The sequence below is a fragment of the Lutjanus erythropterus genome, chromosome 4, assembly GCF_056507025.1.
Source record: "Lutjanus erythropterus isolate fLutEry1 chromosome 4, fLutEry1.hap2, whole genome shotgun sequence".
NCBI classification, from domain to species: domain Eukaryota; kingdom Metazoa; phylum Chordata; class Actinopteri; order Lutjaniformes; family Lutjanidae; genus Lutjanus; species Lutjanus erythropterus.
In genome coordinates this window covers 27,172,312-27,288,567 of record NC_139320.1, presented here as the reverse complement: position 1 = coordinate 27,288,567, position 116,256 = coordinate 27,172,312, and the positions used below count along the sequence as shown (strand labels likewise).

The 116,256-nt window shown below is 39.2% G+C and overlaps 7 protein-coding genes across 9 annotated transcripts; 5 read left to right on the top strand and 2 right to left on the bottom strand.

The window, feature by feature from the left end:
- Positions 1 to 332: 332 nt before the first annotated feature.
- On the bottom strand, positions 333 to 3,328 carry opa3 (outer mitochondrial membrane lipid metabolism regulator OPA3). Its single transcript, XM_084716401.1, has 2 exons — positions 3,157 to 3,328; positions 333 to 1,123 (listed from the first exon to the last, which is right to left on the bottom strand). Exons 1-2 carry the CDS (start codon positions 3,296 to 3,298, stop codon positions 795 to 797), a joined length of 471 nt encoding a protein of 156 aa, XP_084572527.1. The 5' UTR covers positions 3,299 to 3,328; the 3' UTR covers positions 333 to 794.
- Positions 3,329 to 5,288: 1,960 nt separating this feature from the next.
- ppp1r13l (protein phosphatase 1, regulatory subunit 13 like) lies at positions 5,289 to 33,347 on the top strand. 3 transcript variants are annotated; one of them, XM_084717466.1, is made up of 13 exons: positions 5,294 to 5,546; positions 17,939 to 18,001; positions 18,112 to 18,233; positions 20,858 to 21,431; positions 22,204 to 22,296; positions 22,422 to 22,510; positions 24,292 to 24,664; positions 24,763 to 25,238; positions 26,480 to 26,617; positions 27,448 to 27,581; positions 27,776 to 27,942; positions 30,045 to 30,238; positions 30,339 to 33,347. In XM_084717466.1, the coding sequence occupies exons 2-13, from the start codon at positions 17,965 to 17,967 to the stop codon at positions 30,372 to 30,374; spliced, it is 2,433 nt and encodes an 810-aa protein (XP_084573592.1). In that variant the 5' UTR covers positions 5,294 to 5,546; positions 17,939 to 17,964; the 3' UTR covers positions 30,375 to 33,347. The 3 variants fall into 3 exon arrangements, 2 of the variants coding, with proteins under 2 accessions (XP_084573592.1, XP_084573594.1); XM_084717468.1 differs by lacking the exon at positions 5,294 to 5,546 and adding an exon at positions 13,557 to 13,788; XR_014769983.1 differs by lacking the exon at positions 30,339 to 33,347 and having other exon boundaries at positions 5,289 to 5,546; positions 27,776 to 28,442; positions 30,045 to 30,183.
- Positions 33,348 to 56,701: 23,354 nt separating this feature from the next.
- On the top strand, positions 56,702 to 81,400 carry tmem91 (transmembrane protein 91). The gene is made up of 4 exons (XM_084716400.1): positions 56,702 to 57,335; positions 71,325 to 72,944; positions 78,295 to 78,441; positions 80,958 to 81,400. Exons 2-4 carry the CDS (start codon positions 72,510 to 72,512, stop codon positions 81,111 to 81,113), a joined length of 738 nt encoding a protein of 245 aa, XP_084572526.1. The 5' UTR covers positions 56,702 to 57,335; positions 71,325 to 72,509; the 3' UTR covers positions 81,114 to 81,400.
- A 5,742-nt stretch (positions 81,401 to 87,142) lies between these two features.
- Positions 87,143 to 92,399, bottom strand: exosc5 (exosome component 5). Its single transcript, XM_084717465.1, has 6 exons — positions 92,257 to 92,399; positions 91,210 to 91,323; positions 90,164 to 90,285; positions 89,898 to 90,038; positions 88,719 to 88,808; positions 87,143 to 87,601 (listed from the first exon to the last, which is right to left on the bottom strand). Exons 1-6 carry the CDS (start codon positions 92,351 to 92,353, stop codon positions 87,503 to 87,505), a joined length of 663 nt encoding a protein of 220 aa, XP_084573591.1. The 5' UTR covers positions 92,354 to 92,399; the 3' UTR covers positions 87,143 to 87,502.
- Positions 92,400 to 93,584: 1,185 nt separating this feature from the next.
- Positions 93,585 to 96,656, top strand: LOC146328447 (uncharacterized). Its single transcript, XM_084716294.1, has 4 exons — positions 93,585 to 93,686; positions 95,793 to 95,971; positions 96,084 to 96,532; positions 96,585 to 96,656. Exons 1-4 carry the CDS (start codon positions 93,616 to 93,618, stop codon positions 96,654 to 96,656), a joined length of 771 nt encoding a protein of 256 aa, XP_084572420.1. The 5' UTR covers positions 93,585 to 93,615.
- On the top strand, positions 96,537 to 102,118 carry LOC146328446 (uncharacterized). The gene is made up of 8 exons (XM_084717461.1): positions 96,537 to 97,709; positions 97,803 to 97,942; positions 98,861 to 99,035; positions 99,278 to 99,382; positions 100,342 to 100,534; positions 100,625 to 101,176; positions 101,744 to 101,888; positions 101,980 to 102,118. Exons 1-7 carry the CDS (start codon positions 96,722 to 96,724, stop codon positions 101,874 to 101,876), a joined length of 2,286 nt encoding a protein of 761 aa, XP_084573587.1. The 5' UTR covers positions 96,537 to 96,721; the 3' UTR covers positions 101,877 to 101,888; positions 101,980 to 102,118.
- A 6,358-nt stretch (positions 102,119 to 108,476) lies between these two features.
- On the top strand, positions 108,477 to 114,614 carry LOC146328445 (UDP-glucuronosyltransferase-like). The gene is made up of 5 exons (XM_084717462.1): positions 108,477 to 109,379; positions 111,035 to 111,166; positions 111,637 to 111,724; positions 111,854 to 112,073; positions 114,127 to 114,614. The coding sequence occupies exons 1-5, from the start codon at positions 108,519 to 108,521 to the stop codon at positions 114,407 to 114,409; spliced, it is 1,584 nt and encodes a 527-aa protein (XP_084573588.1). The 5' UTR covers positions 108,477 to 108,518; the 3' UTR covers positions 114,410 to 114,614.
- The last annotated feature ends 1,642 nt before the right edge of the window (positions 114,615 to 116,256 follow it).

Genomic DNA, 116,256 nt, shown 5'->3' with positions numbered 1-116,256 from the left:
AAACTACACAGTGTTGTGAGGTGACATTGCTAGCCACTGAGGTACCATGCTGTGCTACCCTCTTATTATCTTGACTTATGTGTAATGTGACACAAACTCTACAACAGACAGCATACCATTTTATTTTACAGCATCCTTTTACAGTTGTCATTACATCCAATATACCTGAACCAGAAAAGGGATTTACAGTGTAATTACAACATGTCCATGAAACTGTCGGGGCAGATATTCAAACATAATCCACTGATGTGAACTGATGTTTGTTTGTTTTTGTTGTCTGTTTTTGGCATTCAATCAAGAGCAGAAAATTCTTGTATTTGTATCTTGTATGCATGTATTACTGGCATTATATAATCTCCCTCATAACTGAAGCCAATGAAAATCACTGTTGTGATTAAGGTCAATGACAATCACTGAAATAAAAAGATTTAGTAATATGCTTGAGCTGCTGTGAATATATATTAACTTCAAATCACCACTGCCTTCTACTGTAAATCTTTATGTACAGTCAGGTTTATAATGAACATGCAAGATCAACCATAGAAATACACTATGAATATCATAGCAATTCCAATTTACAACTAGATGCTCAAAACATGAGCTATTGATAGTACCCAAATCCACAGTGCACTGATATGCTTATGTCCACCTCTTCCACCTGTGGACAGGGGACAGTGTGGAAAGCAGGGTGGTTATCAGGCTGCACATATGGCAGTACCATGCTTGTCCACTCTTTTTCTTTCACACACTGACCAACACACAGGGCCACATCATACAGCAAAGAACTAGTTTAATCATTTTTTGTTGGGCGCAGGAAAGGACACCAGTTGCCTGTTGACCTCTCGCAGCTGAGCGTCTAGAGTCTCTGTGGTTAGTGCGAGTTCTGCTAGTTGAGTCTGTAGGCTCGTGATGGTCTCATTCAGCTCTTCTTCTTTGCGGCGAGAGTTTGCAGCCTGCCTGCTGTACTCGAGCACCATACATCCACCACCAATGAGGAAAATGATTGTCTCTCCCAGCAATTCTGCACCCAGCTCTGCAGCCGCCTCCTCATTCAGTGGCTTAATGGTGGAACCTCGAAAGCCCATGATCCTCATCTTTGTCCTCATCTCAATCCAGTGGTAAACTGTGGGGGCAACCAACACACAGCATACAGTTCTGTTTAGACTTTCAGTATGATATTTTGGTGTTGCTCACATTTGCACATATGTGTTCGATGAGTATTTCCATTTTCTGCTACTTTATATTCCAGTATATTTCAATGGTAAATATTGTACTTTTTACTCATCTTCATTTTTTTAACAATGATAGTTCTGAGTTACATTCTACATAAAAAAATAAAATGCTCATATGATATGATCCAGTACTATTTTACTAATCTACCTAGTAGTATACAAAGCATCTTAAATCAATTCCACATTATCAGACTACAAAATTAAATTGGTCTGATATGTATTCATTAGAAATAAAAACAGAATAATAGTAGTAGTATTTCCTAAGAACACTGAAAGGAGCCATTCTGCATATTTAAAACTTTTAGATTTACTTAGAGGGGTACTCTAAGTGCATTTTGCTCATAATAATTCTCTACTTTTACTTAAGTAACATTCTGAATTCAGGACTTTAACATGTATTTGTAGACTACAGTATTTCTGATTTTACTCAAGTAAAATCTCTTTATGTCTTTCACCACTGCTGATAATAATTCACAGTCAGTTTGAAATACATGTGAGAATGCAATGAGATGGATGTGTTCATATTTACCTTGTCAAAAGTATTGATGCTTCAGTACTTATTCAGTACCATGTGTTTAAAACAGTACAGTATCAATTAATTATAGTATTGTGTCCTGCCTCAAATTTAGCTTGCAGTATAGGAAAACCAGACAGTGCTCAGCTCCTTTTTTCTGTGTCAGCACTGTGTGCAGGTTGTTAATGAAAATATTTTTTAATTACCCTACTTTTTGCACGAACTGTGACTTTAGGACTTTTTTCTTTTTGCTATGGTATTGAAAGAGGTATCATAGAGCTGTAACTACTAGCCTAGTCGATTAATCAATTTGACGACTGAAAAAAAATTAAATGCCAACCATTTTTAGAATCAGAATGCTTTTGATAATCAATTAATCGTTTAAGTCATTTTAAAGCAAAAATATCAAACATTTGCTGATTCCAGCTTTGGACTGTTGGTTGGACAACAAAAGAAATTTAAAAACATCAATTTGGGCTCTGGGAAGCTGTAATGAACCTTTTTTTTTTTTTCTTTTTACCATTTTTTGTATGAACCAACCGATTAATCGCGAAAATGATCAGAAGATTAAATCAATAATGAAAATGATTGTTACTTACAGACTTTGTATTATGATTTTTGATACTATGGTTGTATCAAAGTTTTGACAATTTGCATTATGAATGCAATGCGACACAATTGCCAGGAAAGCTAACACAATCTTGATACATTAAAATAATGAGTCTTAATAATCAATACCTTGGTGGTATTTGTCCATTATTGTTAATTTTATCGAGTGAAATATTTATTTGAATGATTAAACCCAATGTTTCTCCATTTCTTCTATTAAAGTTTTCTTTCATGCTATGATTTTTTTATATATATTTTAAATTAATATATGCATAATCTTTGTTTAGTTTCTCTGTTTTCTTTGGTGTGAATAGTGTAAATGAATGAAATGAATTGTGGCTTTAGCGCTAAATTGGCACTGTGTAAATTAAACTGGATGAAATTAGCTTTACTTTCGATTTTGACAGGGTTTGGTGCGACTAAACAAAACTGTCGACGTGCCTACTCAACAGCACTAGTCTGTTGGTTGCTGCTCAACAATATATTTACCAGTTCATGTCATTCTCTGGTCAGGACATGGGGCAAAACTATGGGTCAAAAGGCATTCAGACTGCTGTCATGTACTGTTAGCAAACTAGCAAAGGCTTCAAACAACCTGTTCAATGACAGACAAGACCCGCCCCCTTCGAGCTCGCCTGGCTGCTATTGGTCAACCACATAAACCCACAAAAATAATTGGATAGGTCTTCCTGACAAATGCAATCTCATTGGTTGTTGCACTCATCATCGCTTTATTCATCGTCCGGGGTGTCTGACACTGAAATCTAGCGGTCATTAGCAGCCGTTAGCTCGGTTACTCACTCTGTGCCGGCGGCAGGCAGATGTAGTTTTTAAAGAACTCGCTTCTCCGGGCTCCCGCTTTTATTCGGTTTGCCACAGGCTTGCTCATCTGCCTCACACCGAGGTAGAGGAGCTTGGCGATAGGGAAGGCACCGACAACCATCTTGGCGGAAACACTTCCTCACGATAGGGCGGGGCACGTTGAGGTTACGTGATGACGTTAAATGATTGACAGAGTTACTCAAACCCGCCCAGGTACAATTTTTTCACTGTTAGTGTTACAGAAAGGTCGTTGTATTTTCGGTAAATATTTCTGTGATGGATGACGAAAATGTTTTTTTATATGTCGTAGATTACTTTCCAAAACAGAGATTTAATTTTTTATTATTGGAAAATGATTTGGAAGGAAGTCATGAAAATAACTAATTAAACAAAAACGACAAAAAAACAACTACTTATACTTTTTGGGAAATTCTACACACACAATGAAATGGACCACTCAAAACCAAATTTTACCTGAATTCTAACTGACATGAATCTATGTTACAGTTGTATAGGCAAACTAAAAAACATAAAAAGCAACAAAGACCCAAACAATTTGTGAAACATCTAAAATTGTCATTTTACGCTTATCTGCCCCTATCCCCCTTAGGCCTATTTTACCTCCTCCCAGTCCTATTATCATACATATACTGAATATCAACCCCTTTACTGAATGTTATTATTTATTGGTTTATTTATCCTTTTATTTCATGTGATGTCTTAGTTCCCTGACATTTGTTTCATTGTTTTGTTCCTTTAATTGTTTGTGTTTTATTGTTGCTATTCATAAAGTTGAAAAGAAAACGCAGATGTATGCAAATGACTATTAATTTACTCACCTTTTTAACAACAAAAGCATGCTCACACAAGCCCAGAGCGCCTTGGTAGATACTGACATTTCATTGGAATTGGTGACCTAAATTTGTTTATACAGTCATTGATGTAGTACTGAATCTTTGCCCACAGATCTTATCAGAATGACATATTGATAATTTTCCCAAACCATCTTATCTGGTATAGAAATTGAGGTTTCTGGTGAAACAACACCCTACAATATAGGCTACTTTAGAACAAAGGTTCTCAAATAGGTGTTTGGAGACCCCCAAGTGTCAGAGGCACTCTGCCACAGACACAGACCACATTAATGGTGGAAACAGCTCCCTCTATCATACTCAAATCCAAGACTAGGACTACTATTGTTCTTTTTAAAAAAAAAAATGTTTTTAGGCCTTTTTAATTATTTATATTTCAATATTTGTATTCTATATTATTCAAAATATTCAGAATCTGCATTTTATTTGATATATTTTATATTATAAATAATAGAAAATATAAAATAGGCCAAATAAATCCAATTTAAATTATTAAGATATAAACAATTATTTATTTGTTTATTTATTTATCTATTCATTACATAGGGCTTCACAATTAAACAAAGATTATTTTAATTTTAAAATCCAAAATAGTTCATAGATCAATTTCTGATGTAACAATCTATTCAAGCACATTAATGGTGGAAATGGCTCCCTCTATCACATTCAAGTCCAAGGCCAGGCATATTATTGTTCTTTTTAAAATGATTTTAGGCCTATATATTTATATATATTTTTTTATAACTGAAACATTTTGTAAGTTATTAAGAATATTTCGAATCTGCAGTTTATTTTATATATTTTATATTATAGATAAGTTTATAATAGAAATAATAGACAATATAAAATACGCCAGGGACTTCAAACGATAGGTCTATAAAATTATTTGTGGAAAAGAAATAGTTTCTGTAAATAAATGATAATTGCTAAAAAACAAAACATATACATACAATGAAGGAGCCTTTTGTAAATTAATTAATATGATAATTTAATGAATCTCAAAACCTTTTCCTGACCCCTTGGCAGAGTGCCACGGACCCCTGAGGTCCCCTGACTCCTATTTGAGAACCGCTGCTTTAGCATATGGTTACTTAAAACTTATACGAAAGAAGCTTATATCTGCTGTGGTTATAATGCTGACTACAGCTTTATGTACATGTAGACAATTGTGTAATCTGTAGGCTACGAAAAAAAAAAAAAAAAAATGAAAAGGTGTCAGCTCAGCACGGTGATGTACAGCATACTTCACCTGTGCCAGCTGTGGCAGGAACACCTGGCTCGGGTTACAGCGGTGGAGAGAGAGCCAGAGGGGCTGGACCATGAGCCAAAATAACTCCAGTCAGTACGCAGCTATGACTAAATGTCTGGAGCAGCCGACACAAGGGAGAAACACAGACTGAAGCAGACAAACTTCAGGAACAAACTCTGAACAGGGACTCAGCTTTCTTCTCCAGTTTGAGACAAAAGAACAAAAAAAGGCTCGTCTCGTTTTCTGAGGTAAGAAAGTTTTTTTTTTCGTTCCGTACGGTTCGCACCTCTCAGCGTGGGAGACACTGCGCGAGGTGGAGACAGAGTGTTTTATTACAACATCGTGTCTGTGTTGTGCGTCTTTGGTCTTCGAGTCTGTTCGTCTCAGTTATTAAATCACTCTTTTGTTTCACTTGTATAGTTTGTGTTTCCGTGGTTTTCTCATCCATTGTGACGGGTCTTGAGTGTGAGGAGGAGCTTGTTCTCAAACTAATGAAAATCAGATGTTACCGTCCCTGCCTGGCATGCCTCTCAGTCTGCAGACACAGAGGAAAACTTCAAGTTCAACAGCCAGCCGCTGGACACTGACACACTGATCTATAGCTTGTATACAGCAGCACCAACAACCTTACACTGACAGTCATACAGGCGACTTTACAGCCAGAGTTACCTCATTAATAGTGATTTAATAGTGATCTTATCTGATTGAAGGGTACTTTTATGATGTTTTATGTGATATTAATATTGTGGATGTTCACCATATTGTGACCTTTAGTAAATGAATGACATTAATAGTGATTTAAAGGGACAGTTCGCTCCAAAATTAAAAAAAATACACACTTTTCCTCTTACCTGTAGTGCTATCCATTCATTTAGATCAGAAGTCTCAAAATCAAATTGACTTGCAGCCACTGATGGGATTGTTATGTCATAGACGGGCCACTTCAACATGTAAGTGATGCAAGAATGTGCAATATTTCTGAGAAATCATTTTTGTTTTAATTACTAATATATTTTAGTAATGCTGTAGCACTCTTTATACATTTTATGTACATTAGTTAGCTGTGCATTGGACACAAACTCTGCAGCTCTTCTGTCACCTTGGATTGATGAAAATGTTTATCTGAGCATTATCGGTTTTGTCCGTGCTTTTGTCAAATGCCACAGCAGTGTGTGGTTAAAACTCGAGATAATTTGCTGATCTGCTACTGTGTTTGCAGACAGAGAAATATTTGTGAACAAGCTAATCTTTACTGGAAAAAGAATATTGGTGAATTGCAACATGCAATCCTGCAGAAATACATGCAGTTTTCTTTTTTAAAGTGCAATTTTGTTTTACAATTGTGGTTATTCAATTGAATAATTTAAATTGGTGTGAGACAAAATGAAAAATTCATAAAAAATAATAATAATAATTTTGTGGGCTGGATTACATTACATTGGGGGCAGAAGGAGGAGCCCGAGCCGGCAGTTTGAGACCTTTGATATAGATTGCTTTGGTGTAAGTTGCAGAGTTTTGGAAGAACTAGATGACACTCAGCTTGTGGTGTGCAAAAAGCACCAAAAAATACATTGGAAAAACCCAAAATCGGAAGGATAGGAAATAGGAAAAACTACGTAGAGTATTTTTGATTCTGGGATGAACTGTCTCTCTAAATCACCATTAATTTTCATCCACCACAGGTCACAATAAGGTGAGCAGCTGATAATAGTATTACATAAGAGTTAAACAGAACAATCCATCATAACATGTGGAGTAGCTCCAATTCTCCATTTCTCGTGACCACAAGTAAATGGGTCATTGTTTGTTAGTTATTTGTTGAACATTAAACCAGGCCGATCACTAAAGCGTAATCTGCAAGCAAACCAAACCTTCTTGTCAGAGCAGGCTTTAAATGGAAGTTATCCAACTTCTCTGCTTTGCGCAGGGCCTCAGTGAAAACCAGCTGAGCTGCATTTTGATAAGTACCTGCCTGCTGGAACCTGTTGTCTGCAGTGCTCAGAGGCTGCTGTCACCACAACGTCTGCAATTAAAGTGATCAGACTCATGCATGCACACACATGCATGCAGATATAAATTTCTTTGTAATGGCCCTATAGCTTTGCCCCTATAGCTTTGCCTTCTTTGCACCCCAGCATGGAGCATGATGCCCAGCAGGTATTAAATGGAGCATGTAACTTGCCAGAAATGTCTGTTATGTTGTGTAGCCCTGAGAGATTCCTGAGTCACATGCTGCGGAGAACAGTTTTGCTCTAAAAGGGAAGAGGATAGCTGGCATAGTGCTAAAATGCCAAGGAGCCTGCAGCATCATGAACCACAGGAAGAATGAAGGCAGGTTGTAGCCTATTCTGTTCAGATTAGTTATCATCTCAGAAATATCTCCTGGTCCATACATGGTTCATGCACCTTCAGTGTGTGCAGAATGATTGTTTTCCTCAGTTTGAAACAATCAGTAGAGCTCTATTGTTTAAGGCTAAGCTTCGATGACTAACTAGGTCAGGTGTAAGGATTATAAAAAGAAGTACTCTGGGTGGAGTTTTTTGTATGTGAGAAGCTTACAACTGTTGAAGCCTGGGAGTAGAGGACGTGATTAATCTGTGAATCATTTATGGTAGCAGTGGCTATGTTGCACAACAATTCATGCTAATTCTCCAGTATTATTCTATATGACTATGACAATATTCTGAATTTGATGCTAGTCATGTAAACAGCATCTTCTGTTTAGATATTCTGAATTATTTTCCGATTAAAACATGTGGGATGTATGTTAGTAGTATTCAGGTTTTAGGAGCATCCTTTGGATGCATTCAGAGTATGTGTGTGCAAGGCTGGGGTAGAAGTGCATGCACAAAAGCAAAAGTTCACAGTAGTGTTCAGAGGGAAAACACAACTACTTTTAAACATTGTGAAAACTTGAACATCAACAGGTTTTTGGATATGTGCAAAAAATCACAACGCCGACCTTTTTAAGAAGGTGGTTGAGAGCATGAAAGAGGGAGGCTGTGTTTGCATGGTTGAACAAATCCACCACCAGTGGAAAACTTTGAGAAAATACTGTTTTGACGTCAAGAAGCAAAATGGTACGCTGCCAGTCCACTGTGAATGTGAACAGCAGTATTAGTGGAATATTCATTTTCATGAGTGAGAATATAGTTCAGAATAAGTGCAAAACAATTTGTGCATGTTAATATACCCACAGTTGATTATGACAGCAAATTTTGATTTAGTGTTAGTCATATTTTATATGTTTTATATATTTTATTTTATAAATATATAAATATTTCAGTTGACTAAATCTACAGTAATCTATAGTTTAGGCAACTAACGTGTAAGGTAATACATTGTTTAAAACATGAAGTATACGACATTTGTGCTCCTTTCTGCCATTGAATGTCTAACATTACATTTAGGCCAATTACATTTCTTCAAACATGCATTCTTGTTTTGTTATATATTTGTTTCACACATAGGGAGGCAAATTGCTAATCTATGGTTATATATAGTTAATATATCATGTATTATAGACCTGTGCTGCCCAAGTAATTAGGTCATATGTTTTGATATGTCAGCAGGGACCTGATCTCCCAACAGTAGCCAAATTTAACAGCTCATGTAGCTGGAAACAAACCTCGATAGAGCTTATTACCTCATGGTAATTTGGTCCGTAAGACCTGAGGTGATTTTTCTTTTGGAAACACTCCTTATATGGTTGTGTGTGGCAGATACTGAAGATGAAAACCGTAAATTCACCAGATGAGCAACATGACACAGATTCCTGATGTTTTATCTGGTAATTGCACAATACCTCCCTCCTGTAATTTGCACGATTAGCCTTGGCCTTAATCTCCTGTCAGAGTCTAGAAATACCATCAGCCCATTTCAGATGATTCCCATCACATGAAACAGTGGTGAGCCAATGTAAACATTGCAATGTTATCTTTGACGTTGGACTCCTGGAATGAAAATACCTTGATGACTTCAGACCATTGATATTCCAGATATTTCAAATCAAGCTGTGTGCTGACATGAGGGCAATTAAGAAAGTTTGTGTAAATAACATTTTAATACCAGGTGGTTTTATTGTTACTCTTTATTTATAGCATGTATTTATATATACACCTGTTAACCTAATTATATATATGGTGGTTCTGTGTTTATTTTTACCTGCCTTTGTTCAGCTTAGTTGTTGTTTGTCGATTTATATCTCCGTTTTTATTGGATCTGTGTGTAACTTTGAGAGCAATGACAAACTGTGGGAATCGACAGGAGATTTATTCACCTGTGGTACCACTGGCGGATTCAGTGAGGAGGGGCAGCAGGGTGATTGCCCCCCTGTTGCCCCAGTGTTTGAAAAAATGCAGCAAGAGTGCTGGGAAAGCACAGTGCAGCACCATGTGGGCTGTCCTCCATGCAAGTAAATGAGTTGGCCTTTATGTGCCTGTAGTACTCCTTTTCCATATACTTCTATACTAATATACTACTTCTACTCATACTTAAGTATGCTTTACACCATGTGATCTACTTAGTTACTTTTAAAATCATAACTGAGTACTGAATACAATTTGAATGAATATCTTAACAATTCACGTGAAGTTTTGTAGCCAATAAGGTGATCTGAAAAACTAAACACTGCAGCAGCATTGAGAATTCAACCAATTAAAATTCATGGATATTTAATCAGTCGTCTAGAAATGACAGTAATGGCACCACATTTGAAATTGTTTTGTTTGGCAGAGCCATTTTTTGAATAAGTAAAATTAAATTTAGAATGAGATAAACAGGAAAAATTGAAAATGAGAAAAAATATATCTTATCATTTATTAATGATTAATCAGTTCTTAGCTTTTTCAACCATTGATTAAGGAAATTGCTCAAAATTTGCAGCCCTAGTTTGAAGAGATGTCCGTGACCACTGAGCAGAAGAGAGTAGGAGTTGGTAGTAGTGAAAAAATAGTGAAAAAGTAATCTTTGAGACAAAAATTTTGCACTTTTACTTAAGTATTTTTCCAGCACCAGTACTAATGTACTACTACTATTACTAATGCAGTAGTACATGTACTTGAGTACAGATTTTCAGTACTGTTTCCACCACTGGGGAGACACCACTGCAACCAACTTGCTGCATGCCCAGTGTGTTTTGGTCCCACTCCAGTGAAGATGCATCTCAGGCGCATGACAGCACAGTTAAAAGTGGTAGTGAAAATGCAAATCAGTGCAGCATTGTTTGACTCAGCATCTGGAAAGCCCCAGAAATTGTTTCTGTGTTTTTGTTACAGAGATGTAGTAGCTGTTGTGCATGTTTTTAATCCAAACCAGGGTTTGGAACTGTTTCACCATAAATGCATCATGATTTTCGGCCTCACCACATACAGCTGGTGTCCTTTTTGCTTTTTTTTACAGCCTCAGTGCGTGGGACATAATTTAGTTTGTGTTGTTGTCTGCATGATGACATACAGCCAGACTTAGACTGAGGTTTCAGGACTCTATGACAGAAAAAAGCGAAAGAAATGTGAAAAGCGAGCTCCAACTGGAAGCTTTTTGTTGTGTCAGAGGAATTTCTTTTATCATTCAGTTTCAGCCAAGTTCCCTGCCAAGAGTGAACCGAGACAAAGCCTGAAAGATCTGGAGGAAGGATATGAATAATACTGTGTGTGTGTGTGTGTGTGTGTGTGTGTGTGTGTGTGTGTGTGTGTGTGTGTGTGTGTATGTGTATGTGTGTGTGTGTAAATGGAAGCCTGGATGGAAATAAGGACAGAGAAAGAGGGAGGGGCTGCTTGTACTCTTGGTCAGACACACCCTGGCATTCTGCAAAGCTAATCATTATTGTCTTTAATCCTTATGATCTCTCTGCTTCCCACAGGATCGCTCTGCTTTCTGTGTGTCTGTTAAGTTTCTGATTTCCCAACTTTCTATGTAGACGTAGTCAGTAGTTTCGTGAAGTCCTCCGTCATGGTTTTATCTTGTGGCTTTCGTCTCGGCTTGACCGCCGGAGAGACCTAATTGTTGTTTGGTAGAGGCAGCTGACATTGTAATCAAAGCACTGGGAGGAAAGTGAACATGAGGTTTTCCAAGAAACTTCTCTTGAGAAAGTAACCAAAGTGCAGCAGCCTGGATTACAGGACAGCTCCACTGCAGTGGCCACAGGCTGTCAGTCCACTTTAAATTTTCAAATGATTAATGTTTCTGTGTTTCAGTTCTTAAAGGGACAGTTCACCCCAAAATCAAAAATACTGTACATATTTTTCCTCTGGCCTGTAGAGCTATTTATCCATCTAGATAGTTTTGGTGTGAGGTGCAGAGTTTTGGAGATGTCCGCCTTCTTTCACATGTAATGGCATTCAGCTTGTGCTGCTCAAAACACCAAAAATTACTTTTGAAAAACTCAACAACAAAGTCTCTCTCCAGGTTACTCAAGATAATCCACAGACCTGGCTGTGAGCAGTTTCATGTAGGAACTGCTTTGTCTCTACTGAACTACATTTGCCAACAGTGCTGTATCACCATGCAGAAGGAAGTGTGCACCTACTCACGGATGAGAGGTTAGAGCTCAGCCAAGGAGGACCATTAATTTTTACATCTGGTGCTGTCACAAGCACGAGCCTGTTACTTCCCTCTGAGCTGTGATACTGTTGGTGGGTGTGGATTATCTTGAGCAACAAGGTCATGATTTCTGGAAAGAGTCATTGTTGTGTAGTTTTTTTGGAATCCACGTCAGATTTGCCGCTGGGCTGCGGTACCTCTTCTCTTGCCAGCCTGAGCACCAGTTCTTTCACCTGGGAGTAGTGCAGCCTGGCCCAGCAGCAGAAGCTCTGGAAGCCACACCAATTGACAGATTGCCTTGAAACAAGTTAAGCAAATATTTGACAGTGAGAAAAAGCCTCCAAGTGATTCACATCATTCACATCTCATGTAATTCAGTTGCAGCCTCAGTTGAAGACACCTGCGCAATGTCATCCTGTTGAGCTGCTTTAAGGCTCAAGAGGGGTATATTAAGTTCTGCAAACCTGTTGTTGACTGTGCATGCATGCATCGAGCATGTTTACCATTTCCAGGACATCCTTATTAGTTTATGGAGACGGAGCATCGGCAGTGTTAGCTTTAGTCTCGTCCATTTTTGTTGTTCCTTTCATTTCCCTGGGTTCGTCATTTTGTTTGAAACATTAAAACTCATTTCAGACACATAAAAAATGAAAATTCAGGGACTGTAGAATGAGGTAGAAGTTAGAAGTGAAGGTGGAGCTCCCAAAAAAACACATCTACTCCACACCAGAACAAACCGGGAACTTTCATAATATTCAAGAGAAGGCAGACATCTAGACAATCAAAGCAATCTGTATGGATACATAGTACTACAGGTCAGACGAAACATATGTATTTTTAATTTCGTGTTAAACTGTCCCTTTAAAGACCGACACCTGTCTCTGCTGGGTGTGTAAGGCGTAATAGATGCCTCAGGTGAAATTCCATGTGACAACTTTTTTAGGAACTGACTGTTCCTAAAAACCATTCATAGAGAATATTATTCATAGACGAGCATAATAGTGAATGTGCTTCTCTATTTATTCTTCTCTTCTCAAAATGCTAATTTTACCTCTAGCCTGTGCTGTTCGTTTTTCCTTTGTTTATTTGCACAGCAATGAAGCATGTCGATAAGAAAAGCAAATGCAGACGAGACGCAAATAACCTACACAAGCTGTCAAAGATTAAAAAACAAAAACAGTCATGTCCAAACCACTAAATAACAGCTCATAAGAAGATGCATAAAGTTAGGGAAGTGGTAAGAACCTTTCTTTACTATATTAATGCATTATAAGTTGACAATAACACTCTGTTAGTCACTGAGAAACACTTGTCCTCTTGTTAAGAACATGTTGTTTGGTGACTGTATGTTTGCTTATGTTAAGTGACTTTAACACAGTGAGAAAAGGCATGAGTAAAGAGAAAAATAAACTTCATAAATCAATCCAAAACTATTTATTACTTAAATCTAACTTTAAAATATAGTTTTAAAGGTGTCCTGAGAGTGTGTCAGTAATAATAGATTAACACAAAACCAAAATTAGTGAAGAGAAACCGGAAAGCTTGATGAGACATGCAGAAGAGTGTAACGCCGGGCGGTGACGGGGTGGGGTGAATGAATTGCCGGGCAGGAAGGTGAGAGTTCAGTGAGTGATCGACCTGACCTTTGTGAGTCAGTGAGAGTGTAATCTCTTTGTGTGTGAGCTGCTCTTGACAGAGATAAGCGTCCCGGCAGTGGAGGAGTGGTGAGGAATGTGAGCTTGTGACCAACCCTGGCTGAGACGCGACAGTTCCCGTCTGCAGCACAGAACGTAGCGTGAAGAGCGTTAGTTATTATCTGACTGTGCTGCACACTTCAATTTGATGACCTGATACTGTGCAACACATGTTTTCCTCTGACTCTGGCAAATGTTCAACTGGTGTCTGGGGCTCAACCAATAACTGAGAGGTTCAGGTTGGGCAAGTTTGAAGGTACATGTTATTTTTTTTTTATGTAAAACACACCTTTTGTATCAGGCCAGCTACTACAAGGAGTTTTAATGAACCATCCACCCTCTCTATAGTTTTTTCAAGGCAAAGTTGAATCATATGTTAACCAGTTAAAAAGAAGCAGTGGGAGATTTTTATTTATATTTTATGTTTATTACGGTAGCAACACTTTCGCTCTTGTCCTTAGGAGTTTCTAAAATTAGCAAGATAGAAAAGTTCCCTGTTGTACTTTTAAAAAAGTGAATGTCCAGACTGCCTTAAAATTTTAATTTGACTGAATTTGCAAAGACAGAGTGAAAACAAACTTTTCTAAAATCGATTAATTCAGTTGTACTTCAGAAAACATGTTCAGTATGCCTAAGATATTAAGTGGAAAGGACACCTTTACAGAGGCAGAGTTTTCGCTCTCACACAATGCATGCTGGGAAGTCTGCTAATGCGCTGATCATGTTTTTCTTTAGAAACTTAATTTGATTATTTAATTCAACTCTTTACAGTGCATTCATTCAAATCACCTTGTAAAGTCAGAGGAGTTTTAAGTCTTGAACTACTTACTACTCTTGAATAAATAAAACTTATATTGTGTTTCTAAAGAAGCCCAGAACAGACAAACCAAACTCTAGATGTGGCGTTTCACGTTTTGCGGGAGTTTCATGGCTATTGTAGGTTCTCCAGCACGCTTTGAAGCAGAATGATGAGGTGTTTGCAATCTGCAAGCTTATCACTGGATGCCACTAAATCCGACTGGTCCTTTAATGGAATCCTGCCTTTGTTTGTCTGTTAGCTTAAGACAAGAGTTGAAGCAGGAGGAAACACTTAGACACCATTTAAAGGGTGTTAACACCTTTCAAACCACTACAAATCTGCCTTATAGTGGCCTACATGTATCATATCTTGTTTGGTATTTCTATATATTTAAACAAGGTAGAACGTTTTACAGTTGAAGAAATGCAACATCCAACAGATTAAGGTTACTCTGGAAAACATTAGGTATAGTGTCATGTAGACAAGGCATATTAAAGGATAGTGGGTACAAGAAAACAATCAATTACAATCACTGTCATTACAAAATCATATCTGTCATACAAAAAACCCAACAGATGAAGATATATGATAGTTTAAGTGTAGCTGCGGTTTCTTTTTAAAGCAGGAAACGCACCAAAATAGCTCCCAAAAATGTTGAGTGGTCACACAGCAGGCCTGGTGGTTGACTGGTCATTGACAGTGGATTCTTTATTTTCCACAGGCTGAGAGACTGACCTCACTTTCTTATGTGTTTGCACGGCCATCATTATTAGTACATTCTAGGACTGTAAATGAGGAACAGATTAGAATGACTCAAAACACTTGAATAAACGCACAATTTAACTGCAATTTTATCATCAATATTTCATCAGCTGCAACATGCACATATTTATAATACAAAAGGTATTTTAGCCACTAAAAAGGTCTACCTAAAAAATCTATTTATATTTAGAATATTTTTTCTGCTTTACTTTGCCATCAGACAGCCTTGTCTGACAGGAAACCACCATTATATAAGCCAAATATCGCCCTTTCCAAACCAACCAAACTCCATTAGAAAAATCAGTAATTTTACCTCACAGATACAGTAGTTGCTGGTCTGTTACTGCTTTGATCTGTTAGTTAGTTTGCGTTTTTGTGTGACTTTGGTTTTATGAAAGGATAGTTTGGATTCACCAAAATCACACAGTGACACAAACTAACCAACAGATCACAGCAGCAGTAAACCAGAAGCTGCCATTTTCTGCAAAGTAAAATTACTAATTTTGCCTCTGGAGTCTGGTGGTTTTGAAGAGAGAAATATGTCTGGCTTATGTAACAGTGGTTTTCCATCAGAAAAGGCTGTCTGATGGCAAAGTAGAGCTGTGAAATTATTCTAAACATAGCGAACACTTAAACTGAAATTGATTTTTATTCGGTGGAACTTTTTTTATGTGGCTAGAATACCTTTTATTGCTGACCCTGTTCACAACAGTATATCACTTAGCTTCCATGCTGCTCCTCCCTGCTTCTCTATCATCTACTAATATACTGACTATCGATAAATACCTCGTACAATTCTACATCAAATAATCCAAACTATCCCTTTAATGAGCAGAAAAACAGACCCATAATGTTTAATTGTGAAGAATTCTTTTCCATGCAGATATTTAAGTGATTACTGAGGATGTGGTGATTGTTCATCATTAACATGACATGTTGGCACACACAGCTGTCTGGAGTATTAATGTAATCAGTCATTCCATTGACTAGCTGTTTGCTGCGCCTGTCATTCTGTCTGAAACTGGCTCTCATATAGACCAGTCATATGTGATGTTAAGCTGGGACACCTGGCACCACCAGTGATGTAGTTGAGTCAGCGAACAGGATCGACACTGCAACCAACTTTCCTAAAACTGTCCTCAGAGTTCACTGATGTCACTGAGTGGCGTGATCCTTTACATAAATTCTTTCATGCCTCCTAGTGTTTATTCAAAGGTGTAAAAGTATGAGGAAATTGTGGTTTGTTTGGACATGACATGCAAGTTATGTGTTTACAGGGGATTTAAGTGCTTCTCTGTTAAAGCACCTGGAGGGGTGAGAGAGCTTTGAGCCTACAGCAGGCGAGAAACGCTACTGTGAAGCCAAAGCAAATCTGATTTTATTGCTTCAAACAAAGAGCCAAAGACTGGAATGAGAGGAACCAAGAGGGCAGAGAGCAAAGCTTGTTGATACGAATCTTTCTGCTGTCAGGTTTTATAATTAGCTGGAGCATGTCGTGTCTCATAAGAAAGTGCTGAAATAGAAATGAAAGTGTACAAAAAAAAAAAAAAGTCAGTTGAAGGCAGAGTTATTACAGGTTTATAATTTTCATTAGTTTTTATTATCTCCACCAAGCTTAAGCCTGGAGGGGATCATGCAATTGCTTGTGCATGTATGCGTGTGAGGACGTGTATAACTCGTGTTGTGGGAATGTGTGTGTAATATTTCTTATGTGGACAAAATGCATATGCTTGGATCAGGGTTAATGAAGGCTGGGTTTAGGTTAAATTCAGGATTAGGGTTAGGATTAGACAAGTAATCACTATGGGTAGGCTTAGGTCAGTCTCCCCAGAAATAAATGTAAGTAAAAGTAATGTCCTCTGAAGTAATAGAAACATGCTGTTGAAACATGATGGGGATAAAACGCATTCTCGTATACTACTATATTAGTATACTATACTATCAGCCTCATATATTTTGTACATATTCATGACAGTATGCTGAAGGACGTCTGTAATTTTCTGGGTTTATCTTATTTTAGTGGATTGAATAGGATAGGCAAAAATGAACCTTTGCTTCTGTCTATTTCTTTTGTGGCTGTAAAATTTATTGTCTGAAATAATTCATTTTTAAATAAAATAAAGTAGTCATTAATTCATGATTAACAATTTTTGAAATACATTATGCCAGCAACAGCTGTGGCTGTTGACGCATTATGTTTTCAGGTCATCCCATTCTTGTGAACGTGATATCTCAAGAGCGCCTTGAGAGAATTTCTTCACACTTGGCACAAATGTCCACTTGGACTGATCACACTTACAGGTCAAAGGTCACTGTGACCTCACATCCATCCCATTCTCGTGAGCAAAGCATCTCAGATTTTGGTGGTCAAAGGTCACTGTGACCTCACAAAACATGTTTTTGGCCATAACTCAAGAGTTCACGTGCTAATTATGACACAGTTTCACCAGCATTTCTAATAGCGTACTAACAGTATTGGAGAGTAACTAGTTACATGTAATTAAATTACAAAATAAGATGTTGGTGATTACAAAGGGGTCATATTAAAATAATCTTTGCAGATTCCCTGTCAGAGATCTGCAAAAAAGGAGAAAAAGGAAATATTCTTTTCAATTTTTGTTTTCAGTTCAGTTTCATTCAACATTTCATATTGTAAGTTCAAACTATTGTTTCAGTTACTTTTCTATTTTTCCTTAAGTCTAGTCTTTATTCTTATTTCAGTTAAGCGAAAAGTTTTTTCACACCTAGTTTTAGTTTCTAGTTTAGTTTTAGTTAACTGTGATAACTTTGTTGAAGGTGGTGTGAGATCGTTTTCCCAACAGCTGTTTTGTGTTTCCTCTTCCAGGAGCCGAAAGCCGCTACCTCACAGCAATGACTTCTCAGACGAGCTTTGGCAGCAGCATGCTGTGTGAGTTTCCACAAGTCGTTGATTTGTGTTGTTGGCTCAGCGTATATTTGTGCACCTGGGATTATTATCATACGCTGATTGTCTGTCGTGCTTGTGTGGTTTATTTTCAGTCCAGAGTATAAATGATGACCTGAATGCGTCGCTGGCCACAGCAGATGAGCTGTCCAAAGAGTTCAGCTCCCTGCTGCAGGAGGCCTCCTCCGACAACAACAACACAAAGTCTGACTATCAGGTACGCACAAACCTTCACCACTGCTTTTGTCCTTTTAGCTGTTAGTTGGCAACATTTTGCAGTTATTTTTTGTGTAGTGTTTGAAAGAGTGAGTACCACTGACATAAATAACGATGGATGGATATGAACACTGCCATCTTGTGCTGGTGATGTCATTTGGAGTCTGTGGTAATGATCATGGATCCCACCCACACAGCCAGCTGACTCAATCAGTTTTTTTTATAGCATTGAATAACTGCTAAAAAAACAAACTGATACACAAAATGAACACTTGAGCATACATCAGCACCATAAGAACTACCTAAAATAATATAAACCATGTTAGAGAAAAATATATTTGATGTGTGCTCAGTTTGGCTCGTGTCCCATCTGCTAAAAAGATTAATGACCTATACTGCCGCCATTAACCAGGTGGTGTCCAAGATGTTTTGGCTTCATGTTTGGAGAGCTGTCATGTTGTCCATCTCTATATATGTAAATGGTGTGAAGATGTAAAAGTTAGGCATGTGACGGTAGTTACATTATCAACTTATCGTACAGTATGGACATGACCACAATATTCTTGCCGACTCCAATATTGCCCGTCGTGTTTATAAGTGTATTTATTTTGCCTAAGAAGGTCACCAACATTTTAACCAACATGATGGCAGAATAAACAGCAGGGTTTCTTCACCATTATAAGACTTGGGTGCAGCTCCGACAAAATTATTTCATGACGCCTACGCTAAACAAACAAACAAACAAAAAGAACTATGCTGAGACACGTTTGGCTGTCATTTCTGGTTGAGTTGCATCTCTCCTCACTTCATCTGCTCTGTGTGTCAGAGTTTCACCATGGGTGGGGCTCAGGCAGCTCCCCTCACACAGAAACACACACTCAGACACAGATGCAACAATAGTGAATCAGGTGAGCTGAGGAGATTGTGTTACTTGAGGCCGATAGATCTCGTACTCGTACTCATTAAACTGAATAGCCGCTTGACACAAGCAAACATCTAAAAATCCAAAGTGACGTAGAGTTCTACAAGTTGGTTTTTGGTTGCGCCGACATTATCCGCGAGAGACTCACTGTCCTCAACATCATCCACTAATGACTGCAGTGACTTTGGAAAAAAATTCCATGCAAGTCCATGTAAAACTGAAATAAATGGACCTGCGACCAATTAGTCGCGGCAGGTGAAAACTAGCTGAACAAAGCGACTGATTAATCTGTCTGTAACCATCTTTTTTTGGTAATAAGCTGCATGTACAAACATGTTTTTAAGAACTGTATTGACATTATTAAGTACTCGCTCGGCACTCAGTATCCTCAGTACCCAAGTACTTGCACAGTCTGAAAAAAAGTGGTATTAGTGCAATCCTACCAAGAATACTTGGTTTTTGGTTTTTGTTTTTTTTTTTTTTTGTTATTTTGGTATTAGTTATTTAGGATATTTGTCTTTTGTCTGAATATTATTAAGAAATAAAAGTTCATTGCTTTTTGAAAGGCTGTACTCACAGTTGCCCAACATGTAGTGCAGGTTATGTGTGCAAGTCTATGCAACAGTCCAATACCATGTAATTTATTAACCCTGAAATGGGACCCTGGTACTTCCCATCCCAAACAGCACTTTTATTCCCAGAATGGCAAAGTCATGAACTGTGGCGTTAATTCTTTGTCTATGTTTGGGCATGTTTCACAAGGAGTATAACCTGAGGATGATATAACAATGATAGCCAGCAAATCACATTCTAACATAGTAGTACACAGCTGTTAGTTATTTTTCTGATGCACTGGTATCAGACTGGTACTCATTATTAAAATGACAACAGTATTGTTTATCGCAGTTATATCTGTAATAATATATTGTTCAGTAATAGTTATCATGAAAGCCTGTGTAATAGTGTTTGTCTTGTGTCCGTCAAATCCAGCACCTTCTCATCCTCTAGTGTGCCACTAACATCTGGATTTTCCACCAGAGGATTTCTTTCATTGTTTTTCTATGTGTCAAATGTGTTCTTGAGGTTTACCTGTCCATATTCCAGTCCTTCCAGGATTTCACAGGCCTTTGGGGGGATTGTTGTGGCCTAAAATGTCTAATTTCATGGCAACTTTTCTAAAAAAAAAATTGATGCATGTTACAATGTTTTTGCAGGAAATTGTGGATGAGAATGAAACCACACTCTGTTCTGAGTGTTGTCTAACCTTAGAAAAAAGTCACAAGATTACAGAAATTCTAATAGAATATGCTTTAAATGTAAATAAAGGGGATTGCACTCAGGGGAACTGGCTGAATTTGCATTAATTGCTGAGATCGCAACAACGCAGCTTCCTGGAGGGACTGATATTCAAAGCTAAATGACTATTTGCTACTAGGCTCAATAGTAAAATTTAAACATGTTGTCATATTACCCAAAATAAAACAACAATTATGTTTTTAATATCCAACAACAACATATTATGATTCGAGTCTCACCCATTGATGGTCTATCAAAGACCTATTGGTGCAGCAGTTGTTGAATGCCAACAAAATGAGTCTTGTTTTATCCTTATTAAAATGAAAGTGTGCAAATTTTACAATCCAGCACAGCAGTATGATCATTTCTTATAATACTGATTTATAACTGATACATTTTTTCTTCAGACCAGCTCTACAGTCTACAGAGAGAGGCCTCAGTCCACCGGGCTGTACAGCCCCTCCAGCAGCAGCAGTAATGGCAACTCCAGCTCTCAGCCTTTCTCTCCGAGCTCGACAACTTTCGATCACAAGGACTCCCTCCTCTCCAACAGTAAAAACTCACCGACCTCCCCTGTCATCATCACAAGCAGCCCACTCTCATCCCCAAAGATCCGCAGGAGGGCACACTCTCCGCTTCCTCGAACTCGACCTGACAGCCCGCACTCGTACGGCCAGCGGCAGAGCCCCGTACAGTCGCCTCACACCCCGAGACGCAGTTCCTCTTCTCATTACGACAGGAGCCCACGAGGTTCAATCAGTTACATGGACAGAAGCCCCTCTCCGAGCCCCACATCTGCTTCCTTTGATCAGTTTTCTCGGTCTGGTTCGCTCCAATCTTCTGGCAACTTGCTGAGCCCTTATGACAGCAGCCTGATGGGCCGCAGGTCGCCTCGGCCAGACAGAAGCCCCTCCCCTTTGTCTTTCAATCACCCAATGTCCAACACGCTCCCGCGGAACTTAGGCGGTTTCAGGCAACCTGGTAAGTAGCTGTCAAATTGGAATGAATTGACCTGTTAAACAAATAATTTAATTTTACGTCTTGTGTTCTCTCATAGATTAAATGATTAACTGTCTAACTATGACCACTTATAGTCATTTATGACCAGCTTATAATGTACATTTGCCTATACCTCAGGAATTTCAGGAAACAGAGTAATGCATTATAAGCATGATTGCAATGTATTACAGATATGAGAAGTATAATACAGCATGACCCTTGCATTATAAGTACTATGCCTCACTGTAATGCCACAACTGGACAACTTGTCATATTCAGGACTGATCTTTTCTAATAAATCAGTTTTTGTTTTGCTTTATTGCTAAACATAATATTTAGACATGGTATCTCAAGGGCTCAGCTAATCATGGTATTAATTAATAATTCTGCTGTTATGTTACTTACATATGTGAAGATGGGTGTGAAGCTCTAGGTAACTTTAATGTGGGGGAAAAAAGCTAACAGTGGGATTCATAGATAGAAAGTATAGTTTAGTAATACCATTAAACAATGCACTGCAACCTATCACCTAAAAAGTGCATTGTGTCACACTGCCACCCCATCCAAAAGAATTTAATTACTCTGGGTTTAATGTCACCATGTTCCTCCAGAGATTCCACAAGTCTACAAATAAAAGTCTAGGAGATCTTACTGGCCTGTAAAGTACTCTTCCTTTTGTATTTTCCCCTTCTCTCTGGCACTCTTACTGAATTTTTGTGTTTCTTTTGCTTCTCACTGTCTCTCTCTGTCCCAGATGAGGGTGTCCAGCACCAAAAGAGTCCCAGCAAGTGGAATGAGACAGATCTGGATGTGTCCTACGAGAGGAAACCTCACCACACCTATGACAGTTCGTTGATTGTTTTGTGGAATTAATGGACAAGAGAAAGATAAACAAATTAGTCACAAGCCCTGGGGCTGTATTTGTTGCATAATGTGATCTCTGTTTTCTAAATGATCACTTTCCTGTTGCAGAGACAGAGTGGTTACGGCCGTCTGTGCCAAATAGCAGCTGGAGAGAATCCAACCTCGATGGCCCCCCTCCTGCCCCAGGCCCCAAAAAGGTGTGTGCTAACAGAGACGTGAGAGCTTTGTTTGTATGGCTTCTGTTTTGGCGTAAACTGGCATTCTTAGTTACAACGAATCTGCTTTAGGCCAGCCCCTTGAGTTCTTGAGAAATCACAGATATTCATCAAATGGGAAGTAGTGCAAGTTACCTGGTGTTGTTTTTCACAGATAAGAACAGAAGGAAGCTGCTAACAAAATGTGGGTGGGGATAGGAGTCAGGATTTGTAGAGATGGAACACATTTCACTAGCTTCTTGAACGTGAAAATTCAACTTTAGCATTTATTTTTTAAATATAATTTTTAGTGTCCACTGATTGCCTAACTGATCCTTCCTAAATCCCGCCCATTTTTGCTCTGTGCTCCAATACATCAGACCAGCACATACAGATACTCTATCAAAATGTCAGGTCACTCCCGCTTTCGGGAGGTATAAAACCAGGGATCCCATAGACAGCAATGCAATTTTACATGTTTCTGAATTGCAATTTTGACAAGTTTGTATGAATTAATGACAAGCTTAACAAACCTTTGTTTTAACAAACATGTCTAAGAATTATTCTGTGACGTTACCTTAACCTGAGCATTCGCAATATCTTAATAAATTAAGGTTAATTCCAAGTGGATCAGTGAGCTGACACAGTGGCCAGACACTGCTTATATTGAATTAGCGGGTATCGTTAGGCTTATTGTGGTCTGGAAATGGCAAAACCTGTCAAATTAACGTTAGCTCCTAATCAGTAGTAACAATTGCTGTTCTCTGAAGATTCGTACACTCTTACTGCTCTCTTTTTTGGATCCTGTCCTTTCCAGCAGGGATAGAAAACTAGAAGACTGTGATGGATTTGTACGTTTATTGATTTTACAACCACAACACAGCAGCTTTCCGACATTTACGCTTCCATTTTATGAAACCATGAGTTTTCCCCCAGAAGGATGACATATTGCTGATCTGATGTATAAACCTGGGTAGCCACCTCAGTCAACTTTCTCCTTTTCTATTTCCTGTGCTTAGATATGATACATGCTCTATGTTGAAAAGAAAAACACATTTTGAAGATTAATGTTAAAATTAAGGTTATAAGATGTTGCTGGGGAGCTTGTGAAAACATGTATAAGATTTGACATTTGTCCTAATTTAGCTAATTTAACAGTAACATTTTTTAACCATCTTCAAAATTTGTTTTGCTGTTCATCATGGGCCAACCTAGCACATAGCACATCTGAATAAAGTATGCAATTTTTTTTTTTCCTAGGATGGCAAAGGCATGTCCAGCCCCACTCTGTCTCTGATGGGTTTACCCTCATATTTTTACCCCTAAACCTACCTAATCACATTCCTCATTCCTAAACCTACCCACAACCAACTCAAGCCAAAAGACCCAAACCATCAAAAGCAACGAGTACTAGCTAATCAGTGAGTTGAGCGGGTCATGACATCGCCATCCTGTAAAAAACAAATTATATACAGGAAATAGAAAAGTAGAAAGTTGACCAAGGTTGTGCTGGGTACCAAGCTTACTCAACTGTCATTGGAGGAAAGACCAAAAAATGGTGGGACTTTGGAAGGGTCAGTTGATGATGAACTGATGAAACTCAACTATACAATATATTTGCCGTAAAAGCAAAACAACATGCTGAAAAAAGCTTAAAAACTCAATAGAGTTGCAGAGTTAGGTGATAATTCTCGGTGAATTTGGCACTATCATGGCTATGTAGTCATCTAATTCAGTGGATTGGAACTGGTAAGAATTTATCCATCTTTTCTTTCTTTTTCCAGGATCCTCGCTCTAAATCTGCCCAGTATTCCTACAGTTCTCTCCCCCGTAATGCACGTATATCAGTGCCTCCAGATGTTTCATCCCCGGTCCACTCCCCCTACCACCTTCAGCCCATCATCTCCCGTATTTCTATTCCCCCAGCTAATGCTCAGTCCCGTCAGCGCAAGCCCATCCCTCTCTCTGTCATCATGCGGCTCCAAAACCCCCACTGGGGAGCAATGGCAACCCGCCACCCCAGAGTCCTGGGAGGAGAAGGTGATATGCCACCTTACCCACCAGGTGTACCCATCCTGAGGGAATTCTCCAACCAACCTGTCCATCCGCCACAGCAACACCCACCTGAGCTGAGGCAGCCAGGTGTATACAGTGATGGTACAGTACATTTAACATCTGCACACACACTCTGACTCTCATGTTAACAGGATCTTTGTTGAACTTTGCGTTACAAATGTGGTTTGGTATCATTGCAGTGCTGAACCCAGGGGATGTTGATGCAGAATTAGAGCGGCTGGACTTTGTTCATCACATGCCTGTGATTTCTGAGACTCCCAGCATGCCAGAGGGCAGTAGCGGGGTTGAGCAGGGTGCACCAAAAGCTCCCCGGCCCCTCAGCCCCACCAGGCTACAACCAGTGGTGGCACCTGAGGCCCATGCCCAGGCACAGGTGATTCCTGATCTGGAGGAGCTGCTCCGCATCCGTGCGGAAATCCCCCGGGCCCTGAAGAGACGTGGCTCCGTCCAGGACAAGTCACAGCCCCTGAAGAAGGCCTCCCATTACCAGCCGAACCAGTACAAAAATCTCATTGACAAGCTATTTCGCAGGAAGGAACAACGCCAGAAGGGGGAGCAAGGTAGCGAGACCAGCAGCTCTTCAGAGGGAGAGGAATGCGCCATGCCCCCGAACCCATTACCACAGACATCTTCACTGATTCCCCCGGACTTCAAAGTAAGAAATGGGCAAGAGGAAGAAATGGCTTCTAATATCATTTAAATGTGATGAAGCCAGTTAATAAAATAATAATATGCAACACTTGTAAATCATACAGTAAATCACCAGGGGAAATTTACTGTATGATTTTACTATTTCTCCCAATGTGGTATTACAGTTGCTTATATAACTATAAATATAACTATCTAACTAATAGTTAATTACTATATCCTATCTTATTTTACTTTATCCTATTTAACCCCAAATTAGAAAATTCCAAATACTCAATCCAACATGGCTTATCAACTTTTATGTCTGTTACTTAGCAACCAACACAACTTTTCTCGTTTTACAGAGCTAAACAACTCTGTAAAACTACAACAACAGGTGGTTTTTTAAACATGCTGAACCATACGTTGAAACATAGAAAAAATGGCCAAAACAATAACTTAGGCACTTAACTTCAAGACAGATGAGTTGGAGGTTTTGGTAACATCTGTGGAGAAATCTTAAAATTTTCTTTTAGGGAATTTCACGGCAATGTTAAATTTGGAAATAAAGAGAGTGGCTAAGATAGCAGACAGTACCACTAGCAACTTTTAGCAGACATTACTGTTAGCTACAGGTAACAAACACTACTAGTAGCTACTGTTAACTGACACTAACATTAGCTACAGTTAATGAACACTACTGTTAGCTGATACAACTGTTAGCTAACACTGCTGTTAGCTACTGTTAACTGATACTATCATTAGCTACAGTTAGCGAATTCTACTATTAGCTGTTACGACTGTTAGTGAACACTACCATTTGCTAACGTTAGCTAATTAAGCTACTACTACAGGTAGAACAGTCAAAGTTAAGACCGTTTAAGGGTTCTTGTAAAGTTAAGAGGGTTTATTTAAGATTTGGGGAAGTTAGGATTCTTGTAAAATACACACTTCCTGTCTTAAGTTAGAACAGGAACATTGACCAAGCAACTGTTCATCTGTAATGAGTTCTTTCTTAAATCAGGTCTAACTCTAATTACCATAATAACTGAACAGTTAATATAAGATCTGCAAGTTTGGAAATTTTTGTAATATGGCCCTAAGTATTAAATAATGGGAAGAAATAATGATGGAAATTTGACATTAAATGGTTTTTTATGCATTCAATGCAAAGTGAAGGGACATTTTTCATGTACCACCACTGATATTACACCACATGATATTAGCATCATAACATGACAGAAGTTTGCATCCTGTTTGTCCCTTCAGAGCTACCATTCCATTCTGCGACGATCCAATCGGGAACGCAAAGGTTCTGGGAAGCGAGCTCGGCTCAGCCCGCTCGTCCTGCTGCTGGATGGAGCGTTGGTCGGAGAACTGGAGACCGTGCAGAGGGCCGTGCAGGAGGTGTGTGTGTGTACTAATATACAAATACCTTGTTGTAGAATTATGTGCTGTCACTGACACTACTGCTACTGTGCTGCTACTACTACTCCCAATAACAATAATTATATCTAAAATACTAACCCCATTGTACCAGTAATTATGTACAAATAATATATGTTTATATTTTATTCAGCAAAATCATACACAATGTAGACAACAAGGGTAAAATTAATTCAAATAATTTTGCAAAGAAATCCAAAATGTATCAAACATGAATGAATTAATTAAAATAAAGGCAGTAATGCACTTTGCATTTGCCATTTTGTTCATATTGTTTCCCATATTTATCATTGGTATTAATTCTACAACTTGCACTTAAACAACTTTTTAGCTGACATCAGCAGCCTCCATTTCAGCCACATTGCTCAGTCTGAAATACAACAGTAAAGTGTAGTGCCAAAGTTGGTGGACATAGACTTTAAGAAGCGCTGAAAAAAGATGTTATATTTAACTCCATTCTCTCAGGCAACATTTGCTGAGCCTGCATTCCCTTATTCAACACATTCCTGCTTCTCTTTCATACAGACAGGAGAAAGTTGCTCATCCAGTAAAACTGTGTCTACTTCCAGTTTTAGGAGTTGAGGGTTGAGTGCTGGCTCAAAGTGTTCCTGACAGTTTTGGAAGGAGAATACATTGAATAAAGTCAGTTACTGCACACACAGACAGAAGAACTTCTTCATTTAACATCACACTTTCTTGATATCTAAAAGATTAAGATCTTACTGCAGAAAATCTTGTAACATGATTATTTACAGTTTTTCTGATGAAACCTGTGTAAATCTTTTCCACAGATGAACGACCCGAGCCAACCTAATGATGAAGGCATCACTGCCCTTCACAATGCCATCTGTGGGGGTCATTACAATGTTGTGGATTTCCTGGTTCGCATTGGAGCCAATGTCAGCGCACCAGATAGCCACGGCTGGTAAATATTTGCTTAGGTTTTGTGTAGTTCAGTAAATAAAAGGCGGTATGTTAAGTTTGACTTGAGAAGGTGATCAAGCCGAGGCTTTTTTAATGGCATTGTCGAGTTCATGATGTGCCTTAATGTGATATTTTCAGAACAGCAATTTAGTATCCCCAGATTTATTTATGTACGCCTGTTTCTTTGGCCCACAGGACTCCGCTGCACTGCTCAGCCTCTTGTAACGACCGTCCTCTGTGTGAGTTCTTGGTGAGGAATGGAGCTGCTGTCATGGCCATGACACAGAGCGACGGTGCAACCGCCGCCCAGAAGTGTGATCCTTACGCTGTAGGGTTTGAGGAGTGTGAGAGCTTCCTGAGGGGTGAGGCAACTACACCTACACATGCATACACAAGTACACACACACACACACACACACACAAACACCCTATGATACTGTAATTACATGCTCAATGACGATCATAAAAGAATGACTCATAAAATGACAGTTTGCATTTGACAGTTGCAAGATCTACTGGAGCTGCGACCTTTGTACTGTCAAGTGCTGGTTAAATGTGACAGGTTTGAGCTGAGGCCCCCGTCAGTCACTTTCAGGCAGTTACATAATATAGCTGATGTTAAAATACCCTCACAGAACTTTAAACGTTTACATTTATCGGTCCAATATTCCCACTCAAAGTAATTTAACAGGAACAGATAGGGCTCCTGTCATCATATCGCAGAAACTTCATATCTTGAGCCTTAGGATAGATCTATATAGGTTCATGAGATTTTGCAGGCGAAGAAGCATCTCGATGAGTACCATCATATGGTTCAGGAGTCCCGCCCCTCCTCCACTATGATTGGACAGCTGAATAAAAAGTAAGCATAACATTTTTCAACTTTCAGTAACCAGAAAAAAACACCTTAAAACAACGCTTAGAACAGAACAGTCGCTCAGCGCCTTATCACATTGCAGGTATTTGTAGCATAGTGTAAGTACACAGCGTTACCATTTAAAACATAAAAAAAATATATGCTGGCCTGAATGGCTGGTGAATAAAGCCATCAAGATGGGATTTTTCCGAAGTTAATATTACAGAAGCAGTTCCTAATTAACTTTAGGAATCTTGAATTCATCTTGTGTTATCCAAGGTTAGGAAGTCCTAAATACTTATTCCAGCATCGCTAATCAGCATTTATGTCTGTTACCTAGCAACCAACCCTGCTATACTCATCTCGCTAAGCTAAACAAGTTTGTAATTGTTGTTGTTTTTAAACATATGTTGAATGTTGATAACATCTGTATTGAAATCTAAAATAAATATGCTCTTTGGGAAATATTAAAAATGCTAACCTGGGAGATAAAAGAAAGAGAGTGGGCTCAGATAGCAGACCCAGTCTCCACCATATCCGGCATCAATGATGTAAAGGGAATAAAAGAGCACCCATACAGATTAAACAAGTTGGCTAACATGACCATTAGTTATTGTTAACTAACACTTAGTTAGCTACTCTTACTGAAAATTGCCATTAGCTGCTGTAAGCTAACACTACCACTAGTTACTGTGAGCCAAAACTTTGTTAGCTACTCTTAGTGAAAACTGACATTAGCTACTGTAAGCTAACACTACTGTTAGTTACTGTTAGCTAACACTACCATTAGTTACTGTTAAATAACACTGAGTCTGCTACTCTTTGTGAAAACTACCATTAGCTACTGTTAGCTAACACTACCATTAGTTACTGTTAACTAATACTTAGTTAGCTACTCTTAGTGAAAATTGCCATCAGCTGCTGTAAGCTAACACTACCATTAGTAACTGTTAGCTAACACTCAGTTAGCTACTTTTAGTGAAAACTACCATTAGCTACTGTAAGCTAACACTACCATTAGTTACTGTTACCTAACACGTCATTAGCTACCCTTAGCGAAAAACTACCATTAGCGACTGTTAGCGAACACTACTGTTAACTAGTTAGTAAATTAGCTACCACTACAGGCACGTCACCATGGTTACCAATCAGTTAAGATCGAGGATCTACAAGATAGGACGTTTCTATAATATGGCCCCTCATGTCAAGGACACTTCTACAGGACAAATTGTTATGAGACACTTTGAACAATACTGGGGTTTTGTGCTGATATTTGGTAAACTAAAAAGATTACCATTTCATACCAAATCTGCACTTTTAGCAGGCTGGAAAAGCCTTTGAAACACATTTAGAACACACTATAAATTTATTTGCATGTATTCACTGGCGTACACAGGCAGATTTTTTGTGTAAGAAAATAAAGTAGCAACAGTAACAGGATTTCCATAGTGAAATATGAATTCTTACTTGATGTTTAATCAAAAGCTGATATTATAACCTTTGCAGTCAAGAAATGCCACCAGTCTCCGTGATCATTATTTCAAACCATTACTTTCCTGTACAGTAGACATGCATATACAGTATACTCTGCTTTCTTTGTAATATCAGGTGTGGAGGAGGCCATGGGGGTGGAGAACAGCGGGGTGCTCTACGCTCTGTGGAGCTACCCGGCTCAGGCAGCCGATGAGCTGAGCTTCAAAGAGGGAGACATGATCACCATCCTGCAGAAACCTGAAGGGTCGGATTGGTGGTGGGCCTCACTCTGTGGCCGGGAGGGCTTCGTTCCAAACAACTACTTTGGGGTAAGATGCCACCTTCACCACCTGATTGTCTTACCCCACTGCAGAAATAAAACATGAATGTTAATGTTTTGTTTTTTGTATTGTTTTTTGTTTCTTTCAGCTTTTCCCAAAGGTTCGACCAAAATCTCTCTGCTAAGTCGTCTCTTGATGATCAACCCTGGTCAAACTGGTGCAGAGGACTGTCACAGAAATTGTGCTTTACAGCTTCACAGTGTTGTTTGAAAGGGCTGTGTGATTATGAGAAGGCTGTATCGCTGCAGGGCATGAGAAATGTTTCTGATCCGTCAGTCAAGGGGAGTTGAAGGAGAAGTCTCAGTATTCATTTTGGCCTCACTGACAAGGATGAATCTTTTTTAGAAGACATCATTTGTATTGGCTCTGCTGTAGGATATTTTCTCTTGTAAAACTACAACTCTGTACTCTGCTCAACCTTTCTGCCGAGCTCTGCCTGTCTATCCAAAGGTTAAAAAAGGGCCATGTTCCCTGCTGTTTTTACTCAGCTGTGATCCAGTCTGAAGTTGACATTTCTGACTCATTGGCTGGTTTCTAATCAGAATGCAAACAGCGGCGGTTGGTGTTCAGTCCATTCATCAGCGAGGTCAATGCAGCCGTACGCTGGCAACAAACATGACCTATGATTGCTCAATTCAGAAAAGGGCTGCTTCAATCAGAGCTAAATCAACCTACTCATTACTGGAACTGAGTTGTCTGCTGCTAGATCAAAGAACCATGAAAAACTCCAAAGCAGGGGTGTCAAACATATGGTCCATGGGCCAGAGCTGTCTCCACTGGATGACTTTGCATAGCATGAAGATTGCAGCAAAGTCATTAATTGTAATTTTTAGATAAAATGTACTGCCATTCCTGATTTGCCCCATAATGGTCAGCAGGGGGCAACTCCACTAGTTGCAAAAAGAAGTTTTATTGAGTGTTGTACAAAAATCTCATTTGATGTACGACCTCAGTAAATAGTTTCCTAATGAGTTTATGGTCTCAATTGCTTGTTTAAAGTCTCTGATACAGCAGATGTTCATTTTGTAAATTATGGTTCCATTTAAAGTAAAATAGATGATAAAGCGGGGTATGCTTTACGGTGGGGCAACCATGCGATTGACAGGTCATATCAGTGAGTCCATTCATTCAGCACACAGGGCTCATGAAACATATTTCTTTCTTAGAAACATAACTTAGCGACTGTTTAGTCAGGTTGTGTCTACAAGGGAATCCAAGATTTGCAAAACTCTGGTGAGAAATACTCGCATTGTTTCTTCGTTGTGCCTATTGCACAAGTAATTCTATAATGTAGCAACGCTGTGATTAAGATCTGGTCAGGTTTGGGGACAAAAAACACCTGGTTACTGTCAGGGAAAGCTCATGGTTTGGGTTAAAATGTTCAGCTTCAAGCTGTTGTTGGTACTGCGCATGTTCTGGTTGCAAAATACAAAGACGGCAACGGCCGTAATGCCAAACTCAAGGCTTCAAAACTGTTGTCCACAAACCGATGGGCGTCGTCACAGTGACTCCGTTCACTAATATACTGTCTGGTAGCCACCAGTGGAGGAGTGTCAGGGTTTCCAATAAAAATGGACCAGTTCATTTTTCTTCAGACATAAATGGAAACTCAGTGTGCTCGGTGTGTTCCCAGCACCTCTCAGTGCTCACGGAATTTAATATTCTGCACCAGTGTAAGGCTCATATTGGCAAAAAATACAAGAACTTGCAGGGACAACTGAGAACAGAGAAGATAAATGAATTGTAGTCAGGTTTGAGGAAACAGCACAGTTTTTCTGTGTAACCAAGAGATCAGCAGTGCAGACCTTTTTACAACCAACGTCACTGAAAAGCTGGTTTCGGCAACAGAAGCAGCGATCTCCCACAGTCATCCAGATGAGTTATCAAGCTGCAAATGTTGAATCAAATGTTTTACCAGCACCAAAATCACCAAAATGTATGGTTGTTGCATATATGATACGTCAGAATCGATATTCCACTGGTCAACTTAAGTTGTTCAGAATTCTGACAGGATCTTGGCCATTTCAGAGCAATCGGTGGCGTCTGTGCCTGCAAGCTATTAAATGTGCTGACTGGACTGAGGACGCGATCAATACTGCTCGTGTTTGCAGCGGCCCATTGACAGGCTGTTTTGGTCCGCCATACATCCGTTGCCAAAATGTGTGTGCAGCTTTCTTAGTGTTTACAAATTTCGTGTGCCCAGACAAATGGATGTTTCGTTAATTAAACCTTCCTAAGTCCCGCCTCTTTGGGACCCTCTGTTAACTTTCTCCTTTCCTGTTTCCTGTACTTAGATATGTGACAGGCATGAAAACATAAGAAATTTTGAAAATGGTTAAAATATGTTCCTGGGAGACCTATAAAAGCCACATGTATATTTTACACAGTCACACGTTAAGTTAGCTAATGTTAGCAAGCACTAGCTAATTCGCTGGCTAATCTGCATAAATCATTAGCTTACTTCTGATAGCCAATGTTACACCAATGTTAGCTATTCTATGTGAATAAAGTACAGACGAACAATGAAAGGGTCAATTGTGAACATTTTCAGAATGTCTTTACACTAAAAAAAAGGGGAATATTTTGAGGTGTTGTGTTATTTCTAGGTTATTATGCAATGCTTTTACTGATTCAGCCCACTTGAGATGAGTTTGACACCCCTGCTCTAAAGTGAAATCGAGTGGTCAGGAGTTTGTGAAGCAACATTTTCTAACCACTGCTGATGGATCCCAATGACATTCATGATTTCACAAACCAAATATTTTTGAAAAGTGATGTTTTTCTTACCAATGTGGTTGTAGACTTTACATATTTTTAAATGAATCTCATTTGGAGGAGAACGTATGTTTTAATATGACATTGAAACTGGTGTTTTTGTGGAGTGGATGTTTTTGTATTCACAGTAATAGAATGAATGTTTGGTGATGTGTTTGGGTTTTTTTTATGTTATCAGTTTTAAGTGTAACACTTTTGTTTGCTAGGGACTGCTGTGCACTTAACCTGTAAAACCCCCGGCCCACTCCACTCACCCCACCCCTCCCACGGGGCACACGGTGACCAAATGTTTAAATACTCAATAAATACACGAGTCACATGTTTTGGGCCTCCACACTGAAATCTTTAATCACTTTCATGTGTTTGTAGCTTATAGTAAGTCTGTGAAATGTCCTTTACTGACCAGCAGAGGACGCTGCACAATCAAGTATAAATTCAGCACCAGCATAACATTTACATTTATCAATACTACCAGAAAATATAAACTAATATATAGTAAAAGACCATTTATTGAGGCTGTTTTGTTCACTATCTTGTCCTTTATGTCATGTGTTATATTAAACCATCATAGTATTTTGTTTCCTCTTCTTTGAAGTTATATTTATTCTTATGTTCTTCCTCCTTCTCCTCTTCCTTTATACCACAGAGCACCCAAGTGACTGTTGTGATTATTAATGAATCAATTAGCTGCACTATTATGCAGCAGGGTAATTACTAAAAAAAAAAAAAAACTACACACATGATTAATATTTTTTTAATTAAGTCTGACTCAAGCCTTTTGATCTGTACACTATCTCTACCCCACTGGTATTAAGAAAACACCAACGCTTGTATGCTTCATCACAATCCCTGAGGAAGATTACTGTCAACATTGTTTGAAGCTGACTGCTGTTTCTCTTTTAATGTTTTTTTAAATTTATTTTATGTAGATTATAAAAACATGATGATGACACACACAGAGACACACACATCACACTCACAAACAGGGTGGTGTGTAGCTGTAGTGAACTAATGCAGATTTTCTGTTGAATAATTCAGATCATTTAAATGGAGTCAACTGTCCACTGGCCTGTGGCCGCATACATTAATGTTCAGACAGATCTCCTCTTGGCCTCGGCTACAGGGCTGTGCTGAAGTAACCTATACACATGGGTGGAAGTAACTAATTACAAATACTCAGATTTTCAAGTCTCTACTTTTAGTTGTACTTACGTATGTACTGCAACATGTAATCTACTTATTTATTTTTAAAATCATAGGTGAGTATCGAGTACAATTTGAATTAATATTCAAACTTTTCATCTCCATTTTTGTAGCCGATCAGGTGATCTGATCACAGATGTGCCAACAAAAACAAGGACATACAAATGAAAAACAAAACAGATCGCTGCAGGGAGCAAGGATGTTAATCATTAATCATAAATCGATTAATTGCTGTTAAGAATCCACCCAATTAAAAATGTATTCATGGATATTTAATCAATAGTCATGGCAGTAATGGTACCTCATTTGATATGGTTTTGTCTGGTGGAGCCATTTGTTTAAACTTAAAACTAAACTTTTAAACTTTAAAATGAAAATGGGGGGGGCGGGTTAATATCTTATAAGTTATTAATGATCGATTATTGTCGTTTTCAACTACTGGTTCAGGAAAATGCACAAAATTTGCAACCCAAATTTTAAGAGGTGACTGTGACAGCAGGTAAAAGTAACTAATACTCTGAGTAGTTTTTGCGACAAATGCTTTGTACTTTTACCAGAAGTGGGCGTGGTTCATACCTGAGGTCGTGTTAAATCAGGCAAATGTTTTATTTTCTACTAATATATTCATTGGCAATCCTATTGCATCAAAATGATTTATTTATTTAAGTGTAAAAATATCCTTCAGTTTAAGATTGTAATCTTGGTGCATTAAATCAGTGACTGATTAAGGGAGATGTAAGTTGTTTTTTTTTTTTTGGTTTTTTTTTTTACTATTCTACCATTTCATTCAAGCTCAACATACATTTTCACATCTGACTCGATGAATTAAGGGTTTCCTCTGACCAAACCAGAGTTTGTTGATTGTTGGAAAAGTGGAAAGATGAACCAAGATGGTTCATAAGAGAGTTTATTTTTATATTAAACAAAACTCATCTTACTCTTTAAAGGTCTATCTGTGTAGGGATCTTTTCATATTGTTGACTGACACTTACAATGACAATCTGAGTCAATGGCACAAAAAAAACCAAACACTTTCAGAGGACGTACATTGACGTGCCTGAATAGGAATTGTTTCTGCAGCCTGTTTCATGGCTGCTGGCTGCTGCAGTCTCACTCAATACTGAACCAATTTCAAAAATGATTGTTCCTATTAGTCACTAGGACACAAAAACATGAGAAAATAGGGTCCAGGTTGATCTATTTTGGTCTTTTACCAATTTATTATTGCTTTGTATTATCTTTGTACTCCGTATCACGATGTGTGGTCTAGAATAATAATAAATCTGAAAATCTGAAATCTGAAAAATAATTAAATGACCCTTTAAATGACTGCAGAAAATGCAATCTAATGTTACATTTAGGAATGTGAATGTTTTTGAGATCTGTTGCAGGGCTGCTGGATTAAATTGGTTTACAGGGTATGCAAGGGGGTTATATTTTTCTGATCACTGAGTCTCAGAGATGTTCCTGCCAGCAGTTACAAATATTTGGGCCCACACACCCACAAAAATACAGTCACACTCGAGGCCACTTCTTTCTCCTTGTTGCTATTTGACAGAGCTGCACTGGAGAAAGAATTGTATCTGCAGCAGAAAAACAGTTTTGTGCTGAACAGTGATTCTGTTCAAGCAGAACTCATTTGATGCCTCATTGAAACCCCATTATAACCACGATGGAACAAAATGAACTCTTATTGACATGGTCTGCAGCCAGCTGGTCCAGGGTGGTGGAGGAGCGCGGTTACTGGCCCTGTCTGCGGTGTGGTTGCACATTTTTTATTCTTTATCTTATTCTCATTCTGCTCACTGCATTCAATTCTGCCTCAATGCTCCCACCCGCCCGTCCTACACATATACACACGCTGTGATTTCAGAAATGCCGGTCATTATCTGAGCCAGCCTCTTTGGCCCATCAGGGTCTGACAACCCTACTTGACACGACAGGCCGGCCCTCGACTGCTGCCCTCAAATAAACACATAAGAGCAGATGGGCTTGAGACGTGAGGTAAGGGGAGGCACTACAGAGAAATAAGAGGGGCAGGACAATGACAAAGCAGGATGGGAAAATTGAATGAAGAGAAATAAAGAGTGTGATCGAGGGAATGGAATTCCTTTCTGAGCTCACTACGCAATTTTCTGTTTGATGGGATACCTGCCAGAGGAATGCAGGATAATCTATAAACCACTCAACCATGTCAAATGTGCTCCATTACACCTGCCTGACTGAAAGCAAGAAGAATCAACTATTGCAATCTAAAATCTGTTCTGATGGTGACAAAAAGGATGGGAATGGAGAACCGGTTCCAGTTGAGAACTGATTCCAAATTGTCCAAGCAAACTGAACACCTTCAATCTTATCAGTTCCTTTTATTTATGCTGTTATGAGACAAAGGTTTGGCTGAGGGATGAGGAGTGTGACAATAATTTAAAAGTAACCATGGGGAAAAGGAAGGACGGGAAACAGGCAAACGTGCAAACAATTGTCATTTTATTAAAAAGTTCAAAGTAAATGCTGAACAAATGAAGAGTACTAAATCTAAACACAAAAGACACCAAAGGAAAAAAAACAAAAAAACACTCTCCCTACAAAAAAGGACTAAGGTGGCTGAACTCGCCCCACGCTAGCATCACACTAGCTACAAAAAGCACTATGCTAGCACTACACCTGCCACACCCAGTCTAACTTGCCACCACAGAACTAGACTGGACTGGATGCAGACTGACATCTTGCTGCTCTCCCCCTGCGTTTAAACACCAGGCCTAATTAGTGATTGACTGCAGCTGCAGACAATCACCACAGCTGCAGGGAGGGGAGGAGCAGCATCTGGACACAGAGATCACAGGAATCCTGTGGCATGTAACAAGAAATGATGTCACACTCATTGTTCCACGCTGCTGGAAACTTGCAGCAAAAAGGCATCATGGCAGTTTCTGTCACCGTAGGTTGTTATTATCACATTGATGTTTGTTCGAGTGTTCATTTTTCTCATCAGTTTTGTTTTAACTAGTTATTTGATGCTAATAAAAGGGACTTTTATGTCAGGATTGACACATGAATCCTGCCCATGAAGCCACTGGAAGACACTGGCTCCAAATGATCAGTGATCAGCGCTCCTATCTGGGATAACTTGGCTTAATTTTTGTATAGTGGGAGGAAGTGGAGACAGAGACACAGCGTACATCTTTATTTCTGTCAGTGGTGGAAACACCAATATCACTACTTCCTAACCGAGCAGCATGTGCTCCATTGGACCTAAATTATATTTGTGATTCTGTTTAAACTGTGCCAAGAATGACACACATGTTGTTTGTCAATTTAAAACATAATTTTAGAAGTCAAGAAAATCTTGGTAGGTTTGTTGTACTTTTGTGTGAACCTGCTTCATGAACTACATTTGTCATCTCACACAATATACATCATCAACACCAATTTTGTTGCCCTGTTCTTACCTGAAGTGTTTTATCCAGTGACTCCTGGTCCTTTTATCAGCTGTGAAGAGAAAGAAAGAGTAAGACCTGCTGTTATGTGATTACATGCCAGTACGACAACACATAGGCATCAAAACGTCAGCGGCTAACATTAGCTTTTGGAGGAAAAAAATCATAACATCACATATTTGACGTCTGGGTGTGTAGTTGTACCTTCACAGTCTGATACTTCAACAGTTTTGCGACAAACTGCAACTGTCTCGGCTTGAAAAATTATCTTTTAAATTGACTAATATCATGTGTGATTAATGGCACAATGCAGATGGGAAAAGTAATTAGCATCTTGCCATTGATTATAGTCCATATTTTTTCCAAAGTTGGGATCCATGGTGGTCCACCGGAATGGGAGTGACTTAGGGACTGCATGCATATCTAACATTTATCATAAATTAGCCTTTAGCTGGTGACAGACAGTTGCTACAGCTAGTTCTCTGACCACTGCCAGCTCAAGAATCAATAAATCTTAATCTATACAGAATTGGACTAATAAACAGATGCAACAATGGTGTTGGAATCAATTAAATATTATCAATTTCCATTGTTAGGTGACAGAAAAGAAGAAAAACATGTAACAGGAGGGGTTAATTTTGTGTTTTTATTTGTGAATAAAAAACTTCGAAGCACTTATATCCATGCACACAGACACTGTTGCAGACACGACCGAGGTACAGTCTGCGATCTGCAGTCTTCAGATGGCAACCAGTGGAGCCACAGGTCATCAATGTTGTATGTTTTTGCCTTTTAAGTATTGAACAGACACCCCTCTCAGTTATACTTCTGAAGAGATTGGTTCTGTCAGACCGGTGGCAGGAAAGGATCTTATAATGTGATCTCAGCAAGAGCCATGCTTCATTATTTAGAGACAACAAACAAGTGTGTGTATGTGTGTGTTTCTGTGGCTCTACATGGCTGCGACAACTGTTGGATGCAATCACACTGTATGTCATGTCTGTTTTCCAACAGGCCATAGCAGAACTGGACCGATGTCCTCCTATATTTGAGAGTATTATATGTGACAGCCAGCAAACTGCCTTGGAGGGAGATCCTGTGTGTGTGTGTGTGTGTGTGTGTGTGTGTGTGTGTGTGTGTGTGTGTGTGTGTGTGTGTGTGTGTGTGTGTGTATGTTTTGTTTGCGCACAAAATGCGTGCCTGCATTTTTTGCATGCATGCTCCACTCCCACTCAGACACTGAGGTGAGCAGACAGATCCCTGCAGAAACATTGAGCTTTACTGAACCCAGCCAGCTCTGCATCAAGGACACACAGTAAAACTGGAGAAACAAACAAACTAAAATATACAGAAAAGCCTGCAAAATTGTCCACTCCACTTCTGCTTCTTTCTTTCCCTACTTCTGCTATTCTAACCGTGCTCCCACTCTGTGCTCCTGTGGAGTAATGAATAATAGAGGAGTGCTTGTCCTCCCTCGCTCCCCTAGTTAATCAGAGCTCGCCTGGCTGCCCTCTTCTCCGCCACTCCTCACTTTAATAAATCATTCAGGCCTTCAGGACAACAAGTCCGTCAGCGCAGGCTAAGCCAGGGCCGTGCTGGTAAAAAACTCTGCCGTTTTCTCTCACAACAACCTCCTCCTCCTCCACTCCAACACCAGGAGCAGTCCTGTCTCACTATCATCTCTTTCCTCTGTGTGTCCTTCACTTTTTCAGTTGCCCTGTCTTTTATGTCCTCCTCCCTCTCTTTCTTTCTCTCTGGGAGACAAATCAAACTGGCAAGGAGTCCCACTCCATTTCACTCCCTCCCTCCGTCTCTCTGTCTCCCTCCCACGGGGAACCATTTCACTTAAGCTCTCACTCTGCCAGGGTTCGACCCAACGCATAATGTTCTCATTCCTCATATCTTTCTCCTCCTTTATGGGTCCTCTCTCTCTCTCTCTCTCTCTCTCTCTGTCTGTCTGTGTCTCTCTCTCTCTCTGCCCTCCCTGTCCGAGCAGAAACTCCTGTTGGGGTTGACGTCACATGGATGTGTCCTCAATGGATGCTGCCACATGGAGGGTAATAAAAGAAATGGACAGTGAAGGATGTGCAGTCATAACTATGTTAACCATTTCACTATTAAAGGATTGCCGTAGCTTACTTTTTACCGTCTAAGTAGCTTTAAGCAAAGCAGTGTTGGAAAAATTCCTAGGATTTGTGTTGTCCATCTGTAGAATTCCTAATAGAGGGATTCATAAGTACTAAAACCTAGAAATGAATTAGCATATAAGCACTTCCGGGTCCCACGTCTTAAAGTCAGTGTGTGTTTTGAATGGGTTTTTCATTATTTGTCTGGTCTGTATTCAACACAAGCTTAAAAGATTTTCACATTTTGTTCCACAACATAAAATACGTCAGTAAATACACAACTCATGAATTTTTAAGATTTTAAATGAATTTAAAAAAAGGGATCGCTAACAATTGGGTATACTACATCATACTACAGAGGTTGTCAAGGACAGTAAAGCTGTGGTAAGCAACAATATTTTGCAATAATTTCAGAATAACCTTTCAGTATATTCTAAATGAAGAGGTCAGAGAAAACTAGACCTCTGCACCTCCTCCTGGCTCTGTTTTCAAGCTTTACAAAATCTGACCCCTGACGGTAGACTGTGCATGCATGTTCCGTCAATGAAACCCTGAATGGCAGAAACTCCTGGAAAAGTCGCCATAAAATGGATTGAATTAATGCATTTATTTGCATCTATTGTGGGGGTTTTGCAAAGGGGATGTGGCGGAGCTGAGACATCAGAACTGACAGACAGCTGCTCAGAGCCAGGGAGCTCTGCAGGAGAGGGTCAGTGGCAGACTGGAGCTTCTGGAGGATGAAACACCAGAGTCACTCTGATGTTGACTCCTCTATTGGCGGGAGGGGAGCTCAGAGTGTAACTTTTGGAATTATTTATACTACTTCTCAAAACCTCTGCAGCAGCAATCTATGAAGAAATTGTGGACCCACAGATGGGCCAGACAAGAGTTCAGCATTTGCTTTTTAAATTTTTGGGATTAAAAAGTGGACTTATTTTCACGTTTGCCTGTAAACCTGTGTGCAGCAGCAACCATGGACGAGCCAGTCGCGTTGTTTCTAGTTCTAGACAGCTGACCAGATGAGAAATATATTTAAAAGTCACTTTGTGAGAGGAGGGAGGGAAGAAGAAGAGACAGGAGCAATATAAATGAAAGAACCAACTTCTACAGTGAGTACTGGTAGACATACAAACACATACACACCTGATGCCTGCTGGTCTGTGCTTGCTTGCTACAATTGCCTTGGTAAACTGTTGCGTGCATGCATGATGTGTGTGCTGCTCGTCTAGTAGGACGGGCTCAGGATGGAGACAACAAAGCCTAAGTCACATCCTGGAGATTGGACTCAAATATCAACTGATTTTCTAGGCTTTCTACCTACTGCAGCTTTAATCATCACGCTGAGCACTAGTCACTGAGTGGGGGTGACATTGAGTCATGCAACCATGGTGTAAGTTCGCTCATAGCCAACAAAAATATGTCATCCCTGCAGCACTCTTTTGCAAGAGTTGTTTTTTGTCATGATTTGTTGTAGGTTATTTGTGTTAGCCTAATTACTAGCAGTATATGGTTCCCTCTACCCTTCAGATAATTAAGTAAATATAGCTCCTATATTTCCCACATCAACCAAAGTTTGTGGCAAAATTGTATTCTGGTACATGGAGGCTATCAGGAGTGGAGGAAATGATGATGAAGAAAATGATAGACTTTGTATAATTGCTAAGCATCAGTGCAAAATGGTGACACAAGAATGAAGCTATTCTTTTGTCAAACTTCAACAATACTTGACTTAGTTATGACTGTTGATGTTTATCAGGAAAACTCCACCAGTGGACAAAAAACAGCTTCAGTCAGAAACACTCTTGTCAAAAAGTCATTTGGAATTAGTAAAAAAAAAAACAGTTTGGAGGATTTAGAGAATTTGTTAAGCAGTAAGCTTGCAGATTGCAAACCCCTCGCTTCTTTGCTGTCCAAGCATGTCAGAGAACCTATGGTGGTGGAAGGCTCTTTCTAGAGCCAGTGTTTGATTTGTCTATTCTGGGCTACTGTATAAATTTGAATATAGCAGTCCAACATAGCGGACTTGTGGAAGAGGACCCTGCCATGGATGTATTATACACAGGATACTTGACAAAAAGATGGTGCTTTCAGTTGCTTGTCCGGTAAAATCATCAAGCTTCTGGGTTTACTTTTATGGTTTATGGCCCACAATGTGCAGCAGTAATGTTTCTGAACAGTTTTTCTGGTGACTTACTGGGAAATGCTTTTTGGGCTGCACTCAAATACCACGAGTTGCCGCTGGGAAAAATTTGAAACAAATCGGCAATGCTGTGTCTAAGTTTTCCAATATGACCTACGTCCTCTGTAGATATAAACAGCTCATTCTAAGGCAATGAAAACACAACGATTCTTATTTTCAGGTGATTATACACAAATGGAAACATGCTTGCATATATCATTAAATTTTGCCATTTTCTGCCAATAAATCCCCATAAATCTTACAGACTGGTCCTTGAAGAGTTGTAAAGATGTGGCAATAAACCAAGTGTTCCTAAAGTCTTGTGTTTTGTTTTGTTTTTCATGCTAAGCTATGATAAACAAGTCTATGACCTGGAAACGCAGATGTGAAAAATTAATCAGTCTTATCATCTAACTCAGTAAGACAGCAAACAAGCATATTTTCCAAACTGCTGGCCTGTTCTTTTACAGTAACAAGGAGCTATACTCAGATTTTGGATCAGGTCTTTATTAAAATGAGCACCAAGGACAAACACAGCGTAGGACCATGATTTGAAAGCTTTCACAAAGGCTTTTGTTTGCTCCCTCTACTTGGAAATGCTCTCCATTCTTTTCTCCTCCATCCATCCACTCTCTCCCCCCTTTCGTTCCCCTCCCTCCTCCCACCTCACTCCCTCACTCCAATACACACAGATCCTCTCAGGGTATTTGTACGAACAACCTCTGCATCCACTAACTCTGTCTACTCTCTCTTCTGGGCATTCTCAGCCTCTTTGAGTCCTTCACAGACGGGACTGCCTGAACAGCAATTATACTTAATCTGGCTCCATTAACCAAGAAACCCCCCTCCCTGCTTCCACCACCTCCTTGGTGGGAGGGTATTAATCACTTTAATTGCCATAAAGCACAGGACCCCCATCCCATCCTACATCTCCTATCCTCTCCCTTCAGATGTTTCTCTCTCTGTCTCCTTCTCATTTTTCTCTCCGTTTAATTTTAGTTTCATATAACTCTTTTTTATTTTACTTTTTCTGTTTATCTGTAATTATTGCTGTCCTTGTGCTGCTGTAACAGCTGAATTGGGGACCAATTGACCACATACTGGCCATTTTCCTCTGACATCTCACTCACAGGGTGGGAAGCTCAAATGATGCACTGCTGTGTCCAAGGTTACAAGTCCTATAAACTCACAAAATCCAACAAATTGTCATTTCACTGCTTCCTGATTGACCAGTACACCGAAATGACAATAGATTGTGAACATCTGGAGGGACATCAGACCATATTTCAAACTAAAATAACATTTTTGATAACCAGATCGCTACGGTAGACGACAGCTAATGTTAATATTCAGCCATTTCCTAGATAGTGTTTCCTAACTAAGCTAACACACTACCTTAGTGTTTGTAACACACTTTCGTGTTAGATTTAATCTGTGCATTAAACAGAAATATGTGTGCTATAATGTCACATTACATCACAGACTTAACCAGAATATTTCTGAGGTCGAGTTAAGAGACAGAAAGCTAATGTTACATTGCAAGCTTGAACATATCCAGTGCATTTTACTTCCAGGTTTAAATAAATGTCCAAGATATGCACTGGTTTTTCAGAATTAATTTATGCCTTACCTATTTTATCATGAACCACTATCAAGTGGCAACGTTAGCTAGGAAGTGCTTGAATGCTAATGTTAGCTACAGTAGCTAATGGGTAATCAAATATGTTGTTTCATCCTCACATGTCCCTTCACCATCTATTGGCTTTTATACTGCTGATCAATCAGGAAGCGGTGAACAACGATCTGCCAGATTCTCTCTACACTTACAGCTAAATTCCACCAGAAGCGGTTGTGTTGCGTTACGACTGCACCATGTCAGCCGGAGCTGATAGTTAAGCCAGTTGATTTTCAAAATAAAAGACCCCATGCAGACTCATGAGCAAGGAAAGAGGACTTCAATCACAAAATCTGAGCAAGTAAACATAATCAGGCAGGCAAAACGCTCCACTGGAATGCTGAAATGCTACTGGTGAGGTTTGCAGCCGTGAGTAGGACGGATCAGAGCTGTGGCGCAGACATGCTATGCCTGGTGGAATCAACTGCTTGCAACTTGCAACCTGGAACATGGCCGTATGACATTTGAGCTTCCCAACCTGAGCATGATGTATAAGAGGAAAATGGAATAATGGTTTATCTTATCTTTCTTTCCCTCATTCTTCCTCTGTGTCTCTCTTCTTACTACAGTCGTACACGAATGACTCATCTGGAGATTTTTCCTTATCAAGGCTCCACTCTCACTTTGCACATCTCATCCCTTTAAATGGCCACTCAAGCATTTATTTCATTATTTACCACAATGTCACTACGTCAAAATCCAGGACAAACTCTCAAAAGTCTATGTGTGTGTGTGCTGAATACACCCCAGTGTGTGTGTATGCCCTGGTATTTTCTCACTGTCTGATCTGATTAGTGGCTGCTCCGCCGTCCCTTTCAAATGCTCATAACGAGGTGCTGTTTCAGTTCACCGTGAGGTTAATGAATAAGAGCAGGAAGATATGTTGGCAAATGTGCTGCATTTGGGAAAAACATATTAACAGGGCACCAAACAAAATGAGGGAGAGGGAGAGAAGTGCAGAGGAGAGTTGTGTAATATCATCGGTTTTGTGTGGTGACCTCAGTTAATAAATAGTGTAGTCTGCTTTGTTGCTGTGAAGCACTTGACTCGCTCTCAGGCAGCTCTGTCCATGACTGTATTAGAATATGGATGAGACCTCAGATGAAGTGTGTTCATGATATATTTAAATAAATTTGTAATATAAACAATTTCAGCAGGTTCCTGGTAGAGAGAGAGAGAGAGAAAAAAAAAAACAGAAACAAGATCAAGAGCGTACAGCCACACTCACAGCTTTGTATGGCTGAGCTAAATGCTAAAATTATGTTCGCATGGTCAATGCTTCAGCTGGGGGTAATGTTTGCCAGGCATGCCATCTAATAGTCAACTAAACCATTAGTTGGTGAGAAGAGTCTTAGTCAACCGACTAGTCTCAAAAAACAAACAAAAAAACCCCAACTCCATTCAGGAGCTGCATCTTGCCATTGTCCCGTTCTAACCGCTTGACAGAATTTAAAAACATTCCCATTTCCCATCCCAATCCCAATCCAATCCACACAACATTACACACGCATTTATTTAAAAAACACATGTACATACATAAAAAACAGACCTATTGTGACTCCTGGCTTCCGTCTGTTCCTGTTGTTTTTTCCATGTTCTGTTCGAGTCCCACGATAAATAGTGAAATTGACTCCTATCCCATGGTAGTTTTGCATAGCCAGACCTCTCTCCATATGCACATTCTGCTAAAGGGAAAAAAACAACCTGCCTTGTTTGCATTTCTTTAAACCAATCACAGTTGTCTTGGCAGCACTAAGCACAGGATGCAGTGATGGTGCAGCTGCAAAATAATGTAAAATTTGCACATCGGGAGTCAAGCTCTGGCATTAAAATGACTACATCACTGCAAAAGGAAAAAAAAGTGACAAGTGACAGTTGTTACTTTGTTTATGTTCATACCTTTAGCATCCCACTTGAATAAATACATGGGAAACCTTATTATGCAGCTTATTATCACCATTTTTTAAATCTGTATTTGTCACACAGATTACCATCTAAGTAACATTTGTATATTTATTACATGAATATAAAGTAGTAAAACAGACAGTGTTGCTATTTACTGAATTTTACTGACTGTTAAAAAATACAGTAAAGCTGTTTCAAATGCTTTTCAAATGACTGTAAAATAAATTATTGCATTATGTAGAATTCAAATGCACTACTGTATAATACAATCCAGCACTACATATAAAACATAGCTTTCTGTAGTTTAGCTGACTAGTTTTTGGCCGTTTGTCATGGCTTTGAGGAGAAAACATTTTTTAGTGAGAGAAGATTCCTTTTTCGCGAGATGATATCAGCGCGCATGCAGCACCAGCCACAGGTAACAGCTGGAACCAGTTGAGGCAAATAATCCTGGGAGTGAAGTAAAAAAAAACAAAAATCAAACAAGAACATAATCATCATAGTTCTAAAATTGTTTTTAATATTTGTTATGTATGAATATATGTATGAAAGACTAAAAATGAACACTAAAGCGGACTATCAGATGACAATAAGTGCAGTATTTGTGAGGGACTTTTTGATTCATACGAGCTAAATACAATCACGAATCTATTATAAGCAAACGAAAAAAAAAAAAGTATTGTACTTGTTGCTAACAAACTCCTTGTAGCTTTATTTTACAGACAGCGACTGTCATAAACAGTTTATGTTTTTGTTTAAAAGCAGCACATGCTTTACACTGAAAAATTTTCTTCTGAATAACTTTTGCAATTGTGTTCAGTCAACCACTTCAGCTGTTCAAGATAAAACTAAGCACTTTAAAACCTTTTAATAGACATGAAATGTTTCATTAGCTTGAGAAGCAATACACATTGTCATTACTTTACTTGGTATGTCACTTCATAGTGAAGACACCTGTAATGTGTGGTTTCGTTTCACTTATTGTGCAGATTACTTCAGTTTTTGTACTTTGGCCCCATCCAAACATCAGTTACTTGTTTAATTCTCAGTGTATTAAATCAAGTTTAAAGTTTTGTTAAATTTGCATGTTTACCTTATCCCCATAAGCCTAATGTTTTTATGCCTAACATCTTTCACCCACCATCTGGTGGAGATTTGTTCCAGGTTGGTGTGTTGTTTGCTCGCACATCCCTCATGAGGATGGATGTTAGAGAGGAATGAAACTGACTGTGACTATGCCAAAGAGATGGAGCACAGATGAATAATCCTCTGGAAGCTGCAGTCCTATTTCAACAGGATCGAGCCGCTGAAGCAATCACAGTTAGCTGAGCCAGGGACAGTGTCCCATCAATAAAGCGGACAGGACAGTTACTCTTTGGGTGGTCACTTTCCTGAACACCCTTCATATCTCTCCCTCTGTCTATCTTTTAAGTATCAAACACTCATCTCTTGTAGGCTTGAAAAGTGCTCGTAAAAAGTTTGCAGTTTTGTCCTTCAGATGTGGCTTGAATTATGTCAGTTACACTTGATTCTTAGTTTTCACAAAGTTCTGGGCAGGACCATTCCCTCCACAGATGTAAAGCGTTTTATGGTAAATGCAGTAGCAGCACGGTCAGTTTATGCATGCTAATCATCAGCTGTCAGTTTGGGTGAATAGAATACTTCCATAGTTACTGACCAACATAGCAACCACTAACCAATCTTAGACTCTGAACTGACAGCGTCCTTTGTGGAGGCCTCTGTGGAGTTTGATATTTTGACCAAAGCACAGAGCTCTGCGCAGACCCTCTGCAGAGCTCCACACTTGCTGCACAGACCCTCCGTACCACGAACACCGGACAGACTGCAGTAACCATAAATTACACTTTATTCTATACACTGTATATTCCAACAGTCTTTATGCCAAAATATGGATAAAGAGCACTGTTTTGTGTTGCACTGTTATCTTATTACCCAACGCTTATAAAAAAAGTTTTCTCTCTGCTTGCTTTGCTCTTGTGTTGTCTTGCCTGTCCCCTGGACTTTACATTGAGACATTTTCACATGCACTGAAAGATCTTTTTAAAAGACCCTGTCAAACCTCTGTCATGGTTTAAAAGTTTATAATTATAATAATAATTAGCATCCTTGTCTGCAGTTCAAGGTGTCCTGTTTATAGGTTTACAGTTGTCTCTTGTTGCAGTAACTTGTTTTGCCACTTGGACAAAATTGCAGCTAAACTGACCCTGCTACACTGTAACTCTCTTAGTGTAATACAGATTATTTTGGGGAATAAATTTACACCAAAGTTTTACATCAACTTTGACATGTGAAGGACTTGACAGTGTTGCCCTTTTACGGGGTGCAGCTGCAATGCAACTTCATAGCTAATTCCTTTTCAAAGTCATGGTCAAGATCAAGGCTGTGCTTCGTCTGTGCAAGATAAAATGGTCCTGGGTTAAAGGAATAGTTCAACATTTAGTAGTTATTTGTTTTCTTGCCTTGCCACTGTAAAGACTGTAAAGTCCCTTGAGGCAAACTCTGAATTGTGATATTAGACTATACAAATAAAATTTGACTTGACTAAGACCTTGATGCACTGCAGCTTAAGAAAACAGATGCAAATTAACAAAAAAAAAAAAAAAAGTATGTATAATTTTACCTTTATTTAACCAGACAAATCAGTAAGAACAAATTCTTAGACATACAGAAAACACAACCACAATATTTGGTTTGTTTTTCTGTATTTGGTTGTGTTTTCTGCAAACAGTTAGCTTAGCATTAACGATGGAAACGGGGAAACAGCTAGCCTGGCTCCGTTCAAAGGTAACAAAAAAGCAGGTGTGCCAGAAAAAAATACCTAAAAAAGCGTACTATGTACAACAACATGTAAGTTCTGCAACTGTAGGGTCTCATTAAAACAATGACAAAAGATAAAAAAGAAGGTTTGATGATGTTGTGAAGTAGCATGGGCTCATGGGAGTTGTTTTCGTCACTTTAAACAACCACCATAGCTGATGAAAATCTGACGTAACTCGGGCAGAAATTATGTTCCTGCATAAGGTAATGTATTCAATTTTTATTCACATTACGTTACGTGATTGTAATCTAAGTGTAAAGTGTAAAAAGCTTCTTCTTCTCTTCTCATGGACTGCAGAAAACACCTATTGATGCCTTGAATGCGACACTTTAATCACAGGTGTCTCACAGGTGCCGTGGTGATGGAACCGTGATCCCGCTGGAAGTGTTTACACCACAATAAGCTGCTGTTTTGACTTGTTGGTCCCCAAACTCTCCTCCTCGACAGTGCATCACTTTTTGTCCCCCTCGCAGCTCACCGTGTAATCAATTTACTGCTACATTAATCTGTCTCCTCCTGAGAAAACCTCACTCCTCCTCACCCAATCTCTCTCTCTCTCTCTCTCTCTCTCTCTCTCTCTCTCTCTCTCTCTCTGTCTTCCCTCAAGTCTCTCTCCCCTGTTAATTCAGACAGACCAGCGCTCCAAATATAGAAAACCACAGTTATCTCCGAGCATGTAAATGATGACACTTTCTCAGGCATCCATGATCACTGAACCATGCATCCATATTCATACTGTGTGTGTGTGTGTGTGTGCATGTGTTTGCGTGCATTTATGTAAACATCTTTGCATGTGTGTGGGTTGGGGGTGAACACACATGTGAATGTGTGTTCGTGGGTGTGTTCGAGCTCTCTCCTCTCTGATTGTCCTTCTATCCCTTAGCATTTCTTTCCTTATGTAAGATAAATAATTCAGGCTTCCAGAGGCAGAGAGTGGAGAGCGAAAACATTCCTGGAAAAATGAAAGAGTCATGAGCCCTGACTCACTCCGTGTATTGTCTTTCAGGGAGAGGCAGGTACAATGGCTGCGTCTCCTCTGTGGTGGCGCGTTAACCCCAATGCACATTCACACAAATCAGCCCTCATCAGCTGTGTGCAGACCAGACTGGAGATTGAGCTGCTGCATTTGCATTTTGCCCAAAGTGCTTGGCACACAAACTGAATCTCTTGTTAGCCCTTTTCGGTAACAAGGATAATAGATTACATCTTGCTAAAATATCAATATGTCCCAGAGGGCTGTTTCACGATAAAAAAAACACAAACAGCAGGCTAAAGAGAAGAGCATCCTGGACACAGCAGCATCATGTGTTTCTGGTATGTGATTTAAATCAATATAATCTTTCTTTTTTTGTAAACACTGTTTTTGGGCTGCAACTAATGACATTTTTATTATTGATTAATCTGTTGATTATTTTTCCATTCATTGATTAGCTGTCTGTTTGATGATAAATATGTTGATTAGTGTTTCCCAAAGCCTGAGGTGACGTCCTCAAAAGTCTTGTGTTTTCCACAAAGCAAAGATATTCAGTTTACTGTCATGGAAGACTAAAGAAAACAGAAAATATTTAAGAAGCTGGAATCATAGAATTTGGACATTTTTTAAAGAAATGACTTGAAACAATAAATTGATTACAGATTAATAGTTGATTTTAAAAAAGATTAGTCATTGCAGCTGTACGCTGTTTATTCGTTTTCTTTTATGAGTTTGAGGAAAACAAACAAAATTCACCCTTACCCCACATCATGCACTATAAAAACTCCTAATTTCAAGGCGACTGTCTTCACTAAATTTTGGGGTTTTGGATCAGTTGCATTTGAAATTATCTAACTAAACTACACTAAAGTAAAACGTTTTGTCGACCAGTAATCTTGTGATATAATTTACTTTTCTTCTTAGAAAAACTTTTAGAAACAAAAAATATTGCATTTCAAAAACTGTTGAGTAAACTTATTAAAGTGAAAGCAAATAATAGTTAATAATTTAATATTTTCAGTTGCAACCATTTAATTTCTCAAGCACCCAAATAATGGCAAATCAGAAGTAATCGACAAAAACAGAATTTTGGGGGCTTCCAAAACAAAAAGTAAATTATCTTAACAAAAGATTATAGGTCAGAAAAACTTGGCAAAAAGTTTATTTCCAAACTTAAGAGTTTGAGTTTGATTTAAAACTCAGAAATTCACTGAAGACAGTTGCCTTGAAGATCTGAGTTTTCTCAGCTTTTCTTTTCAGTGCTTCCCGGACACTTGCCAGTGACACAAAAGCCACTAACAAGACACAAGACACTAACAATAACATTTAATTGTCAAAAAATTGAATGCATGGCATAAATCCACAAAAAAAAACAGCAACAACAAAACAATACCAAAATAAATATTCAAACAAAAAAAAACAAAAAAAAGTAAACAAAAAATGCATGCAAATTATTAGTTAGCCCTCTAATACCATTCTTGCCTCAAAGGTGATTATGTTTAACATTTTTCTAAGAAAATAAAATATATTTGCCTTACATTAGGGTATCTCTAACACTTGTATTTCTGAGGAATGTAATAAAAGTTTTCCAGATTTCCTCTAACACATTTTGTTTATTTCTCAGTTTGTAAGTTATTTTCTCTAATACCATGCATGCTGACTTTTCATTTAATCCATTCTTTGACACTTGGTCTATTTGTTTTCTTCCGACAAAGAGCTATAAACTGTTTGGCATGAAAGACTTACGTGTCTGTAAGTGTATATTCTTTCTTCATTAGTTTTAAGTTTGAAGGGAACAATTTTAAGATGTAAATCTCGGGTTTGAGAGGAATCTCTACAGATATGATTCTGTCTACCATGTTTTACATTCTTCCCAAAATACAGTATTTTACTTCATTCCCAAATGCAATGATACAGGGTTTCTTTACGTGTGTCTGTTATATTGTTGTCAGATTGCCAGTTACATTGCATTAGTATTAGACGAGAATTTATTGCTAATTTCTGTGCATCGTCCAATCCTCCTCATTCAAATCCTGCCTCCATGCTTCTAATTTTCCTTGTGAGGCAACCAAGGAACCAGAAATTAAGAAATCATAAAAAGAAGAAATCACGCCTTTACACATTCAACACTTTCTAGCAATAATTATGTTTTAGGACTGCAAAGTGATTTTGCTTCCCCTCCTCCGTGAGTATTGGATTAGCTGTGTTTTCCCTATTGAGCTACTTACCACCTCAGGCTCTCTGTTAATATACACTCCCCCTTCTCCACCTCCCTCATCCTCCCTCATTCTCCCTTACAAGGTTTGCTGAGGTGGCCGTTCATGTGGGGATGTTGCAGCCGAGGCGCTCCTAAACAAAAAATACATGCTTACTTAAAATTTCAAGCCTTGCTGCTTTATTTGCCTGCAGCCTTTCTCATCTCATCAAGAATGTTGTAATTGAACTTCAAGCCTGATAGCACTGTTTTTTGCTGAATGTGTAGATATCCTGCTGTGTGTGTGTGTGACCGTCTGTCACCTCATTGCAGGGAGGTCGTTGGCTTTTCACTCAGAAGTCGTCTCAATCCCCGGTTAGCTCATTATTCTCAAATCGGCTTGTGGAAAATTATGGACAGGTAAGAAGATAAGAGTCTTATTCTCACCTAGTGACACTTCCCTCAACATCAAACAGGGGCATGCAACACACACACATACACAGATACACACACGAGTCAAAAATTGAGGTGAGTGGTCGTCCACGTCAGAAGAAGACAAGAATCACGATGATGTTTGTGAAATGACAACTGCACACAGAAAGAACAATACATGATCACAAACATTTTGGTTTCTGATTGTTGTCTGTTTGTAGTCTGAGTAGTATTGACCAATCACATTTGAGTGGGCTTTGTTTACATTCAGGTGTGTGATGAGCAAAAGAGACGGGACGCATTTCCTGAAATGCAATGTTGGAACCTGTCGGCTATCTGACTACAATTTTGCTTTTTATTAGCTTTATTTTTGTAAGAAGAATGATTTAAGAATGATCTGCATTCGTGTACACAACATACGCCATTGGACATCTGTCTTAACAAAAATGTGTTGGATTTTTAAATTGAATTAGTTACTTAGACTATTGTATTGGGAAAGTAGAGAGGTCAAACAGAAAGCTACCAGAACCATGGATAGAGCTCTGATGGTCAAAGTTGTACGATAAAATAGAGGCTTGAGATTGGACAACATCATCATGCTACCCAGCAGTCATCATGTGAAAATATGAGGCTATAGACCCTTCTACGTCCGACGTTATCAAAAAGATGCACACGAATTTCGAATTAGCAGTCTCCTTAAGTCATCCAGAAAGGCTGTCAACCTGCAAACATTAGAATTAGACGGTTTCTCAGCACCAAAATCACCAACATGTCTGGTTGATGCGTGTACGGTCGTCAAAATTGATATCCCACCTGTTGACTCAAGTTGTACAGGATACTGACAGGATCACAAATGCTTCAGAGCGATCAGCGTCTGTGGCTGCAGCAGCCATTTAAAAGCTGTTGTGGTTCACTGTTAACAAAATTACTCATTGTTCATAAACTATAAAAGGCCTATATACAAGAATACCAAAGAAAATAACAAGTTATTCACTTAATAGAACAGTTTTTAATAGTTTATTTACAGTTTTTTTTATACTTCTGATAGTTTAAGTCTGTAATTTTGTTAAGGATTGCTACTGACTATTTTACACGCTGAAATTTAAAACCATGATGGCAAATGGCTCTGCTTTTAATGTGACGTGAATTCTTTTTTGAAGACAGACGTTATTTGAGGACCCGCTCTCTCTGTGGACCCATCCACCCCATGGGCTCCAGTGCAACTATACCGCCTGTACTGTTTATATTTACACTTCTGGCCCCGAAACTTTTGTTATTGCTTCTGGAGGCTAAGTCACTGTCAGACAACAGCTGACGGGTTTTGACATTTTCCATTTTCTAAACCATAATTTCAAAATTGTGCATCTTGGCCTCAACTATTAAACTCAAGGACTTTCCTGTGTTAGAAAGTGATGGATCATTATGGCCTTAACAAAAACTTGATACTGGAGTTTATTTTGAGAGTAGAGGGAAAAAATGTCCTTTACATAAAGAGCAGGGGCTACGGTGGCTGAACTGGTGAACCTTTATTTTGAGATGATATGAATGTGGTGTATTTTTGTTTTTTGTGTGTCTGTTTCAATATTGGCTTGGATTTTTTGGGGGTGAAATGTTCATTATTTGGTATTTCGTCTTGGCCATTATTCATTTGGGTACCCCAGAATTTGGACAGCAGCTGCACTTCTTTGCCTGCACACATTTGTGGTCCTAGGTGTAAATTTCACAGGGTCCTCCTCAATATTTAAAATGTGTCCCTCTGAGTATAAAACATGGACATAGCACTGGGACTTCTGTTTTGATGAACCACTTGCCCGAGAGCTTTACTGCGTTATAGTTTGAATCATCTCCCAGCACCTACATTTTGCGTTTTCATTCACATAAGTAAAGACATTTCCACTGTAAAATTGATGCAGAAATTGGTGCATAAAAATCAACCACCAAAATGGAGAAAATGAGGAGTTTGATACTCAAAGTTTCCTAGTGGAGGACGACTGTTTGTGTCCCCCCCAGTGTTAAAAGAAAACCTACGCCCTTGAGTCTTAAATTAATTGGCTGTCACACTTTTTATTTTGTCTCAACTAAAATTGTGCTCTTGTGAGACTTTTCTGCTACATAAACCAACATTATGTGGACGCTGAGAAGACTGATACTGATATCTTTGTTGTCACTGATATCTGACATGCTGAAATTTCCCTTGGGATCAATAAAGTACCTATTAGTCAATAACCAAATCTTGCTGCTTGCACATCAAAGTATTCCAGAATATTACATTTGGAAGTTAAAACAATGCTGAAACCATGTTAAGTGAAGTTGCACTGCTGGTTTTATTGGCTGTTTTGTGTATCTGTGGTCAAACCTCGATCATATCACAATGTTGCTTGTTGTATTGTGTGATCGGTATTGATCTGACATTAACGAAGCCATAGAATGGTCTCATGCATGAAGAAGGAGAAAGAAAATAAAGAGATGGATAATAGAGTGATGGGGGAGAGGATGTGCTCAGACTAAGGAGAGTGTATTGATCTTTGCTTCATGATGGACTGAGAGGCCGCTTGTCACTCTGGCAGCCAAAGACAAATGGAGCATCAGCTGGGAAGCTTTGCGGCTGTGCTGACCAACAGGAAAGAAGCAAACAACAAGAACAACAAAAACAAAAAACAGCCGAAAGGTTAAACCGTTTCTGGGGGAGGGGGATTCTAGCTAAGAGCAGTGCACCTCATTAAATACTCAGCGTAAGCCCTGTGGATTTCATTGATTGCTGGTGTCCAGCAATGCCTGAGCTTTATCCCGCACAGGCAGCCTCCCCTGAAAGAAGCGAAATGAGCATGAGCCTGAAGCAGGGATGATTGTTTTTGCATCTTGAGTCTATTTCTGACCGGGGATCTTAATGTGGGCTGGCCCGGGTGGCTAAAGTGGGTCATAGGGTGAAGCGGACATGAAAGGGCTGACACAAAGTGGAGTCATCCTTGCTGTGGGGCATCTCACTGCCTCCACTCTGGTATAGCACGCACACACGAAGCCACTGCATAACACCAACCGCCCCTTTTTCTGCGCCTCGCTCAGTTCCATCTCTGTTTTCATCTCTGCCACTGTCCATTTTTGTTTTTGCCTAATGCTGCGGCATCAATGAGATTTTCATCTCTACTTGCACCTTGCTGCACACTGCGGATATTACATTTGCAGCTTGTCCAGAATCCCAAGATCCACTGGCATCCCAATAAACACACACATTTGTGTTGCTCAGGCTAACCTTAACCCCCCCCAGCCACATCCCTGGTCTTAACCCCAATCCTTCCAACCCAAACTGACCCCTTTAATCCTCTTAAAGAAGTAAGAAAAGGCAAAACGCCCTCACTTTGGATATGTGTGTTCTTCTTTCTATCCGTATGAGGACCTCAGACTATTTGACTAAGCCCCACTCTTCTTAGTTACTGTTGCTACGCCTGTCAAGCTTTCCATTTTCGCACTGTACATATGCTCTTTACAGTGACAACGGTGGGAACTGGTGGTAATTTTTGAAACACTCTGTCTTCGATTCCACAGCAACTAAACAAAAGCAGCTTCTCATTTCTAGCTGACGACGGCTAAAGTGATGACTGTCACTTGCAGGTTTCAGAAGTGTAGCTAGCTAAGTTGTTAATGCTAAAAGACTGAGGCTAAAGCTACATTCCAGCAAACATTAAGTGAACGGTGAAGACCGAGATGTACATGTGTGCAAAACAGAAATACACTCATTAAGAATGGAAAAGGAAGTGCAGGGATTAGATTAAGTGCACCAGACCTTGAGACAACGGTCATCCAGCCAGACCAGGTGGACCACAATTGCCCCAGGAAGAGAGGCGGGGTAACAGCTAAGCTAACCCTGCTTAGACCGGAGAGAGCGAGCCAGAGATGCGTCACTGACGACCCACTTTGATTATGCACCACTCTACATTTTCGTCCTCAAACCCTCCATAATAACTAGAACAAATCCCAATTCAACCCCTGGGATTAAGCCATGAGTTTGACAAAAGCAGTGGTATCATCAGTAGTAAGCTAGTTAGCTTGACATGCTAACATTCACAGCTTGACAGCAAAGTTTTACCCCTCCTTCATACATTTGCTCTTGAGTTGTATGTTTTCGAAAGACTACAAAAAAATATGCCACTCTCCAAACTCACAAAACACTAAGTATGTATTATTTCAAAACATAAGAGTTTGAGTTGGGCTCAAACATCAACAGCATGTTGCCTTAAAATGTTGTGTCATCTCATATATTTTATTTACAGTGTAAAGTGATTCTTACATGTGCATCATAGCTCACGTCTGTGGCTCGGTGCCTTTTCCTCTAAATTTTGACGTCTTCTTGAGTCTCCATAAGCACTCTGAGGATGCCAAATCTTTTTTTTTTTCTTCTTCTTTTTTTGGTCAAAAATGTCTCCATTGATCGCAAAGGCTGTAGACCCCTGAATTAAGGGACTGACATTCAGTAAAAGTATAATAATAGGAGGAGGGAAAAAAGAATTAAATGAAAGAGGCAGATAGTCAAAATGCAGAGCCTGACGGGACAGTTACATTTGCTAATCTATGATTGGACAGTGGGTAATTGGGGGAGGGGCTTAGAGAGGGGTCGATTGAAAACACACATATACTCGGGCGTTGCTCCAACAGGCTTTAGGACCCTGCATTCCCGTCGTAATAAGGTAGCAGAGCTGAGGAGCAGCAGAAAGAAGAGAGAGAGAGAGAGAGACAGAGGAGGAGGAGGAGGAGGAGAGGAAGAGGGCTGCTGTATTTGTAAAGTCAGAGAAAAGCTGAGAGTGGCAGAAGAAAGTTGACACCGTGTAAAGAAGCACTGCAACCGCAGCACGGATTAATGACAGAGCTTCTCCTGTCTGAGAGGAGGAGACAGCGAGCCGAGCAGGATGCGAGGAGAGGAGATGCTGCTGTGCAGGGGGAAGGCGAGTCTTTGACAAAGCATCCACATTACTGCTGCCAGGCTGCACAGGTGTAGCGATTAGGTGCATCATCCTGCATCACTCAGCTGCATCAGCGGACAGAGGGATGAGGACAAGTTTGGCTGTTTAACTCAGCGCTGACAAACCCTGTCTCACAAACACGTGTAGGACATACACACTGTGCATATCGAGACACACATACGCGCGCGCACGCACACACACACGCACACACCTTCTGCACATGCCCACGCTACAAGCGAGTCAGTGGATCCGTGTGTAACAGCGTTCAGTCCTGTGGATGGTTTAAACTGGGACGCTGGATTTCCCCCCGTTTCTCCTCGGCGGACAGATCCAGGGGACAGGACAGATCGGGACAGGACAGGACAGGACGGATCCGAGTGTCCAACGTAAAGGTGAGAAGAATATTTAAAGGAACAGATAAGAAACCTTGAGCTGTGTCACTTTGGGTGAGAACAAAAGAAAATCCTGAATTCTGTTGTTTACAGAAACACCATAACAACACAGTCAGCATATATGTTGACTCTTTTGTGTCTTTGACATTTCTTTTAACGTAGTTTATCATAACACTGTGTTACTGTAACGTTGAACATTAAGAAATAATTCGTTTTTCCCCTATTATCTGTTATTGTTCCATCACCCCCACCCCCACTCCTCCCTCGGCAAAACACCATTTGTAAATGTTTGTGATGAGTTACATTAAAACAGTAATTTAAGAAATACTAAATATGGAAGTGCTCATGTTACAAATATAAAACGGCTGTATAAAAAAATAGATTAATTATAACTAATTCTAATCTGTATTAAAGCTTTATACCATAATTAATAACTTAGTGTGACACTAATCTTTGCAACCTAATCTTACTACAGTTGCAACTACTAGTCGATTAATTGATTAGTTGTCATTAAATTAATTTCCATCTATTTTTTATAATCGCTTATGGTTTTGTGTCATTTTTGTAAATAATTTTCTTTCTGCTTTCTTTGCTCCTCTATGACAGTAAACTGAATATATTTGGTTTGTGAACAAAACAAGACATTTGAGGACAATTGATTGTATCGTTGCATCCCTAAATCTTTCGTATGTTTTTTGACAGTTTACTACAATAAAGTACTTTTCTAGAAAAATGCTTTCAGTTCTAGCATGTTACTATTATAGTGTGTTTTCATGACCTGTTATGTATATATGTGTGTATGTATATATGTATATATATATATATATATATATATATATATATATATATACACACACATATATATATATATATATATATATATATATTAGCCTATACATTGTAAAGAAATGAAACTTCATACATAGGTTCCCCACAGTTCAGTGCCAAACACACTACATGTGGCCTGATGTAAAGCTCTTAATGTGTAAATAATTCACACTCCAACAGCTAGAAACATGTTTCCACTTCAAACATGTTCAGTATATAAAAGAGAATATTGCCCGTCTTCAGTTGCTTGTGTTTTTATATCTGTTATAATTTATTAAATATGAGAATCAGAGTCAAATTTATTGCTAAGTAGGTTTACACATAAGAGGAATCTGCCTTGGTGTTTTGCTGCATAACACTAAAGACAGGCATATAAAAGTAGACAAAAAAATAAATAAAGAAAGATAAAAGCAACTACTGCAAGTCAAGCAGCATAATTAAAGAGCAGTATGGTTTTGTGCAGGAATGTGCAAAATATTCTCCAAGGAATGTGCAAAAGTTCACAATATGCAGTATAGAGGCATTTGTGCATGATCCAATGTGATCTATTCCATATGTTTTTATTATTGTTTTTTAATATTATACATGCCAAAGTAATAACACTTGGCATGCAGATGCCTCATGCAGGAGTGCTGGACTATGAACTGTACCACTGAAGCATGATACCACCATGTGGCCAGTTAGGATAGGGTAACCCTAAACCTAATCAGCTGTGAGGTGTTGGTAGAACATTCCTGGTACAAACATGTTGAAACATGTCACCAATAGCGCCACCATGTGGCAAATTATAAACCTCTGCTGTGTACAATTCCCTCATACTTAGAACAAGAAACATGGTTTTACCTCCAACTTATTCAGTTTATTAAATCTTTTAGCACATGAAAGCTGCAAGCTCCAGCAATCACATACATTGTCTTATGAAAATGCACAGTCCAAGTTTGACTTTCATGTCAGTAGTAGGTCTTGAATCTCTGTTTTGACATGAAATCTTTGGTTCAGGGATGTCTGAGAAAGATGATTTATTTATTATGATCATGTTTCCAGTGACAATAATCTAGATCTGTCTCTTAGTGAGTGAGAGAAATGTTGTATTACCGTAACATCATTAAAATGAGCACCATACTGCTATCACCTACACTGCAGGAATGAGAGCTGTTCACGTTTCATTATTACTCAAACTAAAAATTCATTTTCTCATTGGTTCCTGTGAATATTCATGAAGATATACAGTAGAGGATATGTTGCTTTAGAGTAGAAGCCCAACAGCTGCTCCTTTGCAAACACACACAGCTCTGCACCATTGTTCATGTTTGTATAGCGATTTACATATGACAAGCCTGGTGTGCAGTAGGCCTATATATAAAACTGTGGTCCGCTCACGCAACATTCCTGAAACCTCAGACAACCCGACACATCCACATCCCTGAACACATTTTCATCTTGTGTTCAGATAGAAAATCTTTCAGCCTTCTACCAGAATCTAATGTGGGAGATCACAACATATGTATAATGTGTTTCAGGGGACAGAATGAAAAAGGGCAGTTCAAGTGCTTTCAAAGGACACGCAGGGTGTTTTGCTTGACAGCGGTCCTGATGTCTTTTCTCCACTCTTAACCTGACTGTGCTCTGTGTGTGTGTGTGTTCACATGTGTGCGCTCTCTGTGTGTGTGGGGGTCATTGTCAATTAGAGGCCAACAAATATGGCCTCCCTCTGTGATGATGATGAGACCATGTAATACATCATCGCTCATGTTAAGATCTGTGAGAGGCTAATTACCTCATTGGCTCATTGCTGCACGAGTACTCTGACACACACTTGTTTTGGTTACTTGTGAGGACATTGTATTGATTCATATTAGTTCCCTAAAGGCACCTTGTCCTCAACCGTAACTGCTACATACTAATTTAATCTTTACCCCTAACTTAAGTATAATTCTAATCATAACCCAAGTAATTCTAAAACATCATTGCCTTACCATATTTGGACTAGCCCTTTGTCCCAAAATTATAACTAGTACACACACACTACTTTAAATAACATTAAAATAAAACACAATATATAGTTATTGATATGCTACGCACAGTATGTGCAATGTCAACGTGAAGTCCCAAGTTATTTGTTTATAGTGACCTGCGGAGGATGAGTTGGGGAATTTTACAGCCTGAGTAAAGAAGCTGTTGTGTGGTGCAGCAGTGGATACTTCTGTATCTCTTGTCAGATGGCAGCAGTTTGAACAGGCTGTGGCTGGCATAGGTATTGCCTTTTATCATTTTAGCACTTTTGGCTCTATGCAGGAACCTCACCTCCTTGATGTCATTGATGCTCAGTAGATGGGTACCAATTATGTTCTGGGTGGTTTTAAAGACTCGCTGCAGAGTCCTCCTGTCCTGGGCTGCACACATCCCATGCCAATTGCTTTCTATTACGCTTCTGTAAAAGTTGATGAGAACTTGGCACTGGAATTTTGCCCTCTTAAGTTTTCTTGAGAAATACGTCCATTTGAGCCTTCTTTACCAGGGTGGACATGTGTGATGTCCATGACAGGTTCTCTATGATGTTGATTCTCTGTGCACCACCCTGCAAAGTGGTTAATTTCCTCATGATATGAAGTCTCATTGTTTTAAATCCAGCCAATGACGGTGGTTTCATCTGCAAATTTCACAGCTGAATTCTCTGGTGTCTGGCAGAAACAAGAGTAGACTAAGCACAAAGCCTTGAGGAACTCCGTCATTCAGAACTAAGGTGGAGGAGGTCAGACCGTCAGTTCGAACTGTCCAGTATCAGCTTCATGGGGTGTATCGTGCTGACTCCTGAGCATTCTGATGTAGATTTTGTTTTCTTCAAGCTGAGTGAAGACTGAGTGCAGGGCAGTGGAGATGGCATCCTCTTTGGATCAGTTGGTTCTGAATACAAACTGGTGAGGATTCAGCTCAACAGGGATGTTGTTGTTTATGTGCTGGAGAACCAGTTTCTCAAAGCACTTCATTAGAATGGGTGTGAGCGGCCCAGGGTGGCAGTCATTTAGACCAGAGACTGCAGACTTTATAGGCATACGGACGATGGTGGCTGTCCTGAAGCAGGTAGTGATACGTTGAAAAACTTCTTAGTGCATGGCCAAGATGTTATCGGACTCAGCAGCTTTACTCTTATTCACTCTCAGCAGGAGAGGCTGGTCCTATGGAGGTGCAGAAGACTTGATAGCTGACTTTTTCTTGAGGAGAGCAAAGTGAACGTAAGATGTGTCTAGCTCATCTAATGATGGGGGCACTCTTGCTTTTGTAGCGTGCGATGTTCTGGATCGCTTGCCACGTATCTTTAGTGTTTTGCTGTTGAGGTGTCTCTCCGGTCTGTGCTGATGCCTCCACTTTGCCTCCTTGGCGCCAGTTTTCAGACTCACTCTGGTGGTGCTGTGAGCCTCCTTGTCACCTGGATAGAGCCCTCACCTCTCAGTCATTCAGTCATCCAGGCTTTCTGGTTGGAGAATGACTTTACTGTCTTAGCGGTCACAACATCATCCACATATTTGCTATGATTATGAATCAGTGCAGAAAAGTTAATATTCTGAAATTTAAAACTTAATTCTGTTCATTATGTTTTGCTGTAACAACTTTGTAAGACGGACTGTACATTCCTTACAGCGACATAGGTTCCTTCTTAATTTTTGGTGAGGATGCATCAAGATGCATCAAATTGGAACTGAATTGTGAGGTGCCAAGAGATTCCCACCCCTACTCTTTATTCAGTAAGGTTGATGTGATCCTCCTGGGTGGTCTTATCTCTGATCATGCACCAGTCTGAGCACTCGAAACAGTCATGTGGAGCTGCTGTAGCTTCATCTGTCCATAACTGTTTCAGATGGTTTGACCCTTTTAATCAGCTGGCAGTAAGCTGGCAGGAGAAGCGGGGAAATGTGGTCTGATTGTCCAAAATGGGGACAGAGTGAGGTCTCTTTAATTAAAATCACCAGCTGTAATAAAAATACTGTCCAGTTGTTTTGTAATATGAATGCTGATGACTTCAAATAGTTCATGTGCTGCAGTTTTTGAATTTGTATCTGGGGGAATATAAATGGCAGCAACAAAAGCAGCGGTGAATTCTCTGCACAGATAACATCTGAACACTAAAATTCAACATTTGGGAAACATCGTCCATCAACTTTGACTACATTTGAGCACCAAGCATCATTACTCTTACTGCAGTACAGCTGATGCAAACACACATCTGCAGTCGAGGTGCATAGAGACATCTTTATTTGTACCTTTATCTGTCCAACCAACAAAATGATCTGTCTTCATATATGTGTTTGGGTAGAAGATCAGTAGTAGGTGTGGTTTATACTTACAACCACATTAAACTGGTCAAATGTTTTGCTTTCAGGATCAGTCAGAATAGTTTTATTGAGCCCCGGGGGGGAAACTGTTTTTGTTCCAGTTGCTCCCATTCAAGAATAGAAGTATAAACAAGTGTATAGACAATATAAGAATAGAAATTGTAAGTATGTAGAAATGTGTGCATTACACTAATGTATGCAGCAATATAACAACAGTCATCTAATATTAATTGGCAACACAAGTGTCGTACATTCAAGGCATCAATATGATTTAATATTATCATATAATTAATTATATATATTTCCACATCCTCATACTGCTTTACATCTTTCTCTTTTTTATTTTTAACCAATCTAACTTTTGTAAAATTAACTGCACCACCTCCCCTTTAACTGGGGACATAAAGCAATAAGAAAAAAAAAGTTAAATAAATCTAAGGAATCATTTTTGCATTGAAAATAAAAACGTACAGTAAAGATATTAAGAATATCCTCCAGTTGAAGGGAATAATCTTAACTGGCAATGATGCTACATTAATGTTTCTTGATGTGTTCATTTACTGCAGTTCACATGACCAGAATATTATACATATATATTAATATAATAATAACATTACAATATTAAGATTAAGTACTTGTGCAAAAGTGTAGGCTACTTAGATAAAAGTAGCACTCTTAATATTACTGGGTCACATTTTGGAAATTATTTTGTCCTGAATAATAACAAGCCACTTCAGGTAGAATAACTATCTGTTTCTAACGTATTATATGTGCTCTCCTGAATAATGTATTCGGATTTTGGGGGCATCCCAAATCTGTAGCCTTTGTTCTGTGTCTGTTAAACCTCTGTTAAGCGCTGTGGTGGGTTTGTAACTTATGTAAGTGTACACACATTTTTCACTGGCTTTATCATTAACAACTTACTACAATTAAACATATATATTTAAATAATCCTGACAATCAAAAAACAATGGCCAAATATATCAAAATTTTAAAAAGTCAAAAAATAAAATCCATTACATTCTACAGTGTGTTTAATGCTATTGGGAATGTACAAGCTTTTAAATAACCTGATCAGTCTTATTTGTCTACACAGTAACATCCACAAACAACCAGTACACATCCATACGTGTAAACCCTGGAGAATATAGCAAACTGAGGTGCATCAGCTGTAGAAAACACAGATGCACACATGAGACACACACGCACACATGCAGACACCGTACACACAAATGACGACACAGAGAACACAACAGTATGATATATAGACAGTCCCTGTACAGTGTGTCCCATGTGTGTCCACTGATGTAAAACAGAACGCTGAGTACAAACATACAAACACACTCTGCAGAGATGCTGCTGGAGCCATTTGCAACATATTGCAGCTTCTCATTCCTCGGGCCTCATTGCACACAAGCACCAGCTGTGCGAGTAGTGCGTGTGTGTGTGTGTGCGTGTGTGTGTTTGTGATGTGTGTAGTTATGTATGTGAGAATGTAGGAGGCAGGGGATGGAGGGTTTGACAAGATTTGTTTACTGTGAGTGTGACTGAAAGGGCAAGATGATGCAAGGCTGCAAAGGACTGCATGCATGTGAAAATGAAAAGACTGAGTGTGTGTGTGTGTGTGTGTGTGTGTGTGTGTGTGTGTGTGTGTGTGTGTGTGTGTGTCTGGGGTTAGAGTGGGTCATACCGTGGACTGATTAATGAGCTCCCACTGTCACACACACATTCTGCATGGGGGGGTTTTGAGTAAACCCAGCGCCTGCGTGACTTTGCTCATTTGTTATTACAGAGTAATTCTGTGGAAATTATCCATCCTTTGCAGTCTAATGTGACAGTAACACATCCTTACTGGAAGGCACTGCAACGCTGGAATTATCCCATCCAGTTATTATCAAGCCGAGCAGAGGAACAGTACTGAAATGGCAAATTAGCCTCTGCTTCATTTATCCTGCAGTGAGCACTCCACTCCATGGTGAATTTGTTTCCATAGGAACATGATGTTACTTTGGGCTTCACGAGCTGTGCAACGCGCTCCACGTCTCTGCCTGTGTTTTGCTTATCTTTTCTGTTCAGTTTCCTCTCTGCTCTTGTCAGTCACTCCGCACAGACAAGGAAGAGGGAGAGAGAGTGTGAGGGGGGAAAAAAAGGGCTTGGAAATGAAATCAATAGGGCCATTTAACCACCACTTGGGTTTTCAGATTTTTTTTTTTGTTTGGCATATCTTGAAGCCTGCTCTGCTCTTATCAGCCTGACATCGCTGTTCTTCAAGATGTCTTTTTATTGAAGCCCACGGGCGTTTACAGCTCCAATTTCCTACCGCCACTGTGCCGTTTCTTTTCCACAAGTGTGTTCACTGTGTCTGCAACCCCTAAATCTGTATCAGCTGAAATGTTACAGCAATTACTTCCAGCTCTGTGCATGGGTGTGTGTGTGTGAGTGTGTATGCTGAGAAAAGACTGCAGAGTTGCTGAAAATCTGTAGAAGAGTCAGCAGCAACAGTTCTCTGATTTTGCGACAAAAGTTTAAAGCGGTATTTTAGTGGTTTCACGGTTTCATGTCTTAAAGGGATAATTTGGCTTATTGCAGGAGTGCCAGTATGGATTCTAAGCTGTGGACAACGTATTTTAGCCACTTCAAGTAAGGTCCATCCAAAAAAAGTTGAAGTTTACACTGTTGTTAGAATATTTTCACTGCCTTATTTTGCTGTCAGACAGTCTTTTTTTGACAGGAAACTGCCATTATAAAAGCCAAATAGCTTTCTCTTCAAACCAACCAAACTACATTGGTGAAATCAGCAATTTTACCTCACAGAACACAGGAGTTGCTTGGTCCTGTTGCCTTGATTTGTCAGTTTGTTTGTGTTGTTGTGTGACTCCAATGAATCTGAACTGTTCATTTATAACACCAACCTCACACAATAACACAAACAAACTGACAGATCGAAGCAGCGGTAGACCGGCAACTCCTGTGTTATGCAAGGTAAAATTATTGATTTTACCAATGGAGTTTGGTTGGTTTGAAGGGAGAGATATTTGGCTCGTATTACAGCTGTTTCCCATTGGAAAAGCCTCTCTTACAACAAAGTAAAGTAGTGAAAATATTCTAAATATAGTGTACACTTAAACTGATATTGTTTTCTTTTTAGGTGGAAATTTTTAAGTGGCTAAAATACCTTTTGTTGCTGAGTCCAAAGCAGTAGATTGCATAACTTCTGTGCTGGTGCTCCTCTCTGCTTCTCCAAACTGTGGGCTTGTTGTCTGGCATTTTCTGTAGCTAATACACTGACTATCATTAAGCGCCTCAAACAACCCCACTTTAAATGATCCAAACTATCCCTTTCAGAAAAAGCTTTCTTATTATGCAGCAAATAGAAATTGTACCCAGGAAGACAAGTTTTGAGTTTCGTAGAGTGGCTTTACTGAAAAAGTATTGGCTGGATTATGAAGAAGGGAAGGAGTCAGATCAAAAGCAAAAGAAGAGGGCTAGAAGTAATGGATGGAGCCGAGTAAATGTGTGGTTGTGTATGGCAGACTGAAGAGGAGAGAGATAGCGAGGGAGAGGAGAGGAGCTCTTGTAAAAGTGTTGGTGGTGATTTGCAGCCGCGTCCTTGCAACCTTCCCTCTACCTGACTGGATGTTTTATGAGCGTTGCAGAATCAGAAAAGGAGGCAGGCTTATAATACAGCTGACAGAAGTCTTTTTATGGTGGATGAGCAGAGGTGCGGGGGTGGGGTGGGGGGGGGGCTGTAATAAAGCTGAGTGCATCTCTCCTGGAATGAAGCTGCAGCGATTGGGAGGGGGGCAGAAGAGAGAGAGAAGGCTGGTGAAGTACTACAAATATGAGTGTGTGAGTGAACGCAAGTGCATGTGTGTGTGCAGTGCGCACCATATGTCCAGATACGTGTGTGTGTGTGTGTGTGTGTGTGTGTGTGTGTGTGTGTGTGTGTGTGTGTGTGTGAGATGAGGGGGAGGCAGTAAGTGCGCAGCCGTTGCTGACGTCAGTGTGTTGAACGATCACTCAGCTTGTTCAGTATGAGAGGCACTAGTCCTCCATAAAGGGGGAGTGTGAAGAGGAGGGGGGGTTGCACGGCGAAGCAACGCACAGAGCAGAATGCAGCCCTCAGCAGCACCACGCCAGCCCAAAGACACCCAATTATTCCAGTTTTTTTTTCCCTGTGCTGTGCAGTGAAGCGAGCAACAACGAGTCATTGAATTGATCTCCAGCCTGTGAAGCACTCTGCCATGCAGAATGAATACTTACTGATGAGATATTATGTAGTTGGTTGAAATGACACTTTTCTTTCTATACCGGGAATGAAAAAGAAAAAAAAAAAAACCTTAACGCACAATACAGAGACTTTTTTCATTACTTCTCACTTGTCAGCTCACAGTGGCATTTCTCCACCACTCAGTTCTGTGCTACTTTTAGATGTTCCCAGTTTGGAAAACGTGAAGTCGGTCTTATTTAGATTCAGTTTCATCACCTCACACCACTACGTCGTGTTTTAACTCACTTATCAATTCCATGTCATGGAGCAATCAGGTTTGCATATGTCCATTTTCTAAGCAGCTTATCCTGTGCAGGGCCGTTTGGTGCTGGATCCTGTCCCAGTATGCATTAGGTGAGAGGCAGGGTACACCCAGGATATGTCAACATTGTTAATACATACACTTTTACACTAAGCTGGCTAAATGTGAAATTTATATTTAGGGCTGTCACAAAACAAGCTTTTCACTACACAATTGTTGTGGCCAAAAGATGATAATTATATTATTGTTAAAACTATAGAAAAAAAATGCCATTAGCCAAATTAATTTTTAAGTTTGTTCATTGCGAATATTGTCTTTTTTTTTTGTAGTGTAGGGAGGTGTGGCGAGGTTGTAACCACTGTAACTGACTGAAGTGTGCACAGTATGTTTAAGAGGCAATGAATTATTTATGTAAGGGATAATGTACATTCAGCAGGTCGTTATTGTGAAATAAATCAGACAGAATAAGATGGGGTGATGCAGAAACCCGACGTGAAGCAGAAGGATCTTGACTCATCCTGAATTGGTTTATTTCACAATAACAACCCGCTCACTGCATATTATCCTGCTTGTTACATGGTTGTATGCCAAACAATATCAATAATTTGACACAAAATTATTAATTTTAAAATAATTTGAGTGATTTAACAATAATTGTATTTCTCCTCTAGAGTCTATGATCAGACCTGTGTCCATAGCAACGGTCTGCTCCTCATAGCAACGTCTGCTATAAAATAATAACAGACCTTAGAATATTGTAATTGACCAATCAGAATAGAGTATTTAACAAAGTCATGTAATCATGTGAAATAATCATGTCTCGTTTTATTTAATTTTTCCTTTGTTTATCAGACAGCACTGTCCCTGTAAATTAAACCAGAAAATCAAAATAACTTTGATTGTGTCTCATAAATACGACATGTTTACCAAGCGACCATTATTTCCAGCACTGCTGCATTGAAACGTCCATCAAATCAATATGTTGTGATTGTGAATTCATCGCAAATACATAAAAACAGCTTAATGACACCCATTTTGCTATATTGAGGCTCTGGATAAATCACTAAGGAGTAATATTTGAATGGCCAGCTTAGTATGGATGGTGAGCTTAACGGAGAGAGAAAAAAGGTGCATTTTCAAGCTTAGTCTGCCTGGTGTGGACTCACGCAGACACTAATCAGCAGCTGCAGAACACTGACCTCAAGCACTTTCTTTATTTTCTACTTTCATCATATGAAGAAATACATATTTAGCTCTCGGGGGGGTGGCAGTAGCTCAGTCTGTAAGGACTTGTCTTGGGGACCAGAGGGCGGCCGGTTCAAGTCCAGCTCAGGCCGAGTTTGGACTGGAGGCATGGAGAGGGCAGCATCCATCGTGTGTGTGTGTGTGTGTGTGTGTGTATACAGGCCTGCATGTTTGTAGGGTTTCTAAGCAACTGGAATGTAGAAAAAAACTAAATGATATTTGTGTGGAGTGCGTTTTTCATTATAAAACTAGCATCTCTTCATTTTAAAAGCTGTTAATTGTGCCAGTATAGCGTACTGGAGTCTTACATTTTTGTGTATCATTAATGCTAATTTATCAGCACTGCAGTAACTAAGACTGTGCAGAGTTACAGTGTGTCCCTGGTCTGCCTTGAGCTGAATACATGTAGATATATAGTGCTGAGTTAGCAGTTTTCTCAAACGCCAGGTACAGGCCTTCCTCTGAAACACACTGAGCTGTGTGGGCACACTGGAAACTTCTTTTACTGCACTGGACCTTATTTTGTACCTTGTATCCTGGAACTATGAATCTTAATGCTGCAAAACGAACTGAATTTAGAGACACTCGTTCGTACTGATGGGTATGATTAGGATTTTACCAATACTGATTGATACATATTGATACTCTTATTGATAATACATCACATAATTTGGTGCAGAAAATATAAGAGATGGCATGAAAAGATGTGGACAGATTCAAAAGTGATTTTATTATTACTTTTTTGCAGAAATAAGTTAAATTCTTTCCAGACTTATTGCATTTAGCTGAATTTTCATTAAATTTAGTAAAGTGAGCCCACACTTCTGAACGTTTATGTAACATAAACATTATGTATTTATTTATTCTTGTTTTTATTATTTATACTTTTATTGTTTTAATATTTTAAATTTATCTCCTGTGTTTCCTCATCTAATTTCTATCTAATTTCCTCATTATCATGATGTAACATGAGTGCTGATTGTATGGGTTTGTGTGATCCTGTGTGTGGGTGTGTGGGCGGGGTTGGGGGTGGGGGGGTATTCTCTTAGCTATGATTGTAAAGCACTTTGTGCTACAATTCCTTTTGTATGAAAAGTGCTATACAAATAAAGTTATTATTATTATTATTATTATTATTATAAATATCGATATTGTCAAAAATATTATTATCAATATTTTTGTACTGACCAGTTAGGAACCTGCTGGTTCTAAATCCGTAATTATTCCTCTGATGGATTTTAAAGTGCTACTTCCTGATATTTTTGATGGTATTGTGAATTTGTGTCTGTGAGAGCAATGATGATTTTGTGACTGAATCATCTTGTTGTGATGTTTCTGTGTAATTTGTTCTCTTTTTTTGCTTGATGAATAAACCTTTACTAACTAGATAACTGCAGTGTATTGATGCGTAATTAAAGGGATAGTTCAACAAAAAATGAAATTTCAGTCATTATCTACTCACCCTCATGCTGACAGAAGGATTGAAGGAGATTGCTCGTCTGGTGTAATCCAAGTCTCTTAAAGCCCTGACATGCCAAGTTGACTTGAAAGATGATATTTGCACTATATTTTTAGCCTGAATCTTCACTGCAGATCCTTGTCCTGAAGACAGTTTAACATGCGTGTGCACACCGTCTGAACTGGGTATGTGTGATGTGACGTGTGTGAACGGCGTGTCGGGACTTTTTTGTTTTTTTCCAGTTGTTTTTCATTCACTCTGTTCCATTAATTTAAATTGTTTTGGAGATTGTGCAACTCTGTTTTCCTGTGAAACTCCAGCAGTGTTTTACAGACTAACAAAATAAACCCGACCTTTGGTCAGAATGAGGGTGAGTAGATAATGACTGAATTTTCATGTTTGGGTGAACTATCCCTTTAAGTAAATTCTAATCATACATAACACAGTTTGAAGGGTTACATTGTAGCTGTCGTATAAAGTTACTTAGGAGTAAATGAATATGTTAAGTTGTGGGATCAGTGTAGCAGTTATTATTTCAGTAGTATTACGATGAGGCTTTACATTGTGGGGAGTGTATATTCAAGGGCTGGACGATTTTGAAAAAACATCTAATTGTGATTATTGTGATATTACAGGTGATGGTAATTTTTACATTATTATTCTTATTTTAACTGAAACACATGTTAAAATGACGATGGTGTGATTGTGTTTGCTGGAATCTGTACCAAATTAAGATGTTTTCTTAAGTCTGTAGAGCCTGATTCGTAGGACAGGACATCTCTGTCTCATGACAATCATTCATTTAAATGTTTTTTTGGACACACATTTTGCTCCTCCACACACACTTTGCTTACCTCCTGTGACTTGATACATGCAGAAAGCCATATTGCGATTTCAATAAAATTTCGATTGATTGTGCGGTCCTAGTATATCCACATGTTCACATCGGAGGATTGTCTCTCTGGGGGCAAAAAAGCTGGTAATGTTAGGCTAAATAGTAAATCACATACACAACATTTTCTTAGTCATGTCTGCTGCACTTTCATGACATCCACTTCTATTTTAACAAATGCCACAATCCCCACTGCTTCTGAGAGATTTGCATCAAGACACAGCTGCACAACAAGTCAGTTACATTTTTTGTTTCTCAGGTGTGCTAAGGAAAGTCTCATCTCCTTAGACAGGCTTTAATTATATCTTTTGTGATCAATTGAGGCCCACAGTTTAACAGTGAGATTTCACACTATGTTGAGAGGCAGAAATGGAATAAAATTAATAAACGCGAGGCCAGTTTGTTTTTGTGTACTTCTCATGCAGCCCTCTTTAAAACTGACATTAGTCATCCTGTTAAAGACAATTTGTCTTGCCGCTGTCCTGACAGCACCTCAGGAGCTGTGCTGGCTGAAAGGACATCTGGGTGAGGACAGTGACGCGGTGACGGAGGCTGGAGTTGGTGAGGACTAAATGGACAGACACTCGAGTAGCACTTACGGTGCACTTATGCTGCGCTGACGTCTTGTGTCTCTCTTGCGCTCAGACTTAGAGTTGAGCTGTAGTCTAAATATTTTGTGTGACCTTGTCCTTCTCTTCACAGACCTCCTCGTCCTCATCTGAGAGCCGGACGGAGAGCTGCCTAACTCCTCGTCTGGACTGAAGGAAGCCCCCTCAAGGTGGACGGGTACATTAAAAATACATGTCCTAAAGGAGCAAGCCCTACCGTGGTGAGCAGCAACCCCACGGCCATAAATCAACACTGGAGGACTTTGATTTCTTCATTATCACTTCCTGCGGGAACAACAGAGGAACAGGCATGTTGGCAGGCCTGCTGACCTGCGGATGTGCACCATAGGATTCTATTTCTGGAGCCTCATTGCTTTTACAGATTAACTGCCCTCAAATATGGCCCCAATCCGTTCATTGTGCCACTAGTTTGACTGCTGCCGGTAGTTGTGCATATTCAGGCTTCAAAACAACCCACTGTGTGTCAGTCCAGTTGGTTTGAAGGCCTGCAGCCTTTGGCCTCTTTTTTTAAAAGCGGTGTCCGTGCACTTTTTTGAGAGGAACAAACATGCAGCTGCACGTCATGACAGCCTGAAAGTCATTTTTGTTATTCCCTTTACAGTCATCACCCATTTCCATCCGGAGCCGCTGAAAGGAAAGATTGACGTCCAGTGCTTTCATGCTAAAAACCACGACACTGTGCTTAGATTAAGACTTCATCTTTTATTGCAGGAGTTCCTGAGGGCAAGTCACGCAGAAATCCCATTGCCCGGTATTTTCATTAGCCTGTCTGGGGCTAATCAAGGTCCTCCATCATCCGAATTGACATTTCCATATTGTATGAGAGAGAAAGTAACTGACATTAGCATATTCATGAACACTGACGCACTCAATCATGTGAAATGGAAGACATGGGGCAAACCCTGAGCTATCAAGCCCTGAAACAAATATCTTATGACATGTGAGGAGAAGAGGATCTTGAATCCCCCAACGCAACTTCAGCACATCCCACAGCACACAGGACAAGGCTGCCACTGGCACATTTAGGATATTTCACTCTGACATAAACCTCACATGCATTGTTGTCCTCTGGAACAAGGCCTCTAAGAAGAGAAAAATTAAAGAATAGGGTTAAAGATGGATTATCACTGACACCGTAAAGCCAGCAAAGCAGCTGCTTTTGCATAAACCCACTGGACGGACACTCTTCACAGATCTGTAGATTACATTTTGTTGTTGATGCGGTGGCCTCTTGTGTGGTTGGTATTAAAAAAGAGGGATGGAGAATCTTGATGAGCTGGAGCACCCTCTTCTGGGAGAAAGCGCCAATAACAGCCGGGCATCAGGGCAGGGACTGGGGCCTGGGACCGGACAGGCCCCCGGTGGGCTGTTTAAGGGCATCTTGGTGAAGTGTGAGGAGGACAGGGCCTACCCTCCGTTAGCGTGGAGGAGTTATTGTGGACATCCTCCTGAGCTTCAGCAGCAGCAGCTACTGGATCCCTGCTCCTTACCTCGCACACTGGAGTCCTTTTACCCAACGGCCCCTATCTGGGGCCACGCAGACTCCCTGCTCAGCAAAGACTACCTGGAGACCACCTTTGTGGACATTCGGCCCGGCTCCACGCTGGAGAGGAAGCTGCTGGCCGAGACGCAGGACTTCCACAGTGTGTCCTACAGCATGGATGATGAAGACGACCTGCTTCCTGACTCTGACGTAAGAAATCCCAAATTTTTTTTCCTGTGTACTGACTACTGAGTTTGTGCATTTTATTTCCAAATTGTAACATCAAACATTCATTCAGTTATATTGCAGGAAAGCAGGGGCTCAAAGGAAAGACCAGTCATACATAAATAGAAAACAAAGCAAAGTGATATTTATATCGCACATTTCATTCCAGGTGAGGGCACAATGTGCTGCACAGAACATTAGCTACCATGGAAGCTGCACAAAGACTTTGTAGATAATATAAGAATAAAACATTAGGCACAAGTAAACACAATTAAAACAAACATAAATAATACAGTAAACAAAAATGTTAATGCAACACTTCTATTTTTGTCCTCACTTTTCATGAGTTGAAATAAAAGATCTCAGACTCCTTCTATGAACACAAAAGACTTTATGTCAAAATGTGTTAAAATCTGTGCTGAGCCCGTGCCTTAGATTCGTCACAATAAAAGGCCATTCTTAAATGTGCAGTTTGATCTTGAAAGCATTATTTGGCACTAAACAAAGATGCTATACCAGGAGGGCAAAGTCATGACCGGTCCGACTCTGCCTCTGATCACTCCTCACGCCTAAACCTAAACAACCCCTTCAACTCATTAAAAATGGGAGGAAAACAGAAGTGTTGCATTTATATTTAAAAAAGTAAAGTAAAAGTAAAAGTTAATCAAATATGTGAATAAAAACTGAGCTGAGCTGGTGGAGCGTTCGCCTCATGGGTGCAGCTCCTGTCTGTGGCTCTTTGCTGCATGTCATTGTCCTGCACTCTGTCCCCCTTTCCTGTCCTCACTTCAGCTGTCCTGTCAAATTAACAGCATAAAAGCCCCCTAACATATATATATATATATATATAAAAACATGAATAAGTGAGTACAATAAATACAATAATATTGAAGACCAACAGTGTTTGATCAATAAAACAATCGAATTAAAACAATAAAAGTAAGAAGTACAAGTAAAATAATGATTAAATAGGGCTGAAACTAACAATTAGTTTCTCAGTGAATCGATTAAATGTCTTGGCTGTTAGAAAAAAAGGAAAAGAAAGCGGACAACAGTCCAAACCTAAAGATATTCAATTTATGACACAAAACAGAGAAAAGCAGCCAAGCCTTACAATGGAAAGGCAGGATCAGGAAATGATTGACATTATTTCTTGATAAATGACTTGAAACAATGAATTGATTATTAAAATAGCTGCAGATGATTGAATTGATTAATTGACTGTGTCATTGCTGTACATGTATGATCTAATAATAATCTAATTTCTTGTAATGATTTTATGTAGTACAAATGTTCTATAATTTACATTTTTGAACAGCACTGATCAAAAAACAAATTCAAACAACAAAATATGAGAAAACAATAATAGTAATGCTCAAAAAAGAAACATACAATGCCTTTAAAATAATAATAACAACACAAAAAGACTCCTGTGTTTGTTTGTTTCTTTGTTTTGTTTTGTTTTTTTTGAGTGGTATTAAACCACAAAAACATAAAAAAGTGTAAAAAGTTAGTTTGGAAGTAGGATATAAAATAAAATTGGGTCCAGATGAAAGTAACCGCATCTGAGACAAAGATTTCCAGTTTACTAAAATGTATCTTTTCCTAGCTGTACTGGCAAAAGTAAAACAAAGTGTTCGACAGAGTTACTTATTTTCAAACCTCCTAGTATCCATCTAATTTCTACCACGTCCTCTTTGTTGCTCAGAGAGACTCTCACATCCTCAGTACTTAAAATAGACATACGTATGAGCAGCGTATTTTCAGGGTAGGTAGCAGCTGAATGGTTCTGTCAAAAAGGCAGATTACATAAAGCTCATCTCCTGCTGCGGTGCAGGTAATGACACTACAGTAATGATGGTGGATGCCAGTTCTATTTCATAGATCACTGAGCAGAGCCCGGCCCGAAGTGAAATGTAAATTAGCTTTAAGACTCTTATGGTCATGTGATGTTTTGGGAGTCATCATGAGAATGTATATGCTGTAAGTGCCACGCATAAGTAGCTGCTGGTTGTTTAAATTATTCTGAAAAGTCTCTCAGCAAGGTTAAATCAAAAGGTCCAGTTATCACCCACTGTGAGCTAAAAGGCTTGCGGCCGTTTTGCAATTATTACTTTGATTAAGAACACGAGCGTGTGGACAAACACGCAGTTGTACAGTGAAGTCAAGAGGAGCTGGCTGCTGCAAAGTTTAGGTTAAGAGTTTGCTCCGCAAGGACACAAGAACAGCACACGGAATAACTTTTTTTTTTTTTCCAAGGCTCATTCTGAATGCTGGCAGTGCAGTGATGCAAGGCGCGGGCCTGTGGGAATAAAACCTTGCAGTGACCTCAAAGAGGCACAACACAACATCCCCTTCTCTTTTGTTCCACTTCAAACGCTTCGTTAAAGGACTCAAACTGTCCCCCCTCCCCCAAAAAACCTCCTCCATGGCTTCATGCTGTAGTTTCACTGTGGAGCTGATCGATACCATGTGATGCCAGAGCAGGAGAGATGACCTCAGGAGTGTCCTGTCCTGAGCATAGAAGGTGGACGAAGCTTAAGGGTTTGAAAAGTTAAGACTTAAAACTCCATTTTCTTTAATGGCCAGCAGGGGGTAACTCCACTGGTTGCAAAAAGAGGTCAGATTGTACAGAGTCCTATGAGAAAATGACCCTACTTCTCGCTTGATTTATGACCTCAGGAAACAGTTTCCAAATGAGTTTATGGACTCAATCAATAGTTTAAAGTCTTTGTCAATACAGCATGATGTTCATTTTGTAAATTATGGTCCCATTTAAAGTAAAATAGACAATAAAGCAGGTTATGCTCTAAGTTATTCTCAATTAGTCTGTCCAATGCAACATAGAGGGCTCACAAAACTCAGATCAAACTGTCAAACTAGGCAACACTGATCAAATATGGATCAAGATTTTGCTACTGCCTTTCCTGGTTCTCGCTTAAACTGTTTTCAGAGACATAATGTTCTGTTTAGCTGTAATACAAGAAAGATCCTAACAGTGATGTGTTTCAATAGTGATGTGTGTGATTAATTGTCTGGAGGGCAGGTGCTCATCTTTTACTTACTGAAATATTTACATATATTTATTCCAATACCCATACAGTCATGCATATGTTTAATACTAAACAGATTTGTACCAAACTATCAGTTCACACAAAAATTATGGTGTTTAGCATTCACTGTTTCTATATTTATTACAAGAGCAAGCAACAGTGAAGAAAAAAGTGCCACACTGTGCTTTAGTGGGCTATATAAGTTTTCATTATATTTTCCATAAAGCTTGCAGGTGTACATCAGCAAATAAACTCCATCACATAACATACAGTATATGAAGGCATCGCAGAGGAAGGAAACATTGGAAAATAATAATACAAATTAATACAAAACAATATATAATACAAAAGTACTTTTGCCCCTTCTCTTAATAAATTTTTCAATTAACATTTAATGACATTATAGTCCTACTAATATAACTAAGACAATTCAGGACAAAGTTACAGCTGCACCAAACATACCTCTACAATTTAGATTACTTGTTAACCCCGACCTCCCCCGTCTCCCATTATACATTCATGATATTTCATCTCCATACAATGCATAGTAAACAGAGAAAAAGAATAAAAAATTATGCATTTATATTATATTTCTAGCTGCATTGTCCTTCACTGTTCTCTGAATAAATCAAATAAACTAGGGCTGCACAATAAATTGAAATATTATCAAAACCACAGTCTGGCCAAGTGCAATATCCAAAAGGCAGAAGCTGCCTATATTTTTCTATTTTTTGACAAAACAGCGTTATAATGAAGTAGTGCAGAGCTGCAGAGATTCAGTGGCCTAAAAATGTTGTTCTTAGATGAAAGGAAAGATGTTTGTTTGGTACAGAACCCAACAGATGTCAGGTCATCATTACTTTAATCAATTTTTTTCAAATGGGATGCAAAAATGATCATTCCAACTAACTGAATCATAGTACAATATCTGTCAAAATAATTGCAATAAGATTTTTTTAGCACCTTGTGATGTCAGAACTGCATCAGGATGATCGCTCCAAAAGTATGAGAATAAATCAGGACAAACCGATCCTCAGATCAGAGAGTATTTTAACAGACTGACAGAACAACCATGTGGAGTGAATGACCTCAGAAAAATTAAAATAACCTTGTCAAGTAATCTTTAAAGTATTGTGTGTAATAAATGCTCTCTGATTCACCCCTGTTTGAGCTTCTTTAAAGTTTAAAAGCAGAGACAGAAAAGCTTCTTTTTTTTTTTTTTTGAAGCGTACTGCTGATGTATGAAGCGTTGGCTCAAATGTTACAGGAGCATTTTTGGAAAAATGCACAATTATTTCACGCACAAACTAAAACAAGCCGAGTAATATGACAGGGTCGGAGTGAGAGAGGAAGTCAGATTGAATATGCAGCTGTTTCAGAAAGATGCATGAGTCATGATTCGCCTGCGGTCAGCACAGCTACTGCACATCCAGTCTAACCCCATTCAGTCACTTTATCTTACAGGCACCAGCAAAGTTTTACACTTGTTGTGGAGGACATGAACACAACATAACAAAAATGTTTTGATGCTTCCAGAAAACACTGACTTATGTTAAAGTATATTATCTTTATATGTTTGATACAGCTTTTAGGATGAATAATAGTCTGCATAGTCATACACTCACTAACCTCTGAGTTTAAAGGGTCAGTTCACTAAAATTACAAAACAAAAACCAAAACATATTTCTCACTCATCAGTTTTCAGTGGTTACTTTGAATCAAAGAAATAGTGCTTATGAAATCTGTGTCCAGCATGTTCTCTGGACTGTCCAGAGCAATGGCATAGATGAAATACTGAACAAGGTGTCAGGGGCCCTGAGCGCCTGTTTGAAGTAACTGCTAACAGTTCTTTCGAAAATCAATTGTACGACTACAAAGAGACAAAAAACAACGACAGAGACACAAAAGTACCACGAGGAGACACCAAAATACAGAGGGTTTTTTTACAGGTATGGCCAAGTGGGGCACTGACTTATGCAGGGGTGGCATGCAGCGCATGTACGCAAATACACACAGTTGCACATTTATGCACCATTTCTCATATTTAATTTACTTAACAGTATCTTACAGTTTCTTATTGCTGTGTTTAAAATTTGTATTTCATACTTTATTCTTTAAGTCTTCATAAGGAAATTGTGCCTCCATTGTACATAAAGATAAATATTTTAAAACAAAACCAAAATTATGTGCATGAACAGACAGCATTAGAGGGTCTCTGTGCAAGTTGGGTAACAGGCCCTTTAACCTGAACTCAACTGAAGTGCACTCTGTTTGAATCCCAGGACTCATCCATTGATGACTTCAGTGATACAGACAGCGAGAGCAACTTCCCTCTGATGATCCCTCAGGACTACCTGGGCCTGGCCTTTTTCTCCATGCTCTGCTGCTTCTGGCCCCTGGGCATCGCTGCCTTCTACCTTTCACAGAAGGTACACACACACACACACACACACACACACACACACACACACACACTTAGTCCTGAGCTGACGAGATACAACCTGGCACTGCAGTTCACAGCCCAGGGTGATTTCTTACCCTGTGCAGTGTGTGGACTAACAACAGGTCCGGTGTCTTGGAGTTTAGACAGCGAGGATTACACCTAGATCTGCAGGATTACACCACAAGATCTCTGAAACAGCACAGAGCTCACGAATGCAAAGGATGAGGAGTGCAATTGTATACATTTAGTTCATTTTAAAGTCACATCACAATTCTCTTTAACAACAGTCTCTTATGCCATATTTTATGCAGAGGTTTAATTAAAGGTCCAGTGTGTAAGATTTAGGGGGATTTATTGGCAGGATGTGGCAGAAATGGAGTATAATATTCATAAGTATGTTTTCATTAGTATGTAATTGCCTGAAAATAAGAATTGCTATGCTTTTGTTAACTTAGAATGAGTTGTTTATATATATAGAGGGCATAGGTCCTCTTCCACAGAGGTCGCCATCTTGCACCTTTTGCATTTTGCACAAGTCTGTATTTAATGTTCATTTTGTCCAAATTTTTTCTGAAAGCTTACAGATACGGACAAACTCGGGTTGACAGGCTTTAATCAGAGCAAATAAAAAACAGAAATAGATGAAGCAGCTTTAGCGACGCCCCAAAATAAGAATATCTGCTGAACAACAGACGGAAACAATGAATGACCTAATCAGCTTCTAATAAAATGGTGATCTTCTAATAAAGAAAATATTTAATAGGCCTGTCCTACATACTTGGAGGGGGAGGGTGTGGCGAGTAGGGCTGGATATTTTTTTTGTAATTACAATACCAGTAACAATACCAGCATGCTTAAAGTAATACAATAGAATACTTTTTACATTTTACATTTAATACTTTTTCCATCATTAGCTTCTAGCTACTAACTATTGTTGCTGGGTTATTTCCATTGATATCTCAAAAGTACTGAATACTGATACCCAGCCTCAGTGGTGGGGTGTTGAAATCTGCAAGCTCACTGCTAGATGCCACTAAATTCTACACACTGGTTCTTAAATAGTAAACAATTATAGCAAAAAAATGAGCAGTGTGTCACTAGTCAACCCTGCTGGCATGTATATGCAATACATCACCCCTGCCTTATAATATTCATATTTCCAACGCCAGCTGATGTATTCTTCATCACATGCTACTGTAGCAAGGAATCTAGCAAGTCAACACACTGAAAAATCAGTATACCAGCAAACATGCTGCTTTCTCTCCTCTACAAACGTTGAGGGCTTCACTATAATGTATATTTTGAATTATTGAATAGTAATTATTGATGCATTCATTTATAGACAACTATAAAGTTACAGCTGGAGGGTTTATTTTTTACATCATATACTGTTGGGTCGCTTGTAAATTTCATAAAGGGATCAATTAAGTGTTATTTCTATTCACATTAATACACTATAATTAATTTGTTTGTTAGATTTTGTATTATTAATTTAAAGGGATAGTTCACCCAAAAATGAAAATTCAGTCATTATCTACTCACCCTCATGCTGAATAAAGGCCAGGTTTAGTTTTTTAGTCCACAAAACACAGCTGGAGTTTCACAGGGAAAAAAGGATTAAAACGAGAGAGAGAATAAAAATTGGCAAAATGCAAAAATGCCTCCATATTGCTCGTCTGGTGTAATCTAAGTCTCCTAAAGCCCCGACATGCCAAGTTGACTAAAAAAAGTTATTTACACCATGTTTTTAACCTGAATCTTCACTGTAGATCCTTAGCTTTTAGCCACATCTTTTGATCTTGTGCACATGCACACTGTCTGAACTGTGTGTGTGTGTGTGTGTGTGTGTGTGTACTAGTACAGTACTAGTTGTTCTGTAAAAGTGTTCATTTGGTAGCTGAGAGGATCGGTCTCTTCCAAGACAATGTTGGTGGAAATATGGAGCAGGTTAAAGAGAGAGGGGGGAACAACATCACTGCACAAACTATCTCATCAGTCACCATTACCAGTGGCAGTGCTGAATATCCCCAAACACCTCTATCTCCGGTCGCCAGAGGCCCCTGGTTTGTATAGGCATCCTTCCAGCAGTGCAGGGGGAAAAAATCCCATTAACGCTTTTGCAAAGCTAACTGGCAGCAAGCTGCAAAGGCCTTTTGATCAGATCAATGGCCTTCATTAAGGTTTAATTAGAGTCATAACAAGAAGCCCCAAGGTGATAGATTTCCAATATTGTTGAGTGCTGCCTAAAACAGGGGTCAGAGTCAAAGACAAGGACTAGAGGCAGAGAGGAAGGAAGGAGGAGAAAGTGATGAATGAGGCGCAAATGGCCGGCGTGATTCAGAGATGGAGCATAATATGGGCTTAGTGTGTGATTGGAATGAGCGGAAGAGGAAAGCGGAGGCCAGGGAGGACGTTGACAAATGATGACGAACGGTTCTTCTCTCCTCTTTTTACCCCTCCTCTAATCCTTATCTCACTCTCCTCTCTCCTCCCGTTCCTCAGACCAACAAGGCGTCGGCTCAGGGGGATTTTCAGGGGGCCAACGCGGCGTCTCGCCAGGCTCTGTGGCTCTCCGTGCTCTCCATTGTGTTTGGAATCATCACGTACATCTGTGCCATCGCTGCGTTGATCTCCTACCTGTCTGGAAAACCACCATAAGAGCAGCTCTCGCACAAGGATACACAGACCTCTCTCTCTCTCACACGTCATGAATATCAACACATGCCAACATATCACATTTAAATGTAAAATAATCACAGTCTTAGTCAACCCTATCTGCAGTCATGTTTTAATCTACACCAAGATGGAAATGCAGAGAATGGACAGTGGAAACACATCAGGAGAGCTGGAGTATAGATCACAATCTCTATTCGCTAATTGGATTAGGACCAGCTCAGAGGACGTTCCTGACACGTGAAGCAAAATAATTGAAAAGGAATTCACCGTATTCATGGAAAGCTCAAATGTTGTACTGCTGTGCTTCGGGTTGCAAGTCGTATAAACGTAGAGAATCTGATAAATCTTCAACTGAACAATAGATAGTCAAAAAAACTCTTAAACCTTGACACTTAAGTGTAAAACACAGTCACGCACACACACACACACACACACACACACCACAAAATGATTAATCATGGACATTCATTTCAGTGCTTTGCAGAACAAAATGACGCAGAGTGCATCTGAAATCAGTGCGGTGAAAATAAAGTTTGATTTAGTTAAAGCAGGAAAGCTAATCCGTCTGCAGTGATCTATGAATGAATGTGGGTGATTCTTACAAAGCTGCATTATACTGTATGAGGAAAAAAAAGCTCCTCCTTCAGTTCACGAAATCTCTGCGACACATGAATGCAGCAGACAGATACCGATAAATCCGTAGCCTCCCACTGTAATAACCTGCCATGCAAGAGCACAGTGCTGTTACACACGGCTGCTGACTGTGTTACTTTCATCAAATCACCTGAAAATGACACCAGGCGGCTACAGTATAACCATACAGACCTCTACACACACAAGTGCAGCGTCCAAATCGCAGAACCAGAACCAAATCGCAATTTTGGAAAAAGGAAAAATGTGTGAGAAAACGGCTTTATAATGAGGTATTGTAGAGCTGCATAGATGACCAGGTCTAAAAAACAACAAAAAACAAATATCATCACAATTTTATTTTATTTTTTTCAGTGAACATGAAACCTGAAATGCAAAACCGAGCATTTCCACTAATCATATCGCTAATTTGAGTTTCAGTCAATATAACCGCAATATGACTTTTTAACCAAATCATGTAGCCCTACAAGACAATGGTCGATATTATGTGAATTTATAAAGGAGACAGCAGAGTTAATCTCCTTTCCAACTGTCTTTTATCCATGAAACACATCTCAGTGCATACTCTGCTGTGTAACATTAATTACTAAACTGTGTGACCATGTACCAGGTGAGATACATTAGAATTGCATCGGTGTGATGTAATCATCACCAAATCAGTTTCTTTATATTGCTTAGCTGTTGTTATCACATTTAACTGCAACTGGCTCAGTTGTTACAGAGCGATGAAGTCAGAAACTATCTAATGATCACCACACCTGCTGATCTGTATTTATCTTCAACCCGCCATTTTTTGGATGTTGCAAACCAAAGTAGAAGGTGTGCATGGAGACGCACAGTCCGTGTGCCTCAGTTCTGAATCTGAATAGTAAATGCGAAGCGTGAGGTGGTAGGTCTGAGGGTACAAAAGGTGTTTAAATGTGTCCAAGATGTGTGTTAATATTTCAAAATTAACTTATGCTTGACCCATCATATCGTGCAACACCATCAAATGGTACTGTTAGCTAGAAAGTGGTTGTCTCACAGTAGGTAATGCTTTTATTTTAGCTTGAAATATGTCCCAGTGTCCTTCCAGATTTTTACTATGCGTTGTCTTTTCAGTTGCTGATCAGTCGGGAAGTGATGAAATGATAGGTATTTGTCAGATTCCCTGCATTTATACGACTTACAACCTGCAGCACAGCAGTACGACATTTGAGCTTCCCACTCAGTGTGACATCAGAGGAAAATGGCCGCCGAGTGAATATGGTGAATATGACTCCATGTAGAAGATTAAGCCTGTAAATGTGATTTATTTTGTCACCCAAGGACTTCAGTTACCTGCCATAAATATTTTAAATCTGTGCAGTAGCGTCATCACATGTTAAGCATCACTGTAGTTAGAAAAAAACTGTGACGACAAATGCAGATGTTACTTCAACACTGTAGATATCACTGTCACAACAACAATGGATGAATAATGAGAAGAGAGAAGAGGACGCGTGGCCTCGCCTGCCTGCCTGGGAGGAGCTAAGCGGAGGGCAGTTCACGGCGATGGGAGTCTGCAGATTTACGAGAAGGTCACAGCAAGGACGTAGCAGCGGCGAAATCTTGATGGAGCTCTCTGTGGGAGGGCCGGAGGCAGCACTGTCGCTTGTGGGGGTGAAAGCTGTGGTGACGGTTTCAGAGCCCCAGAGCTTTATTTTTCAAAAAAAAAAAAAAAAAAACATCCATGAGGGGCCAGAAACAATAACGCAGAATTTCTCGCTCCTCCTCTGGACAGAGCAATGAAGGGACCCACAGAGACACCACACAACACCGCACATGTACATCGATCAACCCATCCTGATTTTACATTCAGCATCACTCATTGTTTACCTGTGGAAAAGACTGATTCTGCTTTATTTATGCCAAGTTGAATATTTATGTTTAAATACAGAAAAAATAAAAATACATTAGTGCCATTATATAAGGAAATAAATATAAATGAGGAGTTCAGGAGCTTTCAAATGAAATGCAAGGTCGTGATGAGAAACACTGGCTCTAGATATAGAAATAAAGGAGGTGCATCTATATACTGTGTGAGGAAGAGACAGACAGGTGCAGACCTGCGAGAAAAAAGTGCCAAAAATAGGGAAGAAACTCTAAGGATGATCCTTTTATGAGCTATTCCATTAATAGAAGCAACCAGGCTGCTACTCCACGCTCCCCAAATATAGATTCTGCTATTTTCTCCTCCAAAAAGAGGACTGAAATCCTTCAGGAACTTGCTTCTTGCAGTATGACAAACTTTTGAAGTTAAGTCAACTTAAACTTATGTAAACAAGCACTTTGTTCAGATGAGCAAAGAGGGTACAAATGTTGCAAAAAAAAAAAAAAAAGCAAAAAAAAAAAAAAAAAAGCCTAATAACCAGACATCTAACGCTCAGCCATGAGATGCATGAGTCAGTAAAAATCTCCATTTCGGTCACAACAGGAACCTGCATGGCGAGTTTGTAGTTTGTCGTGTACAAACCTGCTCCAAGCTTCCGTCACCTCCTTCATTTGAACCTGCAAAAACAGGTTTGATGAAAGAAAAAAAAAACACTCTGGCCATATTGGTTTGAGCTTAAATGTGCCATTAAAGGGTAAATTCAGCTCTTTTCATGTGGGCATCCAGTCAATGTTGGTGGCAAATGTTGTCAAGAGAAGAAATAAAATCCTTAATCTGTGCTGTACTGACCAAGAAAGCAGAGTTCTCCTGCTCACGGAGACATGGCGGCAGTGCCTTCATGTACCAGGATGCATTGTGCAAGCTTCTGTGTATCACCAGAAGAACAAAAGAGGGTTTTTTTATCTTAATATAACTAATTTAAATAAGTTGAGAAATAAAACCCTGCAACAAGTCGAAGTGGTCCACACAGTGCAGAGGTGTACAGAGACGTGTCCGTTCAACCAACAACATTTTCGGTCTCTGTATTTGGATAAAAAACCAGACGTGGGCGTAGTTTATACTGGAATCACATTAAATCCTAATATTCACTGGCAATGAATTGTGCCTTCAAAGCATCAGACTGATTTAATATCGGTGTATAATTAATTAGGAAATCCCTCTTTTATTTTTAACTAAACTAAGTTTTATGACCTGAACCCCGTCACCCCCTGTGGGGTTCCAGTGGGCGATAAGAAACTGAAAAAAAGGTTTTATAAGTCAACAGATTTTGTTTTGCATTGGAAACAGGAACTCATTACAGTAAAGAGATGAAAAGAAACAGAAACTGAATGTACATGGCTCGTCTATTCGATTTGGTAATCCCTTAAACCTTCTGTACATTGCTTTTCATTCACATATTGTTGTGAAATAAAGTGAAATACCAAAAATTAATTAAAAAAATACAAATAAATAGTACATATAGCTGTACACTCAGGATAGGACCCATGATAAGAACACTGATGTGTCAACACTTTTAAACAAATTATTAAAATGACAGAGAAAAAATGAAATAAAATATTAAAATCCTAAATTTTACAGAATTTATCTTAAATTCTAATGATAGTGCGTTCCTGTTTCTTGATGTGGTAATCTCACTGCAGTTCACTGTGCTAGAATATTATACATATATATATACTTAAAATTAAGTACTTCTGGAAAAATTATATAAAAGAATTAGATAAAAGAAAGAAAGCAGTACTCTTAATGTTACTGCATGACATTTTGGAAATAATTTCTAATCCCTAATAAGAGTGAAATATAGAAGAAATATTCATCTGATTATTTGTTTTCCTGAATAACACATTCTGATTCGGGAACATCCCTAAAGCAGCGTCTACGTATAATATTTATGACCACTCTAGCTTACAGTTATTACCAGATCATAGCGTTACGTGGCAAACGCGCTCATCTAGTGCGCCACCCAACCACCCAGAGTTGGAGACTAGAAATCCAAACTAAAACAGCCTTTAGTTCTCCTGTAACACAAACTACATCACTGTGACATCACTGTGACATCACTGGATGTAAGGAAGAACTGCTGATTTTGCAGGAGAACTCAGCTTTCTCTGTCAGTTTAGCAGCACTGAGGATTTTATTGCTTCAGTTAACAACATTAACTACAAACACTGACTGGACATCCATGTGAAAAGTGCTGAATTTTCCCTTTAACTAAACTGTGAATAAGGGAACTCCAAGTAAATATTTTAAAAAATGACTGTAAGGTAAAAGTTGACATTTTCTATTTAGATGTATAGTTTTTATAGAGTCCACAGCTGAACTACAAATAACTCAGATACTTTTGTTTCCTGCAAACCCAGTGTGGTATCAAGACTAATAGATTAAGGTCACTGTCCGTGGTATCTGTAGACACACCTGTGATATCTCAGTGTCTCTAACCCCCTCCATCAGCGATCGCCGCTGATGTGCTGTGATCCAGCTGCACCGACACACCGTGTTGTACAGTCCTGACAATCCTTGACCATCCTGTCTCCACTGGACACTTAAAAAAAAAGACCCTTTGTTGTTACAGCTGAGTTAACCACAATTAGAGATTTCTATGGAAGCAATTACTGTGGACTGCCTCGACTGGTCGTGCTGTCGTGAGACAGGCTCCGGGCAGATTTGTCTCACTTTTAATCACTTGCATAGATACAGAGCTGCAACGGTTACTGCTATTTTCATGATCAATTCATTGTTTCAGTTAGTTTTCAAGCAAAGCTGTCAAATATTTGCAGGTTTTAGTTTCTTAAATGTGAGGAATTGCTGCTTTTCTTTGTCATTCATGATAACAAATTAAGAGTTTGGGGGTTTTGGACTGTTTGAAGACATTTTATAGATTAATTTAAACCAGAGGTCTTCAAAGTGGGAGGCGAGCCCAAACAGTGTCAGGGGAGGCTCAGTGAACTGACTTTTAAAATATTACCTTAACTGTTACATTAGTTATTAGAAGGAGATCACATAGAACTGCCCTATTGTGTGTGAGTCACTTAAAGAGATAGTTTAAAGGTAGTTTGGGGGAATTATGCTCTTTTTCACACTTCCTTAGTCAGAAATGCCTTTGGACAGACCCTTTTTTTATGTATTTGGTGCAGTCTGAACTTACTATATTAGGCTCTTGGCTCAATTGTTGTGTGTCTATGAGATAAGATAATCATGATCCCATAGAGATACAGGAATAGAGTGAAACTAAGCAAATTAAAAAAAAGGGGGTGCCTTTTTCCAAGCTTTGACTGAGAAGACGCCCACAGTCTGACTTTGAAAACCTCTGGATTAAACAATTATTCCATTGATTGATTGGTGAAATTAATCTGCTAAATTGATAATGGAAATAATTGTGAGTTGCAGCCCTGTATAGATAAAAACTGGAGGCAGTGAGGTGAACAACTCGTGAGCCAACGAAGGTCAAAGGTTGTGGCAAATGAGGTTTATTGGTACAACAGATATTCAGTTATTTCCCAGTTTCACACCCTTGTATTACATGTAAATATTAAACTGGAATAAGAATCAATGAATCCCAATAAATGCACTTGTTTGACTTTCATCTTCACCTGTTTTTATTTTGCACCCTGACTGACATGTTCACAATCTGGTCATCAAATGTCCCACAAAAACCCCCCTCACTTCACCCACAGCACAGCTGACGACTGACAACCGAACTGAACTGAACGTAGCCCAAAGTGGTTTCTAAATATTTTATCACAACATCAGTACTTGTACACATTGTTTTATAAAAAGACTAGAAAAAGAAAAGAGCGCCGCTTCTTATTCTTCATGAGAGGGTTTTGGAGTATCGCCGTTTGACAGAGTCTCTGTAGAAGTGGAAGATCGTCTCTGATGCTTTCTGACTGACTGCTATACACTGCTGCAGCTGTAGAGGAACAAAAACAAAAATCAAAGGACATCCTGAAAAACATAAAAAGGTCTGTAACATCATGACAGATAGAACCCAAAAAACGTCTTCTCATCATTGGGCCTGAGGCGGATCGCTGACAGAGCTCGCACGGTGATGACAAGACACGTCCAACGGGGGACTGGGGGACACGTCCACCCCAATGTGTGACTGAGGGAGATTTGACACTCTCAGAAAATGCCACCCACATATACAGATTCAACACTCTTTTACTTTTCTGTGTTTAATTATGTGTGGTCGAGTGGAGGCAGCATTCATTGAATTAATCTGCACACACACGTACCTGTGAAAAGAGACATGATATGTTGATAAATCTGCAGCACCTGAGAAATACTACATCGTGTTTGCCTTCATTAAATCACCTGAAAACCAGTGTTGGACAATTTACGGAAATTCAGTATTGAGTTACAGTTACTAGTTACTTTTCTCAAAAGGTAATTGAATTATTTTACCAATATAAAAGTACATAGTCACTTGGGAAAGTAACTTTTATGTTACTTAAATATGCTGGATATGCTAACTGAGCACTGCTACAGTACTTATTCTCAACACTGATGACCAGGCTGCTCCAGTATAACCATACAGTCCTGACAGGCCTGACTGTTTGGTTAGCTTGGTTGGTTGGCTTTTTTTTTTTATGAAGAAGACATCCAGTTACCAAGGCAACCAGGACAGTTACCAACCTTCTTTTATTGCTGAAACACAGTGCAGTTAAAAAACTGTTGAGTAACATTAATTACCACACTATATGACCTCATCAGTGTTTGAAGACTTTGCACACAGCTGTCCGAAAAATCTGGAAAGTAAATATTAAGCGTGAGCTAAGTTACCTGTACATTTAATTAGATGAAAGTTGTTTTGTAATTTTGGGCTGCTGTGGCATATCCTGTTTGTTTAGTGTAGTTTGACACGTACAGACAAACACATGCTTCCTTTCCCCTCATCATTCAAATGAACAATGTTGGACGACAGACCAGGAGAAACCTGCTAAACCGTGTTGTGCACATTTCTTAAGGATAGAAACTTAACATAACAACAATGCTACTGTGAGAAAACAAAAACATTTATTGCTGACCTCATGAACTGAAAATGATCCTTTGGTCGATGACATCATTACTCTGCGATCTTTGCTGGCAATGGCAAAGGTCATCAAAGCTCGACTTTCCTGGTGAGAGTGAGAAGAGATGAGAACAAATTAACAAATTCAGTGAGGATCATGAGAGCAGAAAGGATCTACAGCAGACTTATTGAAGAAGTCATACAAAAGTGACAAATTCAGTCACATATCACTGTGATGTTCACTTTATTCCACAAGTTATTCTGTTATAATGCATTAAAATTAGATTTTGGTGGTAAATTTTTGGTGTGCCCAACTTTCCCTGAATCTGCGTCAGCTGACTCTATTTCAGTTTGACTTCTAGTGTCTTTTGTTTTGGAATAAACTGACTTGTAGAAGAGTTTCAACATGACATTTATTAGAAGGAATCAGACTGCTAATGTCTATTAGAACTTTTAAATTGACGCTGGACACCAGAGGGGGAGGGACTCTGTATAAACAACAGAGTTTTCCAACCATTACATCTATACCTCCGACTGAGCCGTTCCACTGTGACTGCTGTTTAAAAAAACATCTTTAAAGTTCGTCTCCTGAAATTAAAAATAAAATAAAATAAAAAAGCTTAGGACCAGTGGGCCACCGGTCTTGAGATACACCAAGGGAAACCCTGGAAATTACACAATAACACAAACAAACTAACCGATCGAGGCAGAGGTAGACCAGCAACTCCTGTGTTCTGTGAGGTAAAATTACCGTTTTTGTCAAAGGAGTCTGGTGGCCTTGGAGAGAGAGAGATATATCTGACTTGTGTTACAGCAGTTTTGTGTCAGTAAAGGCTGTCTGACAGTAAGATAAAGTGCTGAAAATATTCTAAATATAGCGTACACTTATGCAAATATTGTAAGGCCTTTTTTTGGTGGCTAAAATACACCAGTACTCCTTCTGCTAGGTAATAAAATGAATGTAACTAACTGCCTCATACAACCTCACTTCAAAAGTTCAAACTATCCCTTTAAGACTTTTCAAATCTACAGTATATCTATGATCAGTTTTTGTAGGGTGATTTTTCTACACATCCAAGTCCTTTTTAACTCCTGAACACACTGATGATTTTACTAAAATGCATCAATAAAACACAACACCAAAGGCTGTTCCTGTCAACACCAAAGTGTTTCGGGGGGGTGTTGTCAGGTGTACCTTCTCCTGAGCTGCAGTGGGGTCTGTGATGATTCGACCATCTGTGTCGATGGCACACGTCACCCCGCAGAACAGGCAGCTCATGGGCAGCCCTGCGTCCATCAGAGCCATACAGGCGGCGTTCAGGAAGCAGGACAGCAGCTGAGGAACGGGTCAGGAAGAACACTCACCAAGACACACCATCAGGACATCCTCAGTGTCTCAATCAGCAGATTAAACTTTACAGCACAAAGAAGGACGCAGCAGAGAGTTTGACTGAAGGATACTGAACCGTCATCGTGTAACACCTGCAGAATGAGCGTGAGGGACGAGCGAGGATGAAGTGACAGGAGAAGAGACCCCTCACAGGTCTCTCGCACACACTGCTCCTGCGATCGCTCCCTTACACCTGGAAAATAAATAAATGATGGGATACAGATGTGATTCAGTCTGGAAACCAGCTGCCTCTCTTATTACACCTGCTGGTGTGTTCAGGTATGACATCTTCTGCACATTAGAAGTGGATGAAGATGTAAAATAAAGAGTTAGTCACTTCCAAAAACCACAAACTTTAATTCAATTTTTCATTTATATTATATGCATCATCTCCTAATTTCAACACTGCATTCCCAGATTAAAAAAGTATACTAAAGTACCCTTAATTTAAGTTTACTTAATATACTTCATGTGCACTTGATTAATGCACTAGGCGTATTATTTTTATGTACTAATATTTGCTTTGTCTGCTAATGATACATCATTAGTGCTACTTTGGATATAATTAAGTGTACTTCACTGTCCTATTTTGAGACATCATTAAGATACACTCAAATATACTTACGTACCACTTTTCAAACTAATGTCATACTTTTTAAAACTGAACTTTCTGTCTTATTATAGGTAAATTTTAATCCACTTTTCAGATATCTGTTAATACACTTACAACATATAATAAATATTTTTATAATTAAATCCAAATATGTGAAGAACGCATTGTAAATATAATTTATCTGCATTTGGAATTACTTTGAAATGGAATTCTAACATAGTTAGTGAGAAATACATTGTACATATATTTAATTAGAATATCTATGAGTCAAAATTACATTGTGAATATGTTGGCTTGGAATTCTATCAGATCAAAAGAAATTGTTGATATCTACAATTACTATTACCTCTACAGATTAAATGTTAACAGGTCTTGCCATATATCTCACTTTTTATCTCTCTGTTCAACTCCAAAGTATTTTTTTAACAAAGCCAGAAAATGCAAGAAAAATCAAATCAAACAAAGCTGCATAATGAAAGATAATTTTTACGTTTAATAACTTACTTGGCAGTCCTACTTTGGGTTGTATCAACACCTCAAGCGTCGCCCGGTCGTATATTTCCTTGCTGACTTTGACCTCGGCTGGTCCATAAACTCCCGCCATCACACTTGTGTCTCCTTCACATGAAGACAAAGGAGGACATTATTAAACAGGAAATATGTTATTGATCCAGGACGGGGAATCTACATTCATTAAATTATGTTACATGAAGAGAGACTGCAGAGCATTGAGGAAAAAATAATCGTGTAATTACTTTTGAGAAATATTGTGACCACAGTTTTTATAGTTTTACATTTTTTATTAGTTTTTATTATGTTTTCAATTCAGCTTAGTTTCAGTTAGACTGTGAGTGAGTTTGCTTGTTTCAGTTTAGGCTTTAGTTGTTTTTTTATTTTATAATATAGGGGTGTGTGTCAGGGGCATGTTTTAAGAGATTTAGAATAAGTATTACAATACAAACACAACAGTTTGTGTAAGCAGTTTATTGACAGTCATGCAGACGTCCCAGTCTCTATAAAGATATGCACAAATGCCTCCTCATGCTTGTTGTGTTGACAAATTTGACCAAATTGACAAAGAGTAACACCCATTTACTGTATATATATATTATTTTATTTATGTCAGTTTTGTGAGTACACATCAACGTTTCAGTTAGTTTTCATTGTAACAGCAAACAAGTAGTTTAGAATTGTAGTAAACTACTGTGAAAGCATATAATCTGTAATAGAGTATAATATAAGAAAGACACAATATATGACATCCAATTAGATATTTAGGTCAACAAGAGTAGCTGCTGCTTACTGTTGATTGTGTTTGAAATCGTTGACAGAACGATTCAGAAACTCTTTTTCAAATACAAGTTAGTGATGGGTTACTGATATAATTAAACACTCTGTAGTTTGGTACGGTGAAAGGTGCAGTTACAGGCTGCTACATCTGGCTGAGGCACGGGGTGTAAAAAGCTTCGACGCTGTACGTTGTACGTCTGAGCTCCTATCTGCATTTTACAGCTCCGAGTCATATTTCTTAATATTTCTGTTCGTCGTTACCTTGTATGAAGGACGCTGAACCGTCGGGTCGAGACAGTAACTTCTGTTCACAACCAAACTCTCTCAGAGTTACATCTGAAGAGCTGCACACCTCCATCGTGCTGCTCTCACGGTGGAAAACTAGTTCGTCGCGGAAAAATGACGTAATGTGTTTTGCAATTTGGGGCTCTTATTGATGAGATCAGAACGAGCTGGGAATACCTAAATTTGTCTTCTAAATAAACTTACAAATCATTATAAGTATCAATATTACTCTCTGATTACTTTACAGATACAGATTATAGCTCATGTTAGCCTAGTTAGCGAGGAAGAAGATGATGGTTATCCTGGGTGTTTTACTGCTGTCTTGTGGCCACAGTGAGGAACAGCTGCATTGAATTAACTAATCTAACACAATGAATTAATTAATGAATTAGCCGCGTACAGACTCACAGAAGAAGATTCAGGCACCACTTCATGTCATCAAGCAGTAGCTTTACAAACCAAGGACACTAAAATTTCAGCTATTTAACTTTTTTAGTTTCCTTGTAATAAAGAAGGAATGATGTTTGTATTGTGTAAATCCATTACACTGCAAGTTTTGTCTTTGTGTCATATATGCCAACTCACCCCTTAAAACACAGGATTTGTGTGAGAGAAAGTGGAAGTTGACAAATGTGATGTCGTATTGGATGTGAGATATAATGATTACGGAAATAAACATTTGAATCAAACATACTGTCCCTGTTAACTCAATAGAGAAACATCCATGCACTTATTATGGAGCTGTCCTTATACCGTTATTTTTTGGTAAGAATTTCCCATTTAATTCATTTTAACATTTCTGTTCAATTTTTTTTCATTTTTTTTTTTTTTTTTTTTTACAAAGATGTGCTGTTTTGTTTATTATGATGTCAGCAGATTGAAACAATGTTATATTATAAATCTTTATATTACTATAAATAATTATATTAAATTATATTATATTATGTAATATATTTTTATTATATATATAGCTTTTAAAAAAATAATTTTACTTTCCCCAAAGTAAATATTATTAGAGCTTTAATTTTTTTCGGGACAGTACACAGAAACTATTCAGCACTTTACGAACTCCAAAACCTTAAAAAAAAAATAAAATAATAATAATAATAATAATAATAATAATATTAATAAATAATAATAATAATAATAATAATAATAATAATAATAATAATAATAATAATAATAATAATAATAATAAAGACAAGAAGAGAAAAAGAAAAGAAAATGTTGGGGTCACGGATGTGCCTCCACAGATCCGCTCCAGCGTGTCTGTGCTGCAGACATATCAACCTGCAGACTGCAGCAGCTGGACTCGTCTCTCTCTCTCTCTCCAAGATGGCGCAGCCGTGCGGGGCGTTCTGTGAGAAGAAGTGGGCGCGAGAGCAGCTTTCTGGGCGTGTTGAAGGGTGAGAGCAGTTTCTGTAGTAATTCAGTTCAAATAAACGATTTGCACCTGTCACCTGTGCTTGTACGTCATGGTCATTAACAGTGGAGCGAGTTGCTTAAGAAACAAATGTCTAAACTACCACTGTCGACTGTAAGCTAACGTTAGCTATCAGAGACGCAACTGGTATCTATAAAGGAACCCTAGACTTGTGAAACTCTCGCGAGGTTTGTACGCGATGACTCATCATTGGGTATGTTTTTCACGCTAATTACATTTTCTAATATGTCAGCTTTATCTGGGTAGAGTTAGTTGCAAAGAAACATTTGGTTAGGGCTAGAGAAAGTTCATGGTTTGATTTAAAAACATCACTCTCGCGAGATTTCTCACGGGTCTGGGGTTCCTCCTAGAAATGATTGACGCAAGTCAACTTTGAACTGTATGTAATGTAACATTAGTGTAACGTCACCGCAAACTCAAAGTAACAGGTTTTGTCGCTTAATTCACAGCATTTGGAGCGTTTTCATAAAGTGTCTGATATATGAAGTGTAAAGTCCTTTCTGTGTAGCAGAAATATTTACAGTTGTGAAAACGTAGCCTAAATTGTTATGATTTGGATGAACTGACCCTTTAAAACCTATGAAATGTATGATATCCTTATGGGAACCTGTTTTGACTTGGGTTCGACCAATATTTATTTTATTTTATTTTTTCAGAGCAGACATTGATTATTAGTAATAAATGAAACTGATAACTGATATTTGGAACCAGTATACATTTGCGTTAAAATAAAAATCAAATTTTAGAATAACCGGTGGTAGAACGTAACTAGGTATATTTACTCAAGTACTGTACCAAAGTACACTTTTGAGGTATTTGTACTTTACTTGAATATTTCCATTTTATATTTTTGTGAACTTCCACTCCACTACATTTTTGAGGCAAATATTGAAGTTTTTACTCCACTACATTTATTTGATAACTCTAGTTAGCCTACTAGTTACTTTGCAGATTCAGATAATTAATTTGAAAAAATCAACTAAATCAAGTAATAGATTATGATGCATTAGTGTTGATTAGGCTGTCAGCAGTACCACCGACCCAAAGCTTCTCCTAAACATCATTAAAGTGATGAGCACATTAATAATAATAATAATAATAATAATAATAATAATAATAACAATATTAATAATTTATTTTATTGACAATCACATGGGATCATGTTGGCAAAAGAAAACAATCCGTTTTGTCAAATGAGCACAATACCAACAAATTATAGAGAATAAATTATAATAAATCACTACCAGAGAGATCGCAGCTCTAGGTGGTCCTATTTTTTCAACCACAGAATTAAAGCCTCTGAGCATCACAGAGTCAAGATACAAGGAAAGATAAAAATGGATAGAGGACAAGCATGCAAAATATCCACGCCCTGTCCCAAACCATCAAAAACTGAACCTTAATATGACTCAGCACAACAGCAAACAAGCCCACCAATGAGTTAACACATCCAGCCACAAAACAGTATCACAAATATAGTTTGACCTTGAATTGTCTGATGTGAACTAGGTTAGTACCTCTGACAGAGTTTGTACAGGTGCTGGAAAACCTTGATAACGCTTGAATTTTAATGGATTGTGTCAAGGTTTGAAAAGTGCTTGGATTTTGGATAAAGTGCTTGAAACTGCTTGAAATTGTAACATGCAGCGGTAGCAGTGAAGGGCCATCATTCGGCAGCAGTAAAGTAGTAAAGATTTTATTGTTTTATTTAGACTCAGCCAGATTATATAAGTCACATGTTACTTTGTTGTGTATTCCTTTAAATTGTCATTCTTATGTAGAATGCATAATTGTAGTTGTTTATTGCACAGTCACTTTATTTAAATGTGATGAAGAAGTGAAATAAATTTATAATTTTGAGTATATGCTGTATATGGGTAGAGATATGTAACTTACCACAGATGTAAGGTGCTGGAGAGTCTTGAAAATGTTTGAAAAGTGCTTGTCTGTGACTTCAGAAAAGGTGTAGCAACCCTGCTCTGATGTTTGAATGAAATTCAGTTTGTGTCCTACATGATCTTTTTTTGTGTGTTGTAGCAGTATTGAATTTCTCCATCTTTCTGTCTAGGAGCTTACATGTGTCAGTGCGCAGGCGATCAGACGGCCGCATGCGTCTGGAGTTGTGCAAAGACTGCAAGCTGTACCACTGTCCCTTCTGCAAGCCGTCCGTCTACAAGCCAAAAGCAGAGTATGCAAGTGTTTGGACACACATAGAAATCCACAGAATGAGGGCCTTGAAACATGGAGGTCAGAATATAATCTGCTACCCGAACCTGAATTCTATACAGACAATCATTAATACAAAACTGTGTTCCTGTGACATTATACCCACTTTAATGAATTTTGTTTTTCTTTGCAGAGTTTAATATTCATTCGTGTTATTTGCCATGCAGAGCAGAAAGACATTTTCATTGTCCGTACTGTGAAAAGACAATCATAACTCGGAAACATTTTGAAATTCATATGGACAAATGTTCAGCAAAAACAGCAAAGGGCGTCCAGTCTGCGTCTCCACCCGCCACTCCAGCTCAGCCAGCTGCCACGATCAGACCAGGCACCATCCTCCTGCTCAACCTCACTCCCTCTTTTCAGCAAACTATCACGATGGCACAGTGTCCTGCTCCACCCAAACCCCCTGCTCAGCTGAAAACCACATCAGACCAGCATCCCGCTCCCCCTGACCCACCTGGTAAACTGAAACCCACATCAGACCAGTGTCCCACTTCAGCCAGCCCCCCTGGTGAACAAGAATCCACAACAGACCAGCGTCCTGTTTTACCTGACCCTCTTCACAAACAAGAATCCACAGCGGACCAGTGTCCTGCTTCACCTGACTGCCTCGTTAAACCCACAACTCCAGGTGACCAGGCTGCTGCTCCACCTGACCCAGCTGTCCAGCCTGCGACCCCTGTGGTCCACCTGTCTACTTTAACAGACAACGCTGTTAAGAAAACGAGTCAAAAATTCAAACCAGTTGGAAGAAAAATAAAATGTCCAATGTGCAACTTATATTTGCATAAAAAAAATCTGAGGAAACATAAACTCAGGAAACACCTAACCTCTGAGAACGATGTAACAGCCAAAGATCATCTCAGAAGTCAGTGCATAGACTCTCATAACGGGGTGTACGCTGTAGCAAAGTCCTACAAGGCCACTGCCATCCCAGTTCACGTCATTAAGAAGAGATCAGGCGGCAGCGCACGCAGAATGATGTGTGGAGAAGATCGCTGCCAGGTTGTTGCAGATTTTCGGAGAAAGAGCAACCTGCCTGAAAGCCAGTGTGCCCATTTACGTTCTGTTGATTTTTGTTTTACCCGTGTGAGCAGAGAAGACCTGAAACCCACTGTGTTGGAGGAGCTGGTTGCCAATAAATGGATTGGAAAGGACATGAAGGCGAAGTGTCTCAACCATCGTGATGAAGCGGCTCAGAGCACCGCGCCACTTGTTACCCTTGTGGACCTTGGTGGAAGTCACTGCTTGTATCTGTCCGTGTTTGAGCCCAAAGTGTCGCCGCACAGCAAGTTAGGAAGATTATTTGTGACATATACGATAAAGGGAAGGTTGTGGCATTGCAATTGTACTCGAGGGAGGATCTCCTGCCTGCACAAATGCATCGCCAAATGGTTTCTCTTCCAAACCAACAAAGGGTTGTTTACCTCAGACGACAAACGAGATGCGCCACAGAGCATGGCTGAGTCGATGGAAGACACACCTGCAGAAACCTCTGCAGAAAAGTCAACTGAAATTGTGTATCCACCAGGAGAAGACGGACTAAAACAAATGGCAAAGTACATTTACAACCAGAAGAAATTGCCCTCCACGCTTCCAGAAAACATCCCCCAGTTTGAGTCTGAAATCCACTTTTCAAACCATTGCACTCCAGCTGAAACTGTCTGTCAAGAGTGCTCAGGTCTCATTTCCTTAACAGAGCCGGTGCTGATCACCAACAGAGCGAGAATCATCACCATAACAGGAGTGATCGAAGGTTTGTCTGCACACATATTAGAGTATAGTGTGTTTTGTTATTGTTGCTGTTGTTCTGGCAGTCCCTTAAATGACTTATTTTTATGTCTTCTAGATAATTCCACATTTTTCAAAAAGTGTCCAGATTGTGAAATGGTCTACCAGTACCAGGAGTGGAGTGAGGGTCTTCACAATTACAACAACCACACAATCCTGAGTCTGCAACTCTGCATGCTTCTGCGAAACTCAGTCAAAGTAGGTAAATACTCTGATATCGGGATTTAATTTTTTTCTCATTGAGATGATTACCTGTAAATGTTCATTATCCAGGTGTAAGCCTGGGGGAGATCCTGCGATAGGCCATGTGTGTGCATGACCAACAGGACTGGAGCTACTGTCTGTGTTAATCTCTCATACCTGTGAATCCCTCAGAGTGCACGTTTTTGACTCTATGCTCACCGACCACTCGTGGTTGCACAGTTTTTGAAAAAAAACAATTTTATTGACTGCTCTTTTATGCTGACTGCTGACTCTTCACTCCTCTTAACCGCTCAGTATGTGGCTGGAAGTCATCAACAACCACTAGGCTAAAAATAAGGCATGTATGTGTCTGCCGTCGCCATATTGGAATGTTCAAGGTCAGCTGATAAACAAATGAGAGATGTAGACTTTACTACAAAATTAACTGTAAGAATTTAGTTTTTTTATAAATGTGATAAATTGAACATGATAATGCTTACTTGTCACTGAGAGTGAGTTTCAAAAATGTAGATTTCTGTATGTATTATGGTTTTGTAAGGCCACCTGGTTTTCGTCATGGTCATTTTCATTTTCATTTCTAAATAAATAATAATGTTTAAATTAAGGATGTTGGACTTATGATCCCATTTATTGTTTTCTTATAATAAAGTCTGGTAAATCCTGGACATTCAAATGCAATAATATTACACTATTCTATGCATCTTAAAGAAAACTGAGACTATACTGTACAAAACACTTCATCAAAAATATTGCATAAGAAAACTTACACAATACTACTGTATACAAAAAAATTGATAAAACTTTTCAGTGCTGGTTGCATCTGGTGGTGGTACTGCAGAAGGTGGTTAACCATCTTTGGCCTTGCAGAGATCTGCACTCTACTGAGTGACGTCTGATTTTTTCTTTTCTCAGAATCAAACTGCTGATGGTGGAGTGTTGGAGGTGCTGGCTCGGACAATAGGTGACAAGTCTCCATATGGGATGGAAGTGCTTCAGGCGTACCTCCACTTTGAAGCTCTTACAAGTCACGACTGTCTGTCTGTAGTCATGACAGATCTTTATCAAAAGGGCATTTTCAACATAGCAGGTGAGTATTTTTTGGTATCTTTGTGGGTACATGTACTGGGAATTAAATATTAGAAATAAACTTATTGTTTAAAGTTTAAAGCTCTTCTTTCTGACAGGTACAAGAGGGTTACACTTTAACACCCTGATACAATATCATGTTATTTTCTTTTAGCTTTATGCTGCATCATCATCATATTGCTGAACAGTAGAATTTGTGCATGATGTCACACAGTCATGTCAGTAATTCACACACGTTTGCAGGGATTGAGATTAAAGGACTGCCTGAGTCTTTCACTGGAGACGTAAATGCAGAAGAAGTCTGGGATTCAGTGTGCATGGAGATAATAACAAGCAGCCTGGTCGCTCGTAAGTGTATCTTTGAGACTTGTTTTACAGTTCACAAATTTACCTGTATTTTTAACCCACTGAGACACTGGTTATTCAGCTAAATGGAGACAAGTCAATCCCCCCTCCCACCTCTGCATTGATTTATAAAAAAATGTTGATGTTTTTCAGCCACAAGGACCTTATTCAAGATATATACAGTCCATGTGAACTGTATTTAAGCACTGTTTCACTTTATGATTGATATGTCTTGAGAAAGATCCTTGTGACCAAACAAACATTGGCATAAACTGGGATTTTCTAACTAAATTATGAGCAGGATGCACACTTTTCATTGACTGTGTGAAAATCTGATGGGTTAACATCACAGATGATGAAGAAAGGAATTAAAATGTGAGGTAGGATGAAACATGAGAGTCATGTAGGCTGATATAGGAGTTCGGTGTTTCAGTCATTTCTCATTTCTCAGCCAGATCAAATCTCTGCTACAGCTCTAGCTCAAACTGTGCCATTTGGACAAATTAAGGTGTTTTTTAATATGGGAAATCTGTTCAGTTTTGCATTAAAACTGCAGCCAGTTAGCAGAGGAAGTTAGTGCTGAAAAAAATAGCCAATTATACACCAGGCAGGCGTTTAAGGGTTTTCTTTTTACAGCAAAAATGAGTGATTTTTAGTTTTTTTTTCATAGACTACAGTAAATTGTAGAACTAGTCTTGAGAATATAATAATAAAGTAAGTATTTTGGGGTTTTAGTCTGTTTGTCAGACAAAAATTGACTTGTTTTTGAAGTTGTGAATTGAACTGAAGACATTTTCTGGGGTTTAGTAAATTGTTGCATGCAATTTCTTTATTGTTTTCTGACATTTTATAGACCAAACAACCAATTGAATTAAAGCAAATGCTAGGTTTGTAATGTTAGGTATCATTATATGCAGGTTCGTGCAGGTGGGTCATCTTTTTTCCTGTCTTTTTAAATTCAGGAAGTTCTACCTATGTTGCGACCTTAGAGAGTAACCTCAAAGAAGCCGCGGTGTCTGCCGTCACCTCGTCCTTCACACTGGCTGAAAGAAAGAAACTGAGCAAACAAAGAACAGATGAGTGTCACCAGGCTGTGGCCAGATATCTTGTCAAAGGATTGCATCCTCTGTCCACAGTAGACTCACAGTGTTTCAGGTAGATTTATTAACCTGGAGTTTGGATGCACAAACGTTAAATTATTTACATCCGCTGATAATCTTAATTTTCATTTCTGCTTTCACTCAGAGAGATGACAAAAACATTGAACCCAAAGTACAACCTGCCCTCCGGAGATCAGTTCATAAACACTTTGATACCTTCATGGTACTCTGTGGAAAAGAAACATGTCATCAAAGAGCTGCTTCAAGTGTCAAAGGCTGCAGTGACGTGTGACGGGTGGACGAGTTTGGCCCAAGATCTTTACCTGACAGTCACTATACACTTCATAATGAAAGGCCAGATGGAGCAGAGAGTTCTTCGTACGAAGCTGGTGTACGACGGTCAGACAGACACAGACGTGGCAGAGCAGATAGGTGGTGTACTGGAGGAATTTAGTGTCAGAGACAAAGTTGTTGCCATGACGATGGATAATACATTCAGTATGGACATTTCCATCAAGAAACTAAAGTTCAGGAAGCTGAGGTGTTTTGCTCGTGTGCTGAATCTTGCTGCACAGAAGGTCTACACCAGCAGGACTGTGGCCACATGGGCAGCAAAAATCAGAGCTGTTGTTGCTTGGATCAAAAGGTCGTCTACAGCTCAAAGAGTTCTGCTGGAGAAAGAGCAGCTTTTGAGTGAGTGCATGACGTCTTCTTCTCTTTCTCTTGGGCTGTTTAGATCAGAGGTTCTCAATTTTTTTCTCAGCCAAGGACCCATTACAAGATATACAAAATATACCAGGGACCCTCTAATGTATGACCCTGTGGAGAGAGCGATACAGGATTTTTGAGGCTTATGCTGATACAGATATCAGGGAAAAAGAAATTTCCAATATTGATATATCAGCCGATATTGCAATGATCCTTTGAATGTAGTTATCAAGCACTCATGACAAAGATAAATTAATGGAGGCAAGATATTTTACAGTTAAACAATAATTTTATTGTCCAAAATGACATCAGGGCACCGAGACAGCAACTTTCACTGGTATTTTTAATCATTATAACTAACTATAAACAAAATGACACACAAATACAGTAAGATTATATTATTATGTAATCTATTAACTCTCCTGCAGAGTGTCATGGACTCCCGGGGTTCCTAGAACCCTACTGAGAACCTCTGGTGTAGATTGTATGTGGAGTGTCAGTAAGGAGATGCACTGTATGTTAGTAGCTGATAATCAGAATTGTGTCTGTCTTTTAGATCTACAACAAAACTCCTTAGTCCTCGATGTCCGAACACGCTGGAACTTGTTATACCTCATGGTGGAGAGGTTTGCAGAGCAGTATGCAGCCATACAGGCCACCACCACAGATCCACGGATCAAACACAGTAATGAGAAGAAAGGGTAATGAAAGTTAGAATTTTACAATATTAAAGTTAATTTGGGAAGAAATAAAATGTTCATTTCTCTTTTTTTGCTTGAAATTACTCCCAAGGCTGGAAAAGGTTTCAGACGATGATCATCAGAAAGCAGAGGAGTTCATCAGGATCATGAAGCCTCTGTACACATCTTCACTCTGTGTCTCCACTGACAAGAGTCCAACTTGTAGTCAGATATTTCCCATCCTGAAAAAACTGGAGGCCCACTTTGAAACCCAGAATGACGACACTCTGTTCACAGCCACACTCAAGGAAAATGTCTGGGATGAGCTGTCCACATGTTACAGGGCAAGTGTGAAAAAACTTCTTTCATTTTTTTACTTCCATGTAAAGAAGAGTAAAACATATTCTTGATTTTTTAGACTATATTTAACTAGTCTTCAAAGGAGTCCCAGTCAAGACAACAGCAAACAAAGCAAAACAAAATTAGTCACATATAAAACAGTGCTGAAAACCTTTCTGAAAATGCTTTATTGTTTCGAGAACTTGAAATGGTGACATCCTCTGGGTGATTCATGGTATTGTACAGGTATGTATACTATAACAACATTCAGAGTAATGATGGCGAGCTAAACAGTAGAAATACCTCTGTTTGTAATGCAGCTCAGTTCAGCAGCACCATAAACTGCAGCTTCCAAAATGATCAACACCTCTCTAAAACCGTCTCAACAAAAACTAAACACTCAAGGATTTATATGGCATGTATTACATGACTGTTGTAATAGACTGCATTAGTTTTAAGTAGGTGTAGCTAATGAACTGGCAAGTTTTTTGAGTGTAAATATTGCAAAGAGGCAGGACGAAAGCTTGACCACAGTGGCACCATGGATAAAAATGTAATAATGGCGGAGTTGCTTATCAACAGAGATGGTTAACCAACTCTGGAACACAGAAAACAATGATTAGTTAGTTTCACCTCAAAGTGACTGACAGGATCTCATATGTGAAGACAGTTGTGCTGATGAGTTCTCGAACAGCAAATCCTCACAACTGAGAACTGGTAAGAAAGTAACAGCAACCAGCCTGGTCCTGTCTTGGTATTGTTTCCTTGAACAATATTATTTATTTAGTTTGGGGTCTATCCTCTGTGTGACTCTGCTTTCTTTGTCTGATTTAATTTACACAACTATGTTACATTTTGCTTTGACAGAGAGCGCCTGTGTTCTTTATTTCAGGATGATGACACTTGGAAGTTCCTGCAGGAGTCGAGCGCTCTGGATCCGAGGTTCAAGAACAGGATTGACTCGGATGAGATTTGGTACAGAGTGAAAAATGCTGCAGTTCTGGTTGCAACTGCACAAAAGGTACAGAGTTCTATTGTTTTTTCTGCTGTTACACTTGTTTAATGTCTGTATTCTGTAATTATTCGTATTTGAACTCACTCATTAGACCTCATACTATAGATTCAAAGTCTCTTCCTGTCGTCAGCTATCTCATAAACTCTCATAACCTGTTTACTCCTGGTATTAACATGCATCTTGAGTAATCTGACCACAGGTTTACAGCTTTACAGTACCTATAACAGATCTCATGTCCCTGCGTGGTGTTGCTGAACAATAGGAGCTGATACGCTGGGACAAATGGGCACGATTCTTTCACACAGAAAGAAATAACATTATATACATTATATAACATCTGCCAAATTGTTGGCAGTTCGATACACTTCAGACATACAGTAGCCAGTGGTACAGCAATGGCACGACAAACTGACAATGTTTTTTACAGGGAAAGAAACATTTGCAAAAATTGCCTTTAATGCTGAATATACAAGAAGGCACAGAAGATTTAAAATTTGCCTTAGCCATTTAACATAATTTAAGTTTCTCCTCACCCAACAACATGCAATTTCTTAAGGGCGTCAGAGGGTATTGCTGTTACTAATTCAGTGGTGAAACCAGTAGAAATAATGTGTTCACAAACATCTACTCCTTATCTTCACAGGTAAGAGAGCTCAAACACATAACTTGCATCACAGTAAACCAAATGGAAATCAGACAGCTTTTATGTGTATTTACAGGACATTATTTGAGTAGGTGGTCTTTCAGTGTAGCCCAGGACACATTTGCGTACACACTGCCAAAAGAATGAGGTTGCATGCGGCTCAAACCATCTCCCATTGTTGACAAACTGATTGGATCTCAATGCGTCTTGAATACATTTAGACCCAGGACACGTTAATACCAGGCTTAAGGGTCTCAATTGAAGTAATTCAGAGTCATTTACTATTCCTGTAAATGTTATTCTTATGGTGATGTGACATACTGTTATTGCTGCTATTTTGTCAGTTTTTGGAATAATCCATGTCAGTATTATGATTAAATTTATTCTTTAGGTATCAAATCAGGAGGGACGCCCACTTTTGCAGGAGCACAGTGATGCTGGCGATGAGCAAAATGATTCAGATGAGGTAATGCCATCCACACGACAAAAAACAGTTGTCACATATAATCCGGGGTGTCTTGTTGAACCCTTTTTGCTTTATTTCTGTTTTACAGTCTCTGTTACCCAAAAGGCCGAGGTTATCAGCCCTGGAGGAGCTCTTTGAGGAGGAGGACAGAGCCCTGAAGAGCCGTTCAGCAGCGGAAAAGACACATTCAACACCTGAACGAGTCCAACATGAAATCCAGCTGTACAGAAACCTGCCTGCAGTCCCCTCATCAGCAGACGCTCTGTCCTGGTGGTGGGAGAGACGGGACGCGCTGCCTCTCCTGTCTGAACTCTCCAACTCATACCTGTGTGTCCAGGCATCGTCTACTCCTCATGAGAGATTGTTTTCCTCGGCAGAGGACACAATCAGCCAGGAGAGGGCGCACGTTCTACCAGAACAGGCGGATATGCAGATTTTTCTACAGAAAATTTCTTAAAGGTAGAATTAGCAGGATTTGTAAGTTGCTGTTTGTAAATGCATAAGAAAGATAGAGTTAATTGTTGACTCTCAGTCCCAGGACATCAAATACCAATATTTTTGTTTGGTAAAGCATCCAGAGCACAGAAAAATAAGGACAAAATAAGATCAATACGTGCAATGCTAAACTCCTGTTTTTAATGCCGTATGTGCACATCATTCAGCGTGCAGCTACATTAATATTAATGAATTATGTCTGGTTTACCTAATTTCTATCATGAGTTAAATAATTTTGTGCATATAATGTAAATGAAATATTTTTTATATTTGGTTATATAAGCTAAAATTAATATTTTTACATCATAAAGATAATGTACAAAAAGCTTTTGGCTTTTTGTCTAACCTGAATGTATTTTAAATAATAAAATCACAAACTCTTCTTGACAGAACTGCAGTTTTAGTGAGGTCTTGATGGAAAGACATGGATATTTGAGGAGCATAGTGCTGCTGCACAACAGTATGATCTTAATATGTAACCAGATTACTGTTACTCTTCATTCAGCAGTTTTTACCACAATAAATCCTATTTTGTGATATTTAAGTCAAGTAAACATCTATTTGAGTAGAAAATGCAAGCACTCATTTTTAGTAGTGGAAAAAAAATAAAATTTGTACTCAAGGAAAAGTACTGTTACATAACTGAACTATTGCTCAACTGTAAATAAAATTACTGGTGTTACAAAAATAATTGGATAAAAGTTCAAAGAGAACCAGACCAGTGATTTCCATCTAAATGACTCCATACTGCTGCTCTGTTCTGCTCGGTGGTCACAGTAACCTACAAATCTGTGACTGCTGCAGTGTTCTGTTTTTTTTCGTATGCCATGGTTTTCATTGGCCCGTTTACAATCAAATAGCTGTTTTTTTTTAAATATGTTTTGGGGGCTTTAAGCCTTTAATTCAGAGGACAACTGAAGACATGACAGGAAAGGGAGGAGAGAAAGTGGGGAATGACACGCAGCACAGGGCCGGGTGGGAGCAGAACCCACAGCCACCGCAGAGGATTTGGCCTCAGTACATGGGAAGAACGCTCCATCAACTGAGCCACCAGGCTGCTGCAGTCAAATAGCTTTATAGGCTTTAGATATGCAGATGGATACACTGAGTACATGATTATGATTTTAAGTATCTGTTGATTATTAAAATGTAATACATACTTAAGTACAAGTAAAACCAAGTAAAACCATCCAAAAAATGACTTAAATACTGTGATCTGAGTAGATGTAATGAGTTACTTCCACCCCTGCTCATTTCAGCTGGTGGGTTCACCACATTCTTCACAAGTAGTAGTAATATTAGTACTGAATCAGTCAGTCATAGTACCCAACCCAATGAGAGTTGTTTTGTTTGGTGGTTCTGTTTTTACTCTGAGCCATAAAAAATAAATAAAATATGTCCACCAGTGCCATTGGATGGGTTCAAACCTATTTGCACTCAACAAAACAAGCAGCTCAATCGTCCATAATCAGTTACAGGTTTGTTGTTATCTGGTTTGTTTGTGTTTGATCCACAAAGTTCAACTTGCTTTACTCCTGATATTCTTCTGATAACCATATTCTTGCTCTTGAGTCAGGGACATTCAACTTGTAGCCCGTGAACCGAATCAGGCCCCTGTTAGGATCCCAGGTGACTCCCCAGCATTAGTAGGTGAGCCTTGTTTTACCTTCGCAGTTGTTGACTTGTGGTCCTATCGGCTGGTTAGGAGGGGTGAGGAGGTTTTATAACGGCTCCTCAAAAGTTGTGAATCACGACAACCGTGAGAGGTCCTTGAGCATACAGTCATTAATGTGCACAAAAAAAATTAGGTCAGGGTAGTTTGCAAGATTAGACGAGTTCCAGCCCCACTGGTCATGCACTCACTCGACCCATCGCATGCAACAGTTACTCTCAGTCAGTCTCCCACGGTAAAGCAAGTTGTAACTGAGGGTAAAGTTCCATAGATTACATTGTAAGAGGAGGGTGTTGGTGTCTTATTACTGCCGGCTTTGCACGCCACCGGTCCCTGAACACTGGTTGTAGGTTTATATGTGTGCGTGTGACTAGAGTGAGTGAAAGAACCGGTAAAATAAGGGCACACGCAATGGTCTGTAAAGCACGCACACACACGTCACACAGGATACGAGGAGCAGCCAAAGTAAACAGGCATTCTACGCTGCAAACATGCAGAGTCATGACTTGCAAGCACATGTCAATGCTTGCAACTCTGATTGTAAAGAAAATATATGAGTAAATAACAGAATACAAACAAATGCAGTTGGCATAATGAATAAATGGAAGGAAGAAAATCATTTTTGTTACTGATATGGAAAAAAACACTGAACTTATTTCTGTTAACGTATTTAATTTGATAAACATACTGTATTTATGCCAAGAGTCTTTGTGTTATTGTGTGACCTCAGTGTTTTAACCATTTGATAGGGTTGGGTATCGTTTGGATTTGAACAATTCTGACTCAGATTCTGCTTATTGATTTTGGTTATTAATGATTCTCAGTTTTGATTCTTTGAGTGTCCTCTGACATTCTTCACAGCAGAAACAGAAAAGTATTAACAGCAGAAACACTAAGCTCAGCTAATGTTAGCTAGATAACTGTAACAACAGTGGTCTCTTTTCTGGTGTCTTGAATATTTTGAGATTTCTTTTACTGTAACTATAGAGAAATCTCCCGTCCTTGTAAAGCATGCGTCAAACTCAGGGCCTGCAGGCCGAGCACCTCACCAAGAGCTTACAAATATCATTTGTGTAACACAGTGAAATGCTACTTAATGTAGAGCATACATAAAAAGAAAAAGCTAATGTAAGGCTATAAACAAACTACATCATGGTCACGTCACTTCAACATTAGTCACACTATGTGACCAGTTTTTAGAGTGATGACATTTAATGTCCGAAACAACCACTGTATTCTGATTTTGTCACTTGTTATCAACTGGTTTTTTTTAAATGTAAAAAGCCTCAAAATTTACAAGAGGCGTATTTACTGACAAAACATGAAAATCTCTTAACCTTGTGTTAATTGCGGATCTTATTTCAGGCAAATAATGAAAACCCTAATCAAAAAACCCATTGACTTCAAGACGAGGGAACCAGAAGTGCTGTCATGTCTGGGTTTTAGGACTCGTTCATGCGGCACTCTGTAGGCGCGGACAAGTAGTCAGGTCAAATCTGAAACTAGCACAAGTGAAATTTGTGTAGGGATTAAGTAAAAATTCTCAATTATTTGTTAGAATCTGAATTTTTTAAAATTGATTCTGATATGTAATCAGTTCTTGATGTCCAATCCCACCAGTCCAGGCAGCAGTAGACCTGCAATTTCTATGATCTGCGAGGTAATTTTACAGATATTTGGCTTATAAAATGGCGATTTCCCATCAGAAAAGGCTATCTTTTGTAACGCAGTGAAAACATTTTTTTAGGTGGCTGAAATACATTTTGCTGCTGACCCTGTCCACAGCAGTTTATTGTTTAGCTTCCTACACCAGTGCTCCTGCTACTTGTGTCAACCTCCATCTACTGTACACTGATTATGAAGTACTTTATACAACCCCACTCCAAAAACTTTTGTCCCTTTAAGTTACTGCAGAATTTAAACAGACAGTGACTCACACTCTCACACACACATATAAAGACGCCTTTTATCAACAGCTGCCAGTCTTACAACCAGTCAGCGGACAGTACAGAGAGGAGGCAATGAGCAGCAGGGTGTGGTTTCCTACACTGGGGCTGGCGGCCTGGCTGTGCTGCCTCAGTCTGGGGCCCGTTCAGGGGGGGAAGGTGCTGGTTCTTCCCGTGGATGCGAGCCACTGGCTCAGCATAAAGATACTGGTGAAGGAGCTCAGCCGCAGGGGCCACGAGGTGTTGGTGCTGGTGCCTGAGAACAGCCTGTTGATGAGCAGCTCAGAGAGCTACAAGACTGAGATGTACCCCGTTCCCTATAGCAAAGCTGAACTGGATGGAAGTTTGAACGATCTGACAAATGGAGTGTTTACCAAACTACCACTAATCACAGATAAGTCAACTGATTTGCAGCGTTTGCTTAACTTCACAACTGTGCGGGTGAAAGGTTGCGAGAGTTTGCTGAACAACCAGCCTGTGATGAGTCGACTGAGGGGAGAGGGCTTCGATGTTGTGCTCACAGACCCCTTCCTTCCCTGCGGCCCCGTCGTGGCTCATCTCTTATCCATTCCAGCTGTTTACTTCTTGAGTGGACTTCCGTGTGGGCTGGAGACCAAGGCTAACCAGTGCCCCTCTCCTCCTTCCTACGTTCCTGTGGCTTTCGCTGATACCACACCCACCATGACCTTCCTCCAGAGAGTCAAAAACATGGTCATGTCTATTATTGAGTCCTACATGTGCAAAGTCATGTATTCCAGTTTTGATGAACTGGTCAGCAATTATGTGGAGGACGGCATGACTTACACGGAGCTTCTTGGTCATGCTGCTTTCTGGCTTCTCAAGTATGACCTTGTTTTTGAATGGCCCAGACCTCTGATGCCAAACACGGCTTTTATTGGAGGCATCAATTGTGCAAAGACATCTCCTCTGCCAGCGGTGAGTATTTAAACATATGCCAGAGTAAACATCTGGAGTCACATACACTTACTTTGTGATGAGAGTCTTTAAACTTAAATAAAATAAAATCTTAAGAGTACCCCAGTCTATAGTTTTATATGTAATGTGCTCTACAAAGTGTTTTTCTCTTTAGTTTGTTGTTTCAGTCGCACCGACTGCAAAATCTGCTCTCATCACTTTTTTCAGCAGCGACTGGGCAACTGTCTTCACCACAAAATGCTTTGACAAAGTTAGTAATTACTGAGATTATAAATGATTGAAAGTAATTGATCATCTAACAGCTAAAGAGTCAGATATTTTTTACGAACCTGGATCAGACCAAAACAGAGCCAAAAGGAGAGTTAAAATTGGATTTGGTGTCCCAGAAACACAACTCCTAATGAGTGCTAATGTTGTGCCATAACTTCTTCATATGTAAGTAGGCTATTAAATATAATAAAATTACTTTATAAGATGATATGTCCAATATGTTTTACAGCTTGTTGCTGATTTCTTCTGATCCCATATCAATGCGGCTTTAAATCGTAGCGGGATACTTTTGTCCGGGGCTTAAAATACTGAAAATACTTGTTTTGAACCAGTCAGCAACTTTTCTGACTATAATTGTTTTTGTAAACTTGCGTTAACATACCACAGTTGTTCACATACTTTTTTTCTGGCAGGCCCCCACTTCAGAAGCTGAAAAGAGTTCACGTCCTTCCACCCCACATTTTTTAATCGGTCACTAACAATAACTGGGGAAGCAACTGATAAAAACAATATTCAAGTTGAGTTTTAGTGAAATAAAGGTTTAAATGTTGCATCAGCAAACTCCTGCATGTGTATTTTCTCCACATAAATCATATTCATGTAAGTTTGTGTATTTCTCTCCTGGTCATCTGTGACCCTCCCTCCAGCGGCTCCACTTAAGTGCCTGTTGTTGTTTTTTGCTCCATTTTTTTATGCTTTGTTGTATGTTTCAGTGTGTTTAAAAAACACAACTGTTACTAAGTTGTTTAATTGAACTTTATATCTTTATTTATTATGAATTTATTATAAATGTTTGTATATCTAATTATTCATTTTCATTCATCTGATTTTCTAGCTGGCATATTCTTCTATTTTACCTCTTATTTATTTACTTATTACTTTTGAGTTTTTATCCTGCCTCTGGTGTTTCCTCACATTGATAGCGCTTCCTCAGTTCCCATTTTAATGAGTGCTGTTCTTATTTTAGTCTTTACCATCACAAAGTCTTTGGTCTGTGTCTGTGTCTGTGTGTGTCCGTGTGTGTGTGTGTGTGTGTGTCCGTGTGTGTATGTGTGTGTGTGTGTGTGTGTGTGTGTGTCTGCGTGTGTGTCTGTGGGGTGGAGGGTGGAATTGTTTTTATTGTGTGAAGCACATTCTGTTACTATGAAAAGTGCTATATAAATAAAGTCTTGAATGATTTATTGATTGATTTATCTCAGTGACTTAAAAAAAAAAATAGAGTCAGTTGCTAGGTAACAGACACAAAAGTTGATAATCAACGTAGTATTGAGAATTTAGGATTTCCTAATGTCAGATAAAATGAAGAAGTAAGATGAGAAAGGATTTGCATCTGTTTTTTGCACATCCTTAATGTCATTTTTGTGTCTTTTCCAACCTCTCTGCAGGACCTGGAGGAGTTTGTGGATGGCTCAGGAGATGACGGCTTTATTATCTTCACCCTCGGCTCGATGGTGCAAAGCATGCCTGAGGAGATCGCTAAACAGTTCTTTGATGCCTTCCGGCAAATTCCTCAAAGGGTAAAAATAACCATAAATCACTTTCCCCACTCCATCCAATTACTCACATCAGTCTTTGCAAAGAACTCTGCTGGTGATTTTTGTTAGCTTAAGTTTCTCGCTACACATTAGCCAGAGATTTTTATGCGCCGAGACCACAATCAGTTTGTACCACAGGACCTTGTACCCTGCATTGCCTTGTTGAAATCATGCCAAAATCTCAGTCGGCCTCTTTCATGGCAGCCATATTGATATGAAACAGTGGTGTAAACACGGGTGTTAGGAATGATACTAATTATGGTCCTGTTCTGTTTAGTATAGCAGAGCTTTTGTGATCTAATAGTAGTACCCTCACTCTGTTTGACCTGAATGGACCTGTACCTTAATTAGTATTATTAGTAACACTACTATTTCATGTCAAAATGGCTGCCTTTTCATTTCATAAACACGTTGCAGATCAAATGTTATAAATTAAGAGGTTTATGTTTCAGGTTGTGTGGAGATACATTGGAGTCCCTCCTGCAGATGTACCTGAGAACGTCAGACTCATGAAATGGTTACCTCAGAAAGACCTTCTTGGTGCGTTTATCCAGACACATGTATGAGCTGCTGCCATCATGTCATGAATCATCCTAATTAATCAAAGTATGTTCTAATGAAATCGCCTGCGATCGAACCTGTAATTGATTCTGTTTCTGTGCTCCTCAGCCCATCCCAGAGCTAAAGTCTTCATGACCCACGGAGGAATCCACGGTGTCTACGAGGGTATCTGTAATGCTGTACCCATGTTGATGTTTCCGCTGTTTGGGGACCAGGGGGAGAACGTACACCGCATGGTGTCCCGCGGTGTTGCAGAGAAACTCAGCATTTATGATGTGACAACTGAAAAACTACTGGCTGCACTGAACAAAATCATCCATGAGAAAAGGTAAGTTATAAATCATAAAATTACCCATAGATGCAAATTAAATTTACATTCAGTGATACCAAAATGTATTGTGTGAATCTAAATGCTCATTTATGCTTAACGTTCACTATGCATATGGATACGGACAGAGCCTTCTGTCTGTACTCTGCATTCATTTCAGCTGTATTTGTGCAGGGAAAGGCAGCATAAATGAGCCTTAAATCAGCCTTAAATTTGTCCACCCAAATATGAAAATTCAGTCATTATCTACTCACCCTCGTGCCGACTGAAGGTCAGGTTTAGTTTTTCAGTCCAGTAAGTGAATGGTGACTAGTTTTCAAATGTGAAAACACAACCAGAAAAAAATAAATAAAATAAAATGCCTCTATACTGCTCATCTGGTGTAATCCAAGTCTCATAAAGCCCCAACATGCCAAGCTGATTGAAAGACGTCATGTGCATCATATTTTTATCCTGAATCTTCACTGTAGATAGTTTCGCTTGGAGCCACGTTAACATTCACATGCACACTGTCTGAACTGGTTGTGTGTGGAGTAACGGTGTGCTTGCGCAAGTGAGCAACATGTCAGGGCTTTAGGAGACTTGGATTACACCAGCTGAGCAGAATTAAGGCATTTCATGTTTTTTTGGTTGTTTTTTTCTGTTTGTAAACATGGCACCATTCACTTCCATTATTTTGGAGATTGTGCAACACTGTTTTCCTGTGAAACTCCAGTGTTTTGTGGACTAAAAAACTAAAACTGACCTTCAATCGGCATGAGGGTGAGTAGATAATGACTGAATTTTCATTTTTGAACTATCCCTTTAAGAAATGTGTTGAATGCATTAGTGCTGGGTAAAATTAATCCCGTATTGCATCATTGACTCCACCCTGGATCAACTTAAACCCACTGTTTTTAATGTGCATGAGTTTGTCATGTTTGCTTGTCTGTCAAGTGCCTGCACAGCCTTTGTCCACTCCCACAGTTAATTTCACTTTTGTCACCTGATTAGACCTCTTATCTGTCTCTATTTTATCTGACTGTGTGGGCATCTAGAGACTGTAGCTGATTGATATCGTTCTGTTATTTGTACTCTTAAAGGTGCCCTATGAAGACAAAAGTTCTGTTTGCATTCAGGGTGTTTTCACACTTGATCCCTTTGAAGGGCTCTAAAACAGCTCTGGCATTTAGTCAGCATTTTTGTGAACACTCAAAAAGATCTCAGACCCCTCTGAAGTGAACTGAACTCAGACTTCGCCAGAGTGTGGTCCGCTTCTTAACCTGCGCATTGTGAACACGGGGAGCTACAGGTTTGCTTCGCCCTTTATCACCATAATTTAGCCTTCTAGGCTTGATGTAGACAGATCACATGCTACTGCATTCGTCTTCTTCATTGACTTTGTTGGCTTTATTTGTTGATGAGTTACCACCACCAACTGTCAATGACCACTCAGTGACAGTTGGTGGTGGTAACTCATCATGGTTTGAAACCATGCAAACATGAAACTTTGTATATCTTTGTACATCTGATGTACACATGTACAAAGACACGATACAAACGAAATACTCTGATTCACTGGATGCACACTGCGGGTAGAAGTCTGCAGTTGGCTGCTTGGTTCAAGCGGCATTGTGGCATTTGCTATCTGTGTTTTCAGAGGCAAACAAGAACCTCCGAGCTGCAACCTACACACTGAAAACTGCAACTTAGCACTTGGGATTTTAATGGTACAAGTGTAAACAAGCTAACAGCTGTTAACTTTTCTTTTGCAGTGATGTGGTTATTTAAATACCACAGGTCACCTCATGATGTGCAAATGTTCCACCATTACAGCAACAGCACTGTCGCTGCATCCTGAGATTAGCTCCCCAAGACATTTGTGATTGGTTTAAAGAAACGCAAACAAGGCAGGTGTGTTTTCCTGTAGAGCAGATTGTGTATGTGCATGGAACCAGACCTCTGTCCAGCACTGAGCGCTGTGGAGAGAAGTATGGCTTTGCGAGACTACAAATAAAATGGTGATGTTACAGTAAAGACATTGACCTTTTTTTTTTTTTTTACTTCTATGCAGTTACCAAGAGAAGATGGCGGAGCTGTCTGAGATACACCTGGACCGTCCCGTTCCGCCTCTGGACTTGGCTGTTTTCTGGACTGAGTTCGTCATGAGACACAGAGGAGCCCCACACGTGAGGGTGGCTGCATATGAATTAAACTGGTTTCAGTACCATAGCCTGGATGTTTACGGCTTTTTGATCATCGTTCTCCTAACTGTTCTGTGGTTGACGCTCAAATGCTGCTTGTTCTGCACCCGCAAGTGTTTCAGAAAGGAGACTGCAAAGAAAAAGAAACAGTAGTGTTTCTAATGCAACATTCACTGAGTTGTATACTTACATATCTATGTGTGGATGTGAGTGTGTGTAATGTGTCTGTATGTAAAAAATGTGTGTGTGGCTGTGTGTGCAAAATCTCAACCATAGTGCCATTACTGCATTATCTTTAACACGTATGTAAAATGAAGCTGGCAATGATTGATTGAAGCAAATAAAATGAGTTGTTTTTGAACTTTATGGATGTATTTATAATATACACATCAGTATCCATGCAGCTCCCTTTTCTGACCATCATGCAGTTACTTTAAAAATTACATTTCCCTCTATTTTGTAGATCTCTTGAGACTTGTGTCTTATTAACAGTCATCTTTTACATGATAAAGTCCAAAGTGATATGACCTACTTGGTGGAGACTCTCTTTGAAGAAGCCTGTAAACAAAAAGTCATTTGGTCAACACTGGGAGCTTCTTAAATTTGAAATTGAAAAATATATGAGATCCTTTGGCAGCAATTTAGCAAACTTAGGAAATCCTTGAAACTTGGTTCAATGTTGTCTCTTAAGTGAACCAAATTTATGTTTTTTTGGAAAATCAGAAAGACGATGGGAAAGCTGAATTAAAAAACTGTGTTGCTGAAACTGGAAGAGTTTTGGAGACAAAATTTCTAAAGCTCAGGGAGTTTGTAAGATCAAGAGGGAAGTAGATGGAGGAAGATGAGAAAAATGCATCTTATTTCTTCTAATTAGAAAAATACAAACTGAAAAAAAAAATTATCCATAAATGCTTTGAAAAATAATGTTAATCTTGTAAATGATTACGAAGTGATAGCGTTTCATGGAAAACTTTAAACATCCAAGTTTTCAGGAGAGAAAACATCTCAGCCTTGCTACTCCATTACAAATTATAAAGTAATTTCAGAAGATGAAAAGCACTGTGTGACAGCAGAATAACTCAGGATTAATCTCTGAATTCTATTCTAAACCTTAAAAGCAATAAATCTCTGGGCAGTGATTGGCTCACTTTAAGACTTTATAAGAATTTTTACAATGAACTGGACCCCTTTCTTTTCAGTATTTTTTATGAAAGTATTAAACTTGAGTATCATCACCTACACCAACACAAGGCTGCATTCATTCATTCCGAACCCAAAAAATTGCATTTGATAGACAACTGGCGCCCTCTGTTGCTCAATAATGACTACGGAGAAATTTGTTCTTTTACTTTCCAATAGATTTAAGAAATCCTCCACGAGTGATGAGTCACAATCTGGCTTTAAATCAAACAGGAACAATGTATGTAATATTAGATTGGTTCTTGATTTATTAGGTTAGTCTGGACCTATTCATAAAAACTGATTTATTTTGTTTTTAGATTTTTATAAGGCCACCAGTTCCCTAGAACACAAATTTATTTATTACTTTACAAGTTTGGTTTTGGTGACTATAATCATGATACATGATGATTCATCCTGTTCACAGCTCTCTCCTGGTGTTTGACAGGGATGCTTGCTCTGTCCTTATTGTATTTTCTGCCCAGCTCCTGAAGGTACATCTCTTGCTGCTGGACAGATTACGGTAAATAAAGTGTCTGACGACAGTACACTTTATGTCATTGCAGTGTTTTTACAGCTTAAAAAAAAAAAAAAAAAAAAATCTCCTCTCACAGTTATAAAAACTGAGCAAGCTGACTGTATGAATTGTGTCTTTGTAAGTGACAAAGCAATGCGGGAAAGGTTATCAAGTACTTAAAGAAAAACAAGAAACACGTTTGACGGCTTCAGGTACCAAATGATGATTAGTCAAGTATTATTGTACCGGAAGTGATCTGCAGCAGCTTCAAACTAAGACTAAAGGTAAAGTAAATCAGTGTTCT

What these genes read in the sequence shown, in the direction of transcription:
- exosc5 (XM_084717465.1), bottom strand. Translation starts at nt 92,353, where the DNA reads ATGGAGGTGTGCAGCTCTTCAGATGTAACTCTGAGAGAGTTTGGTTGT. An exon ending in TTCAGCGTCCTTCATACAAG is followed by an intron (nt 91,324 to 92,256) that starts GTAACGACGAAC and finishes CTTCATGTGAAG; the next exon opens with GAGACACAAGTGTGATGGCG. An exon ending in ACCCAAAGTAGGACTGCCAA is followed by an intron (nt 90,286 to 91,209) that starts GTAAGTTATTAA and finishes TTTATTTTCCAG; the next exon opens with GTGTAAGGGAGCGATCGCAG.
- ppp1r13l (XM_084717466.1), top strand. Translation starts at nt 17,965, where the DNA reads ATGACTTCTCAGACGAGCTTTGGCAGCAGCATGCTGT. An exon ending in AGGCGGTTTCAGGCAACCTG is followed by an intron (nt 21,432 to 22,203) that starts GTAAGTAGCTGT and finishes TCTCTGTCCCAG; the next exon opens with ATGAGGGTGTCCAGCACCAA. An exon ending in TGCAGAGGGCCGTGCAGGAG is followed by an intron (nt 26,618 to 27,447) that starts GTGTGTGTGTGT and finishes TCTTTTCCACAG; the next exon opens with ATGAACGACCCGAGCCAACC.
- opa3 (XM_084716401.1), bottom strand. Translation starts at nt 3,298, where the DNA reads ATGGTTGTCGGTGCCTTCCCTATCGCCAAGCTCCTCTACCTCGGTGTG. An exon ending in CTGCCTGCCGCCGGCACAGA is followed by an intron (nt 1,124 to 3,156) that starts GTGAGTAACCGA and finishes TTGCCCCCACAG; the next exon opens with TTTACCACTGGATTGAGATG.
- LOC146328446 (XM_084717461.1), top strand. Translation starts at nt 96,722, where the DNA reads ATGTGCAACTTATATTTGCATAAAAAAAATCTGAGGAAACATAAACTC. An exon ending in GTAGACTCACAGTGTTTCAG is followed by an intron (nt 100,535 to 100,624) that starts GTAGATTTATTA and finishes GCTTTCACTCAG; the next exon opens with AGAGATGACAAAAACATTGA. An exon ending in AAAGAGCAGCTTTTGAGTGA is followed by an intron (nt 101,177 to 101,743) that starts GTGCATGACGTC and finishes TCTGTCTTTTAG; the next exon opens with ATCTACAACAAAACTCCTTA.
- LOC146328445 (XM_084717462.1), top strand. Translation starts at nt 108,519, where the DNA reads ATGAGCAGCAGGGTGTGGTTTCCTACACTGGGGCTGGCGGCCTGGCTG. An exon ending in AGACATCTCCTCTGCCAGCG is followed by an intron (nt 109,380 to 111,034) that starts GTGAGTATTTAA and finishes ACCTCTCTGCAG; the next exon opens with GACCTGGAGGAGTTTGTGGA. An exon ending in ACCTCAGAAAGACCTTCTTG is followed by an intron (nt 111,725 to 111,853) that starts GTGCGTTTATCC and finishes TGTGCTCCTCAG; the next exon opens with CCCATCCCAGAGCTAAAGTC.
- LOC146328447 (XM_084716294.1), top strand. Translation starts at nt 93,616, where the DNA reads ATGGCGCAGCCGTGCGGGGCGTTCTGTGAGAAGAAGTGGGCGCGAGAG. An exon ending in CTTTCTGGGCGTGTTGAAGG is followed by an intron (nt 93,687 to 95,792) that starts GTGAGAGCAGTT and finishes CTTTCTGTCTAG; the next exon opens with GAGCTTACATGTGTCAGTGC. An exon ending in TTCACAAACAAGAATCCACA is followed by an intron (nt 96,533 to 96,584) that starts GCGGACCAGTGT and finishes CCACAACTCCAG; the next exon opens with GTGACCAGGCTGCTGCTCCA.
- tmem91 (XM_084716400.1), top strand. Translation starts at nt 72,510, where the DNA reads ATGGAGAATCTTGATGAGCTGGAGCACCCTCTTCTGGGAGAAAGCGCC. An exon ending in ACCTGCTTCCTGACTCTGAC is followed by an intron (nt 72,945 to 78,294) that starts GTAAGAAATCCC and finishes TTTGAATCCCAG; the next exon opens with GACTCATCCATTGATGACTT. An exon ending in CCTTCTACCTTTCACAGAAG is followed by an intron (nt 78,442 to 80,957) that starts GTACACACACAC and finishes CCCGTTCCTCAG; the next exon opens with ACCAACAAGGCGTCGGCTCA.